The sequence below is a fragment of the Gouania willdenowi genome, chromosome 1 (assembly GCF_900634775.1).
Source record: "Gouania willdenowi chromosome 1, fGouWil2.1, whole genome shotgun sequence".
NCBI classification, from domain to species: domain Eukaryota; kingdom Metazoa; phylum Chordata; class Actinopteri; order Blenniiformes; family Gobiesocidae; genus Gouania; species Gouania willdenowi.
In genome coordinates, this window is record NC_041044.1 from 20098675 (window position 1) to 20241385 (window position 142711).

Here is a 142711-nt window from a genome sequence, read left to right on the forward strand (position 1 = left end):
CATCATCACTGTAGAGGTAGGACTGATGACATCATCACTGTAGAGGTAGGACTGATGACATCATCACTGTAGAGGTAGGATTGATGACATCATCATTGTTGATGTAGGACTGATGACATCATCACTGTTTCGGTAGGACTGATGACATCATCATTGTTGAGGTAGGACTGATGACATCATCACTGTTGAAGGTAGGACTGATGGCATCATCATTGTTGAGGTAGGACTGATGACCTTGTCACTGTAGAGGTAGGACTGATGACATCATCATTGTTGATGTAGGACTGATGACATCATCACTGTTGAAGGTAGGACTGATGGCATCATCATTGTTGAGGTAGGACTGATGACCTTGTCACTGTAGAGGTAGGACTGATGACATCATCACTGTAGGACTGATGATGTCACCGCTGTTGAGGTAGGACTGATGACATCATCACTGTTGATGTAGGATTGATGACATCATCATTGTTGATGTAGGACTGATGACATCATCACTGTTGAGGTAGGACTGATGACATCATTGTTGAGGTAGGACTGATGACCTTGTCACTGTAGAGGTAGAACTGATGACATCACTGTGAAGGTAGGACTGATGACATCATCACTGTAGGACTGATGATGTCACCGCTGTTGAGGTAGGACTGATGACATCATCACTGTTGAGGTAGGACTGATGACATCATCACTGTAGAGGGGGGACTGATGATGTGACTGTGGTAGCTCTGCCCCGGTGGACAATCTTATGAAATAATTTATTATCGGTATCATTGCAGTCCAAACAAGTCCGACATTGCACACCCTTGAACCAAGCAGCAGCCATGTTGAAAGTGTCATGGCAGTCTGATCCTGATCCGCAGACATATTTGAGGAACACACACACTCACACACACACACACACAGACATACAGAGATTCCTTGCTTTATAGAAAGATACTGTTTCTAAAATCTTTCAGCTTTTTCTCACATAATATAAGGTTTTACTGTTCATCTATGTAAACTTGCCAGCAACATACAAAATGTAAGTGAAACTCACCATCCAAGCTCTGGGGTAAACGTGTTTTGCCAGCAACAGATTTAAAACCCTTCAACAATCTATCATAGGTCGCTTGAAATAGGGGTTAATGGTGAACATTGACACTGTGTTTTCAAATTACAAATGACCTCCCATCCAATTTTAGCACAAATTACAAGTCAGACCTGGTCAGTGGTCACATATCTAAATGGCTTTACATTATTTTCTCAAAAAGAGAGAAAAAAAACACGTAGGAGTACGTTTGTCAAATGCCAAGGCATTTTGCATGCATGTATTAGGTTTCTATTACAGCAGGTAAGTGCACAAGCATTGGTCAACAACATCATGTTTAGCTTAAAACTGGATTTTAGGATAAATCGACTCAAGTATATTTGAGAGGAGAACATGGCAGGTCCAGTAATCATTAAATGCTTTGTTAGGTAAGACATTTTACAATGCTGTTTTCAAGATTTAAAAAAAAAAACATGTCTTTGCTTCTATTTATTAATGAACCAATTAACGGCAGCCTTTAAGAAAACTTGTTTTAAAATTTCAATGATCTACAATGACATGTTTCTAACCAGTTATCCATAGCTGTTTGATGTTTGCTATAATGGTTATTGATAGAATTAATTTACTCCAGGAGACTTTATAACTCTTAGAGCAACTAGTACATTTATACCTTACTGTTAAATGTATCCGCAGTCTATTACAAATTCACCATTTCAATCACTTATGATTCAAAACATATTTGGTCATGGACAGGGGATGAATTTTTCTGACCAGTGACTCAGGTGGGCGACCGTGGCTCAAGTGGTAGTGGGTCGTCTTCTGATCGAGGAGTTGGGGGTTCGATCCCAGTACCTGACTATGTATCGAAGTGTCCTTGGGCAAGACACTAGCGCCTTGCATGGCAGTCCTGTCCTACTGGTGTGTGAATGTGAGAGTGATTGGGTGAATGAGCTGATATGTAAAGCGCTTTGAGACTGCTTCAGTGTGGTGATAAAGCGCTATATAAAATCAAGTCCATTTACCAAGACTGGTCTGCCAGAAAGCCTAACAGCAGTGCTGTCAATTGATAGACAAATCCTGTCTCCATTTCTAGACCCTTTGACCCCAAGGGATAGGCCAGTAAAATAGAAAGATTATGGTGACGGTACCTGCTATTGTAGATGGGAAATGGGAGACTGGACAAGAGACTCCAGTTGAGTCAAAAATAAGGAGTTTGGGAGGGGGGGCATTTTTCTTGTATCCTAAAGCAATATTCACTGTGTACGGGGAGTGGGGAGTGGGGGGGGGGGTGAAGCCATGGGTAGATTGTTCAAGATGAGAAGAAAATCTAGACTCCACTGACCCCGCTGAAACCCAGTTTTCAGGTCATGATTGACATGGGAAGATAATGGAAAAGCTTTGGGGGAGATTCAAATAAGAAAAAAGGGAATGGTTGATGGAATATTTCTGTTTTTGCTTTGGTTTGATTCTCCACTGCGTTGGGGTAATTGTTTGGAAGTGATTACGAACCATTTTCTGATCAGAAAGGTGTGAGGGAATAAATCCTGTTTGCATTGTTTGATGCTTGAATGCCTTGCTTTAAAAGTAATAAGGGTGGGTTTTAAATGGCTGTCATGTTCAGATCTAACAAATATGACACTTTGGTCATTCACTTGTGCAGTAAACAAAGGCATGCATCAAAACAGGCCGTCAGCGTTGTCCTCAGCGCTTGCGAAAGACTAAACAGAGACATTCAGGGAAGCAATTCTTCCGGGTAGCCATCCCTCAGGGGTTAGTCCTGAGACCATCACAAATCAGCTACAGCCCTGGAACCATGTCCTCTCCCTAAGGAGTGTCACTAGGCAGACAGACAGTCATCCTGTGCTGTGTAGCTCTGGCACAGCCAGCCAGTACACATCTCTCCTGAGATGCTCCTTGGTAGGAAGAAAACTCAATGGAGCTTAGGCTCTGGGCCCAACTTGTTTCCGTCTGTTGGTCTGCTTCTCTGTTTGACACTCTCTCATGTCACCTTATCCCCTCTGCTTCCATGGAGCATCTCAATCCACAGCATAGAGGGAACACTTTTTGAAACTCCATAATCAGGTTACATTTTTCTGACAGCTCCAAAAGAAGAAAAAACTAATTCTATATACCACATAGCTGATGAAAGTGTAAAAAGATTTGTTTAACCCTTTAACTCCTGTAATACAGTTTTTTTTATTCTCATTTTGTCTATAAAATGGTCTGTACATGTCATACAAGGAAGTGTTTTTACCCTGTTTTCCATAACACTCAAGACTTCTAATAACATGCGTTCATTACATGTTCTACCAGTGTGATATCATTTTAAAATAGATTTTTTGAGATTTAGTAGGAAAAAAAAAAACAATAAAAGTTCACATGAATAACAGATCTTTCACAAATATATAAAATTTGGAATGTATAAAACTATTTACAATTAAAAAAAAAAAAAAGGTTTTCCTAGTTTCTAATTGTGCAAAAATAGAAAAATAGATTTGATATAAATGCAGTTCTATTCTCTTTAATCGACAGTTATTTTTGCTTCATATTTTATGGTTGGTTTTTGCTTACATTTTCCAAAAACAAAATTAACACAAGCATTAACAGATTCACTTGTTCAATCAGTTTGTCACACAACCCCATCCCACCAAGTTGTCAAAAGGACACTGTAGTGGTTTTGCTTGATAGATGGTGAATGGTGCTTATACAAGGAGCCACTCCAATGTGCTCATAAATATGCATTGTGACATTTCAAACAAAGCCGCTCGTCCTCTCTTTCCTGATGAGCGCTGCCTGCATACTATAACATATTTCCATACTGTCACACCTTGTGTTTCATAGCCAATCTCTCTGTTCATCAACTTGGCAGATAACCTCTAGATGCTGACAAATGATCTGTGGGATAGCACGAGGGCTCCATTGTATGCACAGGCAGGTAGTGTCTTCCTCATTGTCATGGCGATCTAAGCAATTAATGAAAAATTGTTATCATCTCATGATAAATGTCTTGTATGTCTATCTCAAATAAATCTAACATTTTGTGTTTTTATTTTCTTTGCTTTTTTTTTTTCTAATATTGATATCATCAGATCACAATATATCTCGAGTAAAAATAAAAATACAAATCTGAGTCATTATATAAGAGCAGCAGTATGTTCAGCGCCCAGCTTAGCACTAAGAACATGGTAGCCCTGTTTTTTCCAAACACCACATTGTTTTAGAAAGGAATAAATATCCAAGGCAGCCAGAAGCAGTTCCTTTCAAATCCCACACACATACGTATCTCTATCTGCTGCTTCTTGTGCATGTCTTCTCCCTCTCTCTTTCTCTAACACACACACTCTCTCTCTCACTCTCTCTCTCTGTCATTTGACCGGCAGTACTTCCTGCCACTGAGGACCCATGACTCAACAGCCAGAATACAGGAATATTAGTTTGCCCACCCTTTTGAATATTCATAGGAAGAAGACGACTGAAACTTAGACCCATCCATCTCAGGCATCTGAAAATGGAAGCACAAATGTGTGTGTGTGTGTGTGTAAATGGGGTTACAGCAAGTGAGAGATATCTAAAGGGGAGCTGTGGGAGATATGGTGAGTGGGATTGTTTGACACTAATTTCTTTATTTCTTTCACAGGAGTGCCATGTTACAAGAAAAAATTCCTGAGGCGCGCCAATGGCCTGATAAATCTGCCTCTCTCTCTCTCTCTCTCTCTCTCTCTCTCTCTCTCTCTCTCTCTCTCTCTCTCTCTCTCACTTTCTTTTTCTCTCTCAATTTGTCTCAGTGGAATGTCAGCTGGCAAGTTCCCAGACACAGAGAACCTCTTCTCACAATGCACCAGACAAGATCCCGTGTTGGAGCTAACAGCACGGAGACTAGCATGGATGAATTGCCACGTGCCTTATCTATTTCTCTTTCTGTCGGACCATCTGAGGTCTTTACTCCTTCAGTGGCCTCTAAAGGCCACTTCCTTGCAGAGCTGACGGTTAACCTAAATGGCTGAGCGGGTGACATTGACTGAATGCAGGTGCCACCATGAGGAAACCTGTGATATGACACAGATTCCGTGCCAACCCGCCTTACTCCGTGTGACCTCTGGTGTGAACAGAAATTGTTCTGTTTGGTGTCGTCGCGGCGGCACAATCTCCCACATAGCTCGGTCCAGGTGGTGGAATGGCAGAGTGGGAGAACAGACCATGTTTGTGTGAAGATGTAACAACTAAGTCTCTCTCTTTTTCTTTCTCGCTCCTCCCCCCCCCCCCCCCCCCCCCCCCCCCCTGTCCCCATCTCTCTTCCAACAGGGGGGTTGGAGCGCTCTTTGTACTCCATTTAAAGGTTGAAGGTTAGCAAACACCAAGATGCCCTCACATCTGTACCTCTAAATGAGTCCTTATTCATGAATGTGGTTTTTTTTGTTTTGTTATTACAGTAAATAAGACTAACATAAGATATTTCTGCAAGCTTTTTCATTGGTGCTTATACTGCACACCTGTCTTGCATTTGTTAAATGTGATTTGTGATTCAGACAACACTGCCACCTTCTTAGATTACTGTTAATGCACACTATATGAAATGAAAATGGAGGGGGGAAAAAAGGCAAACCAGTTCCAAAACGGCAAACAACTAATATGTGTTAAAGGGGTTCGAGTTACAGCATGACAGTTGGCATTATTCTGGAAAACTGCATGTGCCAAGCTCAGCATGGCTGGTTTTAATATTTTAATGTGTTTCATTACAACCTCATGTGCCAGATAGCCTTTATGACGTCCATACAATTGTCTGCAAATGAACAAGATTACATGACAAGCCCTGAATGACAGCGCTACCCACTGCTGCCTACCCCAGCCACTTATCTGATGGTAGCCTAGCAACAGATCCATGACCTGGCTTTGACCTCCACCTGATAAGGTCAGCACCTGAAGGCTCTCCCATTGGAGGACTGACTGAGGGAGAGGTGGAGCTTTGGGATGCAGGGAGACAAAGGACTTGCAGTGCAAGGGCAGCCTTCTCTGCATATACTGTAGTCGCTTCCTGCTGGCAATAATATGCTCTAACAAAGGCATACTGAACCTCTTTACCAGGATACATTAAGAGCGTGGTGTATTTATGTCTGTGCATGCACCAGAGTAAATAATATGAAATCCCCACGGCAAATTTTGCCCAATACCTCTATTTTTTATAGTCAGCTCAATCCAATATGCATAAGAGGAGAGAAAAAAAAACAGCAATTAACTGATCCAGTCCTTTGTGTGGACAAATACAAGACACATTATGGAGGAGGTGCTGATTGAAATATTAACTGTCCACAGCAGCCCCACCTTCCCTTGATGATCTTTTTCCCTGTTATTTGTGCACATGCCCCCCATTCAAACCCTCTGCTAGTTTAGCAGCAGTAATATGGAAGTTAATCCAAATTGTGACAATATCCTATTAGAGCACAGCAATAAAAACCAAGCTGACACTAGCAACACATTAAGAGATGCCCAAAAATGTGCAGCATGTTCCATTACAATACAAAGCAACATTAATCAGTGGGGGTCCTATTGCAAAAAACTAACTGGCAGTTCACTTTACAAAGGCAAGCCTGACGCTGCAGTAGAGAGAACCAATGGTTTAATAAGCACTTTAAATGGTTTAGAAGTCATTGGAATTTGGCAAAGACATATTAGTAGCCTATCACTTTTCAAAGGTCAGATTGGAATATACCAAGTAATTTAGATTGTGGTGATAGTGTCGACTGAACAATATTCAGATTTCTTTTTCTTTTCTTTTATTATCTTTCACTTTTATTAAGAAGAAAGTCATTGTTGAGATTAAACACTTTTCTGTAACAATTCTATGTCCAAGATGGCAGCAGCTCAATAACAGTAATACATTTGCAGAAATAGCAAGTGTGTTTCATACAGAAGACAAGACAAGCATTGATTTCAGACCAGATTTACCAGACCTGCTAGTGACTATTAAAAAGAAGAAAATGAGCACAAATCAAATGGTAACTGTAGAAGGAAGGAGAAATCTGCCATTTGGTGACTGAAAACTTCCCAAAAAGTCCAATTTACTGAGTTTACAGTTGTTTTTGTTTTTGATTGCACAAAAAGAGGGACAAGAAACTAAAGGAATAAAAATAAAAATCCTGACTATAGGGTCAAACAATTGGAGAAGTTCTAGAAATCAAGATTAATCTATCAGATTAATGTATGTAATACATGTTCTCAGATATTTATAAACTGAGATGAAATAATAAATGAAGAATCGATAGTTATTTTAATATACATGTCAGTCTATATAAGAAGATATCCAAATATTTAATAATCATAAATTGGGATGCAACAGTGTTTTTGTTGGTGTGAAAGACCAACCAACATGACTAAACAACAAGAATTGAGTATGTGGTTTATAGTTTGTGACAAACTTTAATGCTACACTGGACAGTGGTCTGTACTGTACATGTTTGTTTGTTTGTTTGTTTATTATGGATCCCCATTAGCTTCAGCAAATAGCGAGAAGCGATTCTTCCTGAGTTTCGCAGTTTTTCCACTGTGACAGTACATTGTACACATTGATATTCTGTTCACATTATGCAAAACATTCCATAACATATATCATATCCACAATAACTACAAACAACTTTACATAAATAAACAACAAATAAAAACAAAGAGAGGGAAAAAAAAAGAAACAAACAATCATAAAGGCTCTGTCTGATTTTCAGCACCTAAAAAATAATCAAGGTTACATAAAAAAAAGGCCCAGAGTCCTATCAGTATTGTTCATAAAATGTCCAAAATGACAGGACTTGTTCCAGGCATGCTAATCAAATATGAGATACAGTATGTATGTTGATAAGTATGTGTGGGTCTAATTAAACATAGTTTATATATATATTTTTTGTATAACTATATTATAAGATATAATTAATTGTATTTATTAACATCAAATGGTGTACATATTTTTGGATGTGTGTAGGTATAGGAATATTTGATATGTATGTGATTGCATAAAATGAATTAAATGTCACATGCATGAAAAATAAATAAATAAACAAAGAGTTAAACCCCAGTTTTAGCTTTAGCCACTTTCACTAACTGAGAGACGTTATGTGTGCCAGTTGTCTGTAGTTTTGCTGCTACTAGTATAATTAGTCTGTATGTCAGGTACGACATTGAAATGACTTTTGTCCCTCAGTGGAACGTCCTTTACTTCCCTCCAGAGCTTTGTGAGACCTCTGCCCTAGTTCGCCCTGGGCAACCTAGGCTCTTCTTCCTCCTCTCTCACTCTTGTGTGTGCATGTGTTTGTGTGCATGTGTGTGTGTGCATGTGTGTGTGTGTGCATGTGTGTGTGTGCATGTGTGTGTGAACTTTCTTCTTACTGCAGGAAAACAGTTGAAGGTCAAAGGGCAGGAAGTTGGCCACATGCCTCTGTCAAATCAAAGAAAGGAAGCAATACAAAGAACATGTCGTATAGTGATATAAAAAAAAAAAAGAAAAGAAAATACTTAAAGTGTTTGTTTTGTTTCAATATGATGGTGTAGTTTGTAGAGTTTTAAGGTTGTAGACTTCATGCCCTCTACACTGTCTGATGTTTTTTCCACTGTAGACAGTTTATTGAACTTTGTAATTGTCTGTTTATCTTATCTGATGACTTTATGCCTGATCAGGCTCAGGGTTTCCTGGGATCACTGGAATGGAGGTCCCTCCACTGGTATTTGCTGGAGGCGACAACCCTGTTCGCGCCATGCATAAGTGTGCCAAGCGAGGACGCGAGCATAGAAGGCCAGAGGGCAAAAAGTGAGTGAACCACCTGCTTCTGTCACACTGTCAGGATGAAGGCAGATGAGAGCAAATAGGGTGAAGTGTGTGCGTATGTGTGTGTTTATGTATTAGGGATGGGCTGTGGAAATTGTGTAGGAGCGGGGGACAGGTGGCATGCCGGACAGGGCTGGCACAAGCCACCCCAGGATTTATCACTCAATGACAGTCACGACTGGGCAGGGGACAGATGTTTCTGTTTACCTCAGGGCAACATCATCTGGTTAGCCCAGCCAGCATAGCCTGCATGGGACGGAACCAAGAACAATGAAGAGGGGGAGACAAGTATATGAAGAAAGTAGACTATTCTCACCTTGCCCTAAAGGCACATAGGAAGTTGTTGAATGTTTCCCGGAACACTTAGAACCCCTTTTGGCTGCATTAAAACCATAAATTATTCTTCTGTACTTGCTATATCCTGAACAGGGTCACAGGGGGTCTATCTGAGCTCACATTGAGCATACGTTCAAGGTACACAACCCCCAGTCTGTCACAGGGCCAGATAAATACATTCACACTTCCATTCACTGCAGATATAGATACTACATACCACCTGACATAGATGTTTAGGGACTGTGGGAGAAAGCCGTGGTACTTGGAGAACGCATGTAAGCTCAGTGAAAACTCAAAAAGGTCTCAGTTGCTCTTCCCAGTAATCATACACATGCTGGTGCTGGTTACATCAAGTTGTGTCACTTCAATTAAGCAATATCACACGAGAGGGAGTGCTGTTGTGCTGAAATATCAGCCCTGCTATTTCAGCACAACAGCATGACCAGTTCTACAGCCACATTTTATTAGTTAACAGTAATAAGTGACAAGAGATTGTGATTTGTTTGTTCACAAAAAACTAAAATAGTGGAGATCACACTGCAGGCATACAGTATATGACCCAAATCTGATCTTTTTGCCCATATATCTGATCTGTTAAAGACAATCTGAACAGCACAATTTAGATTTTTTCAAATCCGACCCAGGTCACTTTCATATGTGGTCCAAAATCCGATTTTTCGCAATGCGACTGCCGTGTGGACAGCCGAGCCACTTTCTATCCGACTTCCACGTCATCGTATCCAAACAGTTCATTGTAAAGATGTAGCAGCTATCACACTGCCAACGGCTAGAGCGATAAACCTGGCTCTATTATTTTTCTCTTTAAGTTATGTAGTGCTGACTTCTGTTGGAAAGAACATTTCTCAGCGGGACACACAGTTCTACACTGGACGCCTCCATATTTACCTCCGTAAACACCATGGGGTCATGAGTCACCTTAGGACCTCTTCTGCGTATGCTCGTCACTTCAGTGTCGCATTTCGTTCATACTCCAAACTGATTGAAGACGCATTTAATATGTAATATGAACGATCACACACACAAAAAATCTGAATTGTGCATTAAGACCAGCAGTGTGAACGTAGTGACAGTGTATTGTGGTGTGTAGCCTAGGATGTATCGGTAATTAAAGGTGCAGTCCGTGACTTTCAGATCCCTCTCTCCCCCTCACTCCCCGCTGCTCTCTTGCCCTGCCTCCAAACTTCCCAAAGTCTAACAAGTTAACGTTAGCCAGACAGCAACATCACAGAAATATAACATGCTCTGTTAAAAGCTTATTACTGCAGCGCTTCTCTCTTTCAATGTGCACACACCTCAGCAACAGAAGCAGCAACAACACAGTGTCACTTACAGCAGCCCACACGGAGGCTGCTGCGCGCACACGAACAACACATGCACTACAGAGTTGTAGTGTAACAATTACAAATCAAACATAGTGTAAATTAAGCAGCAGTAATTACCTTTCAAGCAGAAAAGTCACCAATTCCATCATCTACTCCTCCAGACCATACACAGGGCAGAGCCTGTGAGCAAGAGCTGTCAGACAGTCCATCAAACACAATCCTGGCTCTGATTGGTTCTTTTTGCTCGGTCGCGGTGCATTCTGGCAGCAGGAGCAGCAGGGGGGACTCAATGAGTCTGTTTTTTTCACACAAACTACTAGTTTCATCTAAAGCTGTCCTTACATAGTGACAGCTTTAGCAAAAATGACAAAAAGTCACTTTTATAAGAGTTGCAGACTGCACCTTTAACAGGACTTTGATCATCTATACAGCAGAGTGATATCAGAATCAGAATCAGATATCAGATATGATCCGTAAAGAGTCCCAGTATGTTGTTACTCTATATCAACACTCTTGGAATGTCTGTCGTCCAATCAAATCCCTTGATCAAAACTAACTGTTATATAATAAATGTTTTAAATCAAATGCAACAATGATGACATATGATTATACACTCAATTATCAAAGCAGGGAACCAACTCCATCTAGGAATGGTATCTGATATAAACTGTGTATTAACTTATTCAGCTTTGACATTCATCCACAAATGCACTCAGTGTTCAGAAAACACTTTTCTGCAGCACCATAAGATGGACAAATATTTTCCTGCAGAGAAACTTGAGAGGTTGTTGCAGTCAAAATAGCCAGAGCACCCACTCCTGCTGCAATAAGGAACGACCTTTAGGTTCAACCCTGAGTGAGGTCATGTCACTGTTGCCATGGTTACTATCAGCAGACTGTCCTAGTGCTTGCATTACCTCAGCTGCCTGGCATTGTCAGGGTCAGGGAACAGGCTGTGACCTCCCCATGGTGAGCGAACTCATCAGAGAACAAAAACACCATGAAGAGGCACTGGGATCCTAATAAGGCTTAAAGATACTGTACATTTCTAGTGCAAATAGTGTCTGCCTTAGCTTCAGCAGATAGCTATAGAATTAGACTGATTACACCTGCAGATAGTATTCACAAAAACAAGTCGGATGCATCAAATAACTGATTGCAAAATAATACAACAGTTTGAGTTATTGCACAATACACACTAAGTAAGCGATTTAAAGCAGTAACTGCTTCTACCGCCATTATTTTTTTCAAGTTTCTAACTTTTTTCTATGTATTGTGTGCGATGATGACACCAGATGCAACTTCTAAATTGAAATATTGTCAGTGTTGAACAATAAAGGTCTAATAATAACTCTGTTGTGGTATATTGGACTATTTGAAATATATTTACACACAAGACATTTGAAATTATTGAAAGTTCATTCATCTTCAGAGACTCTATCCCAGCAATGATTCCCAATTAGCAGCGTATGTAACCCCAGGGTTATGCGATCAGATCGCCGGAATAATGTCAAAAGTATCCAGACATTTTTTTCCCAGGATATTAAATTATTAGAAATATTTTTTTATATTTTTTAGTAGGTTATACAATGTCCTACAACTGGTTCATCATTGTTGATGATAAACTGTGCCATGATATTTATAAAAATCAATGGATTTTGCTAAAACCTTAATATTAACGTCAACACTAGCAGGTATTTTGATAGCATAAACTCCAAGTCACTGTTCCTCTTGGAAGGATGCAATCCTTCAGGTTGAACACATATTATTCAACTATGCTAACGTATAGCATATGCTGTTTTTTTATTGGGGAAAAGTCTTGTGTATGTGACGTAAACCAATGCAAGATACAAACTTGGCCCAGCACACCTTAATTAACAATCAATAGGACGATTTGAAAAGGTTCTGTTAGTACAATCATGGCTACCACCTTTATTTCTTCTTTTTTTTATTTGGACATACAGTATTTGTAAACTCTCCAACATGTATACAGTTTACTGTAAATACAATTACAGTAAAGTAAAGTATATTAACAAATGTGTGATACATGCACCTGCAGAAGCAGATGAAGGGGGAAAAAAGCTAGTAATTTGCTCAAAAACACATACTGTACCTCCATTGAAACATCTCAGTGAAATGCTGTAATTTCCATTATCACTATCCTCTATGCAGCTGATAATTCCTAACGGTGTGTCCTAATCGTTTTGTGCAGGAGATGCAATAAAGAAATCGCTCTTCGCTATTTGTGGACCATTTTCGTCCACTCTCCTCATGATAGGCTTCATTTAATCATGTTGTTCTGTTTCCTAATTAGCAGAAATGCAAAGTGTCTTTGTCACCTGTAGACAGCCAAGAGGGCTAATTTGGGCTTTTCACTAATTGCCACGGTAACAAGCCTCCTGCGCCTCCGCCGGGGGTGGAAGGCATGTCAAGAGGAGGACTGGAGGATGGAGGGATGAAGACACAGCTCTCCTCACACACGGCCGAGGTGTGAAAGAACGCGGCAGGCCAACAGAACACAGCCTGGAGGAGTCCAACAGCAGGGAGTGGGGGACAGCCTGCCTGTGAAAAAGCCCCAACACCCAGCTGAGAGAGAAGACGACTCTGCTCTGCCCAGTTCTGCTCTTTTAGTCTAGATAAGAAGATGACTAAATTGGATTGGTAACTGTTGGACATTTTCTCACACTGACAACTGTTTTTTGGCCACATCCGACTTCACACAGGTTCCTACATGATATTCCAGTTTTTTACAATAGCCCCTGTTGACATATTCTGAGAATACACCAATGGGCAGAAATACGATTAACAACTTGACAAAGCCTGAAACTATAATAAACGTCTGTAAAGAGACTGGTTATAGATACTGTTAATATACAGTGCTGTGAAAAAGTGCCAGTGACGTGCAGTCAGGGTACCCAAGGGTGAATTGATATTTTGATTATTTGCTTTAATTATAATATAATTGTAAATTATTTATTTTTCAATTTTCCATATAAGTTTGAAAGTGTCAGCATTTTGTGCTTTTCATAACCCAAATCGCTAAATATTGCTATTTCCTAACCGCTGTAAGGCAGGAGGAAGCCACACCCCTTCTCAAAGGCACGTTGCTGCTCTGCCTCTGTTCCCATGGCGTGTTTTTATGTGTTTGTGCATGCGCAGTCAGGTCCCCAAGATGACAACCATTTATGTCCAAAGGCAGCTCTCTACTCTGCCTTTGGACTTAACCACGCTATGCTAAATGCTATACGTAAGTTCACAGTGCATTAGTGAATTGATCCCATGTGACTGTTGCTGCTACGTTCTCTAGCTAGTGGGCGGGATAACACTAGTCAGGACGACAGCCCTAGAGACGATAAAGAAACTTTTTTTTGAGGACAAACGACAACTTTTAAAAGATGGGAGACCAACACCTGAGTTACCAGACCTTCAGCAAAGGTAATATATATATATATATATATATATATATATATATATATAAATTAGGATTGCTGTAGTGTCTCTCATTTTTAAAAACCAACATAACTCTCTTTTGTGTTGTCTTCAATTCAAACTGCATCTCGTTCTGGCAAATGTTTTTAAACCACATTCTGTTTCAGGGACAACACTCACTATTTTCCCTTAGCTTGGAACAGACAAAAAAACCAACATGCAAATATCTTGCAGCTGGTGGAAAATAAGTAATGAGCATTGGAATGAGCCTATAGTGTTAAATAGTTAAATGACTGATTTTTCAAATACAGAAATGCTTTGGGGGATTTTAAATGTAAAAGTTTACTCCCAAAGTTTCCACCAATGGCAAATGATTGGTGGATGGAGGTTCCATTGTTACCTACGCCAAAGAGGTCATATTTTAATCAGCATTTATTTATTTATTTATTTTTTATTTTAGCAGAATCATGTCAAATGTACAAAACCAATTTTGATAAAATTTAACCAAAGATGCACAAAAATGTGATTGTATCTGATCCGAGGGCCACATGAATAATGACCAATCAGAGCATTAACAAAGGGAAAAAGGCATTGTCTTTTTTGTCTGTGGTTTTTTTCTCAGCTTTTAGTCATTTTGTGTATTTTAGGGTTCATTAAGTGTGTTTTTTTAATTTTTTGAGTTCTTGTTATAATTTTGTATAATTCCTGTCATTTTCTGCATTTTCCGGTCATTTTGTGTAATTTTGTTGATAGTTTGTGTGTCTTTGAAGCTATTCTGTAACATGTTGTGGTTTTGTGTGTTTTTGTTGTCATTTTGTTTTAAGTGGTTGCTGTGTCTGTTATTGTTGTCATTTTATGTTTTATGATTCATTTTGTGTATTTTGGGAGTTTTTGTGTATTTTGGGAGTTTTTGTGTACTTTTTGCATTTTGCTGCCAATTTGTGTGTTTTGGGAGTTATTTTGTGTATTATGTCGGGCTTTATATTCCTTCCAACTTCTTAAATTACAATTTCAAGGGATTTACTTCGGGGGTCGCAAAAAATTTGACTGAGGGCCACATTTGGCCCCTGGGCCCGCCAGTTGCCTATGTCTGCTTTCAGGTGTCAGTGATTATTGTACTATGATCAGGATCACTGATCCAGATAACTGCAAATATCTGGCAAGGAGGATATTTGGCTCTTGGGGGAAGTTTGTATTGTTCCAAAGATATCTTCAAAATTAGGAAAATGGCCAAAATATACTGTGTAATACCGGTACTATTGTCAGTGTCTCATGAAAAGCACACGTAGAATCATACAGGGTGAAATTATCTTTAGGTGACACACTGGAACACAGTGTGTACTATAGGGTTCAGAAGGTAATTCAAATGACTAATCTTTAACTAACAGTTTAGGAGAGAAATGAGAAAAATTAGTTGAAAGTCTTGGTTTTACATAAGTTGTTGGAAGTTGAAAAGTTCTTCTCTTCTTCTCCTTCTTCTTATTCTATGGTGGTTGGCATCCAGCTTGATGATGCATTACTGCCACTAAGTTGAATAGTGACACAGGTAAAGGTTTAAGAGAAAAAAATATTTTGAAAGTCTTCATAATATAACGTGGATAGTGGATAGCCAGGGTGAGTCCATATCAAACCTTTATGGCACATTCACACCAAACGCATCGAAAGCGTCAAAAGCGGCAAGTGTACATTCACAATACATGGTGGACGTGCATCTAAGGAGCGTCGGAGGTCCCGCTGCGCATCCTGCGTCTCCTGTGTAGCACGTTTTGAAGCTTTTTGCGCGGCGGACCCTTTTGACGTGCGTCTGGCGCCTCCAACGCGGCCGCTGCTGGAGTTCGGATTGTTTAACTTTTGGGGCATATTGCGGCGCGTTGACCAATCACGAGCGTTCCCCAACCGTGATGTATTCAGAATAATGAGAAGAAGAAAAAAAACACTAATCTGAGACAGATGAACAGGTACTCTTTTGCTGGAATAGAGCGCCTGTAGTTGGGGTCCTGGTAGGAGATGCGAGCGCCGATGTGGGTCAGCAGGTCAACAAACTGGGCACGCGAGAGATGGAAGTAGCTCTGAAAGCGACTCTTGTCTGAGCGCGACTCTGGTGAATCCAGAAACGGCGCAGAGGCACACACTGAGTCACACCAAAATACAACCGACTAGAAACACCGCCTTCTCAACACAATGTTCCCCTCCACTTCATAGTCACTGGGTGAATTGTGAACGTAACTGATTGCCACAATATCATCTATTGTATGAACACCACTGGCAACAGAGAAGCCCCTCCCCTCGACGTGCGTCTCGAGCATCTTCGACGCTGGTGTCAAGCGTCTGTAGTCAATGAGCACAAGTGTCCAACTATGTGAGTGAGGCACGATTTTGACGTCCGAAACACGTTTGGTGTGAACGCAGCATTAGAAGTGCGTGCACGTGTTAGCTCAGCACTGGGCTTTTTCAGAGCCAATGTCATGCATTAGGCCCCACATATTCCAGACACTCTCTGCTCCAGTTTTCTTGTATTTTCATCACAAATCTGTGCTCTTGTTCAAGTTTGATGGTTGTTTTGATTCTAATTGAGTTTGAGGGCTTATTCAAGCCAGTGCTACAATGCAACACCTGGGCTCTTTATTTAGCCCAGAGGACAGTCAACCTTGGGCAGATATCTATCTGGCCACTCATATTTTATTTTTATTAAACAACAACAACAACTGTGTGACAGCAAAACAAACAGAACTAATTTGCCAAAAAAAAAAAAAAAAGAAAAAGCTTTAATTATTTATTTTTTGTCAAATAGAATCCTCGTAGATCTTATCATTAATGGGCAGATATGCGGCCTCTCATGTTGTTTGATTTATGAAAGAAAAAAAATGTGTTAATAGAAAAAATTATGGAAAAATAACTTTTTTATCCAAAAGCTTCAGTTTTTTTTTTGTTTTTTTTTAACATATTTTTGGTCATATCTAATTCATATATCTTATTACTAATATATTACATAATTCTTACTATGTGTTTACACCACAGATAGTCTTTCAAATCTGTAGACAAATATGTGGTGTAAACACATGGTCCGCCTCACAACAAAGCCAAGTTCTCCTCACCAGCAGGTCTAACATTTCGTTATGGTCATAACTAATAGAAAAATCCCATGCTATTGGCTACAATATGAAGCAGTTTTTACAGAGCCACGTTTATATATAAATTATACTACCCTGTATATAGATTTGCATTCCCATTCACTCCTTCAGGCAATCTGGAGATTAACGTAACATACATGTTTTTGGATGGTGGGAGGAGAAACCCTGAGAAAAGCCATGCAAGCACAGAGAGAACATGCAAACTCCACACAGTAAGACCCATGTGTCCACCCAGGACCTTCTTACTGTGAGGTAGACATGCCAACCACTACGTTACCATTCTGCCACCAAGAATGAATACATTAAAACAGACAAAAATGTTCCTAAGGCCTAATTCTACCCAAACCTAGTAATCTTTATTAAAGATAAAGACGATTGGGTGGGACATTATGATTAATGAGCTAATCAGAAATAATCTGTCTGTGGGAAGTTGCACATGGGGCCTGGTTGATGATCTCTTTTAGGGGGTCTGGGGTGGGGGAGGGGTGGCTTAATATTTAAATTAAACTCCTGTGTGAAGCAGTGTTAATTTTGACAGCACAATTTGACATAGTTTTAATCATAGTGTTTTGCATAACAATTCTACTTAGTTTTGGTCAAAATTTGGTCCTGGTCTAGTTTTAGTCAGCCAAATGAGATTTTAGTCGACTAAAGTCTGTTGCAGATATCGTCGACTAAAATATACGTGATAGGAGTATATACATTTTTTTTTGAAGATTCATTTATCATTTATCAACCTGATATTGGATGGTATTGATGTTTGTAAAAACACACAGACAGATTTGTTGTGATCAAATGTGAAGAACCACGTGATCACATGAGTTCTGATTGGATTTCGTTGCGTGTGACAAAATGATAGTTTATTTCTTATTAGTCGACTAAAATATAAATTTATTTTGATATGTTTTGTTAAGATAGGGTTTTTTGAAAATCAAAATAAAAAAATAGTCATAGTCTAGTTATTGTCACGTCAAAAAAAAAAAAAGAAAACTGACAAAAGTTATAGTCGACAAAATTAACACAGGTGTGAAGTTAAAGATGTTGCTATTGTTTATATTAAAAGATAATTAAATGGTTAGTATCAGCACTGCAAAATATGGAAAGTTTGGAAGCTTAATTTAATTTATTAATTGTATGTCATTTATTGGCCATTTAGTTTACATGTATCCATAATTTTGACTGAAGTAAAATAATAATAATAATAATAATAATAATAATAATAATAATAATAATAATAATAATAATAATAATAATAATAATAATGTGTTGTTAATCATTTAAACCTAATTTTCATACCGAATGTTGTCATGATACTATAACAAAGATTTCCAAAGCTTTTCGGGTCATGACCTCATTTTGATATCACAAATGTCTGTTAATTCAAGGATTAATTTGTTATCATGTTTATTGAAGTGTGTTACAAACACTGTAGCCAGGATTAGTGCACAAAGTGACAAGTGAGTCACCTCAGATATTTTTACTGCATTTTATTTGAACTACATTCATATTTGAGAAAGTTTAAGTATAGAATACGATTATTCCATATTTATTGTGTGTGATGTGTATTTAAATAATAATCGTATTAATTCAAAAAGTTAAAAAATATCTAATTTTAATCAGTTTTACCTAAGTTTTTTTCTTCTTCTTACCAATTAAATGATATTTCAGACGACCCAATTTTAATTCCAGGCCCGACCCCACATGGGGTCCCGACTCCAATGTTGAAAAACTCTGTACGATAGACCAGTGGTTCCCAATCTTATTTGTCACGTGTACCCTTTTGCATTTTCAAAATCATGTCAAAATGGCCTCTACAGCATAAAATAATCCTGTTTTAATAAATTACAAAATAATATAGTATTTTATTGAGCAATAGCACTGTTAGTTTGTGGTGAATTTGTCCAAAAAAACTAGAAACTATAGGAACCTTTCCCGATTATTTTGAAATTAATTGTTAAATCTTTCCGAGTACTCCCTGTAATGTGCTGCTGATGTACCCAGGTGTACACGTACCCCTGTTTGGGAACCACTGCTATAGACTTTAGTCACTTTTTTAAAGTTGGAATCCAGGTACCCCATTTGTCCGACTAGAACATCTTGCTCAGAATTCTGTGAAAAAATTACTTTACAACATGATGATGGAATAAAGTGGTAACACACATTTTAAAGAATCTCATTTTGTAAATAAGTGAAATGAAACAGCATTTAGTGCCTCCAAAATAGATTTATTTCTATAGTTTTTATCGTTTACGGTCATCTCCCTCCTGATGTGAGACCAAGACTGACACTTGTATTTTCAGTTCATGTTCTAATCAAGATCATTTCCATCATCATTTTGTGTTCTTTTTTTAATGTCATTTTTTACATCAGTGTATGTGTATTTGGTTGTTCTTATGTCATTTTGTATGTTTTTCTATTATTTTTTGTGTTATTTGTAGTGATCCTGTGCAGTTTTTTCTCATTTAGTGTGTATTTGTTGTCGTTTTGTGCATGTGTTTTTGGTGTCATTTTGTGTATTTTGTTGTTGTTTGTCTGTTCTTTTTATTATTCAGTATATTTTCTCTCATCTTTTGTGTGTTTTTGTAGTCGTTTTGTGAGTTGCTGTTAATATTTAGTATGATTCTTACTTTTTAACTAAAAAAATAAACATTATAAAACCCCATATTTTTTTATTGCTTTCATTTGTTAATTTCCTGTCTCTCTTTCTGTCTCAAGTACCCCTAGTGTACACGTACCCCCATTTGATAAACCCTGGGCTACAATATATACATCATTTGAATAAATCAGTGGTTCCCAATTGTTTTTGTCCCGTGTACCCCCTTTGCATTTTTGTCAAATCATGTGTACCCCCTCTTTATATAAGTACTCTCCCCTCTCCATATTTTCATATGCTTTATCATTTGTGGTACGACGGGCTCTCCTAAAGCCCTAAATATGTCTCAAACATTGGTTCCATAAGGCTTAATTTACAAATTAAAAACAATGAGTGTAATTAAAAAATTGATTTATTTAAAAAAAAATATATATATATATATACATCTGTCCAACTTTTATGCAATTGCTTCAATACTGTCTCCTATGTAAAATGTAGCTATTTATTTTCTCTTATTGTCAGAAGTGTGATACAATGGACTCTACATTATAAAATAATTATGCTTCAATAAATTACAGGAAAATATTGTATTTTTTTGAGGAATTTTACTGTTAGTTTATGGTGAATTTTGTCCCCAAAAAATAGCCTAAAAAGAAACTGGGAACATTTCCCGATTATTTTTTTTATTTATTAATTGCTAAATCTTTCAGAGTACCCCCTGCAATGTGCTCCTATACCCATAAGGGTACACGTACCCCTGTTTGGGAACTACTAAATCGTTTCATCCGCTTGTAATTGATCCAAAAAAAAACAAAACAAAAAAAAAAAAAAAACATGCGGGCGTTAATGTTGGCTGACTTCTTTGACACATGCTGGATTTCACCCCCTTTACCTTCAAACATTATAGGTTTTTGTGTTGAGCATTGGGAGCTGGGGGGCACCTTGTCCGTGCGCTGTTCTCGGGGGCGAGCTCGAGCTCCTCAAATGTGTGTGCGCGAGAGAGAGAGAGAGAGAGAGAGAGAGAGAGAGAGAGAGAGAGAGAGAGAGAGAGAGAGAGAGGGGAAGGGAGGGAGAGAGAGCATGTGTGTGCGTGTACGCGCGTGTGTCTGCTCTGCTGTTGCTGCCCTTTGATCCCTGCATTAGTGTTAGTTAGGGGCTCGGAGACACACTTGCGCCGAGAGCAGCCATAGCAAGACACGGCAACAACAGCAGCAGCAGCAGCGGCGGCAGCACCTCCACCATCTCCGCCTTCAGTGTTCCCGGTTCACCCCCGTAACAATACACTTTGAAAACCGACCAAAGCCAGGTGCACGACCGACCGAGTCGTCCCCTGCCATCACTGGCGCCTCCAGTCTCAATGGGAAAGCCCGTTTTTCTTCTTATCCCCAAACGAGGACGAGAATGTGATTAAAAGCGGGGGGAAAATGCCAAGGAGGAAGCAGGAGCAACCCAAGCGCCTGCCTTCACGTAAGTGGTCCGCTCCGACCGAGCCATTTTCACCACCGCTCCGTGGCTTTGGCGCAGTAGTTTAGGGTTAAAGAGGTGACAGACAAAAGACTCGGCGTAGCTTATTTCTGCCTTTTTAGGTCCGAGCGAGGCAGCCATGTTGTTGGCGATGGTTAGCAGTGAGTGGCACTGAGTGAAGAAATGAGTAAAATTGGACAATTATGTTCGCTAAAGGTCCAGGTTCTGCTGTTTAAAGGTGGCGGTCAGTTGGCGGTGTGTGTCGGCTGCGGTTTGAGCCGTTAACGGTGGTGTTCGCCCCCCAGGCTTGGGTCGCCTTTTCTGGGTAGAAAGGGGGAGGATCTGGGAGTGTGTGGCCGCAATAAAAATGAAGGGTCAGCCGGATCAGACGAGCCAGAGTCTGGCTACTCGTGAGTTAGCCACAGCGCTACGTAGCACCGCTCGGTAAACTTCATCTTTATAAACGCCTAACTTTCCAACATGAAGTCCTCCCGCTGCCATAACGTAACCTAAAACCTTCGGGCGTGACTTTTAAAAGTACAGTGAGGGTTTTTTTTTTTTTTTGCCCCCTCCAGCTAAGAGTGTAATTCCGCTACCCCTCCCAGTCTGAATGCAGGCTGTGTCAGAGCCATGGTCGGTCACCTGAAGTTCAGGGTTTTTCCCCCTTCGCTTTGCAGCCATTCATTGCAGACAGACTACGATCAATACCGCGGTTAGAAAAAGGGAAACGACCGCCGCGCTGCTCCACGCCGCCTCTCGCACACCGTCAGGGATTGATCAGCATCCCATGTAGCTGGTTTTTGTTGGTAGGTTGGTCCACTTTTGTACATTTGACCCTTCGTTTCTCAGATGTTCATATTGTGCTTTATCAGTCCTGGTAATGAAACGCTGCAGTAACACACTCTGACCACTAGAGGATTGCAATAGATGCTAGTGTGCAATGACAAATAAGAGACATGCTTAGAAAGAGACCCCCCCCCCCCCCCTTTGTACTTTAAGTAATCTAAAAATAAACAATGTCATATTCAAATATACTTTTAACTCTGTATGTTAGTCTGTTTCTGCATTTTTTTTTTTTTTTTAAAGACTGAGAACCAAATGTTTACCAAAGCCTGTTATTATTATTATCAATATGTCTACTGCCACTGATCTATGGCTCAGGTGTTTGACTCATGGCTGAACTTGAGTGACTGCAGTGGTGACTAATGACAGTGGTCGTAGCGGCAATGTATGTGCGTGTGTGTCGGGCTGGGCAATATATCGTGATTCAAGATACTGTGTATCGATTAGGGATGTCCCGATACAACATTTTCATTTCCGATATGACACCTATTTTGCAGCCTTGCATATCGGCCGATACCGATATTGATCTGATATGAGCATGAATCATACATTTTTTTTATTACTTTGTTTTTCTCTTTAATGCAAAATAATAATTACTTATTTTGTAGTGTGAAATGTTAGAAAAGGTTTGATCAAGTGATGTTACTCAAACGGAGAACAATAGTCAGCAACAGTAGGGATTAGAAACACTGACTCATTTATTATTAACCAATTGGTTACATACATTTTAACTTTCGACATAATATCTACATTATTCTACAATTGAATAAAATAAATTAATGAATTGGGGGGAAGAATAATAAATTCGTAAATTTGAATCCAATATTTGTTTTCAGGCTGATATCGGACCGATATTGGATCGGGACACCCCTAATATTGATATAGAAAATGACAATATCACCTATATCGAGATATATGAATATTTTTGTGTGTTTTGATTAATACAATCACACAGTACAAGATCACATCATACAAGTATTTAATATTATTCATAGAGTACAGTGTCCTTTTTATTTTGTTTTTTTTTTACAATGTTTCCATATTTCTGATATATACTTTTTATATATTATTCCTTGTATTTGTATTAAAATACTCATTTTTAGGAGTCACTGCTTTCGCTACTTCTCAGAACAGCATGAAAATCACAGTTAGATGGATTTCTGAGTGCATCCTAACCTAGACCTTCCCCTAAACAAGCCACACTACAGAACTCACTCGCACGTGCTGTCCCTTTGAGGCGAAAAAGGCAAAAGTGACACACATTAATCAGCTGTTTGTTAATAAATGTGCCTCTGTGGCATTTTTCATCAGCACATTTAACCCAGAATTGTCTTTCTGGAAAGACTTTATTGAGGTAAAGATTTATATCCCCATATTGTGTGTGTGTACGAGCATGCATGTGTGTGTCTAACAGATTGACTTGACAGTAAGTCTGCATAAGGAGAAGCTGTGTTTGACTGCATAAAGCAAAGGCATAGTCTTTATATTTTATTAAAAAAAGCTATTTCTACCTTTTCTCTCCCTTTTGTACGTCAAGGATTTTGACAGGAAAGCTTTTGTTTTCAGTGTGTCTACCTTGGTATATACACTTGTGTAGCTAATTATGGTACATTACCTTGACACATGACAACTGAGATGTATTTTGAAGCAATGTTTTTTCTGGGCAGTGGTTGAATCAATTAATACATCCCCCCGTTACTAAGGATGTCTAAAGCTTGCAGGTTTTCTACCCTCGTCTGTTGTCAATTAAAAAACTTATACTGACAGTTTTGTAGTTTTATTTTACTCATAGGTCACCCTATTGGAAAAAATATATACATATCCAAGAAATATGTTTCTGACTTGTGTTAATATGTGGAGATTATGTTTTTATTTTGTATATACAGATAATTTGGATAATAGGCTGCTGTGGTTGTGCCTCTGTGTTTAAATGCACGCCTTTGAGAGAAAAAAAAAAAAAGATTTGAAGTTGTTTCCCTCCTTATTCAACAAACTGTCACGGAAAAGTATGAATTTGTCACACGCTTTCTGCGCTTTGTTTTGTATCTTCCCACTCCAAAATGGAAGTGTCACCTAATGCCATTCACTGTCAGTCTGTGTGTTTTCATTATTCAGCCAGCAACACCCTGGTGGCGTGCCAGCCAACAAGCACAATATCCAGCTTCAAATCTCTTCATCTGTGGTGAAAAAGGCCAAGCTAATACACTGGCTTTAATGCTGGAGGTGCTTTATCTTTGCACAGACCTAGATATATGGGCTGTGTAGTATAGTGTTTTACTGTTCCATTGTTTGTGACACAGCTCGGGAAAGGAGACTTCATTCTCTAAGTGTGTACATGGTACGCACATGCAAAAGTGTACACAAAACTCTTTATGTGTAAGTGTGTATGGGTACAGTGTACAATGTTGGCTATGGAGGTCACAGTACAGTATGGTGCCTTCACTCTGATAAGTGCAGGATCTTTGCTGCCACAATGAAAACTATTATTTATGACATTGCGGTGTATTCTTAGTAATAATGTAAGTTTTCTTCTTTAAAATTAACTCAGACATGTGAAATAAAGATAGGAGATGTCTATTCAGACTGAAAAGCTAGAATATTGTGTTTGAATGCAAAGTTTTCTCAACACAAATAAGGCCTCCGATTTTCTGTGATGGTGGAAAAGTGACGGAGAAAAAAACAAACCAGACTTCACTTTCTGACACAGAAAAAGCAATCTGACTCATTTTTTTGTTTTTTCGCTCACGTTTTATTTAAAATCGGGCCCCAACATGACACGGAAATGCCTCACATGAATGTTTTGGGACAACATCACACACAGATGCTTTTTCATTGGAAAATAGGTGATTGAATGTTTACAAAGTGTGGACAAATATGTCCAATTCCAAACAATCACGTTCAAAATGCTGTCCTGTGATTGAAAAGGAATGCAGAGTTACATCTAGTGTGTTTTTTTTAATGTGTTGTGATGAACAAGCGGTTCCGATTATTATGACTGCATTGAAAGGGTTCTTCTGATAAAGGCATTGGTACAAGGACAGATGTACCTGTTGGTGTATTAGCTGAACTGGTGCACGTTTTATTCATGGGGCGTCATGGCAGACGCATCTGCAATCGCACGACTGCGCAGGTTTTCGTGCAAAACGTGTGTGATTCACCGGCTGGCGGTAATTAAATGTTTCACAAATAATGTTTTGGGACCATATCGCTTCATTGCGACCTAATTGCGTGATTTCAGCGTAAGTCATCGGAAGCATAGAAAATGTCAAATTAGGGCTGGGCAAAAAAATGATCTAATTGCTTTATGGAATTTGTAGATAAAAACAATTTTTATTTTGCAAATTCGAGTTAAAAAAAAAAGTATAATAATTGTGAAAAAAATTAAAATTTTATTATTTTCTTTTTTCCCCACTTTTTTGCGTTCCGTCCTTGTGGGTTACCGTAGCACGATGTGAAGCAACCCCCTTTTTGTTTACATGTGTTCACCCTTTGAGTAGGCTATATGTGTGCCACATGCATGTTTAATGTTTTATTCGCATTATGCTGAGATGCTAAGGGAAGAGGGAAATTGGAGATTTTTTTTAAGGCAAAATCGCCCAGCCCTACGTCAAATTGATAACTGTAGTCGACTCTATTAACCGTATTTAGCATGTTTGGTATGATTTTTGGGACGTTTTTTAATAGCCAGTAAAGTCATCTAAACATCAAGATGATCAAGCAGAAACGGAAAAGTGTAATGTGACATGAAAATGGCTAAACCCTGAAATGGAATTTGGAAATTTTAAAATGGAATATCAGAGGCCCTAGGACTGAAATAAAGTTGGTGTTGCACATCTTCCAGTTTCATATACAGCCAGAGTAAGGCTGCATGATTTTAGCGCAAAACAAAATCTTATTTTTTAGGCCGGCTCCCGGACTCAAAACGCAACTCACTTTGTTGTTGTTGTTCTTCTTGTTGTGTACAATAGTTAAAATCGCTACTACTCTGTTATTCTTGAACGGATCGGGTTGAAATTTGGTAGGTATAATCTATGTATGTGTACACATCGACGCTCAGTGCCCGGTTTTTGATTTGGAAGCCCTGTAAAAAAAAAAAAAAAAAACCGAAAGCTGATTTTTCATTTATTTGCCAGTCAAATATTAAGACGGTTGGTGGTACCGAATCATTGGCACATGCCAATATATAAATGGGGCTCATTACTCCGTATATGTCACGAGGGCCCCTGGGAGCCCCATTTCTTTACTCGGTTAAACCGAGTCATTAGACTGAATTCTCGGGAACGTGTTCAGTGGCCGTAGTTCATCCGAACTTGTTTACTTTGAAAACTAGATTTTCAATTCAGATTTTTTTTCCCCCTTTAAAATAAAAAGACACTGGATTGAATTATTGCAAGTATTTTCTTTTTATTGAAAAAGTAAAAACAAATTTCCGTATTGGGAATAAAGTGCAACTGTAAGCTTTAACAAAAAATAATAAATTCCCTGTGGGTTTGATAAAACAACCACCCATCCAACCAAAAATGAATCCCTCAGCATTTTTATAAAGAGAACTTTCCATTAGAAAAAAAAAAACCTCACACAAATTCACATTTTAAAAAGAAGAGGTTGTAGCGGGGGTCTATCACGTTAAACGTGTGTTTAAAAAGGACAGCTGGCTTGTAATCGGAGGGTTGCTGGTTCGAGTCTCATCCGGGCCAACACTGTGGGATGGTCAGCAAGTCCTTTAACCCCCTAACTGCTTCCTGGGGGCTGTGGTGACTCCTTGTCAGGGATGGGTTAAATGCAGAGAACAAATTTCTAATGTGTAAAAACATATGACGATAAATAAAGGCGAAAGCTATCATTTTTTTCTTCTATTATAGAAGAAATCGGATTTCGATATTATGTCGATTAATTTTGCAGCCTTAAACCAGAGGTTCAAAACAAAAGTCAACTTTAGATACTTCCTAGGCTACTGTGTAATTAGTACTAAACCACAGTCCAAATGTTGGGGACCTTTGTTTTTTTTTTTTATCTATATAAATTATTTAAATTGCAAATTTTGGGGAAAAAAGTCACTCCCCTTCCAGAATGCTATCACCATGTTATAGTAAGAGTAACTTTTTTTTTTTTTGCACAACAACTTTAATCTGCTGTCTTCCTTTCCCTGCCAGTCTTGATTTGAAATGAGAAGATTTCAAGTATTTCTGTTTGTCTCTATCTGCCAATAGCTGTTTGACTGGGTGGTTCCCTACCTTACAGTAATGGCAGGTCACTGGCTACCTTCCACTCGCTATGATTATAACGACCTTGGTGGAGCTGGAGTTGAAAACATTGGATTAAGGGGAAAGGAAAATGAGAAGAGGTTTCCATTTCACTCTTGGCATTAAAAATTTGTGGAGAGGATTCCTGCCAAGAACCTCCTCCACCAACACCTACATGACTCCTATCAGGAGTTGATGGGCCTTGGGTGCATTGGTAGCAGTGGGTCAGCAGAGCTCAAGCAATACATACAACCTTTAAGTTAGTAACCAATCAAAGTGCAGGGCTTCAAGGCAATGTTTGCCTTTTGAACTATTTTCATACTTTTATTGAAATATTGTATTTGATAGACAGTCTATATTCTGCAGTATTCATCTTTTTTTTTTTTTTGATGGAATAAAAAAACAAACAGATTGACCCAAATAAACCCTTAGTTTCGGTAAGGCTTAAAAGGCCTGTTTTCAGAGAAGTGAAGCCTCAGGGTGAAGATCAATATTTGTTTCATAAATGTTAACCTTATTTACTACATCAGACAATTGGCAAGCGTACAGACAGTCAGGCCTGTACAATTCTAAAATATATTACTCCGAAAAAAACATTAAACTCTGTGTCGGTCCGTCTGTTACTCCAGAAATTATTTTCTGGAGAATGACCTATTTTGTATCCCTAGTGGGAAAACATTCTCTTGCATTTTTGTGTTTATTTCACCACATATTAAACTGACTACTGAACTTCACTAGAGCCTTAGAAACTAATGGCGATTCACCTTTTAAAGTTTTGGACAAGTTACCACTCAATTTATTTGTGTGAATAAAAACTTGGAAGTGTGAGTAAGGGGTGAGAGCCTTGTTGGCAGTAGACATGGTTTTAAAATGATCCAAGAATAAAAACTTAAAAAGACACAAGCCCATTACACAACCCAAGCCCAACATTTCATATTTTCTATTTATTGTCTAGTTTCTGTATAAAAACATACTTTTTTTCCACTGGTTTTGCTCCAGTTATTACTAGATTGCAAAAAAGCAAAACGAACCCTTTATCTATTTGATCAACATTGTCTATGGACATTACATATCCACAAATAAATACAAATGTGCTCGTGAGTCATTTGTGGCGGCAGGGGCAAAGAAAGTCTGTGCATAAAAGATGTGAGGTATTCCATGTACGCGATGAGAAGATTTCAGATGACCAAAAGCCTTATTAGTATAAAAATGGGATTAGATAATACAGTGGTACTGTTTAAAGTATTGACACAAATGAGCAAAGATTCTGAACTTTCAAATCATTTTTATTCTTTAGGCTGAATAATTGGAATTAATTTGATTTAATATTCAATGTTGGATGAACAGTGTAAGACAGAGGAAAGTTAAAGTTTTAAATTGCCTATAGCTTGTCTTAAATCTAATGATTTTCAGTCTTTGAATCAAGAATCTGATTCCTACTGGATTTTTTGGAGTTTGACTAAAGCAGGCAGTGTGTTCCCATCAGCTCAAACGTGTAGCGTAACATGTTAATCTGAAACATTTTGGATCAAGTCTTTTCCTAGGTTTGGCTTTAGACATTATCAACCATGTTTAATATTATCCCATGCCTTTTAATCTTTTTGTGAGGTGACACAATCGACAACCAATAGTTGAGCTCTAACAAAACTGGAAACCTGGTGGATACAATAACAAAAAAGACACGGTCAAAATTTTGAGTATGCTTTTTTTATTTATGATATTTCACTGAAGATTTTACCTTTAGTTAGTACAATTGAAAATGTGTATGTTTGCACTGCATAGTTTAGTTTTTTAATGTGCTTTAAAAACAATTAAGTAAGGAGGTGCTGTTTTTATATTAAAAGTAAAAATAAAATAATTTTTTTTCTTCCAAGAATTACTGGTACATGCCTTTTATTGCTTTTACTTGTACAATGAGAAACGTTCAACAGTGATTTAATAAGTGCAGCTAGGTCCAAGTCTTGGAAAAAGTGACTCGGTCTTTGAAAACCCAACCTCATGGTCTGTGATTTCAAACTTTAAAACTTGACTTTAGATGTGAGCAATTGTAAGATGGTAGTTTATTCAAGAGTCTTCATTTGTCATCATTGGCGAATATATAGATGCATGAATAAGTTGTTTTGACAGTGGAATGCATGGTAAATTCCGTTTCTTTTTAATAATGGGCAGATTGGATATGTCTATTCAGTTTTTTAAAAAACTTTACTAAAAAAGTAAATATAGAAACTGTATTTCTTACATACATACTCACTCATAAGATAATATTTTCCTTCCTGATGTGACTTATCCCTGCACCTAAGGAGGTACTGTATATAGCATTGTCGAAGCCATGTTTTAGTAACCCTAATGCGTATGGAGCCCACCTTGGTTCTTTCACCATTGTGGAAATTCAAAAGGACCAAAATATTTTGGTGCCCATTTTTATATAATGTCACAATTTATTAGTTTGGAAACTATTAAGTACTTCTTTTTCCCAGGTATCAGTTTCCTGCTTTGGATATGTTTGGCACTCGATGCCAAAATTGACCTTTACTCCTAAGCAAGAAAAAGTCTTAGCACAGATATAGCCCCCTGAGAAAGGCAGGGTCTACTTTATGTTAGTTATCTAATCCTTTAAAAGTGCTTGTTGTAAGCAGATAATCTTATGCAGCACCAAAACAAGCAAAGGTAATTATCCTGATGCCTCCAGTACCTGTTGGCCTGCCCGGTTGCAATCAGAAGCCCCTCTGTGTGGAATGGAAGTGCCTGAGCCTTGGTAACGATTTTTCCTGTGTTGACAAGTCACAACATGGAGATCTACAGCTCGGAGAGCAGCCCTTTGGCTACGCAGAGCCCTGCTTGAACTGAGTAATAGCAATCTCACAGGAGTAGCAGGCTTTCAGCTGGCAGCAGTTCATACAGAACAGCTCGCCGGTGCAGCTGGGAAAGACAGAGCGGAGAGGGAGAGAAAGAAGCTGGTAGAGGTAGCACTGGAGATGGAGGGAGGAAGCGGAGAGGAAGAGCTGTTAAGAGCTTTGGGCGGTTTCTCTGTTATTGTACCACACAAGTGCATCCAGGCCCTGCAGGACAAGCCTTTAACAGGCATGAGGGATGGAGACCATGAGAGAAGAGGAGAGGAGGTGGCAGCGGCAGTGGAGGAGGTAGAGGTCTGGGGGGCTGAGGCAGGCCATTCTGGGCAGACATTAGCTCCAAACAGGGATGTGATTTATTGTTTCACCTGGCTTCACATTTCATTTGTAGAAAGATATCAAATTTACAATGTCAAGAGATTAAAACTGCCGTTGCCTATAAAAAAATGAGGAACTTGTAGAGTTTTATCTGACTTCCTTTTTAGTTTTAGCTGTTAATCAACTGCACTCCACATTAAAGAAAACCCAATACACTGACGGCCAAATGTGTCTGTTTCTATGTACAATCTTAAACACACATTCAGTACATGCTCTGTTGCTCTCTGAAAATACACACTTTAGAGCCCAGTGCCATGAGATGACCTCACTTCCTGTGTGGCTAGAGGAGGGCATAAGGGATCACATAAACACAAGCACAGAATTTTTCTGTGTCAATCTGGATCCAGTTAGCCTCTTGTGCACTCACCATCTTAGCCCTCTCATCTGTGCAGCCAAGGCACAGGATAGGGTCTTCCACCAGCAAGGCTAATAGATGTCTGCTTGTAGCTTTCTGGGACATGGGATCAATTTTATTGGGAGAATGAAAGTACAGTTAAAGAGGCAGGGTTGGTTATAACAGACACCGAGTAGAGGGACTATAAGGCAGTGACGGCGCTCCAGAGAAACAATATATCACCCCTAAAAGGAAAGTGGAAGTGTTTGGCTGTGGGACAAAAATCCAGCTATGTTAAAGTCATTGACGTAATGTCATCCCAGAGAAAGCCTTTGTCAGTGCAATGAATGTGAGGTTATTTATGATGTTGGAAATGCAGGTGAGTGTCTTGGCTAATTTAGTGTTGTCGACTACCCATTTACACGCTGTCATTGTTGCGTCTGTCGGTGCATTAAAAGAAAGGTGTGACTTGGGTCATATTATTGTTTACCAAGGACATTTCATCAGATGCTGTTGCCCTTGTGATGCTATTGAGATTGATAATACACAAAATACATAAGAATCCCAGAGACCTATGGTGTGATGAAGGTCGAGGATCATAAAGCCTCAGATTTTCCATTTCAGAGTATGCTCATTTCCATGTCATTTATTTATGTCCGTTTCACTGGCTTTCCCTAAGGTCACTGCTGGTTCAGAAATATTCCAAAATCCTGCCCAACTTGCTTAATAGTTATGTGAGCTAACAATAATTTGTTATTCTTCAGCTGCAGAACTTCATCAAAAGTACGCATTAAAATCATGTAAGATTCTGTACCGTCTCCATCTGTACTACCCTTTCTAATAGGGCTAGGACGATACCCTTTTGTCCCGATTCGATTTTGATCCCGATTGTTGGGTGCCGATTCGATTTCATTTGCGATTCTGATTACAAGAATTGCGATTCTACAGTGACGATAATCACAATTTTTTTGTTTTTATCCAAACACATCCTAAACTTCTAGAAATATGTCACAGTTCCAAAAAACAATGCACATCACATCTCATCACATTCAGTCATTCATTGATTTATCATTATTTATTCGTTTATTTATTTATTATTATTTATACTGAAATAAATAAAACCTCCATCAGAAAGGTGGTAAACAAAACAAAAAAACCCCCAAATATTTACATAACTTTTACAAGTTAGTCAGCTGAAACTTTTAATGTTCATCCAGCTAGTGCTTTGCAATATGCTGGTCGTTAAGCTGCTCCAAAAGAGAAGTCGCAATGTATGTATTCCAGTGTGAAGATGGGCCTCATTTTTCTGTCCGAGCCACAGTTAAAATATGTCTATTTCCCCTCATACTAATGACAGAATAACATTTGTCGTCGTCATCATCATCACACTTGTTATTTACTCTGTAGCGTACTCAAACTGTGGCTGCACGTTGGACACAGTTTTGAAGTATTTGACCAGCGTGGACATCATTCTGAGGTCTGTCTGAGTTTCATTTCACAAGATGCAGCTGACGCGTGCACCTCAGCACACAGCTGATTTGCTCCGTGACGCAGCAGCCACCATCCTTCCAAGAAAAGGAGTGGACAGCAAGGATAAAATGTAATTACATGTAACACATTTTGTCCCGTCTAAAACTGGTAAATTTGAACTTATTAGAAATGCTGATGGTCAATCTTTTGGTGTGCATGTGTAGCTTGGAGGAGGTGTGCGTGTAGCGGTGCTATGATGGACAGGTCCGTTGGTCTTATCTTGCTCTAGCTTCATGTTCGGATGGTGACGGACAAGATGAACAGTAATGATCGTTGTGTTACACAATGCGCTACTTGTTCAGAGCAGTTTAATACAGCTTTGGTCGTGTCTAAATACATCCATACTTTTGATTTAAATCGTACGGGTGCAGGTTTAATCACGGTTGTTAGTTTGATTGTGGGGAAATCACAGCTGCTGCAAGTCTTCCTTGTGTTTGCGCTCACTTGTTGGTGCATTACTGCCACCCAGTGGTCGCCCACGAAAATGCGAAAAATACATTAAGAAGAAAAAATCGATACTGGGAAGCAGAATCGATTATTAAAATCGGCACCCAAAAAAATCGCGATAAATCGTAAACATTTCTTCCCACCCTTAGTTTCTAGACATTTGACTACAAATTTTATGACAAAAAATGGCCTGGAAGAGTGTGCTATTCTCCCAATAGTCGTACATTGCAAAACATGTGTGTCTCATAGCTATTTTTTATTTAGATGTTGAAGTATTTTGCAAGTATTTGTAGCAAGATTTTTTGCATATTTTGACTCTTAATTGCCCACCCGCTTATAGGTAATCATTGTGTGTAAACGCATGCATCTGAGGCTATATTCCGTGTCATATTGCAATTCCTGCTTGATTTTGATAAAAAAAACAAACAATGTTATTGTTTTCGTTTCAGAAACTGAATTCCGTAATTTCCATCCATTATTACGTTAATGTGGTGTGTTTATATTCAGTTATTGATGCAGATCAGCTCATAAACACTTGTATGTTCTACACCTACCGGTACATTTTTCTTTTTTAAAGGGACATGTTGATTTGGATTGCCATGCCATTATTCCCTGATACACCACGGGGGAGCGGTGAGCGCCAGATGTATTTGCACTTCTTCCAGAAGGTTTTCTAGATTAGCACAAATCCCCCTAGAAAAAAATGTTTAAAGACCTAATTTGGCACACGGTCAGATTTTGAGATCCCCTCTTATATACCTCATCCATTATAACACCCCTTTTATTTTTATTTTTTATTTTTTCCATTCTCCACCTGAGTTCTCTAGAGTCGACCCCTAAATTGATAAGGACAAGGATGAGTAATGTTTGGGATCTTGGTTCTGTTATTTGTATCCAGCAAGTAGCCACTTTTCCAGTTTCAGTGGTTTGACCTCGTTGTACCTGCCAGCCAGAAATTAGATCATCAGAAGAGAAGACGAGAAGCTGACATCTCTCCTCCACCTACCCGTGGCTAAAAGTGATGGTTGTCATAGCAATCATTATGCCACAGAACAGACTCAGTGGGTGAAAGATGGCTCTGAATGCGGCAGCCTCAGGTCACAACCTGGTTATGACAGAACGGATAGACCTGTAAGGTAGCAGTATGCCAGTTGTGCTAAGTAAACAGCAGCATACAAAGCCTGTCAGGTTCAAGTAAATTTCAGTTTATAAGTGAAACTGTGGAGGTAAGGTATGTCTGTGCATTGAAGAAAGGGAGAAAGGTATTGGCGTAATGGAGATTGGAATAGCAGCGTGGGGCAAACAATGCCTCTTATTACTATCAGCTGCCCTGGCTAGCGTTTAACATGGAGATTGGAAAAGGAATAACGCCCCCCACCCCCATTCTCCCTGGACCTGCATGCAAATGAGGATAGCAGTTAGCCTTTCCTGCGGTACCACCACAATTTCCTTTTTTTTCTTTTTACTCTTTTCTTTCCCCCTTTTATTTATTAATGGCTTGAAAGTGCTCCCCTTCTCCTTGGACAAGGGATCCGGGACCAATCCTGATTACTGTTCCTGTCCTAAATGACAGGCTAAAATCCAAGCAGGCACTGCCTTGGGAACCTCTGCCAAACAGCCGTCAAACCAATCCCACCACAAAAAGGTTCTCCTCATTCTGAAGATTCCCTCCCCCTTTCGTCCTCCTCACTTCTTTTATTTTCCACCTTGCCATCCTTTACGACTGTCTCGAAGATATGCTACATTCCAATGTGCTTGAACATAGTCCATTTAAATGCACATATCCAGATATAGAACTGTCTATCCCTCTCCCAAAGTGTCCCTTTTTCCACCAGGGTGATATAAAAAAAAATACTACTACTTCGCTTCCACAGACATGCACTCAAATTTGTGAGAAGCTGTGCTGTGAAAGAAAACTCACAAAGCATCTTAGATTTTTTACTCTTGATCTTAAGACTATACCTCATCTCGTAAGAATCCCAACATCCGATTGAGTCAAATGATATTGTGTGAACTTACATATTTCACAAGTTTGTGTCTTGTAACAACTTTTTAATCTGTATGAAATTAAATTTTGCTCAGTTTACCTAACCTTTTAAGTAGGGCTGAACGATATTGAAAAAAGAATGTAATAGCGATTTTTTTTTTTTTTTTTTTTTTTTTTTTCCCCCTCAATATTGCGAGTGCGATTTAATATGCAATTATTTTCTCAAGGGCCTCTTGTCATGTATTTTTCAATGAACACAAGCAACAAATCAATTTGTTTCATAATAAACAATTTCAGATTTATTTAAACTTTAAATAAATATAAAATATAAATTTTAAAGCACAGATTACAACAATAAAGCAAACAAATCTGTGGCTTCACCTCTCCAACATCTCTAACTAACTTCATGTTTCATGAAACATGTAAACATGTGGACTGCACTTCTTAAACACTGTATGAACTTAACAGGACAGTCTATAAATAAATAAAATAAACAGATATTAAAAATAAAGCTTACTAATACCCAGTCAGTAACATCACACATGCTGAAGTGCAGGAAAAGTAAGGAGAACTAATATCTGCTTTAACCAATTGGACGTTTTTTAGGTAAATCAAACTCCGACAAACTTGAAATAAATTATTACTAAAAAAATAAATAAAAATCGCAGTCTTTGCGATTAGAAAATTGCATTTTATGATATTGCGATAATATCGCAAATGCAATTAATCTTTCAGCCTTAATTTCAAGTCAAATGTTCAAGGCAGTTTAAGATTGTTGTAAGTAGGTTGGTACTCATAGTGTAGTAGCTAGTGTTACTAGGCCAAAGTTTTAATAATTAAGGAAAGAACATTTTGCATGTGTGAATGTACTGGAGAAATAATTCTTAAAGTGTAGCATTGAAATAATGTCCTATTTAGCTTATTACTGGGACAGTCTTAGTAAAGCATAACTGTATAACTTCTGGTAACCATTGTGGAACAGCAAAGAGACTTTACGCACATTACATGTTTTACACTTTACTGTTCTGTGTCATTATATTTCCCTGTTTAGATGACTGAACTGGCTTTTAAAATTGACAAAATTGTACCAAACAAAAAAAAACCATACATGCTAAATTGGGTTAATAGTAGGAGTGGGAACCTCTGGGTACCATACAATACGTGATACAAAGCTCACGAAAACGATTATCTCACGATATGGCAATACTGCGATTATCGATATTTTGGTCAGAAATCAATTTACAATAATTTATGACATAACAAGAAAAAAAAAGATTAAGTGAAATTATACAATTTTTATTTGATATCGCTGAAAGACAACAAATTGAAAAAGTGTCCTATGAACAGTGACACTATTTTAGTGCAACATTTCTGTAAATAAGTGTCAACATACCAATGTAAACAAATAAGTATCTCCAATAGTGCTTTCTGTAGTTTTTTTTTTACCAGTGACACCATTATAGTGCAATATTCCAGTAAACAAAATATTGGTTCCTTCAACAAACAGTGACAAAATTTCTGTGAAGACCTACCTGCACATTTCAGTGAAAAAGCAGAAAAGATTTTGAAAATAATAAAATAAATCTTTAAATCAAAAAAAAAAAAATGTTTTGATTTTTAAATCGATATTTAACGCGAGCATATTGATAATCGATCGTGCAAACAGAGTATCGTGATATATCGCCGTAGATAAGCAATTTCCCCCTGGGATTGATAAAGGAATTCTGATTCTGATTGTCATTCCTAGTTAATAGAATCATCTACTGTTATACATTTTATATGCTTGGTTTACAAAAGATTATGTCGCAAGAGCGACAGTAGCCACAATACTAGACCCTCAGCCAGCCGTTTCAACAAAATATCATGGAAATGTATGATAAGTCTCAAAACCTCTCGTTACAATGTATCGTGCTTAAGTTTTGCTCAAAAACTCTGCGTAGCCGTGTGAATATAGATTCTTCTGTCCTGTCGTGTTGTGTCACCAGGTAAAATGACCACCAGTTCAGCTAATACACAACAGGTAAACCCGTCTTTGTACCAGTGCCTTTGTGGATTTGAATGCAGTCATAATAATCTGAACCGCTTGTTCATCACAACAACAATTGCATTTCAGTCCCAGGATAACATGATTACTAGTCTAACTGTAATACGTAACAGGAGATTTTGAACGGTATTATGGGCAGAATCGGACATATTTGTTATTTTCTAAACATTCAATTCCTTGTTTTCTGGTGTTTGCAATTGCGTGATATTGTCCTAAAACATGCAGCTGAGACATTTCCTTGTTATGTTAGGGCCCAATTTATAGAAAAGAGAGGGAAAAAAGGTTGGAGGTCTTACATTCACTTTTTAAACAATCATAATACTGGTTTTTAAAGAGAAAAGAAATGTAGCAAAAAATAAAACTACTGGAAATATGCCAGTGATATTTTCTCATTGAGTTTAAGTTCTTTTCTCTAATTTGTTGCCTGTTAAGTAAGTTACTGGAACTTTTACTGTATATTCAGTTTCAAAGAAAGATATCGCACCTAAGGCTTTTCCAGTGGGCTGGAATGGGGAAAGCCTTTTGAAATCAATTAATGTGACTGAACACTGTAAATAATGCTACAGTGATGCTTGCTTTAGCAAATATTTTTTCTTTTGAGCCGAGCTTAGCTGGAAAAAAAATGTTGAATACTAGCATGATTTAATAAACTGTGTGGAATAGTTGCACTCAAATAACCTTTTTTGATTTATTATTTTACTCGTGAAGATTGTGTTGTTTAACATTTTTACGCTGACAGGTTGGATATGTTCAAGAATATGAAAAGTTTCCTAATATTTAATATGTCTTGCAGTCTAAAATTCTATTCAGTCTCTGAAAAGGCACAATCCAGTAAAAGTAACCTAACTAAGGATGTTCCCTGGTATTTTTAGTGTTTGTGCTACCCAATATGATGTCTACTCGGGTATGACTATTTGGAGCACTTTTACCTATTCTCAGTGGCTGTAGTGTGGTAAATGTCTTTTTTTTATTTTTTTACTCTTTTTTTGTCAGCACCAGAAAAAGTTCTTACAAAAATTATTTTACAGACAAAGTGGAACAAACAGGCAAACAACTTTTTACCTAATGTCAAACTTTGATTATATAGCTTAAGTGTCCAAATTATAAGAAATTTATTGATTATGATTTTGGCTTACTTAAAAATAGTCTGGTCATTAGAATTGAAGATATATGGCACCTTTTGGACATACTGTCGGTGTGTACACATTTTATAGTATTGTAAAAGTCTCTTTTTGAAATATGGCACTAAAGCTAAAACAAGTAAGGAAAGAAAGAAATTATCGGCCGATTTTTGCGTTTTTTTTTGCGTGTATCGGCATTGACAGATGCAGGCGTTCGCCGATCCACATTATTTACAGAAAGCAGCATTATTTTTTACTTGTTATACATCACCTGTTTTTGTTATTTGTTAAATATTTTTGACTTGTTGTCATTCTACCTCACCTTTGTCAATTTCAATAAATAAATATGAAGACTCGTACCATTTATTATCATCATTGTGTAATTTTTTATAATGTAAATTTAGGGAGCAAAAGTAGTATTGGCTCAAGAAAATCGGCAGTCCGTATCGGTTATCGGCTAAGGCTGATGGAAAAAAAATCGGTATTGGCATCGGCCCTAAAAAATCTATGTCGTTCTATCACTAGTAGAATGTTTCCCATCTTATTAACTGGTTTTTCATATTATTTCCTTGAAGGAATAAAGAAGGTATTGACTTACAAACTTGGAATATTCTTGTCATTTTTTTTTTTTTTGCTGATTCCATAAAGAATAGAAAACACAAGTCATTTGTGACAAATAAAAAAGCTAATCTGATCTGTACCCAATTCAATGAGCCAAGTTATTTAAACAGTAATGATCATACAGTGACTCCAAGCCACCAAGAACCTGACCTAAGCTTATTAAACATTTATATTGGAGATTTAGAAATAGCGGTGTGCTTTCTCGCTTTTTTGAACCTAATTGAGCCTTTTACCACATTTCTTCAAACACTAAGAAGGGGTTTTATCTCTCTCTCTCTCTCTCTGCAGCAACCCACATTAATTTATTGTAATTTAGCAAATTGAGTTGATTAGTTAGTGGTATTTGCTGGTGTCCGCATTTCAATAAAGACTTTCAACTTTCCCTCAATTTTACAGGTTCCACCTGAACCTTTGGAGAACTTTTCTAGATGTTCAGTAAAGTTCATTACAAAACCATCATCGATACTACCAATGTTCATTTTAATTCAGAAACAATATTTTCACCTAAAACAAACATACAAAAAAAGGGAGAGAAGCATCCGTTTTACATTATAGCACCAATAAGTGATGGTCTCTGTCCCTGTGCATGTTTTAAACGTGACTTATTGAGCCTGAATGTCAATGACATTGAATAATATTCTTAGTTCTTTGTCAGCAGACAGCGTGTAATGCAACAAAGGAGAGGGACATATTTGTTTGCAGAAGTTACTGCAGCCAAACCTGTATGACAGTATTTCTCCACTTCCACTGACAATTGAAAGTACCACAGGTTAAGAATAACTGTCAACTTCGAAAAACGACATTAATCATAGAAAGCAGTAACACTGTTTCAAATTCTGTCTTTGTGAATCCCAAGGGTTGTAAAATAAGCATGAATAAATGTAAAAAAAACAAAACAAAGAAAAAGCTTGTTTTATTTGTAATTTTGTGCTGACTATTCATTTCAGGTAATGTACAATTGCGGCCTGTTTACACACAAAAAAGCAATGTTACAGCATTGAACAGGTGTTAAACTTATTTTTGCAGGTAGATTGCATCCAGTTCAATTTGATGTAAGACAGGCCAGATGAGTAAAATCATACCATAAAGAAATGGCAGTAGATGTAAGTGCAAATGATTACATAGATTGTCAACATGAAAACTCTTTGATTTATTACATTTTTCTACCAACAAACATGAGTAATGTTCCCAAAAACAGTCGAGCCGTGCTTCTAAAACTTTCTAAAAGTTAAAATTGCGAATTGCATGATTTTTTTAATTTGAAATGCCTTTCTGACAGAAACAACACAACATTTCGAGTTTACTGTATTCTCTTGACCGAGCTAATGGTGAAGTATCAGCGGGATCTTGGGTCATTTATCCAACCACACCATGTTTATTATTTTTATTAATAATCCTAGTGTGTGCGGAGGAGTCCTAAAATGCAAAAATGTAGAGCTGAAGTAAATGATTATTTTTATCCATTTTTCACTTGATTAATTATCAAAGAGGAATCAAAACGTTGTGCAGTCTTTATGCTTTGCGATCTTATTCCATAACTAACACATTTGCGTGACACAAAAATCCTTTTGAGCTCTATTGCTAAAAGAAAATGAACATACCAGAATCAAACAAAGTAATTTCACATGACCTGTTGAATAGGCATTACTTAGATAAAGGCCCAATGAGCAACATCGCCTAGATAAACTAAACCACAGTGTTAAGTGTGCTAATAAAAAACAAATTTCCTCCAAATTAAATCATAAAAAATACAAAATGTAAAGTAAATTGTTGTGTTTTACTAAAAGTAAAACACAACAATTTGTGATAATGCTACAATGCTTGTAGCTATGTTTTATTTATGGAAGTGGCTATCCGTATGGTTGCCGTATCAATATACCGACGTTCTATTCGTACACAGCGCCTCTCATTGGCCAGTGTAGGTCATGTGATAGGACAGTCATTGGCCAGTTTAGGTTGTGTGAATAAGACTAAACCTAACCCTAACCTTAAAAATTGTTGCGATATTGGGTTATAACCTAACCCTAACTCTAAACCTTACCCTAAACCTAACCCTAACCCTGAAAATTGTTGCAATATTGGGTTATAACCTAACCCTAATCTTAAACTTTACCCTAAACCTAACCCTAAAAATTGTTGCAATATTGGGTTATAACCTAACCCTAATCTTAAACTTTACCCTAAACCTAACCCTAAAAATTGTTGCAATATTGGGTTATAACCTAACCCTAATCTTAAACTTTACCCTAAACCTAACCCTAAAAATTGTTGCAATATTGGGTTATAACCTAACCCTAATCTTAAACTTTACCCTAAACCTAACCCTAAAAATTGTTGCAATATTGGGTTATAACCTAACCCTAATCTTAAACTTTACTCTAAACCTAACCCTAAAAATTGTTGCAATATTGGGTTATAACCTAACCCTAATCTTAAACTTTACCCTAAACCTAACCCTAAAAATTGTTGCAATATTGGGTTATAACCTAACCCTAATCTTAAACTTTACCCTAAACCTAACCCTAAAAATTGTTGCAATATTGGGATATAACCTAACCCTAACCTAAACCTTACCCTAAATCTAACACAAAAAATTGTTGCAATATTGGGTTATAACCTAACCCTACACCTAAGATGCTACGTACTTTGGTAACCGTACCAATAGCACCGCGGGTTGTCCGTACGACAACCGTACTATAGACACTATTAACGAATGCATCGACTCAGATAATTTGCATCAATTCATTTTCTCCTCGGTTTCATCAACAAATTGTTTCAGGCCTTGTGGAAAGCTTTGCCAAGTTGAACTTTGATCTCTTCATTTTCACATATGTTTTGCCAGTATTTAGAACTTGAAAAGTTGGTTTTAGAGGTGATAATGTATTGTGTTTCCCACAGTTAACAACCCTTAATTTTGTCACGGTGCTACACTGGAATAGGTCCACTACTTGGACTTATCCACATTCCATATAGTCATTCCTCCTGTTGTATTTAAATGAGTATTTTTCAGCAAGTTATTGCTCAAACATTTATTTTTAAACATTTATTAGAAAACTGGGTCAGCAGTTTAAGAACAAAATGTGGACAGCATTATATTCTTCCCAAACATCATTTAGCTGTGAACCAGCTACGCAGGTGTCAGATTTGTCTTTGTAAAACCATAAGAAGTGTTACAGTTTTTCCTGGAGATCTTTACACTCCAGATCAAGTCCACTTTTCATTTTCACACAGACATTTGGAATAATGAGGCAGCGACAGACATGCTGTGCACATCAGTGACGCATTGCTGCCATCTGACTTAAGTTCTGGGTTCTCTGAGTAATGTTTGATATACTGTACTGCTAATGTGTTTGTCTCCCAGTGGACATCTTTGGAATGGCAGTTACTATTGCTGGTAAATACCTACCGCTACTCTGTGATTTTTATTTGGCTAAATGAAGGCGTGAGCCAGATTGCACCCATCTGTGAGCTGGAAGTGGCCCAATGGCTGTATGTTGGACAGCCCTGGTATATGAACACTGTTAGCAGAAATATAATGTACTCTAGTTAAAGATGGAGGAAATAAGGGCAGAAGCAAACTGATGGAGTAATTTTGAGCAATTAGTGTTTTGTTCCAGTTGTTATTTGTGACTGCATAACATTCTCATCTCCACTGCTGATAGGCTGCTACAGCTACACAGAGGCTACACACGTCATATACTGTTTGATATACTAAAGAACACTGTGAAAGGCGCGTATCAGTCTGTGCAGAATTTTCACTTTTAAAAAATCGACTGCAGTCGTGTGTTATGGGCATGGGAATTTTGGGAGCCCCTGAAAATATTGTGGAGTTTCATTAAATTTGTGAATTTGAGAGGGAACTGATATCTACAACTGAATGATTTGCTAATTCATGTAATGATTGTTTTCTCAGTCACTTTTACATTCTCGGATTTATAAGGCCCTATAAAAGTCGTTTTATTTTTTCCCAAGTTCTGTTTTCCACTTAAATTTTTTAAATTCCGTTTTATTTTTTAGAAAGTAGTTAGTAGTTAGTTTTGAACTCTTGTGAGGAAACAAAATAAATACTAATAGATAAATAAACTCATAATTAAACAAAAATGTATGTCAAAAATAAAGTAAGATATAATTAAAAGGTAGATATAAGATGTAGTGACATGGATTATTCTGACTGCTCCTCACCCAATTTCCTCTCAGGGATCAATTATTTACTGAATCCGAGTAGGTTTAATGATTAAGTTTTGATCAACTTAGTTTAAATTAATTTATTTAATTAATTTAAAATATCCTATCTTCTGTAGCTCTGGTGAGATGTTGTTCGAATGTAACATTCTAATAACGTTGCTCCAACGGACTTTTTTATAAACCGGAAGTTCCCACTGAAACGGTTGTACTTGAGGTAGCTTTCCAACTGTGGACGGACAAAAGGCTGGAATAAAAAAACTAAAGGACAACACGGACTGAGTTATTCTTAGTTAATCAGACACAAACAGTTCAAACACTGAGCAGGTGAAGATGATTAAAGCTGATCACATTGTCACGGACCACCACTGCGCTACACGAAAAGCAGACGGGGCTTTTCAAGCACAACAAAGTTAAACGGGCACTGAAGGCTCTGTATTTAGTAGTCAGTGATGATTTGCATTGTTTTAGAGGGTGTTTGTGGCAGTTTCAGCGGAGTTTAATGCAACCAGGACATGAGGAGGGATCGCGGTGCACCTAATAAGCGGTCCCCGGAAACATTTCCCCATAAAAAAAAACATTCCACAGTGACGGTGTTTAATGCGGATAATGTCCATTTTTGCGTTTAACCGTTTTCATTAGTCGATTCCGTCCGCAATTCCGTTGACGCGGATTTTATAGGGCCCTAGATTTGGTCCCCGGGCCTTGAGTTTGATGCGTGTTGTAGAGGCTTCCTGGAGAGATTTGATATTATGCAGTTTTGAAAGTTGTCAAAATGGAATAGAATCAATAGTGATTTTATTTACCCAGATGTGAGTCAAGAGTCATGCCCAGGGCAAAAGGCCTCTCTCCATTACCAACCACAAATATAATATTCTGAAACCCTGCAATAATGATTATTGTGAACTTTAGGTATTAAAATTAAGTACATTTCTTTATTGGTTTATACTGAATTGGTAATTGGAGAAAAACGCCCAAAGAACATGCCAACACTTAAACTCACAATAAATGATTTATTCATGAATTATTAAGAATCAATGCATTCAGCCTTAAAGCAGAACATAAGTAATGCATGCTAGAACATAGACATCTATTTCCTAAATAGTGATTATCATATTTACACTTACAGTACATTTTAGTGTTGATCTTTTTAAATTTAATTTGTTTGTTTCCATTGGGTAAATAAAATAAACAATTTATTTGCATAACGTTTTGTACATACATCTTTATCATTGTTCTTTAAAACGTCTTAGCCTCCCAAACTCTAAATATTTGAACATTTGTTTGTTAATTTGCCATTCACTATTTACACCTATTACCGGTAATAGTGATAATATATTCTGTATGTCATTTGCCACATTAAATGGCTGCATTCTAACTAAATTGACGAATTGCTTGGCTCATTTATGCATAACATAAAAATAACAATCCACCTAATCATCACATTACATAAAGATAATGTATTCTTGGCATTTCACCCATACCTGAAGAGCCGTGGGCGGCATGGGAAGCCTAATCATTCCCTTTTCAGTTTATTTTTTCTGATGACCTTATTGAATGTACGTGACATTGAAAGTCTCAGACAGCATCATATCCTGATGATGTCAGTGAGTGCCATTTGTTCACACAGTTAAAATGGAGATTAGTTGAGATTGGATTTGACAGTCTTTGGTCCAATAGATGTTTAAAAAATTTCAAATGCTTTTTTTTTAAACAGCCACTAACTGCATAACTGGCCTCTATTCATGAACCAATTAATTCCATTAGCATGGTAATGCAATTAGATTTTAGACTGCTTCTGGAATGTCAATTGTGATGCTTTTTCTGAATAATGACAGAGGAGTTTCCAAGTAAAACTTTAGAAAATCATTCTATCCGTGGCTATTTTTAGATCAGTATCACAGTAAATCTGATATATTTGTTTAACTTTACAGCAGTAATAACAGTTCATATTTCTATACCTGAGTTTCTGCCATGCTCGATACATTTTAATTGTAATGTAACTATTGTTTATAACAACTACAGCTGGGAAATATATCGAGATTGAAGATGTATTGAGTTTTCTATTTTGGCGATATAGAAAATATATATATATATATATATTTATAGCTCATTTTGTGTTAAAATTCTCATTTTAGAATTCCCTTTTTCCCTACATCTCAGAATGTGAATAGCACATTTAGTTGGATTTCTGACACATGCTGTCCCTTAGAGGAGAAAAAGCCAAAAGTGGCACATGTGCAGCTGTTTGTTAATAAATGTGCCTGTGTGGCATTTTGTCCAGAAACCCAGAATTGTTTTTCTGGTGTGATTTTATTTGAATTAAAAAACATCAATATTTATATCATCATATTTGAGAAAAAAAATATTGATATGAGTTTTGGTTCATATTGCCTAGCCTTAATAACTATTACATAACAGGCTACTGTGCAAACATGACAGGGCACTTTCAATTTAATGCACATAGAAATGTATGTATATATACTGTATGTATACACACACACGTTTCCTACTTCTGTAAAACATATTATTTTGACTATTTTGGTTTAACAGCCAGAAGTGTTACTACTTTCTGCAACTTTGTAAAAAAAAACATATTATAACTTTTTATCTGGCAGTTAACACCCAGAGCTTTGGTGACACATCTGAGGCAATGGGATTTTTAAGTGAGATTCTAAAAATTGAAAGGAAAAATAAACTAAGGGCTAAGTGCACTTCATCTGCATTGAGGAATTTCAGAGGTCTCTGACTCTGTCTTCTCATTCTCTTCCAAGAACACTTCTCCTTCCTGTTTCACCTCTGGCATGCTGCCCAAAGTACCCACAAACCACGGAGGCCAAGGCCGAAAATACACAGATGGTGATTTGTACTACATTTCAATATGCTTCAACCACTTATGTATATATATATATATATATATATATATGTGTATATGTGTGTATATATATATACACCTCAAATTCCATGTAAAAGGCAAGCTTTTTATGTGGGTTTTTTTTCCACAGACAGTACTTGGATGATAGTAGTTTAGTTGAAAATAATTCTTTTGTCATGTTTGAAAGAAGTTTTTGAATGAAGGATGCACCGATTTCCTTTATTTTGGGGGGGATTGGCGATCGGCCGATCTTTGCATCTGAAACCAATCTTTTCCGCCGATTTTTTACTACCTCTGCAAACGTCTTAAAGTCTGTCATAAAGTCAGCCACTGTCCTATTCTGCTGTGAGATGACTGACAGACCCGCCTACCAGCTCATGCGTGCATGTGTGTGCTGCGCATGCCTCTGCTACACAGGATAACAACAACAGTCACAGAGGATCGGAGGCACGATTAGCTTAGCATGTTGGCAGTGTTACACAAAAAAAGAGAGCAAAGGATCGCAATTTGTAATTCTTGTAACGCGGAAATAAGACCTGGTGGAGCTGCAAACATAATGCTACCTCATTCACTATAAGACACCACCACACCGCCGAGTGTGGAGCAAACAGCCAGTGGAGTGCTGTTGGTGCTTATGATCAGTGAAAAGTTCATGGCTTTTTACATGAATAAAAAGCTTCCACTAATGAACAAGTGACTATAATAAATGTGAGAACACTAACCTGTGCTATGTTCATTCAGTCATTACACGTTGACATGTTACACATGATGCACTTTATTATTTTTTAGAATGTTTGACTTTTAGGAGTTTTTATCTTGTAAACTGTTGCAGATTATTTTTAGATTGATATTTTTACATTTATATATCCACAAAGCTGCTGCATTTGGACATTTTTTAAAATTTTTGCACTATTAGTTTGTCCTGTTATTTTATCATCTGTGCCAAACCCTGTGATTTGCTTTATTTGTTAAACCAAAATATTGCTGTGCACTTTATTTTTGGCAAAGAGCTGAAAACAGGTCTGCAGTGCTGTTGAACAAGTTTAGTTAGTTTTTAGAATTTGAAAAATGAAAGACAAAAGAAAGTGAAATAATTTAATATTTTGGACAGCAATGTTCTAAACTTTTAATTCCATGGCTCCTGTTTGTCACATTTCTCCCAATGGATATCGTGCTGGAATAAACTATGGTGTGATAACTAGGCCTGGGCCGGTAACAGATTTTGCTGGACGATATATTGTTCCAAAAATTATTGCTGATAAACGATATTATTGTCAAAAAAATTTCAGACCAAATTAACCACTAATGTAATAATCATAATATTACAAGTACACCTTTTCAAATGCAATCAACTTGTATTTCTCATTAGTGTTTTTTTTACCATTGTAATTGGAATGTCAAGATAAAATAAAACAAACTCAATAAAATTGACTCTCAGTCTCTGTTAGCAAAAAATTACACTTTAATAAATATCACAAACAAAAACAATAAAATAGACCCCGTCTCTGTTAAGAAAAAAACACCTCAAATGCAAAACCACACACAACCAAAGCAATAATAAAATGGTTTATCAGGTCTCTCTCAAAAAACAAAATTGCACCTGCAATAAATATTCAACATTGAGGCACAAAGGTATATAGTTGGACATTAACAGGTAACACTTCCAATCTAGTCATCCAGTCTGTTTGGAGGCCAAAGACAAGGAAAACAAAATTCTTAGACTTAGCTTGGTTGCTAGCCTCGCTCGGCATCCCCACTTCTGCTTCCGATCACACCGCTTACGTCTCCTCTGCTGGCGGACACCGCTGGTACGAGGTTCCGCTGGTACGAGGCTCCGCTGGTACGGGGCTCCGCTGTTTCACAAGCCGACGTAACAATTCGAAGCTACTTAGTAGGTGTAGTGTTGCCGCATCTACCGGACTATTACGGTTTGATTTACCTAAATCTAAGATTGCCTGACAGTGGTATACTATTTTAGAGTAATTATGCTGCAGGTTTCACTGAGAAATTATTAGAACTGACTGAGTTATCTGCAGCCGACAGGCGCGCCGCCAAATACGTATGACTATGGTAATATAGCGAGACCGGAAAACTTAGAGTTCATTTTATTTACCATCCAGTTAATTGATAGTTAAGTGATAACATTCCTCTAGCAAAGAAAGAGTGTTTAACAGATTGCTTTCAAATGTTGTTCTGCTCAGACTGAGACATACCTCAATAAGGGAAAAGAGAAATATGGAAAACCTTTTTTATACTCAACATTTCTTAATCAATACAAAAACGTGATGGTTATTTGCAGAGACACATGCCCAGTCCAACAGTTAAAAACCATATTGTCCTGTAAGCACTGATATCCTGCTCATTAGCATAGCAGCTGTGCTAACCCCTGCCAGGGTTGACACGGACATTGAATCACCACTGAGATTCTTCCTTTGCTCCATCCTTATGCTCTGCCTTCCTTTCCCTATGTTTTCATCTTTTGTATTTCTTGTTTTTACACCTCACCGAAAAACACACATGTACACAATCATTCTTAACAAAAAACAGGTTGTTCATATGAATGATGCTAGTTGGAATTGGTTTAAGTCTGTATTGTAGATGCTTTTTATTGCACTCAAGGTTTTTGGTCAGCAGTCTTTGTGATTTTAGCTGTTCCTTGGCCTAACCTCCCTCCTTTTTGAAGTCTCGTTGCCTCTCTCTCATTCTTATATTAGCTCATGTGCATGACTCTCCTTTTGACTTCAGCACAGTATTGATGCACCCCCGTCCAACCTTAATCGGCTAATGGCCTGCTCTTCTTGCCTGCCCAGCCAAATAAACCCATTCCGTCACCATCCCTCTATTCTTCCCCATCCTTCACATCGCCACCCCAGTGACTTGTCCAGGCTCAGGCGAGGCCAATTTTATAAATAAGCAACAATGCCATGTCCTAAGTGTGCTTGTTCGATTAATAGGTTAGGCACGCTACACGCCAGATTTGGGCGATTTTGCCTAAAAAATTTTTTTAAAAACAATTTGAATTTCAGTTCGATTTTTTTATTTATTTTTTTAATGCACTTAAAAATGACTGCAGACATCAGATATATTGTCAAAAGTGCAACTCTATTGCTGTGATTGTCCTCAAGAGTTAAAATACATAGAACAATCCCAAAATAAAAAGGGCTCTGTCATTCAACAATTTCAAGCTTTAACACAGGTTTAAGCAAAAGTGCAACAGCAACTTCACAGTAGCTTAAATTTTCTGATTAAGGAATCAGATAACTACATATTTTATGACATAACATTACAATAAAAAAAATAACAAACTCTTCCCTTAGAATCTCAGCATAGAGCGAATAAAAAATTGAACATGCCTGTGGCACACACATAGCCTACTCAAAGGGTAAACACATGTAAACAAAGAGGGGGCTGGCTCACGTCGGAACGCAAAAAAGTCAGAAAAAACTGTGGTGGGGAAAAAAATGTTAAAAATTAAATTAATTTTTAATTTTTTAAACTCGAATTTGCAAAATAAAAATTGTTTTTATTTTTATCCACAAATTTGATTAATCTATTAAGTCGATTTTTTTGCCCAGCCTTACTCATAGGATTATTCTGTAAAATTATGGTGCGTTGAGTGAATTTGTCCCATTAATCAGCTCTGCCGTTTATTTGGTCTGGCCAAAGATCGTACATGTTAAACTTGTTTAATATTTGTGACCAAAAGTCCTAAAAGTTCCAAATAGAAAATTCCGATTTCTGAGTTTGACTGAGTTTAGTGGCACCACATTGAAATATCCTAAACTCAGCTGACCACTATAATATTAGATTTTCCTGACTTTACAGAGTAAGAGCTCTGACTTCAGATCACATAGGAGGTCAAAAATTCTGAGTTCCAAGTTGCTTGGAACGCAGCATTTCATCACGTTGTTAGAACGGCAGTTCGACAGAGTCATTGTGTGTGTGGTGTGCTGTAATGAGATTGTCAGAGCATACCGCACACAGTAGGTTCAAAATCGTTTTATGCCGGGTTTTTTTTTTTTAATCTTCATGTGTAGGGTCTGTAACAGATAATAATAATAAGTTAAAAAAAATCCCTTCAGATATAGAAAATTCTTGTGTGTACCACATCAGTCATGTGACATGGCCTTTAGACCTGCATTTACCGCAGTCTTTTGCTTTTCTTTCTTTCGCCCACTTGCATGCCTCTTGTTTTCATCCATCATTCAATGTGACAAGGTTAGCTAAAATCTGATTGACTGTGTATATGCCCACACATATGTGTACCCCCCCTTTGACCTAGAAAAGCTACAGCCAAAATAATCCTGCCAAGTTCACAAATGGAGAATGTTGACAGCACGGCATGGTCAAACAATGAACAATTCTGTTCCCCGAAATACCCAGCTGTTTTTACCTGTAGTTCTAGGCCGGTTGCTCACACGTTTTTTTTTTTCAAAGACAGGTGAACGCTAACCACTTCTTTATTTTTTATCATGTATTTTTTAATGTATTTTATAAATCTTAATGGGCAAATGACTTTAAAAGTCTTGTTGCCTCTAAATGCAGGACCGCATCCTAAATAGTGCATCTATGAAATATTTTACAATATTATGTCCATCTTAATGTTGAATTTTTATTTAACTGTTGCTTTTTGTGTATTTCTGGTCTGCTTTTCGGACCATGACCATATATGGGTTGTAATGTAGAGAAAGGACCGTGCAAGGCTCCCTTCAGCTTCACTGCAGCGCAGAAAGCTCACACTGATGATGCCTATGGCGTTATATAGAATTATAATTATTAGCATTACATCAACTACTTTTAAAGATGCCTCCATATTGTGTAACAGTTCATCTAAAAAGACTTCTGTGAATGGAGTTTATTTATTGACATGGAGCTTGATGCGTTTACAGCAGGGTTGCTGGGCTGTCTATTTTATCATAATATTGGGTTCATATTAAATTGCTGGTCCAGCCCAGACCCGTCACAGTTAAAATCATTTTTTTTTGTCATACTAATTATACATTTGTATTTGTTTGTATATAAAACCTTCTTTATTAAGCAACTGTTGGAACTTCTCAGATGAGCATCATGCGTTGCTGAGATCAGCGTGCATGGGGAGTGTGTGTTGCCAGATTGGAAGGAATTAAGCAGTCACGGTACACTTCGCCTTATTACAGAGGAGACGGGAGTCAGTATCCTTCTTCTAGTTCATATCGATGAGGCTGAATGGATCTTTCAAGCAGAATGTTTATCTGCAACTCATGCTTAGATTGATCTGAACATGAAGCGGAATATTTTCAAAGTGAACTTCTCGAGAAATCAAACTTTTGTGTAGGGATACACCGAAATGAAAATTTGAGGCCGAATAAAATATAAACGCTTGGCCGAATATCGAATGCAGTTAAGTTTTTCATTATTTTTTTAGATAGTGCATAAATAGCCTGGAATACATTTTTAGTAGGGATGTAACGATTCACTCAACTCCCGATACGATTCGATTCACGATATTGGGTTCACGATACGATTCTCTCACGATTTATTTTACAAAATGGGACTGTAGACAAATTTTTTTTTTTGGAAAAAAACTAGAAAATACGGTACTATTTTCCTTTTATTTTTCAAAAGAATTCCTTGATAAACTATTCAAAACAATGCAATTTATCTAAAAATAAATCTTGAATTAAATAAATAAAGGAATAATACAAATGAAAATGAAGCCTATTAATTTAAATTCTGGTTCTATAATAAACAATGCAAAACTGCATAATAGTTATTTTTCTTTTTAAAAGTGCAACTGAAAATGTATTTTGTGCCTTAACAATTGGACTTTAAAAAAAAAAAAAAAAACGTGATTGCAATGATTTACGTCATATTTGTTTGGACCAGCAGAGGGCGCTGGTAATACAGTGGTCAGTTGGCATGCAGATATCTTGCAGTGAAGAAGAGATGCTATGCTAGCAGACAGAGCTAATAAAAAAAAAAACGTGACTTTTACAGATATTCAAGTAATATTACAGATTTTCTTTCGGTGCTAAATGGGTAATGAATCATTTATTAACATATTTAAGAGTAGAAGGCGGCCAGAAAGAAACTATTAGCAGACTCCGCCCGCCGCCTACACTTGTGGATAAAAAAGGTACTGCGATTCAATTTTCAGAAAATCGATGTCAACCGTGATACCTATGAATCGATTTTTAACTGCCTTACGATTAATAGTTACATCCCTAATTTTTAGACATGTTTTTTAAAGAAAGTAAATGTTAATTGAATAATATGATATTTTTTTAAATATTCCAGTAGCCAGTAGTTTTTCATTTATATTAGCCCTTCAAATAAAACAAAACATGCATTCCAAAAAAAACTAAAGTGCATTAAAGGGGAGGTATAAAGAAAAAAAATCACTTTATAATGGTTTTGCTACAGTGATATACATTCCTTTAGCGGAGAGTGGTAAGCAGAAAGGAGAGAGTCTGGTTGTGTTTGTGTGTGGAAAGGAGGAGATGCTGCTGGTGGTTGTGCAGCAACGTGCACACACTTTTCCGACTCTAAATCACTGCACGTTGTTTGATTGCGTAATTGCGTCACACACTACTATTTGGCCTTGCTTTTAACTCACAAAACCGAAGGCGGCCGAATGTGGCTTTTTTTGCAATATATATATATTCATCCAGATATATTCGGCGGCCGAATATTCTGTGCATCCCTACTTTTGTGTGCTTTGGATGTCTCTCGTTGGAAGTGGAAAATATGATGGTAAATTAAGGATTACGGACAAACTAAGCATCATTTGGCACTTTTATTACTGGATATTAGTTTGTTTATTTTTCATAGAATAACATGCTGTTAAAAACATTAGATGTCAAAACTGTTGTCGTGCCCTTCAAGTCATTCTCAAATGCCAGCTGTACTGCCTTTTGATCAATTTCTGCCTCAATAAGTAAAGTTGATCTGTTTTAAGTGCCACTGTCTACTCTATAGTAAAAACAGAACTGTACGATTTTGGCACAAAGAGGAAATCCCCCACTGCTGCACCAGTGACTCTATCCGTGAGCGATAACAGACTTGGACTGCTGTACACCCCGCAGCTGTTTGTCTCAACGTGCAAGTCATCCCCGCCATTACACCGCTAAATGGTTCCCTTTCAGTGGCAGACGCTTGCCGCCTCAGCCCGTATTTCCACGTCTCACACCACTTGGGGGAGTTGGGGTTGGAGGGGGGATGGAAGTTGCAGTTAATGTTATCAAGCCTGCCACCAGTTCAGCTGCAGAACAGTTAAATGTGTCTGTAAAAGGCAACATGAGGGACTTGGATTACACGAGGCACAGCATCACACTGCTGCTTTTACAATGAGAGTTTCAAGTGCGTACATATACATGTTATTGTTTACCATGCATAAAGTGGCTTTATTGCTATACAGACATGAGTACATATCTCCGGACATAGGACTGAATACTTCGTGACACAAAAGAAAAAAGCCATGACCGTTCAGGGAGTGCATGAGTTCACTGTAGCACTACAACAAAAGCTCAATGGTGTGACACTGTGTTCAGCTTCACCCAGCCCAGAGGTTTAGGAGCTAACTTGGGAAGCAAAAGAGTTCACCCTCAAGGCTCAGACCTTGGGTCAGCAATCTAGTGATTTTCCTCTAACCACATTACACCCATTAGTGGCTCTTGCTGCTTTTTGCATGTCACAAGGAAATGGGTCAAGCCCTGCGCCGCATGATTCGCCACTACTTTATTCATGTTAACCCTACTCAGGTAATAGAATAGTTTTATGGAACATGATAAATTTGTTTTGAAATCGATGCAATCCAATGTTTTGACTCAACCTAACAATGGTCTACAAAATTCACTACTTGTGCTATATTATAGAGCATCCTACAGTGTTGTCAAAGTCACATGTAGCATTGAAAAACAGTTTGAAGCACTTTTGTTGTCAGTTCTTGGGTTTCCGTTAATAAAGAAAATATGTGACTTGTATGGACCCAGTTTATCATCTATCACAATATAATAGGGTAGTGGTCACAGTCGGTTGTGGTTGTAGACACTTTTGTGGATTTGGGTTGGTTGGATGGATGTCAATCAACTTCAATGTTCCCAACAGGTAAACATAGAGCAGTAGTGCTGCAGATATGTGTTTTTGTTTTTGTAATAGAGTATTCTGTCGATTTTTTTTTTTTTTTTTTTCATCGATTAATCAAGTTATCGGATAAATTACACTTTAAAGTTTAACAACTATATCAATAGTGTGACGAAATATGACAGACCTCTTAAAATGAGCAAGCAATTGTCAGTTATTACTCAAAATGTTATTCAAAATTATTTTTCAAAACTTCAACATAACAGGAAACAAATGCCAGGGCAAAAAAAAAAAAATATTCAACCTATTAAACGGTAAAAAGTAAAACTGGTGTAGCCACTGCTATAACACACGGTGCATGAGGGACCTGTCCATGTGCCGCTGTGATGTACTATGGGGGACAAAAAAAAAAAAAACATTGATTTGTACAACAAATTTAAAAAAAAAAAAAGTACATTTTTATGCTCATGAATGCAGCTTTGTCCATATTTAGCATTTATTTAGCATTTTTGAATAAGTATTGTTTAGTTTGTTTTTGTTTTTTTACCCATTTTAATATTTTGGTAGTTTGGTGTATTTTTCTGTAATGTATGTTTTTTGGAGTCATTATGTATATTTTTGTATCTTTATGTTGTCTTTTTGTGCATTTCTGTTGTCGTTTTGTTTGTTTTTTGTACAAATATTTTGTGTGCGCATGCGCGTGTGAGAAAAGGAAAGTTATGCGAGTGAGATTTTAGCACATTTGCCCTCTTGTTACTTACGCCTCATCACTAACTCATAGTACAGGCTTAAATGCATTATCTTGTTGAGGCCCCGAGTCTGCTTGCAGAAGTGGCATTCATGTGAGTATGTTTTTTTTCTGGTGCTGCCGCATCGTGGAAGCACTTTTATGGTAGACTAGATCCATCCATTACAGTATCTACACTGGACTACGTTGTCCGCCTTGCAAAATGTAAAATGGTCCCACACTTAAAACATTTTCTGTCGTTTTCGCACTTCACTGGTGTCCACGTCTTCCGCCATTGGCAGAGAGAAAATGATGCGCGTCAATTAATTCCGTCCAGGTGAAACATGACGTCGCCTGAGACCGTCTACAAAGCGTCCGTGATACGGACTTTAATGACATGAATTAAATGAAGCCTCTGGGCAGAGAATTTGCCTCGAAGCTTTTTTGTAATTGAATTTAGGGATGTCCCGATACAACTTTTTCACTTCCGATACGATGCCAATATTGCAGCCTTGAGTATTGGCCGATACCGACATTGATCCGATACGGTATCAGCACAAATCATACATACTTTTATTACTCTTTTTGTAGTGTGGAATGCTAGCAAAGGCTTGATCAAGTGATGTTACTCAAACTTATGGGAGTGCTTATATAGAAGATTTTAGATGCAGTTCGATAAAATCTGCTATTCGTTTTCTGGCTGATATCGGGCCCATATTCAATATCAATATCGGCTCGAGACACACCTAATCAAATTATTCGAGTTACTTGACGAATCGTTTTAGCCCTATAGAGCAGACCCAACCGACGTGTGTTTAGATTGTGAGGGTGTGGACACTTTGGTGTGTGGCATTTGAAATAATTCTTTCACTGCTTCATAGTTTTAGATCTTACAAACTTGTGTTCAGTAACTTGAAAGGGAGATGTCAGTTTTGACATTTTGTTTCACCCAGGCTAGCTGCTTTTGACATATTCTCATGGAGATTTGTTAATATGTATCAGGAATATTCTCTCTTCTTTGTTCGCCCTTGTCTGGCAAGCTGTAATGTTTTGCTTATGAATATTGATACATGAAGTGTATATTAATGACCCCTGGTGACCTTAAACCTATCCTTATTGGCTCCCTGGTGGTATCTGCAGGCTCATGAATATTAATCTAGTTCTGTAACCTCCATTACCCTAATCTTTGCTGTCTAGCCTCCCAGAAGGACCCGTTGTCATGGTAACCCCTTTACTAGGCTCTTCCAGACCAAGGGTGTGAAAAATGTGGTTAAAAAGGACAGAAAAATCTAAATTACTCAAACATCTTGGATATGTCTTGTGGAAAGCCACCATTATATAAGATGAGGGTTGAGTTTGCACTGTCAATTTACTGTTCCCCCTGCTGAGCACTGAAGTGACTTTTACGTTCTAAAAGGTCACTGGACTTGCGTTTGTGCAGGTGTCTGGCAGGGATGTCAACATTTTTTCCTGATCTTTAGATTTTACATTACACAGATTAATAATTGCTGTTAAGTTATGAAAACTTGTCAACACAACAAGTGTTAGGTTATCTGTTATTTCCAGAGGTTGTGCCCTAATTGTTTGATTTTCTTTCCTTTCTTAGATCTGGACAACAATGAAGAGGGATCTAATGGTTGTGCTGTGGAGGAGGAAGGATGGTTTGGGAATGCCTCCGACACTCGCTCGGAAGCATCGTCCTTTGGAGACACTCAGGATGAGCTCCTCCTCCCCAGAGGTTCCTCTCCTGATGAACAACCTGGAGGCAGCGCTGGGTCCGGAGAACATGACGCATGTGGAGGGGAGAGCTCCTTGGGTTGCCCTACACCCATCCATCGTGCCTCTTTGGAACTGCTTGGACTTGATGGAGGGGCCTACTCGGCCCAGGACACGCTCTCCTCTGTGGTGTCTTCGCTATACGGTGAAGCAGCTTCTAGAGCCCTTGGGAAACCTCTCAGCAGCAACCTGCGGCGCCTCCTAGAAGCGGGATCACTCAAACTTGACAGTGGAGAGCTTCTGGGCCAATCATCCAGGGGAAGTGCAGGTGGGGATTCACCTCCAATAGCTCTAGCCCCAACTTTGACTCTCTCCCCATCCTCCCATCATGCCCAACAGTTAAGTGCTCTTGCTCGAAAACTGGCCAATAGCAACAACAACAGTGGCTCAGCTTCCCCAGCCTCCTTGGCACCCTCGGTCACCAACATTAAGCAGGAGCCCCCTGACCCCTTTAACTCTGTCACCCCCAGCAATGGTAGTGGCTTTGTGTGGGCAGGTGTCACAGATAAGTGGCCACCTGCCAGTTGCTCCACACCCCGTGGATCCAGCCTCTCACCGGACTCTGCCATTCAGAAGTTAAAAGCAGCAGCTAATGCGGTTCTTCAAGACAAAAATGCCACCACCTGCTCTTCAACAACATCTTCTTCCACCTCTGCCTCATCTGCGGTACCTACCTTGGGGGGTGGTGCTCGAGGAGATGATGCAGTGCGCTTTGATGCCTTCAACTCTCCATTTAGCCCACAGTCAGCCAGCTCTACCCTTGCTGCACTTTCCAAGAAAGTCAGTGAGCGCAGCCAAGCTTCAACAACTACTAACGCTACTTCGGACCACCAATCCTCAGCAAGTTCCTTTCTCTCACTCGTGTCAATGACCTCTTCCGCTGCTTTGCTGAAGGAGGTAGCTGCAAGAGCTGCAGGAAACCTGCTAACAGAGAGAAAGGAAGGCTCTCCGTTGGCACCTGGTGGGGTCCTCCAAGAGGATGTGAAACCCCTGCTGGACAAGAACCAGAAACCATCCACGCCGTCCACACCCACCCAGAACCTGGAGTTGCTATTGCCTTCCACTCCAAAGAATAAAGGCAAAATTAACATCCAAGCAGGTAATCTACATAAAGAAGCCTGATCTTTAGAATGGCAGAGGGTTTGAAAGTGTTTCATTATTTCATTTTGAAACAAAAAAGGAAAGTCAGTTTTTATTTTTTCCTTTATCGTAACCAGTTATATTTTTTGTAACTATTACCACTTTCACCTGAAAAATGATCAAACAGGACTTGTCAGAGGTACAGTATAACATCTTCTTTTTAACATAAACATAAATGGAAAATACACAGTTTTCTGACACTATTTAAACATTTCAACATGATTAGTTTGGTCATTTAAAAAAAAAAGTGTAATATTTATTAGATGTTATTTTAACTGCAGCTTTTACAGGACAATGTCAGTGAACCTTTCCGAGTTATCAATGGAATATATCTCAAAACTTCATTGATTTCCACTATTGACTTACTCTAAGTAGTCTGTAAGAAATAGAAACAATAAATACATTCAAACAAATTCCGATTTTTAAGAGTTGCAAATATAATGTTTTTGTTATTTATTTGAGTCTTTTATTTTTAAGCTTATGTCAGTAGTTGCCATCAATTCTAACCAATTTCTAAGCACTGCTGTGTTTTTACCACAGAGGCTTTGGGACCTACACCACCCATAAAAAATGCAGTGACATAAACTGGGGCAAATGTCCCATTTTAATGAACATTTACACCAAAATTTGTTGCAGTTAGATAAGATACAGGTATGATCAATGTTCGTCACAGCTGTGGAATAAGATTTGTTGGGTCTTGCATAGAAAGTTTATTCTTTAAAAAAATATTTTATCCAGAAACTCAACACAAATTAATTTAAAATACATATATTCAAAGAGACATGTAAATATTATAGTAGCTCTATGCACAGGAAAAAAACTCCTAGTAGAATATGTACTAACTTACTGCCTCCTATTATTAGAAGTAATTACTTTTGGTTGGAAAAGCTACTTATAATAAATCTCATCCACTCCATCCCTATTTATTTTGTATCCCATTCAAAATATGGCTGCTATCCACATTAGGGTCCCGACCCTTGTGATGCGAACCTCTGTTTTGCACAGTGTGCTTCTTTTTAAATCAAATAAGATTATTCAACAAATTGTTCACACCATGCAAGCGGGTGATAGATAGGATTCATGATTAAAATGTGTGTTATACATTCACAAAATTGCCATTTTGCCGTCACCAACTGTCACCAAAATACCATCAGAGAAACACAGTCACTCTCAACATGTTTTCTCTAGTTTTGTAATGGTTTTGTTCTCACCTCACTGGTGCTGAAGTTCGCGAGGACTGTAGCCTCAGCTTAACTGTCAGCTGAGCAGAGCGCACAGCCGAGAGAGAAAACAGTCCTGGCTGGCCTTCTAGTCTGGGAAATGGTCCGTGGGCTCGACGGGGGGTTCTGACTGAGACCTCACTGCCTTCCCAGACCAGCTCATTTGTGCTTGGATGTGCGCGCTGCCAAAAAGGGGGCCATCAATGTGTGCTTGGCACAGCAGGGAGCCCTGGAGTCCATATCCATCTCAGCAGCCTCAGCCTGGCTTCAGCCCCCTCTAAACAGAGCTCTCTGCACCGATCAGCACAGTAGACTGAAGGCCAAACACATCATACTTTCCACTGACTGGATACAGATGTGGGCACACACACATACTCCGGCTCTGCAACACACAAACATTAGAATATCTTAGTGTACCAAGATGTAGACGTATAACCTAAACAAAGACACGCACGCACATAGCTTTGTCTCATGGACAGGAAGAGGGAATACTCCACAGTTCAGGCTCCAACTAAGTAGCCTTAAGGGAGAACAGAATGTTTTCAGGGAGATGGATGGGCACTTCTTAGGGATTGTGTCGCAACCCCGCCAAATCTAAAATGGCTGGATCAAATTGACTTCAGACAGATGAGGCGGCCGATGTAATATTCTGTGATCTGCATGCTAAAAAGGGGGTCTGCACTTACCGGGCATGCTGTCAAGGTCGAACAGCACTGTAAAACTGCAGGTAGTTGTTTGGTCGCCAGACTGAAAAATGTGACCTTGATTATTGACTCTCAAGTCTTGTTTTATTGCCGCTCCCTGCCAGCTCCACTATAAACTGTGTTCTATGGAATATGCATATTCAACATAAACAGCATCAAGTTTTGTGATTCATAACTGCGTGAACACGGGAAATGAACACTAGAATTCAAAAACAAAGCACGGGGCACACACACATTTAATGTATCTGCTTCATTTGCTCATACTTGGAGTAAGCAGAAGTAATTTTTGCATTGTGATCTCTGCTGTGCTAGGAGAGGTTGGGACGCAGATGGTGGTTTATTGTTGCAAATAGGCAGTCTCGAGGTTTTACACCTCAGGTCAATGAATGGCTGAGCACAGTAATTTCACCAAACACTGATTACCAGATGTTTTTCAAGGAACGGCACTGGAATACTTATGAAGCCATCCTGACAGGCCCTTGTAGAATTTGTAATGCAATCATGGCTCTTTCTAATAAGACCAATTAAACAGTAATGGATGCCGGAAATGAAGCCAACAACAATAATCAAGATACTAAAACATGCTGGAGTTCCTACTTTCATTGTTCCAATGCTTCCAGCTGGCATTTTTCAAGATGGTTGACATTGTTCTATTTTACAGGCGTTGTCACGAACACATCACATCCATGTTTGTGTGGCTCTCTGGGTTTAAAGGATGATTAGCATTTTGTTTGCTTTGGTTGTCAAACTTGACTCTTGGTTTGCCAAATTATCTTGAAAACTTCAAGTTGTGGCATCCTATTAAAAGGTGCAATCCTAAAGTCGTGATTCAGTCAAATATTTGTAGACTCCCACATATTGTACATTAGCATTAGCTGACACAACTCCAACTTAAATATTAGTCAATCTCAATATTTATGCTCCAGATTTTTGTTCGGCATGGCTCCTGTTTATAATTTAGCACTAATTTTGGCATTGAATTGATGTAAAACAAGAATTGCATCACTCAGGCTCGAGGACTTTCCTGTAAGACATTTTTGAATGTCTCAGTGAAAACATTCTCATGCTAATGTTCTGACAGGTTTGAACTATTTAAAGATATGAGCTTAGAGAGCGATGTCAAACTCAATCAAACAGGGTGACAAAATTAGAACGGACTCCAACTCATGGCCGAACCCAAATAGATCCAGTGGATTATAAAAGTATTGATACCCTTTGAACTTTTCCACAGATCAGGTAGTAGAATCTACAACTTCAAAAGACTTATTTGAAGTTTCCTACAGCCAATGTTGGGCACATAGCAAACATGTGGAAGAAGGAGTCCTGGTCAGATGAGACCAAGTTTTAACTTTTTGGACTGAATGCAAAAAGCTATGTGTAGTATAACACTGCTTATGACCCTAAACACATCATCTCCACTGTGGAATATGGTGGTGGTCGCATCATGCTGAGGGGATGCTTTTCTTCAGTAAGGAAAGAGAGACCGGTCAGAGTTGATGAGTAGATAAATGGAGCCAAATCCAGGGGAGTCTTGGTAGAAAATCTGTAAGTCTGCAAAAGACCGACAGATAGTTTAAGGACCTCAAACATACGGCCAGAGCTTTATGGAATGGTTTAGAATCAGATCAAAGCATATCCATGTTTTAGAATTGCCCAGTCAAAGTCCAGACCTTAATCCAATTGAAAATCATTGGCCAGACTTGAAAATTGCTTTTCCCAGATGCTCTCCATCCAATCTGACTGAGTTGGAGACATATCCCAAAAGACTTGCAGCTGTGATTGCAGCTAAAGATGACTCTACAAAGTATCGACTCAGGGGGACTGACACTTTCGCACAGCACACTTCCTTTTTATACCTTTTTTTTTAATTGAGATCCAAAGTTTTTTTTTATTTAGAATTTTCTTTTAGCACCACATATCCTTTTCCTCTAGTTTTACAATTATGCTGCATGTTGTGTTGGTTTATCACATAAAATCCCAAGACAATACATTTATATTTGTAGTTGTAATGTAAGATGTACGTAGGTATTTTAGGGGTATGAATACTTTTGCAAACCAATATATTTTTTCAGAAAGATGTAGTTTAATTTACTCCAAATCCATAAATTTAACTCTTATGTTACTAGGGGTGTCCCGATCTGATATCAATCGGCCCGATATTAGCCTGAAAATGAATATCGGATTAAAATTTTCCCAATTTATTTTTTATTTATTTTATTCAGTTGTAGAATACTGTAGATATTATGGTGAAGGTTATGTATGTAAAAATTTGGTTAATAATAAATGGGTCAGTGTTTCCTTATACCTATTGTTGCTGACTATTGTTCTCTGTTTGAGTAAACATCACTTGATCAAGCCTTTTCTAACATTCCACACTACAAAATAAGTAATTATATTTATTTTATTAAAGAAAAAAATTATGTATGATTCATGCTGATATCTGATCAATATCGGTATCGGCGGATACGCAGGGCTGCAATATCGTATCATATCGGAAATGAAAAAGTTGCATCGGGACATCCCTATATATTACCATCAGAATGCCCACTGATTAAATGGGGAAAAAAAAGCAAAAAAAAAAAAAAACACTTAAATAAAATTAAATTAAAAACACTATATATATATATATATATATATATCATATTTATTGGATTGAAATTTCTTTGACTTTAAACTCTGTATGAGCTTTTTAAAGTTTTAAACTGGTTATAAAAAATAAACAACGATTAAATATTTAATACTTTTCCTATTTGAAGTGCTAAAAAACATAAAGCACCACCCTTTTTGACCATTTGCTGTGTGGTTCTAGTTTCAGACTGACATAAAGTTTAAAAAATATATACTGTATATATTTTATTCTTGTGTATGTTCTGGTAATTTTGTGTTTTTGTATTGTCTAATAGAAAAACATATATTATTTTGCGGGCCAGATATTATCGCTTATATACGCTGTTGGGATTTAGAAGAGACCCCAAAAATGTATGAGTACCCCTGCTATTCAGTAGCAATGGTAGATTCAAGCAGAATATTAAAACAATGTCAAACATTTCCTAGGCTACATTTTTATACCCATTATTGTAATATCTTTAAACAATATATTTTTCATATAATATATATTTCATGAGAAATCTGAAAGGGAAGTCCCAACTTAAGAAGTCAAAAATAAACCTAAGTGTACTTTACCCAAGTGCCCAAAATTTTATGGGTTTATGTTCCTCCTTACATGGTGACATTTTCTCTCACTTTCTTTAAGGCTCTCCTGAGGATGGTGGCAAACCATTCCAGTGTCCTGTGTGCGGACTGGTCATTAAACGCAAGAGCTACTGGAAGAGACACATGGTAATCCACACAGGCTTGAAAAGCCATCAGTGCCCGCTGTGTCCATTCCGCTGTGCTCGCAAAGACAATCTCAAATCTCATATGAAGGTAAAAACTTTTTTTTATTTACATAGTTGTATAGCAGTGTTTTTCAACCTTGGGGTTGGTTGCCTGGAGTTTAAATGGGCTTGCCTGAAATGTCTAGTATTTTTTTTTCAAATTAAAACAACATGCACTCTTAATCAACTCTATTCTATGCTTTAACTTTGTAAAACATACATCTAGTCAAAAATAATGTGGTATTTCATAAAAAGGGTATCATTAGGCAAGGTTTGCATGAATATTATGATGGAGATAAAAATAAAAAATACTTAAAAATCTTATACAGGACTATAATGTAACTGAAATAGGACAGAAAATACATTTGAATAGATTTTGAAGATTTTTTTTTAAAACAGCATGGGCCAGACAGTCTCACCACATAATATTTTAACACTTTGAATAATAGAACAAATTACAGAAGTAATTTAGCAAGTAACATTTTTTAAAAAAAGGTACTACATTTGGTGTTTTTAAGCATTTAACCTTTTTTTCACTAAAATAAGTGCAGTTGGACAGATTTTAGGTGTCACGTGATTGACCGAATACAGTATAACTAACGTAATCAAAAAGTAATTCTAGAATTTTTTTTATTTGGGGTCGCTAGAAATTCTTGATATAAAAATGGGGTAACGATCCAAAAAAGGTTGGGAAACACTATTGTACAGTGTCAAGTGTTCACTTTCAAATGTTGCCTAATTGTAAATGATCATCACGACTTAAACTGTAAATATATACATTGTTGAATGGTTTTACTTTACATACTTGAGATGAAGTTCATACTCCTGGTAGACCATTTGTTAAAGTCTCCATCTTTTCCAGGTACATCAGCACCAGGATCGGGGTGAGACATTTCAGTGTGAACTTTGTCCCTTTACCTCCTCGCGTCACTTCAGCCTAAAGCTCCACATGCGCTGCCACCAGCACTTCCCCCGCACAGACGTTAAGGTGAAAGAGGAGCTCACCACCGACACAGAAGGCGAGGGCTCCCTGATGGGTGACAGTGGCTTCACAGACCTGCGAGGGACCGAGATGTCCCCGCTGCACTCAGACACTCAGCAGACTTCGCCTCCGGTCGAGGTTTCCTCTAATCATGTACACATCAAGGAGGAGCCACAGGAGAGAGACCTTTCCGTGCTCTCCCCCTTCAGCATCTGCAGGGACCATGCTAGCAGCAGTGCCAACTCCCTGGACCTGCCTGGAGCCAGGGTTGGAGGAGGGGTCCAATCTAGTCCTAGTGGTCCAACCGCAGCCTCCATCTTCAGCCCTGACATCTCCACCAAAACAGCCACTGATCTACTGATGAAGCTCTCAGGTGAGTGTTTTTAACCCTTCACATGTCAGTGTGCGGTTTGGTTTTTACTCTAATACACTAAATAGCTCAGTATGATGGGAAAATATTAAAAAATAAATAAAAAGGTAAACAAAAGACTTTTAGGTTATTTTGCATTTTTGTTTTGCAGTACTTTTTAAAACTTTATTGAAACACATTTTTGCAAATGTGAAAGTATGTTTTTTATTACATCAACATATAATATAAATCTTTAAATGTATACAAATATTGATAAAATGTAAGTTTTTTTATGCTCTTCATTAATCAGCAGACCAAATTCTGACATCAGAAAATGTCAGAAGTCACAAGTGTAAAAAACACGTATTACAAAACCTTGTAAATAAAACACTCTAACTAAAAAAATATTTGCAAGTCCCACAATTAAAGTGTTAGAATAAATAAGGCTATGTGGTTTCAACAAATGCCTTTAAAACAAAAACAACAAAGAACAGTCTCAACGGGCGGAACTCCTATTATCCATAATTGTTTTGTTGATTGTAGAATTTTCTAAGCTTGACTTTTCAACTCTGTTCACCACAATTTTACTTTCATCAGCATTATTTTAGTCCTCCTTGATTCCAATATAAAGACATCTGTGCTGATTTCCAGCTCAATGTTGTCTCACCTTTGTCTCGAGTTCAGTTTTGATTATTTACTTCTACCAGAAATAACATTCGTAAGAAGTGTAAACACTTCATGTCTATTGCTTCAGGTCAAGGAAGCCGTATGTGTCTGAACAATGTTTAAACGGCTTTAAAACAGTGCCAGCTTTAAATGCATGGCAGGTTCTTCAAACATCTAGGGAAAAGACAGATTTAGCTTTTGCCCCTCACTTCTTATATTTTTAATCTTTAGCAATGGAATAGAGTAAGATCTATTAAGATTGCAGGGATTTTACTAATTAAAGTTTCACTTAGTCTTTTTCTGAAGTTCTTTGGTAATGTTGGTTTTTGACTTTTGTATAATTGTATTATTTGTGATAATTTACCATAACATCCATAGAAATAATCTGCACAACCCTGTTTCCTGTGAAAGTGACACTTGACGTGCACAGAAACCTGATACAACTGCCAACAAAATGACCGTAATTTCCGGGCTATAAAGTGCACTATTTTATTGGCCGCATCACAAGAATTTAGTAATTTTCTAAGAAAAATCCACACAAATGCCGCACTTTGTTGGCTGATAGTAATATTGGGTGCCCTTCAGACAACTCGACCAATCAGAACGGGCAGGTAGGCGGGCTGCTGTATTCAAGTTAGATTTCACAGAAATGTCTGTGTTTCAACTGATAAGTTTTCTTTACTACATGAAGTCACCTCCTCACTGCCCCACGTCTACTTATCAATCCATTTACAGCTCTTTATGGTCACTTTTTACTGAAACCAGACCGATACACTGCTTCGTCCTCTCTTCTTACCGTGAATTACCGCGGAGCGATCACAGTGAATAAGACTCTGAGTCAGAATACAGACGTGATCACTTCTGAACAAATCCAACATGGTGATTTGGCAACTTCATGCTGTTATGCTACTATTACAAACTGGCTGATTTTTCTGTCTGTCCGTCCTCCTTACGGAAGAGTCTCCATCAGCCTCAGAGTCCAGAGCACCGATCAATCCTGAACAAACCTAACGGGTGATTTAACAACTTTATGCTGTTTATTCTTCTATTATAAACTGGCAGACTTTTACTTCATCCATGCTGCTGCTGAGGCTCTCTCTTTCTCTGACAACATTTATCTGCATCGTTGCTATGACAAGGCACTGTGCATCATGACAAAATGAGTGATCAGAATGATTCAGTGCGAGCAAGAACAATTTAATGTTAACAATTTCTTTGTTCCACCTGGTCTAATGTGACAGAGCTGAATTTTGTGGCGGCATGAAGCTTATGAAACCGGGAAAAATCCACAATTTAGCCGCGTCATTGTTTAAGCCACAGGGTTGACAATCATTTCCTCTTGAGAGTTTGGTTTTCAAAGTGCTAAATACAGAGTAAACAAGAGACTGAATTAGTGACCAATGACCATCATTGAAAAGCATCAGAAAACACTAAATAAATTCTAATGGGATTTGCTATTGGCCCAACTCTGTGCACTCACTGGACCAATCATAGAGCCTGCTGCACCGTATGCTAATGTGTGCTTGTTTTGTACCACTACCAGTCAGTGTCGCCTCTTTACTCATTTACTAGGACATCTTAGCATTTTGTTTATGATGCAGTTCTTTCTATTCTGTAATGACGGGCTTTGCCATAGTAATAACTATCCAAAGAGTATTTGCTTCAGACAGATTAATAAAAAAAGAGACAAAACGAGACTCTGTTCTCCTGCTGGTTTGCTTTGATTCAAGTTCAATTATCATTTCTTTGTATAAATTTAATTTATGCAAAAATATGCTTCTAGTTTTTGTATTGTATCTATTAAAATTGTAGAATCTAAATCTAAATATTTTTCCCAATGTTAACGGAGAATATCTGATAATGAACAGGGTATACGAGGACTGTGTGCATTGCAAATTTTGTATATTGACCTCACATCATTGATTAGAAAGCTGTTTCTAATATGAGCCCAGATTTCCTTGTATTGCCTGCAGAAATTAAGACCCCAAAAAGCAGTTTGGCATTAACATTAGATCTGAAATTGTTTACATGTATTCAAAATTGGTGCATAAAAAAGAAAGTGTGTTTCACATATTTTGTTAGTATAAATTTTGCCCGAATTAATAAACAAGAGACTTTAGAAAATATGTAATTTGTCTCAGAATAAACAACTGTTGAGAAATATGGCTCACTATGAAATGCCCTAACAAGGTTTTCTTGTGTTTAATAACGTGATTGTGTATTTACAGTTTGTGTTAGACTTGTGTTAGACAGGCTTTCTGTCCTGTGTGTAGTGTGTACACTGTATTGTACTTGATATCATCAAAGCCAATATACACACACACACACACATAATCCCTTTTTATTACATAAGGGTTCAACTTCAAACTTTTGGAGAAGAAAACTTACTTTCACAGTTATTTGTAAAAAATAACAATTTAATTTGAATGTAGAGGGTTACGGATGAATAATTCATCAAAACATCTAAAAAAAAACCTGCAACCTTGGGATAAACACAGGACTGTGAAAACTGGCTCTGCCACTCCATATTCAAAAGTTGACACATCTTAATGATTTATACCCAGTCAATGTGCAAATGATTTACTTGGGTCCAACACATCTAACTCATCAGCATCCTCCCTTCTGTCGTCTGATTTCTGCGTACGGTGTGTTCAAATCAGATAAAGTCAATAATCATGTATCACTAGGCTCTGACCACAATTTAGACATTTAGGTCATTTTATAATCTTTCATAGAACATTTTCCACTGCATTATGTTGGCATGCTGTAGAGCCATTCATTGGAACATTTTAAATAGCTAGAAACCAATAAAGCTCTTGGATTACAAATATATATAAAGCATTATGTATAGTCCTTAGTTTATTGTAGAATGGTACTTATAATTACCAAAGTATTGGGTTAATTAATATTCGGCTAGATATATCATCAAAATGTGTTTTATCATATTTAGTTTCAGTCTTCACACCCCAAACTTTAGTTACATTGACAAATAAGCTGGTCTCAGGTTTATAAAGTCTTCTACCAGTTTGTATGCATTTGACAATGTTGCAGAATGCCAAAAGTGAGTCTCGGGGATGGTAGCAAGATTGATGGAAAAAGGTTGACAAAGGTTGAGTGCCAGGGTCGGGGCTGCAACTGCCACTCTTTCACTTATTGCTGTGTAATTAGATTGAGATCTGGAGCAGGGATGGAAGAAAAAACCCTGGGAACATTAGAGTAATTAAAAATTTATGCATAATTCATAATTAAAAAGGAATTCCTAATTTGAATTCATTAGCGCCCTCGGCGTCATCCTGTGACCCCGCCAGGATGCATTGAGACTAGATAGGCTTATTTAACTCCCCCTCGATGTCGCACGCCCTGGCTCCACATGGATGCCCCCTGGGTGCCAGTTGGACTTCACTCCCAGACTGCACAATCAGGCCTGAGTTACAATGGCTCCATGCAATGTCAGTTCAGTGTCAAGTAGCGGACGGAGATCTTAGTCATGGCATCATTCGAGGAACAAGAGGGAGGATTTAAAAGGACCGAATGAAAGGATGTTGGACTTGTATGCATGATGATGGTTTATAATGAATACTGCCACATTGATCAGTAACTTATTTGTTTGTTGTGCGATTGACTTAAGAAAGAAGGTTATGAAACTGAGAAACAGTAAACTCAGATCTCTGGAAGACGTGGCCATTCCGTGAAACGGCCAATGAAGAAGAGGTGAGGAAGTTGCTCTTGAGACATCTAGAATCTATTTCTTTTGACCTCCATGCCAACCCAGATTGAGTGTGTACACGAGTGGCTCATCCCTCAATCCCACAAGGTCCATGAGAAGTGGGTGGAAGGACATGTATAAAGCTGTAGAGGGAAACGAGAGGACAAGCAGGAGACCTATGAAGTGACAGCAAGTAAGCAAGAGGAACTAAGCACCAAAGAGGGAGTTGCATAGAGTTCCCCAAGCTTCTAAAAGCCTGCGAACTTTGTCTGACCTCTGACATAATAAGCATATCGTTTTTGGGGGCTGCCCTGCTTTCCATTGAGTGTTATGCTGATACCCTTTGATTTTTATCCTTGCATGCTGACACAACCACGATTCTAGTGTGATTCACATTTTGATTCAAAGATGAAAGCCACAGACGCCCCTTTGAAATGCACAGCTCCTACCCTGTGCCCAGTGGACCTGGAGTTAATAATGACAGTGGGCATGGCACCCCCCATCCCTTCTTGCTGCTGTGACACAGGCACAACGAGCTTGACCCTGGCTGGGTGTGAATAATTGGCATGCAGGGGGTTGTGGGAGGTGTTGCATCTGTCATGACGCTTCTGCAGTTGTCTTATTTGTCCCGGTCCTAAGGGACTGTCCTGTATGTCACACTGTGTGACAGTAATATGATGCAAAGACCGAACTGTTAACATTGTCCATGTTAAACCAGCTGGGTTTTCTCATTGTAAAAATAAAAAGTTTCAGTATTTTTTGTCAAATACTAGTACACATTTGTTGTGACATTTTTCTGACACCGAATGTATTGAATTTCAAAAAGGCTTGTTTTTTTGGCTTTTTGTAAATGTCTAGTTGTAATCTGATGTGTCCCTTGCTTTCCAGCTCTGTATGAACAGACACAAGTAGGCCTTTTGTGTGTGACCTCTGGTCCATACATCCCCACTGCAGCCATCAGTATCACTGTCCAGTGTCTAGCACACTGTCAGCTATTGTTGGGTTCTCAACCTGCCCTGCGTAGCCCTGTCCATTTTTTTTTCTTCGGGAGAAAACAGCAGCCAATTGTCAGAGGGGGAGCAGACTGGCGTGACAGAGGTGGAAAGCTAATGAAGTTATTTGACGGCAGCCTTGGCCACAGAGTGAGAGGTGAGGTGGAGTGGACAAGGGCCTGGTAGCAAGAGGGATGGAGTGCAAGAGAGAAGCTTGGCATGATCGGGGGTGTGGGGTGGGGTTGGAAGTGAAACTGGTGAGAAAAAGTCCGGAGGTGGCGTTGGTGGCAGGTGTCAGAAGGCTGCAATAACACGTTGACAAACTGATGGCATCGTCAAACCAGAGCTAGAGCTGACACTAGTCTGAGAACATTGTCACTCAGAGGAGAATTCCAGACACCCAGCGATGCCCATCGCTGCTCTCTCCTCACATACTGCTCTGCCAGGCGCACCACGCTCATGATGCTGTTGTGATTGTGAAACTTAGACAGACAAAAGGCTGAAGTGTAAGCTTGCTGTTGCTGGCTGAATTGTTCTGTTGCGCTCTGGCTTTTTGCTCCCTTGGCCAACAGTACGAAGAAATAAGAAAAAAAACTTGCCCATCACATTAGGCTACTAAATAATTCAAGCATATAAATGCATGCTATTTATAGCGGCGATCCAAAAGGTCAGTGGAGTGGGTGACTTTATGTGTGAGTGCACATCCTGGAGTTGTTTTTGTCCTGGTTAGGTCACAAAGGATAAGAACTTGAGACTATCAGTATGTTGAGAGCATTTTTGTTTTGGGCTCATGGGCTCTTCATGACCGTGTTTAGTTACAATTGGCGTCATATAATGTAATTAGTTTGCAGCCACAGAAATGTTAACGTGTGCATGGTTGACTGTGGTAGCGTATTTTACGTGTGTTTGTAAGGCGCTGACCAAGGCTGCTGTCCCTGTCTGATCCGACATGGCCCAACACGCTTCTAATTAGAGGACGTCCTTCCAGGTGCTGACCAGGTTATACTTAGCCGGCTTGCTGACATCTGACAGTGTGACATTTCCAGCTGGTGCAGTGTGCGACCTCGCATCACTGCCCCTGAACTTGAAGGTCACAGCACCCCTCATCAACTCCCCCCCCCCCCTGCTCAACCCATCTTTCCCTTACGGCCTCCTGAAATGCAGTCCCAGCCCTGTGCGGTTTGGTATTGTCGCGTCACATTGGTGGTCAGAACACCAGCACCTGTCCCCTTTTTACTTGCCCTCGTATCACCCCAGCTTTAACTCCCTGGCATAGATCATCATTAATCAGAGACACCGGGGCCGGCACAGATTGATGATGCGGGCAGCGGGCGGCGGGCCTATGGCGGTTAGAGATGTTAGGTGAGATGATAGGGTGTGAAGAGGAGCAGATTTCTGCTGGGGCCAGAGGAGACAGGACAGCAGTCTGCCAAAGAGTGATAGCCCCACCTCAGTTTGTGTGTGTGTGTGTGTGTGTGTGTGTGTGTGTGTGTGTGTGTGTGTGTGTGTGTGTGTGTGTGTGTGTGTGTGTGTGTGTGTGTGTGTGTGTGTGTGTGTGTGTGTGTGTGTGTGTGTGTGTGTGTGTGTGTGTGTGTGTGTGTGTGTGTGTGTGTGTGTGTGTGTGTGTGTGTGTGTGTGTGTGTGTGTGCGCGCGTGTGTGTGCGTGCGTGTACACTGACTGTGGGAAACGGAGCATACATACTCATGTTGTTTTTAACTGTCATAGGATGGTACTTCTCCATGTGTTTATCACTCTTCACAGTCGTTATAGCATTTTTAAGCATTAGTAGGGCTGCACAATTAATCTAATTTTAATTGTGATCCCAATTTTGGGTGCCATGATTAAATTAATGTGACTTTTTTTAAAATAAATTATCAATTTTAAAGCTTAATTTTATGTGTACACATAGTTTGTTTAGTAGTGCAATAATATGGGAAATGTTTGCGATTATAATCGTGATAATCATTTTGGCCATAATCGTGCAGCCCTAAGCATTGGTCTTCAAATTATATGCAAATTTGTGTACTTTTTGTTTTGAAACATTGTTCAAGTTCAAGACGAGTATATGCTGCACTGAAGATTCTGGAGTTCTAACGGTATATAATGAATTTGTAGTATACTGTATGTATATCGTAACATGATTAACTTCAGATTGCAAGTCCAATGCTGTTTCAAAATGCTTTGAATTACTAGCACGTTTAACTAAACCAAGCAGGTTTTTGAAGAATAATTTATTGATCACTTGTTTTTCCAAATAATCCTTTAAACAATAAACACATTTCGCCTCTGTGGGACATATCTTATCTTATATTATCTTATTGTTTTTGGGGGGGTGGGTGCAAGTTTTTAATAACCAAATCATCAATAGCATCATCGTCGTCTTTGGGTGATGTTGGGCAGCCACACTGCTGAGGGAAAACCACTGCATGCTGTGAAGAATCAGGCTTTTTTATCTAATCATTTTCAGAAGGCAAAAAAAAACATTTGATCACAGTAAATTATGTAAAGTTTTAACTTTGTCATTGTATGGTTAACTTTTGAGCTGATTTTGTTGATTAAGTAGCAGTTTCGAGTGAAGTTGTTAATGGCAAGAAGGCCATCATTGTGATTGCTGCAGTCAAGTAACAAGGTTGTGATTCAAAAGACCACAAACCACGAATGTATATAATGACTCAATATATCTACAGTGGTAGTATGTTGCAATTATGAGTCATGCTTTATAGACACATTTAATAAAGCAATTAATGTTAACAAGATTAAGTTATGAAACTGGTACTGTAACAAAGGCAGATGATTTGGAAGAGCTCTCAGCAGCAAGGCACTATGGGGCAGATTCACTAAGATCTGAAATAAAGGATGGTAAACCATGTGCGTCTCTGAATACTTTGGTGATGCTGTTTCTTCACCTGCTGTGAGGAATTCACTAACATTGCGCCACTAGTAGGTGCGCCTATATACCCCCCCCAACACGTTAATGTGGGTGCTCTGCTAGGTCCTGTAACTTTGACAAAAACTGTCATTGATCTGTTGATGCCATTGATCTGAGTAAATGCAGCAACAGAGTCTGTCGATCAGTCGATCAGCACCATTTGAAGATGATCTACTGACCATCATCCAGCAAGTCGGAGCTCTGAAGCAGCGCTTGTCACGCACAATCTCATTTGGGAACATCGTACCGTTGTTGCTTCAATTACACAGCAGCTCAGTTAATTCTGGCCTGGCATCAACGTGACACGAGAGTTTTAGGGTCAAAGCATGGAGAGAAAGACAGAGAAGCTCCCTGGAGCAGTGTGTCCGACTCAGGAGCAACTTTACTCTGCATTTTCTTATTCAGTGGCTGTTAATATTGACTATTCTTTCATTTAAAATATTTTCTTATACTAAAAAGGTTAACTGGAGCCTTTTTTTTCCATCTCCTCTGTGTTTATTCAGTGCAGCGATGATCTGTGTGTGTGTGTGTGTGTGCGTGTGTGTGTGCGTGTGTGTGTGCGTGTGCGTGTGCGTGTGTGTTTGCACCTGCCATGAGTCGTACTATTTTTCGGTGCTAAAACAATCACCGCAAACAGTTTCAGGTTTGATTAATTGCATTGCGCCCACTGCATTATTTTATTTCCCCCGCCCATTTTTTTGCGGCCCTACTTTACATATTCATCAGAGTGAAATGCGCTAAATGGATTAAGGGCACATTGTGACGCACAGTCTTGATTCCCTGGGGTTTGTACCAATTATTAGCGTGTGGAGTGACGTTTGCACACATTTTCATAACCCTAAACCTTTAGTGAATCCGCCCCTGAGTTACTCTGGAGTAGTCTTTTGCAACAAAGACAATTTGTCCTATTTTATTCTCTTCTCAAAGAGTCCATTTATGTTGTCTTGGTAGTAATATTCATAAAGTTGCTTTAATTTTTCAAAAAAAAGTTGAGGATCAAAAACTAATGTATTAATAGTGAGGTTACTTTCGGCATAATTGGGTTTAACTCCAGCTTTTATGTCTGTATTAGTCAGTTCACTTCACTGATGAAACTGTGAAAAAGGGTTTGGTGCACCTCAAGTTCATCAGCCTACAGAATAGTGATCTAAAGCCTTCTCTGTGTGACTTTACCCTAGCAAATCGAGCATATTTTATATCACTTTTCTACTGCTTGACTTTGGCGTTTTAATGGCCATTTTATGTTTCAACAGTCTTGTAAGCTGTAGCCTGTGTAAACCTTTGCTTAAGTGCAGAATGAAGGAACGTACTGAGGGACACAACGAAAAGGAGCTTGCCCTGCTGTTCTTTTCTTGGCTGCTATCGGAAGTCGCTCCATGTCTAATTATTAATTATTCATCCAAGGCGGATTAAGTGTGGCCCAGTTTCAGTTGGAGATGACTTTAGAGCAGAGGGATCCGTTTGACGACTCACTCCCTAACTTAGGCTACACACGGCAGAGATGGCGGATCAGGCTTCTGGTGATTACTTAATCTGCACGACTCTAGACGTAATGTCCTGTTTTTTAAGATGTCAAATAGATGAGGAAACTGTAGTTGCGTACAAAAAAAGTGCGGGGTAGGGGAGAACAATAGCAGATTAAAAAGGGCCTTGTTTTGAATACATTGAAGAACAAAGAGATGGAACCCTTTTAGTTGACGATCGTCATGTTGTCTGTTGTTGAGCAAGCCCACTTCAAGCTTGTCTTTGTGCATTTTTCTTATTCACGGTTTTCGCGGGGGTATTTGAAAGGAACAAGCAAAGGTTGGACGTCACTAGCTGTGTTTCCATTACAGAGTTTCGCAAAATAAAAGCAATGTTTCTAAATGCCGACAAAGTATAATTGTGCTTTAAACGTGTTTCCACTGAAGGTTGTTTTGGGCGGGAGCCTCGTAACTCCCTTTGCTGCAGGAAGATTGGACGCTCCAAACCTCTTTATAAAATTTCATAGTCCTTTGTTGTTTGCTGTCTAATGTGGCACTAATCATTTTAAAGTAAAATGCTTAAGAAATGTCTTGGTCTCCTCTTCTGCACGTTCCACACCATGTTTTCTCAGAGAGAAGTGGTCATGTGACTAGGTACGTCACATTCTGTGACTTGTATTTGCGGAAAAAGTGTTTCCATAGCGCTTTTGCGATAAATTTCAATATCAAAATATAAAAACTTTTTTGAGTGTTTTTTTCGAAATTCAGGTGTTTCCGTCACCAGTTTTTATTGCACTATTTAGATTTTGCGCATTTCCAAGGGTAATGGAAACCCAACTACTGATAATGCAGTTAAAGCTGAGTTAAACACCATGCAGCGATACGCTCGTTTTGATACACCAAAACACGAGAATGCCTGAGCTACTATTCATTTGATCACTCTCATTAGCTTGATTTCTTCTTTTTCTCCTCAGCGGCTAACCAAAGGGAGTCACTCAAGTCTCCGTTCCACTTGAAGGAAGAGCCCAAAGTGGAGGAGGCACTGAGCCCCAGACCCTCTTCTCAGTCCCAGGTTCAGCCCAGTTTTCTTCCAGCGTTCTGCCAGGATGGGCCAATGGCAGCTGCAGCAGCATCAGAACGCCCTGGGCCCATGAAACTGAGGGAAGGAAGCCCCATGGCGAAGAACAGCTTGCTGAGCCAGGATATCAACTTGAAGGTGGCCTCGGAGCTGCTGATTAAGCTTTCAGGTAAAACATGTGCTTTTTGTATGAATGCAACGAGAACCAAGTACATTTTCATACATTTGGTTTAGTGCAACACATTCTCGTGAAAGGTTTACAAAAGTAGGTGCATGTTAATTCCATATCTACTCTATGTTTATGTGAAACTATGCAAGCACACTTTAACCACTATAACTACTTCTAAAGAAATAACAGGTCATGCACTGCAGTATTGATATTTGTAGTTCTGGTCGGCTGCTGACTTTCAGACAAACATGGGAAGTGAGTTTTAGGCCAAAGGTTTAGATGCCGATCGACACAGAAATGTTCTTCTTCCATTAACCACGGTACACCTCAACACTCCGATCGAGGGTTTTTTTAGAATACATTTGAAGGAGAAAACACATTTGTTGTGAAACATCGTTGTACTTGTTTAAAGCCTCTGCTCTAGATAAATGCCTTTAGTATTCTCTGTGAGGATATTATTGTCACAGATTTTTTTTCTCTTCTCACTTAATGCTGTTCGAGCTGTAGTTACTTATTTCCTCTCGCTGTATGTACGACTTACTGAATACACTATCTGTTGACATTATTTAACTCAAAACTCAACCTCGACTTGCCTCTTGTTCCGTGTCAGACGGACTATTTTTGACATGTGCCAGATCTCAACCTGCGCACACCACTCTGACATCATCCACTTCTGCACAATTTGGCCTTTTACACTTAGCAACAACAATGGTTACAAGTCCTCAGGCATGGACAATGTATGTGTGCTGCTGCACTTAACACAGTACGTCTTGTTTTTCTAAAAGCAGGTGTATATTTTAACCTTGGGTAATCATTATGGAAATAACAATATACAGCAACTTATACTGTCTTTATTTCTTAATTTTTCATGAAAATGTATGAGTATTCTTCTTGATACACAAATGCTTTTAGCTGGCTCCCTGAACTCTTAACTTAAGCACAAAAGAACCACCATCCAATTCTAATGCAATTGCTCATACAATGTAAAATGTGCAGAATACGATGTCAGTCTCATGGTTGCTCTGTGGTGCACAGCATGGTTTGCCTCTCCTCACTCTGCTTGACAGATCCCTCACATACCGTTTGCCATTGTTCTCTCTAGGAGGACTGGTGTGTGTGAGTGACTCACTCACTGAGTGCGCTGTGGTACTACACGTGTGTTGCACTACTGTGTGCCCCAGGTCATGTTTCAATGTGTGGGCACGGATATGATTCTAAAGAAAATGTAAGATAAAACAACTAGGCCAATATGTGTAAACATAGAAACAAAGAGGTGAGATTCTAATTCCATTGCAGTACCACCTCTACCTGTTTCTGTTTCCCCTCTCTCTCTCTCTCTCTCTCTCTCCCTCCCCCCCCTCCATCCATCCATCCATCGTTCTCGGACATCCCATCATCCTGCCAGCCTATTTGCTCCTCAAGCAGCACGGCCAGCATTCTTCCCCTCCCTACACTCACACAAGCTCTGCAATGTTGACCTAGGTTAGGGAAAGATGCTGCATCGTTCATCCGTCCACTGGCTCCCTCTGCCCCCTCACACAGTCCTCGGAGCGCACTGCCGCCCATTGCCATGGCAACGGTGGGGGCGGTAGATGGAGAGGGCTGTCTAGAGTGACAGCCTTGACAAGAGTCTGGACCCTCAAATGACCCTGGAGGGGGGGGAGGGGGGGGAGAAAAAGACAGTGAGAAGGAGAGGAGAGAAGCAGGGAAAGGTCATTGCCATTACAGTCACATGTGATTATGGTCATGAGGTTCAAGGGCATCTGCACTATAACCTCCCCAAATCCCCTGTTAAAGGTCAGTCCCAGCACACAATAATCCAGTAAGGATACTTACAACAGGGAAAACACAGACAGAACAGTTCCTTTCAACAGCTCTGTGTTGTTGAAAGGAAGAGTTTTTGACTGCTAAAGTGTCGTTTTCTCCTCCTTTTTTTGCCGCTACCGCAAATGGATGGAGCCTAATTAAATATCCGCTGCTTATTCTTTCCCAGCCATAGAATTGAGCATCCAGAGCAAGTTGGGTTGTCATCATTACTGCTCATTGTGCTGTAACATGAGTTGCATCATGCCTTTAACTAGGTCACATCTTCTCTCCCTGTCTTCCTCCTCTCTTCTCTATCAAACATTTGTTGGTCACTTTGAGTCGCCTTGCTAGTGCTGCCTCCCCCACATCTGTTAAAAACCAGGCTGCCGGTGTCTTGGGGCTAATTACGCAAGGCTAAATAGCCCTCAGCGCCAGCGGCTAACGTGTCCTAGCAGATGGGCTTTGGTGTTGCAGGGCAAGGGAAACATGGCGTCACAGGCAGAGAGGGGAAGGGGAACTGTAGGGCCTGAGGTGGTGCCCTGACAGACTGGCGTCGTGTGGGTAACAGCCGTGCCACCCACTCACCATCCAGCCACCCTCACTATAGGTGTGAAATCACACTTTGTACTCAGTTAACTAATTTTTCATTCCTTAGGAACAGGCCAACAGGACATTTTGCTGTCCCTCCCCTGTGTACAGTGCTCCTTTTATTTCTAATACTTTATTGCGACAAGCAATCCTGACCACTGAGGAGCAGACCTGTAATTAAGTAGTTTTCCAAAGCAGTGCTTTCTATACACAAATCATATACTTTATATAGTGGAGCCCCATTTGATGTTTTATTTCCAACAGTTGCAGAAGGTATTGTATTCAGAGATGCCAATAACTTAGTTATAGTTACTGGGTAACAAGTAATCTGTGTTACTATTTCCAAACAGTAATCATTAAAGTTACTTTTCCAAATCATTTTGCGTTACTATTTTTCATTTTTTTACGTATGCCACAAATCACATGTTACTTACTGAAACAAAATGTGTCAGGTCAAAAGTATTTATGTTAAGTAAATTGAAAAAACAATGTCTTTATTTCATTTTTTTTTTTTTTTTTAAATGTTTGTTACTGTTAAAAATGCACTTCCAATAAAGTGCTGAATTTAACTTAATTTTTGAATCAAGTAATCAGTAAAGTAACTAAGTTACTTTCTGAAGATGTCATCTATAGTCAGATTACAGGTAACTGTGGCAACACTGATTGTATTACATTTTAGAAATATTTTATTCTGAAAGCCAAAACTTATTCAACAGTTTGAGTTACAGTTTCATCCATTGGATAGGGATACTTTTCAAATTAAGTTTTATGATAAAAAAAAATCTTAGCTCATAAATTAAAACGAAAAAGCTGTTGTCAAGCAGATCCGAACATTTCTTAATTATGAACATTATTAAGTTTATCGCTGTCTACATTTTTGCAAACAGTATTTTTCAAATGTCAACTCGGTGATATGGAGAAAAAAATGTTGTGATTTTGTTGCAGCACACTTGATTTGGCATGATTTTTTTTTTTTTTTTTACAGATCGCCAAATATAGTACACTGTGACTATGTCTGCAGTTTGGCACCACATTGGTAGAAACATATGCCATTCTGCTCTTTATTTATTTTTCAGCAGTTCATTTTCCCTCTATTGAATAGATTTTTTTAAAGCTCTTCATTGATTGTGCATTGTGATTTTTAATTGCAAACTCGTCTAGTTAGATGAAACAATTGAAATTAATGCATTTTTATACATTTTCTGGTGGAACAACTCATTCGACTGTTTCAAAATTTGGCTTGGGTAGCAAAACACATTGTAGAGTAGACTGCCTTGGTCAGAGAAGCAGAGTTTGTCTCTGCCCTGCTTTGCTTTTATAAATCTTGCGTCTGGTTACAGTACAGCACAGCCTCTGCATGCCTGGACCGTAAAACATTGCCTTAGTCTACATTAGGAGAATGTATTGCTGTACTGGAACTAGATCAGGCAAGTATTCATCAAATGGTTTGTGCTCCATTATAAAATGTTTATTATTTCCTGCACAAACAATTCTAAAAAGTATGCGATAACACTGCAATACACATAGAATGTGAGTCCTGCATTTAGCATTAATAAATCACATGTATGTATATTTTAAAAGATAGCTTTTTTCATGTAAAGCTCATCGTTTATCTGTTGCCAGGCCTTTAAGTTTCCCTTGTTTACCTTGTACATGTATTATAGCTGTTTAAGCTGGTTTGTCTAATCCAGTGTTACTATCCTATTCAAAACGTGGGCATTAGTGTACATTATTACCTTATATTAAGCTCTACACTACTTTAACCGTGTCCTTACCATGCCCTCTCTGTGTGGCCGCGTGCTGACCTTTCTTACACCCACCTCCCCACTCCAATACCCTGTCTCATTGGCTGCTCATCACTGCCTATAGTGCTGTTTACAAGAAAGCAGGGTAGTCGACTCTTGCCCCTTATTGCATTTGACTCCTGTGTTTTTCTTTAAATGCTGCAATGGTTAACAAAACATATCCGTGCAATCACTTGCCAGATTTCGTCTTGACCTCTAATGATAAAGCCTTCGGAGGCTTGGATTAGCTCTGGCTTCATTCAAAAGCTTTTTTTTTTGTTTAGGACCCCTTGATTGAGCCATATCTGGTTCCTTATGGGCCATTAATCAAGCACACTGCTCTAGACTCTAGACTTTCAATGAGTCGCAGTTTGCGACTCATTGAAAGGCTGAACTACTGAACACTAGCTGGTCGAGGATCAATTGTAGCAGCAGCTGTCTGTGAAGTCTGCAGGCAAGGCTGCTGTGGCTCCCACATGACACGCAGTCTCCACACTGCAGCCTTTGAAGCGCCTGAACTCTTCACCCCTGTCTGAGCAGGTCGGCTAGAGAGCAGGAGAATAGAGATTGAGAGAGCGAGGGATGGGGGCAGGGATGGAGAGAGATGTAGAAGAGGAGAGCAGGGAGAAGGGTAGCTCAGGATAACAGGAGGTGGAGGGGGAGAGGTGCAGAGGTTGTCATTTAGGCTCTAGCCATTCTTCATCTCTCTGTCCTCCCCCAGCTCTTCTTTTTCATTCTCCTTTCTTCTTTGCTATTTTACCCTCGGGTGTTCTTTTTCCTGCCACTGTTTGGCAATTTTCCCGTCTTCACCTATCTAACTCTCCTTTTCCTTTGTCTGTCCACCTGCCTGTCACAATTAAGTTCTTTAACATAAACGCGGTACATTCGATTTACTTTGCATGCAATCAATTGCTAATAGCTGCGAGTGTTTCTCTCCAAGTGCAATTATAATTCTGGGCTGAGTGTGTATTGTCCTACTCTATAAACTCAACAAAGCATGCTGTCAGGTCCACACAGATTTAAGTAGACACTTAAGGTCAAAGTTGAACACTAAAAACAGAACATCACACACAGCCCGGTCACTTTCAGTCCATCTCAAAACCTGCAGTGTTTTGTGAAGGAGTTCAAGGAATCTACAGAGTATTTATACTAGTATGCCTTACAGAATTCATTAATGCATGTTGTAAAAGTGAACCTCATACTGCTATTATATTCTTTGGTCTATTGACATACTGATGATATAAACAGGATTCCTGAACTCTACCTTACCCCCAGAAATATTATTAAAGCTTGTTCAAGGATGCCCTTTCCACAAAATACCCACTTTTAATGGAGATATAAAAGAGTTGTTTTTTTTTTTTTACAAATGTGTTTTTCTACCTCTAACATATATCAAAATGTAGTGCCTCAAAATCATCAAATATTTGATTTATATCAAATAAACATAAATCAATACCAATGTCCAAAATAACAGGAAAAATGCAAACGAATACACTTTTGTTAATGCACAAACCACGAGGGAAAAAAACTTTTCGTTGAACACAATTCCTCTCATTTTTATAAAGGTTTCGAGACTGTAAAGTATAACTCATCATGCATCTGGAGCATCACTGACTCTAAAATAAAGTTGTGCTGTTTATCCAGGAAATGCACAGAAACCTGCGTTTCTGGCCTAATGGCAGTTGATGTATCACAGAAGAGGTTTCTACACTAGAGGGGATGACATATCGATGGTTAGACACACACACACATGCTCACACGCAAGCTAGATTTGAGCAGACTAAGGGCTGCTGTTATGGCTCCAGAACATTAGGTCATGACCCCAACCAAAAAGCCATAGCTATTATCAGTGTGGGAGTGAGGCCATATTTTCATTTTTTATTTTCTGACAGGTAGACTTTTTCTCACTCCTACTGTGATGGGATGCTTTCAGTGTTGTCTTGGTATATGTTTAAGATCTAATGTTTCCTTTTCTCCTTCATGGCCCTTTATGGGATGGATGTTGGCATGTTTATCCTAACACTGTGACCTTAAGTACATATAGGGTCCTTTCCTTCATTGATGCATTTCTGTGTGTTTCTGCAGAGTAGTAGTACACTCAGCCACTCAGTTAGTGTGGTGATCCAATGATGGAAGTGTGTGTGTGCGCGCGCGTCCTCTAGTTGACCCCTTGCAGTGCAGTGCCCCCTATGCCCCCACCCTCATTTCTCCTCCTCTTTTTACCGTACTATGCTTCTCTATCAGCAGCCTCTTCTAGGTTACTCTTGGCCAACTCCTAGCACCTGATTAAGGGATTAGTGGTGCTGATGGTCAAGCCCCCTCCTCCCCCCCATGCTGGCTATACCAATCAACCAATCACCTGCAACTCAGGAATAATGCTTGGGTGGGAGCGGTTCATCTTGCTTTCATACTGTGTAAACACTGAGTTAGTAAATACTCTTACACACAGATAGAGCCCTGTAGGTTTAGTCTTTCACTCCTGTTGGCCTCGTTGCACCGTTAATTAAAGAACATGAAAGGGAGGCGGATGGCAGGGTTACCCAGGGGTTACTGCTTTTCATCTTCCTCCATCCTCTGTTTGCCCCTCCCATTTTTTTCCAACGTCCCTGGTACATACATTCACCCCATAACCGCTTCCAGTTTTTTTGTTAGTGCTGTTTGTCATGACACTGAGACGGTGTCTCCTGCTATCAGTCTGGTCAAAGATTATCCAAGTTTATACTACTGATTTTTCCTTGGTGACTATATTTCTGTATTTTCTATATTAGCTCAGCATTTTTAGTCGATCTAAACAAGTTTGTTTAACTACCAATACCACTAGAGGGGCCAGTTCCCTTAAATGTCTAGCTATTTCTATTTTTCTTTTAATAGTTTCCATTTTCTATTCATTGCCAAACTTCCACGCAGTGAGGAGAAGCAGATCAGCTCGGGACATTCCTAACAGCAACCATCTCCCTCTTGGCTATTTTTAGGCTGCCTCCCTTTTTGAACTTGTTTGAGAAGTGAGTCAATGGGTGTTTCACCCTTTCAGACCACAGTTTGTGTGCCGGAGAAAAAGAACGTTATCTATTGTAAACACGGAGTCGCTGCATCTTAGGCGCTACTGTAAGTGCTCCACGGTCTATCGTGTCCGCTCGAGTAAACCTATATGAGCTGCCGCAGCCATCCCCAAGCGACAGTCTGACCGCCTGGTACCCTCCTGACCTAATAATCACACAGCTAGATGCTAACCGGCTCAACGCAGCTTTTGAAGCTGTTGTTTTGAACACTATTTGTATATCATCCTGTATATAAAGTGTTTATTGTACACAAGGTTTATTTGTTTACCACTACAAATAGAAATAGGAATTGCATCTTTATCGTGAGTTAGACTTCAAAGTAAATATGTTTTTGCTGTTAAAACTGTTAAAAGTGATGAGTAAACCTGTTTCACCCTCTGAAAAGATCATTTTTAAGATCAATAATAGCTTCTCTTCTGTCTTTCAACCATGATGAAGTCGTATTATTGTGTTCACATTCCACTACATTTATACTGTGCAGATAACCTATTACTAGTAATGTGAGGATAATTATGACTGATTTTAATTAATATGCTAATGCGTGTACTTGCCATATTGTAATTGTGCCTTTTGTGGCCTAAGCCATGCTAGAAATACAAAATATTGTGACGACAGGAGGACAAATACACAGTTAGCTATACAGTACAATTCTTGTTTTCTTCTACAAATATTTAAAAATAAATACATGAATGTAAAATACACTTGATTTACATAGTGCTTTGCTTTTATGACCAAGTAGTTTACAATATCAGCTCATTCACACTCCAATGGGACAGAGCTGCCATGCAAGGTGTTAGTTGACCATTGGGAGCAATTTAGGATTTAGTGTCTTGCCTAAGGACATTATGACACAATTGAACCCACAACCCCTCGATCACAGGAAGACCCCTCTACCACCTGAACCATGCTCGCCCTAAACTAATTTCTGTTTAGTTTAGAATGTATTGAATGTTACAGAGAAGGATTAAAGAAGGCAATGGATAAATGAAAATGTATGGTATTTAAAAATAATAATAATTTAAAAATCCCTAAGATTGAACTTTGTTTAAAAAAAAAAAAGTGTTATAACTTAGCCTGTGGTAAACATTATATTTAATTCGGTATGCAATTGATTATTGTCGCACATGAAGAAAAAAAAGCACAATTTTGATAAATATAATTAACTTTGGATGGAATATTGCAAGAAAGTTCCATTATTATGCTTTCCAGGTGCCACATTGAGTTTTCATAAGGTATTAAATGGCCTAATATAGTATTGGGTCAAATGCAACAAATTCTATTCTGCAGGAATTAGTCTGTTTTCAAGTTAAACTTAAAACTGTAAATGTCTTTTTGTTTCCTGCAGAGAACAACAAAGATGCCCAGTACCAGAAGGTGAAAGTGAAAGCAGAGCCTATGGAGGTGGACCCACCGCCTTCAGAACTCACCCCACCTGCCTCCCATCCGCTTGCCTTCAGCACTTTAGGGGCGAGCGAGAAGAGCGAGCCGATGAATAGTCTCTCTGAGACGTTGGCTTGTCCCCAGAAAGATCTCTTCTCCCAAGACATTTCGGTCAAAATGGCCTCTGAGCTGTTGTTCAAATTGTCAGGTACGTTGTTGTCGGACACCACTGCCGTCAGTCACACTGAGCTACCACAGATCCAGTTCAGCGTTCTGGCTCCCAGCTCTATGTTTTCTGTGTAAACCTTTGACAACTTTGTGGTACTTGACTTTAAAACCCACATGATCCCTTGTTCATCCGCTTGTGGCTTTCTAGTAAAATCGAGCATTTTTCCTATGCAATGCTTCCTGCCTTTGGGCCGCACGGCCATGAAAGTGACATTGAATCAGCCATTTGGATTGCTAGATTAAGACAAATCTTTGAGATGCATCCATCATCCTTCAGCGATAAGACAGGTGAAACTCTGTTGTGCATAGAGCTGGGGGTGGGGGGCCCTTATGTAGTCCTGGGATGCGACCCCAGCTCCTGCCAGCATCCTAATTGCTTTGCCCAAACACCAAATACAGAAGAAAAAAAAAGCTATCATAAAATGCCCCCCTCAACCACCCTCTGATTTCCTTCTCACACGTATTCACAAATTCACACGTTGCCAATCTTTCTTTCCCACACAGTCTTGCATGCACACCTTTACACACTCTCACTAGAGCCCATGGGGAGTGGTGTCTGCTCAAATGCCCCCTCGTATCTCCTCCTCTTTTTTTTTTTGTGTCTCTCTCTCTTTCTGTGTGGCTCCCTCGACTCGTTTTCAGACATGCCGGCTCAAGCACACTTGGCTGCACACGCTACCCCCCTCCCGCATCTCCCTCCCTCCCTCCCTCCTTCCCTCCCCTTCACCCTCCCTTTACATTTCTCCCGTGCGGCATCACCATGGCAACGTGGAAAAAGACCTCTGTCCTTGGCGAGCGGTGTGACGGAGCGGGGTGTTTTGGGCAGAGCGGGGTCTGTTGCTGAGGGTGGCTACGGAGGGCATCGGGGTACACCGTGTGCCCACTTTGGGAGGCCAGAGCATCTCAAGCCTGGCAACAATCTCAGCCGCCCCCTTAGAAGTGGTTTTGAATGTGAGGGGAACTGGAATAGAGTGGGCTGCTGTCACACAATGAGCAATCAATATGAATTACCCAGAGCAGTAGGACCTCAGAGACGCATCAGTAGCAAGGTCGCTCTGAACACTGAGATGATTGCAGCTTTGAAATTCACTTCAGTGCGTCGCCTTGAAAATCACACATATGGCTCCGTTCTCAGACATTTTGTACAGCACTCTTTACTTTTGAATACTCTAACCTGTGATCTGTGCTCACATTAGATGGGCAGGTACTGACCAATTTAACTGTTCTCGCCTTACTTATCACTCAGAAAACGCTCACAGTTATCAGGCTTGAATGTAGTGCCCAGGTAATCGTACATTTTTTTATTTTTTTATTTTTTAAGGAGCACACAAGCTTTCATTCACACTTGGTATAAACAGCACGATATAAGTGGGTATGTTTTTCTTCTGCTAACATTTTCTTTTAGAAGGAAATAACCTCATTTCCTGGTACTACATCCACATGGAGATATTTCCCATAAGGCCTTTTTCCCCTGGGTTAGGGAGCACAAATGTACTGGCTGTGGATGCTGCTACATCACCCCCTCAACAGGGGTGTTGAGGCTGTCGATACACATACGCTTTTGCTGTATCTTTCTCATTTCCTCACTCTAGAAATGCATACACGTCTTCTGTCATAATGCCAAGATATCACCAGATAATCTCAAGACAACGACATCTAATGGCGTCATTAATTGTCTTGTTCTAAATATTACTTTGACATGTGAGAAAAGTGTGTTGCAGATGTTATAAAAAGGCAAAATTCACAGTAGTTTATTTTAAGTCTTAAAAGACTCATAATAATTTATTGAATAAACGTCATTTGCAATCACTTTAATTTGGCATTTCTAGATCAAAAGGATTTTAACCAATAATCATAATGAAAGGAAGGTAAATACTAACTCCTCAGTATAAAATTCAATGTTCTTTTTGCTGACACACTATCAGTGCTACGCATGCGGTGCCAAAGTAAACACAATAAAATTAGTTCAAAACTACACAAAATTCCAGAAATATACACAACATAACAGGAGAAATACAACACAAACTGTCCACAAAATTACAGAAAATTACATAAATATACAAAATACTAAAAATACTCAAAATAGCTCCAAAACACACAAATGACAGATGCACAACCTACCGAATTACATAAAAATACACAAAAGGACAACAACATAAACAAAAAATGATTCCAAAAACTCACTAAACAACAAAAAAAATACACAGAGTGACTTCCACAAAACCCCACAAAACAACAAAACACTCATAATTAAAGAATAATACATAATATGACTGCGAAAACACACACAAACAACAACAAAGACACAGAAACCTCTTGTTTTTTCCTGTGTTGATGCTCAGATCGGTCATTAGTCTAAATGTTGACATTAATTCTGATGATGTGGCCTTCAGATCAGACTATCACATGTTTGTGGCCCTCACTTTGATAAAAGTTACCCTTGTCTAGAGACAACATATAACCAAACTTTCTTGTTCTGGACTTTTGGATAAAATTAGTAGCAGAAGACAACCCATCAATGTTGAATTGCAGACAGATTTAGCCAGTTGTGTACATTGGTTTTCTTTTCTTTTGTTTTTTAACAAAAAACATTTCCATACTGGTGTTGATGGGCTTACTTATGCCCCTTTAGGTCAACAGACCTATTAAAAGGGCTCCTACCACTCCAGATGGCCAAGGACCCCTGCTGATATGACAAACCTGTAGTTTATGAGCCAAGCTTAACCTAAAAACAATGCTGCAGTTTGGTGCCAGCGCTGTCCTTGCACTGGTTTTGTCCACTAATCTGTGTTTTTTGGGAAGTTGGGAACCTATTTACAATACTATTCAAATAAATGGCTGCTCCCATCTAACATTTTGTTCTTCAGTCAACTTTACATTTGAATATAGAGTTTCGTTTTTGTTTTGTTTTTGTTTTTTTTAACTCTTTTTATGCAATTTACAAATAATATCAAACAAAACAGGACAAAACAGCAGAGTATTATAATTACAAAGATTCCCATTCACACTTGGGTCTTATAGATTGTCCATTTCTGATCAAAATAGCAGAATATAAAGTTTTATGTTGAATTTTTCAATACAAAAGTGTAAAGATATAAGCCTTAGTAGAGATGGGCAAGGGTTATTTAATTTTTTTTTGTTTTTTTTACAGAAAAAGTGAGCAAAGCCAACAACTACAAGGACGGTAACATGGTGGGACTCAACAGGTGAGTGAGTTTAAAGCTCAAGCAACGACTGCTCTACATTAAAATGTCAGGATGGGCATTCAGGAACAAACATGCTTCAGCGTCGGTGTGTGGAGCTGCAACTCTCGGTATAATATTTCATCTGTCTGTTTCAGTCCGTTCCTGGATGAGTGCTTCAGACAATCACCCTTTAACTCTCGCTCCAAGAGCACTTCCCCCGCAGAGGCCAGCTCCTCGACCAGGGTACCGTTCCTCGGTAAGACATGTTACACACAAACACACAAAAGAAGTCGGAGAAAACACGAACGAATCAATACCAGTCGTAGGTCAGGCCACAGTTGGATCTGTGATATTCGCTCACGCCGTCTCTTTTCTCAGTTGCAATGTGAGCACTTGATAATTCAATCAGGTTTGTAGAAATGGAATTATTCACCAACCGTCTACATCTAGTTGCTGCATTTTTTTTTTTACTTTTCAGCATAATTTCTATCAAGTAATAACTTTTTGGGCTGAATTAAAAAAAGTAAAGTGAAAAAAAGTATTACAACTGGTAAATCTGGAAAGCTTTCCCCAGCACAAAGACAAAAAGAAGTGGAGTGGGAATGAATCTGCATTTGGACCAAACAGTGACATAGATAACTGCCAGCAGTCCATACCACTGCATCATTCATAGAAAAGTCTCAGAATCTTCATGTTGTTCTCACTGGAGCTCAGAGAAACATTTGATTATGCAGAGATGCTCATTATGCACACACGTTCTTTGTACACACAACACATAGTCTGGATATCCTCCTCTCTGACACTTTAGTCAACACCAAGCAAAGTTAACACTTCAGAGTTTGTGTAAAGCAGGAATGAGTTCTCACCATGTCAGGTCATTGCAAAAAATCTCTAATTATTTGTGTAAACCTAAAATTAAAAGTCCAAGAGTTGATGAAATAGATATTCTGGATGCTGAAACAGAACTCTGTTATAGAGGAGGAGAAGATTCATTCAAATGTAAACCAAACTAGTCCCTATTACCGTCTATTCATAAGAAACTGTCAAAGCTCACATGAAGCTAAGCTGATTGTTTGACAAGATTTCGATTTTGAAGCTCGAGAAATCACAATCATCTGTTCGTATAATCATGTGTGGCTGGTTTAAATCCCATTGCACAGAAATCCCCAGACAAAGTACACCAGGTCCAGCACAGAAGGAAGGAAAAAGATTAGTCACTAATTTATGTGTAATATTTTTATGTAAAGCTGCTGGAGACCACAATGTTTTTCATCAGATGAATCCCTAGTGTAGAACTCATTGATCAATTAATCAAAGATCATTTGCTTGAAAAAAAAATGTAAAGGGTTGAAATTACTGCTCAAAAGTTTGTTTTGAATCTAACTGTAAAATGTCTCTTATTGACATTTTTGGAAATTTTTTGTGCATTGCATTGTGGGATGTGGAGTCCCAAAGACGAGTGCTTCATTGTTATGGCACATTCACACCAAACACGTCAAAAGCGGCAGGTGTACATTCACAATATATGGTGGACGTATTTCTAGGGAGTGTTGGAGGTCCCGCGCCTCCTGTGCGGCGCATTTTGAAGCTTTTTGTGCGCGGACGCTTTTGACGTGAGTCCAGTGTCTTCAACGCGGCCGACGTTGGAGTTGGGATTGTTGAACTTTTGGCGCATATCGTGGCACGTCGACCAATCAGGAGCTTTCCCCCACCGTGACGTATTCAGAATAATGAGAAGAAGAAAAAACACTAACCGGAGACGTGGACAGGTGTTCTTCTGCTGGAATAGAGCACCTGTGGTTGGTGTCCTGGTAGGAGATGCGAGCGCAAACTGAGCGCAGCTCTGGTGAATCCAGAAATGGTGCAGAGGCACAAATAAAACCAAGCCACTCTCTGGATAATGTAGAGCCAATGAACGAGAGTCGGGGGCGGCGTGTTCAGTAAGGAACTCCAAACTATATTCTCCATTCACCCACACTTCTCTATAGCCCTCTGACATCACAGTGCACTCACTGAGTCACACCAAAATACATCTGACCGGAAACACCGCCTTCTCAACACAATAATGTTCCCCACCACTTCACAGTCACTGGGTGAATTATGAATGTAACTGATCGCCACAATATCATCCATTGTATGAACACCACCAGCAACAGAGAAGCCCCTCCCCTCGACACGCGTCCCGAGCATCTTCGTGTGTTTTGCCTGACATGGAGGACAGTGATTTGCTTAAACACCATTTTTGTTCTCGTTTGTTCACAGTATTCCCCCGTGATATCTTTTTATTTTTATCTTTTTGTGTAAATGCCTAAATAAACATTTGCCATTGTTTTGCCACAACTTTCATTTTGTTAAAATCCCAGAAATGTGTTGGGAAGTCACTTTGGCCGAGTTTATAAGGGTAACACAAGAAATCACGGTAAGAATAAAGTAAAAACACTTCTATGCATCCGTCTATGGGACTCCACATCACACGATGCAATGCTTGAAACTTTTCTAAAGATGTCAATAAATGGAGTGTTTACAGTGGAGAGGAAAACAAGCTTTTTCAACCAAATGATCTTTGATTTAGGCTACACTGTCTTTATTTGAAGAAAAAAACAGACTCCTGCTGCTTTATTGTTACTAACCAGTCATTGAAAAAGTAATTCTCAAAATACAGTTTATATTATTTAATAAAATAATAAATACAATTTGAATAAACTTATTAAAAAAATGTTTATTGTGTTTTGCTGTAACAATGCTAAAAGTAAGCAAGCCTTTACAGTTGTTTTATTTTTTTGTTTTTTTTTGTTTTTGGATCTTTTTTTTTAATAGTGTGTTTTTTGTTAGGAGCAACTTGGCTTAAGGATACATACATCTTGTAAACTAGCATTGTTTATCTCAAGTGCCAGTAGGATTATGGGATTTTATTGCTGGAGGAGCTGTTTTGTGACCCAAATGAAAAATCTGAAACTTAAAATCGCCCGAGCCCCCCCGCCCCCCCCTCTATAGTCTTCACTAATGCTTTCAGCTCTTCACTCTTTATGTATTGTAGGAAGTGTTTGAAAGCAGCGCACTGGTTGGCCTTCACTTGGCTCAAACACCTCTCCGAGCTTCCTCTGGCCTCTCTGAACTCTCACACATTTCCCTAACCTGAAGGCTGTGCCCCCGGGCAGACCCTGCTCTCCCTGCTCTCCCTGCACTCCTCTTCCCTGGCATCCCAGAACCTTTCTTCGTGTTCCTTTGGCAGTGAGAGATCCAGAGGTTAATTAGCTTGTGCCAGCTTTGCCTGTCCCTCTGCCAGTTAATGAAAATCTGATTGGCTTCTGGGTGTCAAGAGTGTCCTGAAAGTTAATTCACCCAGTCCACCTCCTCTTCCCCCCTCCTCCCCTGTGAGCTTAAGCTTCACTCCCAGCCTCTACTGCTCTCTCTTTTCCATTTTTTTTTAACTACTGTTTCACATGTTTCAGTTCGTCCATGTAGTCTTGATTCAAATCTCCATGTCTACATTTGCTCTTTTTTATCGTCCCTTGATCTGATCCTTGGTAAACATTCTCACAGCAGCTATGGAGAGGCTCGCTATCTCAACACTATTCCAGTTCACTGGTCACAGAGCTGCTATTTTATCCTGTCATTTCATACCACCTCTCCTACACAAGTCATCACACTTTGTGAACCAGCAGGTTTCCTCAGTCATGTCTCAGGTTATTTCAGGTATCTATCGTGCCCATTTTTTCCCCCATATTTCTTGATTTTCATCCTCATTTTCGCAATACTTCACGAATGCAATACTGAAATTGTATATGTTGTAAACTTCTGTGCTTATTAACAACTGGTAGTAGAAAAAAGTCAATCCCCTATCATTTTAAAGCACAATTGGTGCAAAGAATATTATATTCTTTAATAATTGCCTAATTTTCACTGTACTGTTTATCATTAAAACTGGTATTATGATAGCGTGACTACCTCATTAGCTTGTCTTTAAACAGAGAAAACAAAGTGAAGTGACTGATTTCAGTTGCTTTTTTTCCCCTCAAATGCATCATCAATGCAGGTTAATAATATTGCAAGACATCTTATTTTCCAAAGATTTTTGCCTTTTTAAATTTTATAAAGTGATATTAACAAAGACGCTCGCTTTAGTGAAATGAGTTTCACATTATTATGGAGCGCAAGTTTAAAGAAACTGTTAAAGAAAACATGTAAAGATGCAAAATTGGAATAATAGATATTTGATTCTAATGACTGCAGCGCAAACCTTCATTTTAAACATGTGGACAATAAAAGCAACAATGTAATATTCTTTTTTGAAGCCTCTGAGCATCTTCAGCAATGTAACGCACACACAAAAAAATGCTTTTCATCATGGCTGCTAATGAAGCGTGAGACCAACAACTCTCATGCTGAGACGGAGCTGAAAAGTGTGAGCATTTTTCCTTTAAGCCAGTAAGCGAGAATAAACGAGTAGGAGTTAGTGTGATAGCATTGTGACTTTAGGAGTTTGCGCTCTCCTCCTTTCAGTCTGGGTTTTTAGCACAATTGTGCATTTCTTGTTTTTGTCCCTCTCCTCTGCTGTACTTGCACTAATTGAGCCATTAACCACTTCAAGGCTTTGTACCACACCCTAATTGGCTTAATCATCTGCCTGGTGTCTGGGTCACGGCCTTGGGCCTGCGCCGTCCGACTCCGCATCATCTCCAAGGGTCACATGCACCAAGAGGGAGGGGCCACACAAGAATGTCTATAATTCATAGAACAAGCATGAGTGCATTGCAGCCGAGCAGGAATCCTGCTAATGTAGGTCAGCCCCGAGGTTAGAAAGGTCACACGTCTCAAAATGACGTCTTTTTCAACTTAGGCCTTTCACAACCAGGCAGCCCTTCAAGCTGCTACGTCAATATTTTTTTTATGAGATAGAATCATAGTGTACGCCTCATTGATCAAGAAATTGAAGATAATTTGTTTAAAAAAAAATTTTTTAAAAAGGTGTAGAAGGTTCAAATTGCTTCTTGAAAGTTTGTTTTTATCTCCTCCGTTTGTTGACATTTCCCTGCATTGCATCGTGGGATGTGGAGACGGTTGCATAGAATTTTTTATTTTATTCATCTTTTTTTACTTAATTCAGATATAACAAGGAATACTGGAAACAATCTAGAAGATAACTGCTCTAAAGTGAATCACTGACCTCCTTGTCTGATGAAAAAAAATGTAAGAAAACACCAAGAAACACTTTTATGAATTGTTTACGGGACTCCACATCCCACAATGCAATGCATGAACATTTCAACAAATGGGAGTGTTTTACAGTGAAGATAAAAACAAACTTTCAAGCGGCAATTTCGACCCTTTTCCTTTCTTTTTGGAGTAAATGATGTTTGATTCATTGATCTATTAGGCATACAGTATTTTATCTAATAAATACATTAATAGGGGTAGCAGCTTTAAAACAGAGGCATGTTGTATTACTCCCAGTCTGTTTGCATCTGTCTGCATGTTTCATTGTACACACACTTCCACAGGGTAGAGTTACAGGTTATAGTCCAGCAGTTAGACCCCACCATCTCACACAAGCAGGAACCCAAACCATGACCGTATTCATCTTCAAATGTTGGGAACAGTCTTGCTTCCAACTTTTATTTATTAAAACTACTTAGGATTGTTGCTTAAGTGTTATTTTTAAATCAAATGTTGTTCTCTTTCTGACCATTTCAGGATTTGTTGTTTTATCTGTCATTAATGTTAACCAGGGGATTTCACTTTTATAGTTACAGATTTGTGTTAGATGGTGTATTTTTAATATTGGTTGTTTCTCCTAACTTTTGCAAGTGAGTCAGAACCCAAAATCTAGCATATATTTACCCCGTATGGTACATTTCAAGCTATTACTTAAATCAAACTCACCGTGGCTTTTGTTTGAAATTTGCAAAATTTTATAGGGGTTGAAATCATGCGACGCAAATGGAAGTGAATAAACAAAGACTCGCAGCATAAATTCAACCATGTGCACACAGAGGGCAGAGAGGAGCTCAGAGAGAAGGCTGCAGGTTGTGTGCGTTGGTGCAATAGCAGTGAATTGTCCTTTCACACCACCATCTGCTCATCACTTGATGCAAAACCCAGTGCACGAATGTTAGAAACATTCTCTGCTTTTCCTCATTTTGTTATTCTGACTCCAAATAGTTCATCAGACAGCCAGACTGTATTTTATGTTTTATTTAAGACAAATGCAGCACAGTTTGGTTATGTCACTTTAGAGTTTTAATGATAATGTCAAAGTAAAACAGCACTGTAATCCTGCAGCCATCTCATTAGGTTTATTTAATGGCACGAGTGGCTGACAGTCATTTTAAATCATACATGTTAGTGATCTACGTATTTGCTAAACTCTTATTGTTGTTTTTGTCAGAGATCAGTGATGAGAGGGGAAGCAGTGCACAGTGGTCAGCAGCTTCAGTTCTCTGCCTCAGCGCACTGTTGACATTAGGACTGCCTTTACATTACACTGCACTTCATCCGCAGGCCAGACCAGAACAGTCTGTCAAATGGTGCGAACACAGTGCTGCTCTGCTGCTGTTTCACTCAAACCAAAGGGAATATTGATTTTGTTTTTTTTTTAATTATTATTTGCAGATTTGCTGTGAATGCATGAGGAAAAAATGTCACATTCTTTTTACACTTGAAAAAATACTGAATATATTTACATTTTTGGCAGGAAACCCTTTTAGAAACCTATAGAGAACCAAAAAAAGGTTCCTTTTCATAGTTCTAAATGTTTACTTACCATTCACATGATCACTTCTATATCTTCTTATTAGGCATGCTAGAATGTTAGAGAAAATCACATTTCCAAAGTAATCAAGCAAAACATTGCAGAGAGTCCCTTAGATTGAAGATTTCTGTGTTGCTATCGCACACCACATTTATACCGTACAGGAAGCAACTTTTCACCCATATGTTGATCCTTTCTCTTTACTTGTTAACATTTAAGTCCTGTAGGCCATTTTCAGTACTTTACACCAGTCCATCTTTACAGCTTTGTAATTATTGTTGTAGAAAATGTTCCTTCAACTAGAAAGTTAAAAAAAATATGATTTTGTGCATTTTAACTGCTCCAAAAATTGCATTCCTTATTCCTTTTGCTGCATTAAAGTTCATTAGATCTACATCACATGTGAGTCTATGGCTGTATTCAAAATGGCATACTAACGTACTACAAAATGAGTATGTAGTGCGTTCACATTAGATAGTATGAAATGATTGAGTACACAACAAATACCCTGATATCTACTCATACTCGATGCATTGCGAGCCGAATGTAAAATCGTTCCAGGACCGGTGTCATGGACTGTGTACTGAGATCGATTATGAGCATGCACACTACCGGAAAATGAATTTTTGCCAGTTCCTCTGTGATTTTTGCTACTTCCGCCGTGCTGAGTGAGTGAGTCGACAACTTGAGTAAAGTAATAGTGTCTCTTGCAGCAATCTCAATACGAATAGGAATAGTTAATTTTCCAAAAAAAACATGATTATAATATGCATTGCAATAAATAACAGTTAACCTAATGTAACTTTACAATAATAAGCAGTTGGAATCATATAAATTAGCAATCTGATCACGACAATCATATTTTTTTTTTTTTTTATCATTGGTCGATTTTTTTTTTATCAATGGTCGACGATGTAATGTTATATATGTTGTATACATCTACGATGTTAGCAAACGTCCTAATCATAGACATATCTCACGCTAACAGCCAGTGCCAGCAATTATCACTGAAAATACCTCCTTTGTATCTATTTATTCCTTTGTGTGATTTTTACAACTCTGTCTTTATCACGGTGGGTTGGTGTTTAGAATATTTTCCAACATTAATTTTTTTTTTTTTTTTTTTTGTCTCCCTATTTTTGGAACTGGAACTAAAACTTAACAAAGAAAACATTAGTCACACTTATCAAAGCGGGTCTTTGTTTTTACACCAACCTGATGGGTTCAGTTTTCCACCTGCTGATGCCTCTGTACCTGCTTGTGTCAGCAGTCACTTACGAGCTTGTAACTATGTGTGTTTGTGTGTGCGCGCGTGTGTGTTACAGACTCCGAAAAGGACGACAGTGAGCCGGGTAATGGGATTGCCCAGTGGAGACTAAGTGAACAGCTTTTCACTTGTCCTGTTTGTGGGAAGGTTTTTGGTCGACAGCAGACGCTCTCTAGACATCTGTCACTACATACAGGTAAAAAAAACTACAACAATAATAAACACACAATCCTTTCTGAAATTATTACCATACAAACTACCGCCGCCTGTTTGTTGTCAGACAGTTGTTGTACTTTAGTGTGTCCGTGCTGCCCGCAGTAAGTAAGTAGGGTTGACTAGACTAGATTACCCTTCCTTTAAAGAGATTACTACCATGATTAGTCTCACTGGGAAAACTGCCCGTCTAATTACCCAGCTTGAGGGATGCCTCGTACATACACACACACACACACACACACACACACACACAAGCAGTCCTTCCGCTACAGCTAAGATTGGTTCATTCCTTCACTTTCCCTCTCACAGGAGGCTTCCTTATTCCCTCGTGTTCTGATTACTCTGTGTTTTTAAACCTGGCCTCACTTTGCTCCCAATTGATCCATTCTGCCCCTTCACTTTATTGCTCAATTCATTTCTCAGTCCTTATTAATAAAAACATAAACCGTTATTATCCCGTCCATACAAATTTAATTTAAAGCTAATGAGCGCTGGATTATACAAATATACAAACAATAAACATCCATTGCTCTGTTGCACTACGTAGCATTTTGCACTGCTGTACTTTTGCACTGTATGTACTTTTAATTAATTAAGATTTTATTGTCATTTAATTTTTTTATGTGTTGTAACACCATTCCAAGCTGCTAAAATGTCATTGTATGACTTGTCTTGTACAATGACAATAAAAGCTTAGGAAATCCAACGCGGCCTGTTTTTGGGGGAGCAAATCCAAACGTGTGTACTAATGTAGATTTGTGTAGCAAACGCCCCCCTCGCGCACACACCATTGGGCATGTTCTCACATTTTGGGCGCGCACAGACTACACGACAGGCACACACACCATCTGAGAGTGTTGGCTGCGAACAGCTTGGCCACACCACAGAGAGCAGAAGTAGGGGCATATGTCAGTGTGATGGTCTTTTTGGTTTCCCCGGCGACATAAAGGTTACTTGGCTTCGTGTCCTTGGGGCAAATTCTGTGTGTTGGTGTGTGTGTCTGAGCATGTATGTGTTTGAAGGGGAGGTCGATGGCTGAGAAGAGTTGTTATGGTAATTAGTTGTTGTTTGTTGTTGAATAAATTAAAATAGAATTCCACACAGAAAGTAGAGGTGTTTGAATTGTGTCCGTCAGTCGTCAGTCAGTTTTTGTGTCTTCCTGACTTATACTGTATGTGCGTAACTGCCCTCTTTATAATTTTGATTCTGTTTCTTATCTCAAATTTCCTTTCTGCTTCTTCTTCTTCTTCTTCCCAAGATCTGATTAACAGCTGGGGTCAGGCCAGGGCAAAACAGGGTTAGGCATTAAGTAATTAGATTTAAGCTTTCTTTAAAGTCTCTGAGACTCACAGCAACTTAATGAAGTATCATCTGAGGTAATGTGTACAGTAACCTGGGGTCTTGTGTGTGCGTGTGTGTGTCGCAGAGGAAAGGAAGTTCAAGTGTCACCTCTGTCCTTACGCTGCCAAGTGCAGGGCCAACCTCAATCAGCACCTGACTATCCACTCTGTCAAGCTGGTCAACACAGACGCTGAGCAGATCGTCAGCGCTGTTACAGCCGACGCCACCGAGCGCAAGAACTGCCCGTACTACTACAGGTAGAGACCACTACTCCCACTGTCCCACTGTTACTGTTTAAGGAATGCAGGTCAACAGAGGTGTAAAGAGTACTTGTAGAAGTACTGTTACTTGATTGGAATTGTACTCATGTACATGTACAAGTAAGTCATACATAAAATACTCAAGTACAAGTCAAAAGTAGCTCAATTAAATAGTACTAAAAGTAAAAGTTAATAGTTACTTTCACCCCTCAATGTTTATTGTTGGTAATAAATGTTGCCACGGTTCCCTTACATACAGTAAACATCTCATGTATAAACAGAATCTTGCACAATTGGAACTTTATTTATTTTCCACAAAGGCATCTGTATAAAATAAAAGGTTTGTCAAAATGTACAATTCTTTTTTAAAATAAAATAACACCAATTAATTCAATTTTGAAATAAAATAAATTCTCAGGCTATAAGTATAGCTACATTTATCAACTCTATAACTGAGAAAATAACCAGCATTCAATGCTGTTTAATCTGATTGGTCGGCTATGATGTGATGCATTTTATTGTCGTTTTGTCATTTTATTTTTTGCAGTTTCACGATGTCTGTTGATGATTTAAAAAAAAAAGTGATAATAATAATTTACTCAATAATGGTTGGGTGTAGAACTGTAACAAATTATTTCTTTTAAAGCGTACATAGGTACAAGTAATGATTTAAAAATATACTAAAAAAAAGTACAAGTACACATAAAAGCAACTCAATTACAGTACAGGGAGTACTTGTAATGTGTTACTTTCACCTTTGGGGGTCAATTTCATTTTAAAATTACATTTACATCTTCAATTGCAATTTGATCACGATTACAGTGACAGGCATTTTTCCCATTTACAGTTAAATAACAATTAATTTTTATCCCCTTAAAATCAATTACAATTATGTTCTCAATTACTAAAGTTCTATTGCTATTGGTGATGTGAAATGCAGACTTATATCCTTATATCCAGTAACCCTTATATTAATTTACCTTATGCTGAATATATCGTTACATGAAATAGTTCAGACCAGTTAGGTTAACTTTTTCGAGGCCTTTTTCTGTGACGACAAAAAGTTTCAATGACAGAATTTTCATGCCAATTACAATTTAAAAAGTACATTTTCTGATCTCAATTACAATTAAATTATGATTACAACAGCAACTTGTTTTTTAAATTACAATTATAATTACGCCATAATTGTAATTAATCATTAATTATACGATTACAATTATAAACCTGACCTGGCCTGGCCAACCCTGGCTCTGACTTGTCGGTCATAACATATTTTATGGCACTGGTAGATCAAATCTAGATATAACTGAAAGACAAACTTTACCCATATTTAAAAAAGTTTTAAAATAATATTTTTACCAATCTTAATGTAGATATCACGTATTTGCTAGTGTAATGAAAATGTCTTGATGTACCTTTTTATGTAATATTTCTGTATATTTTTAACTGTCTTTACTTTTTTTCTGTTCTTACATGTACTAGAATCTATATTTTATTTTTATTTTTAATGGATTCCACGAACATTAGCTAAAGGGATCCAATAAACAAACAAACAAACAAATAAGGCCACTACAGCTTATAAAGATGCATTGGTGTTTAAGGTGCAGCAACAACTCAAGCCCTTTCACAACAAGAGCTCATCAAACAGGCTTAACTGTAAACACTTCCTGTTACTGTTAAACAATTAAAGAAATGCTTCTCTTAATTAACAAAATAAACATGAAGCACTCTATGGTTTTTGCAATCGGTGCAGATTTGGAGTTGTAACACACACTAATTGACTGGTTCTGGCCAACCTTTGTATCACCACTGCACGATGTGGGATCTCACCTAACAGCAGTTGGGAAATCACAGACTACACGGTTTGTTGAACCAACTGAAATAAAGAGATCAAACTCCTGGGAAACCCATGTGAGTGCTTGAGTTTACAGTCCCTGTGCTGGCTCTGTGAGACAGGATTCATAGATGGGATGTGCTCCCACTCTAAAAAGCCCACAGAAAAATGTTTAGCCCAGTCTCACCAAGTTTGTGACAATAACATAAAATGGACTAAAAAAAATGTGCCCAGTGTAAGGTTTTTCTCTACCTACTTCCCAGTTCTTTTAATTGAACAGCTCAGAGGACAGATGGTAAATGGTAAATGTACTTGATTTATATCGTGCTTTTATGACTACACTGAAGTAATCCCAAAGTGCTTTACAATATCAGCTCATTCACTCATGGGACTGAGCTGCCATGCAAGGCAGCAACTTAGGATTCAGTGTCTTGCCCAAAGACACTTTGACAGGTATAGACTGGGATCGAACCCGCAACCTCTCATTCAGAAGACGACCCCCTACCACCTGAGCCACAGTTGACATTAGTAATTCTATTTCTCAGTGTAGTTTATTCTAGTTATAGAATAGTCAGAAGTAAAGTTTATTTTAAATTCCTTAGATTTGTGAACATTTAATTAAGGAAAATGTTTTGTAATAATATGAGGTAAATTTGAAGATTTTGAAATAGTTTTGAGTTTATTTCAACCGTGTAACATTAAAAATGGCTGCCATCATGCGATATAAGCACAAAACTGATAAAACCTTGCAAATATTGTTGAGTTTCATTCACACAATGATTCATGTCTTCTCTGTCATGCTTTCTTTCTCCTGCGGGCCGAACTCAAAGCTCAATGCCCCCCCCCCCCCCGGGCCTTGAGTTTGAAACGTGTGATGTAGTGTCAGGGCCCACAAAAGACAGAAATAAAAGAAACATCTTTCAGTAACAACACCATTTTCTAATTTTAAGTGCTGCAGTGCACGATATTTACATGTTTTTGTTCGTGCACGTGACACGTTTTTATGTTCGTGCTGCGTGTCACTAAATTATTGTGGCGCTCCCTGGTGGCGATAGTAAAGTGATGCATTTTTATTTTTTTATGGGAGATTTCTCCATCAACTAAACCCAAATGAAGTGTTGTAATGAGAAGCAATCAACAAAATAACTTCTAATGGAACCACATTAAGTTTGAATGTCATGCACGAAAAAAATGCGCAAGTCATAATTGCACGCACAAAATGTATGCGTGCTGCAAAACAAAACTAGGAGATCAGATAATAATACTCATACTGAATGGATGATAAAAATGTGGTGATTATTAAAAATCAGTACTAGGAGTGAAACGTCTTTGCTTCTTCCTACTCCTTTTCGGACAAGATATTGTATGGAGTGTATGAGAGTTTAAGGTATATTTTTACATTGTTGTATATTTGAGTTATTATGGTATTAAATTATTGTTTGTCCAAAATAAATACATAAAACAATAGTACAGGGTCATGAAATCCCTGGAAAAGTTATGGAATTTGAAAAAATTATATTCCAGTCTTGAAAAGTCATGGAATATTGTAACTGTTTTGGAAATATAGTCTTTTTTATTATCATCTTTAAAATATTTTGTATCCCAAAGATGTGAAGCGTTATCTCAAAGTGAAAGTGCTGCATACATCAGCTGGCATACGCTAAAACCAGGAAATGCATACGCAACAAAACATTTTAGTGCTTCAGAATTTATGTCATGGAAATTTGGTAAAATATTTTGGAAATGTTTTGAAAAATCATTGTGAAAAAAGTGTGGGAACCCTGATAGTAATCAGAATCAGAAATGTTTTAATGGCCAAGTACAGTTTTTAGGACAGTACAAGGAATTTGTCTTGGTAGTTGGTGCACAAAACAAAAAACAAAGAACAAAGAAACAACCCAGCAACAATAATAATAATAATAATAATAATAATAATAATAATAATAATAATATAATAATGATAAATATAATGGATGAGGGATGTTAATGGTAATTGAAATACTGCAGCTGAATTTGGCTCATGGTCCACTGTTTGTGCTTAATGGAAATTCCAACAGTCCTTACCTACGGATACCTGGGCCTAAATGTGGTAGGCAGTGCTTAAATATTAATTATGTCGTGATCAATTGTTTTAAAAATTTTGTTGGGAGTTTGATTTACCTAAAAAAATGTCCAATTGTTTAAAGCAGATATTAGTTCTCCTTACTTCTCCTGCAGTTTAGTATGTGTGATGTTACTGACTGGATATTAGTAAACTTTTATTTTATTTTTTTATTTATAGAGTAACTGATAAGTTCACACAGTGTTTAAGAAGTGCAGTTCACATGTTAACATGTTTCATGAAACGTGAAGTTAGTAATGTTGAAGAGGTAAAGCCACAGATTTGTTTGTTTTATTGTTGTAATCTGTGCTTTTAATTATATATTTTATATTTATCTAAAGTTTAAATAAATCTGAAACAGTTTATTATGAAACAGATTGATTTATTGCTTGTGTTCATTGAAAAATGCATGACAAGAGGCCCTTGAACAATTAATCGCATATTAAATCGCATTCGCAATATTGAGGGAAAAAAATCGCAATTAGATTATTATTCCAGAATCCTTCAGCCCAAGTTTAAATCCTCCATTCACTAAAGTTTTGTTGGTTTAACTGGTATAGTGATGTACAAACCACAGACATCTTGGAATAGGCAAGAGAACGAACACAATATCCCCCCCAAAAAAAATTGCCTTTATACTTTTGTATGTGGCTTGTGTTTAAAATGCACATAATTTAGAATAATTTATGAAGTAATATAGCCGCTCCATACCATTTATCAAATTATGCAAGGAAAAATAACACGAAAGCTGACGGTCTCGCTCCTCTCGTTCTCACCCTCGTCCTCCTTTTTTTTGCTCTCTCTTCTCCGTCCAGCTGCCATGTGTGTGGTTTCCAGACGGAGCTGAATGCCCAGTTTGTCAGCCACATGTCTCTCCATGTGGACAAGGAGCAGTGGATGTTCTCTCTCTGCTGCAGCGTCTGCGACTATGTCTGCATGGAAGAGAACGACATGAAGAACCACATCAGTGCCGGACACACGGGTGAGGAGGGCTGACAACAGTTCACACTGACTCTCTTACAGAAATCAACCTGGCAGCTTTCATTTACATAGATTTGTTTCTATTTTATTTATTATTCTTTTGATAGAACAAGCAAAAAAAACAACAAAATCACAAACTTTGATTTCCACATTCCTACAACATTTTCATTCCTGTTGTTCTTAAGCAAACATAAACATGTGAACTGTAGCGGTGCAAAGTGATTCAACAGCAGAAATAAGATTTCTGGACTTCTTTTCAAAATGACTCTCACACGTAAGAGTGGGTGGGAGCTTGCACATTGTGGCTCTTGTTCACGGCTCAGAATAGAAACGCTGGGCAGGATTTTGGACAGTGACACGTTTTTTTTTTTTTCTCTCTCTTGTTTTGGATGAGTTTGTTTTACACACTGAGAAAGAGACCCAACGATGAGTGAGGCTGAACTACATCTGAGGTTTAGGTCACATTTTTTTAACTGTCACACTATTTTCCTATTTGATAAATATTTGGACATACAAAGCAACCGTTACTTAGTTTCTCCACTGTCGGTGTGTAAATAGCTTCAGGATGACGCATTTTATCCTCATTGTCCTAATATTTAGGAGGGAAAACATTTATATTGCAATGACAAATTGCATTTTTTCAGCTCCAGAATGAGTTCAATACATGTGTGAAAGCAAATGGACTAAAAAGGAATGTTCTAAAGCTCCATAAACGACTTTAACAGTTAGAATAACATCATCCAACAGTGAGCAGTCGCTGACAATACAGCTGTCCATGACTTCAGTTCATATCTGTACAGCATTTTTGTGTATTTTTAGCAGCAGTGTTACAATGGTCAACGTGTCAGATTTTTTTCTTCTTTTTTTTGTGTGTGTGTCAGTTCCTGATTTCATTTTATTACATTCGCCAAGAATGTAATATTCTCACAGTCGTTTATTTATTATTTTGTCGATAAGCAGGATTACGTCAAAAAGGCGTAGCAATTTTTGACAAAATTTAAACCAAAGATGGGTATAAAAATGGGTATATACATTTTGGAGGCGATCTGGATCAATATACTGATTCTAGATTAGTTTGAAGAATAAAAAAATATTTAATCATGGGCAAAAATAAAAAAAAACAATATTATTAATTGCAATTTATTGATTGAGCAAACTGCATGAAATTCGACTCAATTATTTCAAGTTGGTTCCTAAATTACTCCACCCAGTCGGATACTGATTGCACATTTCATCGCAATTTTTCAATGAAATGGGGAGCTCATACATTCTCTATCATTATTATTGGGTATATACGTTTATTCTGAGGCTTTAAAGTGTGAATGATCATTGTACCAATACCAAGATCAGGATCATTGATCCAGATAACTACCAATATCTGACAGTTTATTATGACAATATACCCAACATTAAAATATAGTTTTTGGGACGTCTGTAAGCTTTTTGTAGCTTATCTTTATTCCAAAATCACTGTAATAGATGTCTGTAAAGCTCTTATTTCTCTCTGTACCACAGGTTTATGGCTACAGGGAGATAATATTTAGTGATGCACAGAAAATGGCCCAAAAGTGGCAGAAACAAAGCGTGTGTGACTTAAATACGTTTTGTTATTAGACTTTCTATCAGCAGCTCAGTCAGTTATAAGCCTGTACAATATTATTTAATGTCTGAGTTGGGACAAGATAAACATTTTATTTAATATTTTATATTGTGCATTGTTGGAATGTCAGTGCTAAATAAATATTTTCATATTTTTTTATTGATTTATTCTTTGAAGCATTCATATTCATTTATACAATTGCAATTTTAGTGAGGTTAGTACACATTTACACCCATAAATGCAATGGGGCTAATAAATTGCATGATAATTTTTTTTGGTTCCGGCTAAGAGTTTTCATTTTGTTGCACCCCTAATAATATCTCCATGTAGTAACTTTAATCTGAAAGGCTCCAATAGAGAGATTCTTTTAAAAAAAGCCAATGTCAGCTCTTTTGATAGTTATGCTTTTTAACATATTTACACAGATCTGTAAGTCAAAAATCCTTTTCAGCAGAGCTCCAGAGTGAGAGCAATGAATAAAATAAACTACACTTTAGGAGGAATGAGGAGAACAGTGGAAACAAAGTGTTCCAGTCAGGATCAGCCAAACATCACAATAACTAGAGTTTTAAGGTAGCAGAGCACACTGTAACCGTAACCTTCTACAAATGATTACAGGAAACCAAACTTTTTTTTCCTCAAGATAAAATGCCATATTTTTAGATTTTAAGAACATCTCAGTGGGAGTTCTATTAGCACAGGGAACAAACGGCGTGATTGGCCTTCACACACCTTCAATCGAACGTCTTTGGACATTTAAGCTGCACCAGCGGTGGTCGATACCAGTGTTTTCGTGCAAAATGGCTTTGTTCAGTTTATTGCTGATGTTAGACTCTTGCGACTTTCTTCTAAGTGTGTGAGTGTGTGCGCCTATTTGTTGTGTGTGTGTGTGTGTGTGGATGGTACAGTCCGGCCCAGATAGCTGAGGGGTCTTTCACAGACCACAGAGGCCTTGTTTATCTGAGAAGGTTGGCCCTTATCGTGCCTGAGGAGGGAAAAATCAATAGGCCTTGGGTCCTTTTGTGACGAGCTGGGTTTACGATTCCACTGTGGCCTTCTTTTAAATCTCTCATCCCAGCTTGGCATTTATCTAAGTCTGCACAAAATGGACCCCACAAACAAACATTACACAGATCCCACCTCCTACGGTGGCAGATTGTCATTGTTCATCACTACCTGGTAAAGGGCCAGAGCTTTCAGCTGGTCAGGTTAGAGCACCTCCTGAGGGGGAGGCTTCAGGGACTGTAAGAGGCTAGTTATCTGGTCAACCGTGTGGACACACCAAGCCAAGAGAGGGGAAGGAAAGGTAGTGTGGGCGCCCCTCTCAGCAGGAAGGGGTGAGAGTGTGCTCTTCTCTCTCTGCTGGGATCCATAGGCTTTCTGGGCAGAGGAAAGCAAAGCCACTTGTTAGATGATCAGAGGGAATGTTTCTTTTACTTCACAAATGTTGGGATCAACTCACACTGGGACAGAGACAGAGATGTCGTCTGAGCGATAACACCCGCATTCAGGCATATTTTGCTATTGCTAATAGGAAAGTATTTCTCTCCAGGCCAGTCACATAGTTTTTATCTGCCAACAATACATTGAAGGTAGAAAACGTGTCTTAAAAGCCAGTATTTATATATTTCTGATACAATAATTCAATATTACAGCAAACAGATTTCAAGTGTAGATTTGCGCTGCAATTTTTCTTGATCAAATTTTTTATTACTGAGTTGATCATTCATTTTTAGCTATATTATGACACTCATGAGATAATGTTTTCAAACTGTAGCAATGCAGGTTGAGTGTTTATGTTTAAGCATTGAAATGTTCTGTTTTTACAAATGATGAGGAAAACCGTTTTCACCATAGAAAAGAAAGTCCTTTGATTTAAGTAGAATTTTATGGAAGAAAAAGGATTTTAATGTCTGTTTAAATGGAATGTTTCTCGTTTTGCTTGTTTTAAAATAAAAACGATAACATTTGCCTTTAGATTTGCTGAAATCCTTTGTTGCATTGTTTCATCTAGGGGTGTCCTGATCCGATATTGATATCAGATATCGGTCCGCCAGAAAACGAATATCAGACTGCATGTAAAATCTCATATATATATATATATATATATATATATATATATATATATTATATTTATTCAATTGTAGAATACTGTAGACATTATGTTAAAGGTTAAAATGTATGTAACCAATTGGTTAATTATAAATGGGTCAGTCATCCCTACTTTTGCTGACTATTGTTTTCTGTTGAGTAACATCACTTAATCAAGTCTTTTCTAACATTTCTACAAAATAAGTAACAAAAGTATGAAAGATTCGTGCTGATATCTTATTGGATCAATATCGGTATTGGCCAATATGCAAGGCTGCAATATCGGTATCGCATCGGAAGTGAAAAAATTGTATCGGAACATCCCTAGTTTCATCTGTTGCTCTAAATTTTGAATCGATATTGACATGAATCCATTAAACTGTTGGAACACATGCAAATGTCCCTTTTCACCACTTCCTAAAGTTACTATAATGGAAATATATTTCATTATATTAGATATAGATATAGAAACCCATTTAACATTATTTAAAATGATTATCTGTTGCTTTCCTACTAGAAAAAGCCACATTATTATTATTATATCAGACGTGTTAAATTTGCGGCGCGTGTGCCAAATCTGACCAATCGGACCATCCGATTTGTCATTTGGGATGTTTTTGCAAAGATACATTTTTATAGAGAAATTACTGAATTATCAATTTCCAGATGTCTAGTAACTAAATGCTTTACACAGGGAATTCTGAACGTTGAACCAGAAGTCATAAACACAAAGGTAAAGATGAAGGCAGACCAGGCAATAATAATCCCGTCTTCAATTGTTAAGCCTGCTAACAATTTGTTTTGTTTCTCGCCCACAGAAGTATTACCTGATGTTGTTCCACTGCCTCTTCTCTCGTCTATCCCCTTTAGGATTCATTTTGCTGTGTTCAGTTAAATTAAGGAAAGCAGTCATCCTTGTGTGTAAACGTAGACATTTTGGGGCCGTATAATACAGGCATGTGTGTGTATTACAGAGTTAGGTCAACCCTTTTCTGGGTCTATGTAGCCTTTCTGCCTCCTGAGAGAATGGCATCGGTTGAGCTGTGCCCTGAGATGCTCCTGCCATCTTAGCTCTTTCGACCATGACCTGCCCGTCTCACCCCTCCATCCCACTCCCTCTCTAACCTCTCCAATCTGCTTTCTCCGCCTTGTGAATTGCAGACTTTCAAAAGAAGATCAATAAAAGCACACTGCATCTTTATTCGACCGGCAGCGATGCCCTGCTTTGATTGTCCTTCCATCGATTAAAAATAGAGGATGTAATGACATAATTTATGCTTGTCTAATTAGGAAAATATCCGTCTTTGTTTTGTCATTTCTTTAGAATTCAGCTCTTCATTTTTCTGCTTTTCAGACATTCTCTGACCTCTGTCTTCTACTCTTTGGTGTCTAGGCCTGAACTCAAGAAGTCCCCTCAGTGAGACTAAAAGCACCTCGTCGTCCCTCTCAGCCCTCAGCGACTCGATCAACAGCTCTGAGGGCGGAGACCTCACCCACGGCAGCGAAGAACTCAAGAGCCTATTAGCTCCGCCCTCCTCCGCAGGCAGTCAGTCCAGCTCTGGAAGCCACTCGGGATCAGGAACTGAGGACAAATCTGACAAAGGCAAGGAAATGTTTTTACTACAGTATTTACCTGGTGTGTCAAACTTTGTCAAACCCATTCATTAATAGAAACCATTTAGTAACAAGTATGTCGTTTGAATAGAAGTACAACACAATTAAGAGACAACTCGTGGTGCATGATACAAATAAAGATAGATGAGTGTATTTAAAAGGGGAGCCACTAAGACAATAAATAGACAAATATATAAACAGTGAGAACAACAATGATTAGGATGAGTAAAATAAAGTATAAAGGTGCGTTCACACAAAACGCAACTTCATCGACTCTAATTTCTTAACTCATTCACTGCCAGCCCTTTTCATAGCAGCCAACCCCATATTGTCAGGCGTTTTAGTTGATTTTCACTGATTTTTTTTTTAAGACCCATAGAATATTTTGTTTTATGACAATCTGAAATCTGAAACCAGATTCTGAAAGATTAGACTCTCTAGTTTCATCAGAAAATTTTGTTTCTTGCTCGTTTCGTTTTTCCGCAATCAGCAGTTGAATAGAGGCAAGTTTCACACAAATCACCGGTTTGTGACAGAAAGCTGAGAAAAACGCCTTTTTCTGAAAAAACCTATTAGTGATTTTGAAGCATTTTTTTTTTTTTTGCTTTAGGGACACCTCAACATTGGTTTCCTTCTATAAAACTACAAAAACAACAGAGACCAGGCTTTTGATGGCAAAATTATTATTATTTTGCTATCTGGGTCAGAACTGAATGGATTTCTTACTGTGTTTTGGCTGTCCTCCAAGTCTCTCCCCGTTAGTTCACGCAACTCCGTTTTCTCTCACCATCGCGACACTCTCAATAGTCGATTTAGTTTCACACATGCTCTGGTCGAGTGTGCGCTGCTGTGAGCTACTGGGAACTTCAGTATCAACTCTTGTAGCACCATTTTCTGTCTTGTAAACTCCTTTTCTCTTCCTCTGAGCTCTGCTCATCAAGGGTGATCTCTCATCCAAAGGTGCACTGCTGCCACATCATGATACAAGTTAAATATTCACAGGAGAGCTTCGTCACACTGTCTCCTAGCAACCCTAGCCGAAAAACACAATTAGACGACTTTGGCAGTCAACATCACGAAACCAAAAAACGTTTTTAGACGTCTTTGGCAGTCAATGAGTTAAATCGCCCATGATGAGTCGCTTGAACATTGTCGTGCTTTTTCTTCAAAGCCCGTTTCTGGCTCAATTTTCATTTTCACATAAAACATGGCTAATTCTACATGGCTCACTTTCACCCATGCTTGCTCTCTTTTATTGTGGTAAGGTTAAAATGGAGCACAGGTCTTATATAAAATGGGGTATCCGCATACAGCCACAATGACTTTTTAATCCATGTTTCTCTAGTGACTTGACAAACGGGCACGTAGGGAGAAGCTCGTTGCCGATTGGATGTCATGACACAGCGTCACTCGAAGTCACTTGAAAAGTAAAAAATGTTTAACTCTGATCGCGCAATTGAGTCGCTCGAATTGTGTGAGTCGCATCGCTTGAAGAGAGGTCGCTTGACGTTGTCGTTTAAATTGATTTTGAATATAATGTAGTCACTGGAGTCACTTTCGGTGTGAACGCACCTTAAGTAGTTGACAATGTAAACATTCACAATTGAGTATCAGATCAGACATTCTTTAAGCTGCTATCCAGAGTTTCTGAGAGAACTTCTCGATGTCCCGCCCTCAACAGCTCTATTTTCTCCCCTGCCTCTGCCAATCTATCAGAAGATACACCTCTACGTTTGTGCAAGCGCATTGCAAAACATAACAAAGTCGTATAACTACAAAAACTACACATTTATTGTTAGAGTGCCATAACTTTTAATTAAAACATGTTTATTATCTGTCCATGAGAAATGTCGCCGAATCCTGGTCCGTTCGGAATCCTTTTGAAAGCAGCAAGTCCCTTCATCTTTGAAAAGCAGCTCTGCGATAATTTCTGTTGCGGTCACAAAGACGTTTATCCACAAGATTTGTAGCCGGATTTTCCTTTTGTCTTTTAGTAGAAGCTTTATACTTTATGTTGGCAATCATGGAATGGGTAACTTTGGAGTTTCTGAGCGTTCTTCCATGACGCTATGCTGCTCAGTGATATACCTGTTTGAGACGCGCGGCCTGGTTTCTGTGCACAATTTACGTGTCACATACATTCACTTTGATTGACAGCCCTCGCTCCAGGAAGTCGAAGCCTATTGGCTGGACGCAGTCGGCGATCGTTTCCATTTGTATAGTGGTCTATTGGACGCAGGAGAGACTTATATACATTAATGTATATAAATGACCTCTGACAGTAGACCATAGTAAAAGACTAGTTAGGTATTTTATCGCATTTCAGAAGAATTATACATAAACATAAATTTCTATATATAAAGATATCAACGGAGCACCTGAAGAGACTAATTTGAACTTTTCTGTACTTCTAAACACTCTAAATATACAACAAAATGCATTTGAGGGCTAAAAAAGTGGATTTAGCATGATATGTCCCCTTTAAACAATCCTTAACCTTGAAATGCTGAGTTCTCCACAACAGCAGCAAACACTACATGTACAGACCTCATTTACCTTCAAATCAGATGGATCTTTTTATTTTATTTTTTTCAGAGTATCACAGTGCATTCATACATACGTACATTTTGGCAGTCAAACAGTCGTAACAGGATTGATCTATTTTGAATACAACAAGACCTTAACACTCTTTTCTCTTTCTCTTTTTTTTTCAGTTGGATCTTTAATCACAAGCAGCATGTCATATGAAATGTTGTATTGTTAAAAGTTATACTTTCTGGGGAATAGTGTAGGCCTGTGAGCTGTATATTCTAAAGGTGTGTATATGTAATATACACTGGGTATGGAAAGTAGTCAGACTTGGGATCGACCGATATGCATTTTTCTCAATTAAAAAAAAGGAACATTTATTGAAATTAACAAAGGTGAGGTAGAACGACACCAAGTAAAAAATATTTAACAAATATTAAAAACAGGTGATGTAGAACAAGAGCAAGTAAAAAATAGAGTGAGACATCTCATGAAATATTATGAAAGAACTGTTCGCCCTTGTCCTGAAAATAGCTTTGACAAATAAGTTGGCCTGACTGAAGATTTATTTTATTAACAGGATTATTGAGTATAAAGATATATAATTATAGAAACCATGAATAATAGTCCATTCCAACACAACCCCAGAACATATATTAACAGAGGAAAATAACGTGATGTCGGATGCACATTAAGCAATTGCTTACTGCGCATCCGACAAACTGTTAACAAACTGTTCAAATTTCTGTTCTAAGTTGCATCAACATTAACAGGAATAAATATTCAAACAGGTAGTAAACTGCTTCTCAAAGTTAAAAACTCTACATTTCAGTTTTTTTCTGTCAAGATGGGGTGCTGAGTGTACATTAATGAGAAATAAAATGAACTTTTTTGATTTTAGCAAATGGCTGCAATAAAACAAAGAGTAAAATATTTAAAGGGGGTCTGAATACTTTCCGTACCCACTGTATTGTAATTGTAATATGCAATTGATGTACTTTTGTTTTTGCTTTGCCTGTAATCTGAGCTCATTGGAAGCCATGGATGTAGAGGCTGCACTACAGCGATCACACCTGTGTTTATCATAGTAATAACACTTTGTGCAGGAAGGTGCTCACAGAGCAACAGTAACATGAGGCACCATCACTGATGTGAAAACTCTGTTCTTTAAAAATATACACATTGATCTATAACATCTGCTGAACGTTTCAGACCAGGCTGTGTTATACAGTGACTACTTTAGCCTAATTGTATTTGTATGTGTCACTAACGCTGACTGCTTTCAATTATTTCCATACTGCTATCGTACTTGTCTTTAGTTACATATGAAGACTTTGTGCACAAGGAATGAAGTGATAGTGTATGTGTGTGTGTTGGGCTTTGTCTTGAGAAAGTAAAGGGTCATGTGACTTGGGCTCATCTCGTAGTGGGAAACAAACTAGGAAGTGATGAGTATGAGTAGGAGGATCTCTAGCAAAATATTAAATTTCTCTTTTTGCTTCATGAAAGTGCAATGCCAGAGTGATGGATCTCTTCTTCAGCGGAGACAAAAACAGATTTGCGTTGCCATTATTAAACCTGACTGTGTGTGGACCTTCTCTGGCTGTCAGAGGCGCGCTGACGCTCAAATATTTGACTCTTGAACGGCTTCAGACACAAACAATTAACAAAGCTTACGGAGAAAGGAGCTGACTGAAGAGAAAAGGTCTCCATTTTTTATTTTAATCAAAAACGGGTCAAGATTTGAGAAAACTGACTTAGTATAAAGATGTCCATCTGCTGAAAAATGAGCTCAGCCTTGTATCATCAAGTGTTTTCAGTGTCTCTTTAGTTCTTTTAGTTCAGGGGTGCCCTGAGCGTTAAAAAGCATCAGAATAATGCTGTCTATGTAGCATTTGTTTAACAGGGTTTTGTTTGTGTTTTCTCTCTCTCCAGGTTTTGAATGCGTCTTCTGCAACTTTGTGTGCAAGACTCGCAGCATGTACGAACGCCACCTCCAGATCCACCTCATCACCAGAATGTTCGAGTGCGACGTTTGCCACAAGTTTCTGAAGACGCCCGAGCAGCTGCTGGAGCACAAGAAGTGCCACACCATCCCCTCCGGAGGGCTCAAGTAAGGAAAGCAAGTACAGACACAGGTTCCTAACTCTGCCCCACCCCCACCCGTCCTCCCCCCCTTCACCCCTCAACTCACTACACACACACACACACACACACACACACATTAAATTACATATTTTAAGTAAATATTTAGGTTTAAAATGATCTTTATTATCTTAAGCGTAAGTTTACTGTAGTTGCTGTTATTCCTTTACAATAATTTCAAACCCAACATCTAACTGTGAGATTAAATCACTAATACTAATAAGAACAGGTTGTAATAACCTGTAAACACTGAATTCATTACTCGGAGAGATGCGTGGCATATTTAAAGGTTTCTGCTCAAGGTTTTTTTTTTTCTTTTTTCTTTACTTAACCTCACTTTTGATGTTCAGTTTCTGCTGCCAGGAAACCCACTGCCACACGCGGCATGTTTTTGTCCGACTGCGTCTTTTGGCAAGTGCGACTTATCAGGCAGTGGTGTGTACGTCTGTGGTGAACAGAAGGGAGATGGAAACAGGCTTCCCCTCAGGGTCTGTTGTTCCACTGCCCACAGCCAACGCCACGCCAGAGAAAGAGATCTGATAGGAGATACAGTATCTCCGTCCTGCATCACAACGTGCCACCTTTAGTTTTCTCCAGTTTCTCATTTTTTTCACCATTCGTTGGTCAATTAAAACTGGTCCAATTGAATAGAATTCCAGTGCGTTTCATCAGATAGTTCACATCCTTTGTCTTTTGGTACGTTTCATGGGCAGCGGCCCAACAAGTAGAAGTGATATAGAATTTGTAAGGTGAAAAATCACTTTATATTTACATTTTTGATTGATTGGTAATCATAAAGAGTAAGAATAAGACATTGTTTCCGTTTTAGTTTAGTTTCTTTCAGTGAAAAATTAAACGTTTAAATGTATACATATGCACACAAACACAAAATAACTGAAACAAAATGCAATTTACATAACAATAACATAATACATAATTCTATAAACATCATTTACATTTACAATTCTAGTGAATCAAAAATACAGGTTGTTTTTTTTGTTTTTTTCTTGGTTCTCGATTTGGGCAATATTATCCCAGCTGAGCAGCTAATGTATCTGCAGGTGGCTTAAATAAACTTGCATACATTATTATTATTATTATTATTATTATTATTATTATTATTATTATATTCGTTATTTAAAGCTACTTCCCCAGATATTTCTTGATTAGATATAATCATAGCGTATGCCTCGTAGATCAATAAACATCATTTACTCCAAAAAGGAAGGGAAAAGGTCAAAATTGCCACTTAATGGTTTATTTTTATATCAACCCAATGACGAGTGCATAGAAGTGTTTTTACAAAAGCAGCCAGTATCCAAAGAAGATGAAATTGTAGCTAAAACAACAGCTTACTGATGATTTTTGATGCTCCATGACTCTAAACTCTCCCAATGAAACCAGTTCTGTAAAATCAGACTCTTTCTCCAAAGATAATAGAACACATTAAAGATTTAAAAACATTTTTGCCCAGTTTGGTTCAGACGTTGGGAACCGTGAGCAGAAAAAGTCGAGTACACACTGTAGTTACAACATCTACACAAGTATGGTGGCAGCAATCAGTTGCTTTCTCGATTAAAAATATATTTTTCCAACATAAATACTACTGTTGATGTAGCTCTGGTGTCACATGTTTCCCTCCCCAATTCCATCCTCCAGCCCCACAGGAGCCTTTATTTTACACATTTATTTATTTATTTATTTTTTGTGCCATTTTAGGTTTAATGCAAATTCTCACACACCCACATCAACACACCTCATACTGACATTTAGCTTAAAACACACACACACACACACACACACTTTCAGCTTCAGTGTGGCAGTTCATTGGCTCTATTTTCAAACATTGTGTGAAAGCATTATTGTATAAAACATGGTGTTTCTGTTGGGGAGTTCACATAATCCCACTGCGTGCATGAGCACAGCCATCGACCCTCATCCAGACTGCTGCTTCATCTCACCATGATCGTGTTCCACATAATGTTTCTGTGCAGCCATCAGTGAAGTTAGCATGTGTGCTACATCAGTCAATGTCTGAGAATGAAGCGTCCCCCCCCCCCGTCAACACTGACTCGTGTCGTCATATAAAAGCACTCGTATCCCCGTTCTGACTCAGTCACACACTGCAGCTCATAGAGCCAGTGAATAAATGTACTGATGGGAAATGTTTTCTGTCTGGTGTCAATGTTTTTGAAGCCAGATTTTATTTGAAGCTAGCTTCCCAAAGCAGATATGAAACTTAGCTGGGGGATCAAAACATTCATCTTGTATGTTATAACTGACCCCTCTTAAGTTCATTTTGGTCATTTTTTTTAGAAATATGTGTTTATTTAGTGTAATTTCTGCTTTAAGCCTTAGCGCACGTGTTAAACTCAAGGCCTGGAGGCCAAATCTGGCCCTTCAGAGCATCCGATTCGGCCCACTGTAGAAAGTGAAAATATTAAACATTATATAAATGACCAAATTGTAAATTGTTGTTGAAAGAACACTAAATTTTTCCAAAATCCTGCAATTTTTCTCCAATTATTTCACAAAAAAATGAATAAATGAAAGGACATTTAAGTATCTGTCACTTATTGCTTAGATATTGTTAATGCGTTCCATACTTTATGTCTAATTTATAACTGGAAGTGCAAACTTGGGCACATTATTGTTGAGATTGATGCTGGTGGCCCACTTGTGATCAAACTGGTCCGTATTTGGCCCTTAAACTAAAATGAGTTAGACACCCCTGCTTTAGCAGGATTTCATGAGCTGTCAAAGCATTTCTACCTCCTGTTTCTTAGTGTTTGGGGGAACTAGACCATGAAATATAAACATGATATTAGCTTGCTTTTATTATCTCAACCCCCCATTATCAGTGATTCTAGCTTTCCCAGATTAGTGTGTGTGTGTCTGTGTGCGTGTGCGTGTGTAGACAGGGAGAGAGGGCCTTGACAATTACGAGGTTTTCTGAGGTGATTTTGTTCTGCAGGGTTTGTGAAGCGCTTTGGGGTCCAGAGCAGATGAAAGGTGCTATTTAAATGTAAGTGCCACTCCATTCCTTCATTTCCCTTCATCTCCTACTGCAAAGAAAAAAAAAAAAAAAAAATCTGTTCTCTAGCCCCCGCACACACACACACACACTTCCTCTTCCTCCCTCTTTCCCGCTCACCCAACCACACACACATGCATGCAAGCATACCTGCTCACCTCCACTCTCCCGCCATTAAGCTGCCACACATACGCACCATGAACACACACAACTCTACTTTACATCCTATTTTTCCTCATCTGTCCTTCTCCTCGTCATCACTTTGTGTAAAGAAATTTCAAGGTGTGTTACAAGGTTGTGAGTGCACGCCGTCTTTTCAACTGTCCTTTGCTTTTTTCCCCCCTTCTTCCCCCTTCCCCTCTCTTGTGTTTGCTCTCTTTCTGCCGCCTGGAAGCAGGTGCCCTTTTTGCATCTACTCCACCAATCGTCCAGCGGCCATGGAGTGCCACCTTAAGACGCACTGTAAGATGGAGTACCGCTGCCGCATCTGCCAGGGACTGTGGCCCGACCAGGCCTCACTGGAGGCCCACGTGCGCGGACACCGCCTGGGCAACCACTACAAGTGTGAGCAGTGTGGCTACTTGTCCAAGACGGCCAACAAGCTGATCGAGCACGTGCGCGTGCACACGGGCGAGCGGCCATTTCACTGCGACCGCTGCTCTTATAGCTGCAAACGCAAGGACAACCTCAGCCTGCACAAGAAGCTGAAGCACGCGCCGCGCCAGACTTTCGGCTGCCAGGAGTGCCCGTTCACCACCACGCACCCGTTTGTCTTCAGCCGCCACCTCAAGAAACACCAGAGCGCAGGACCCGGAGGACCGAACGGAGGCTTGGGAGGAGGAGAGGAAGAGGAGGAGGAGGCGGGAGAGGAGCTGCTTCATGAGGGGACGTCCCAGAGAGGCCCCACGCCACTGATGGGCAGCGGGAGCAGCAGCCCCCTCACCAGTCTCACAGCATCTCAGGCGCTCCAGTCCGTGGCCCTGTCGCTCATGCTGGGTAAATCCCACCAGCTGGACCACGTCAGCCCCCCGCGCCGCTCGCTGAGCACAAACGGCATCAACGCTGCCATAAACCCCAGTGGCAGCCCCTCCCTCCACCCCTCCATGTCCCAACACATGTTGGAGCAGTACAGGAACTGTGATCAGGCCCACCTGATCCCCCTCACTACCCTGTTCACCCACAACAACCGCTTCACATTCCACTCACACCTCCTCTCCAGATGGCGGCCGGCCACATCTCCTCTCCTCCTATCCTCCCGCTCCTCCTCGCCCTCGTCCCACTCCCACAAACACTCCTTCTTGGCCTACCTGGGACTGACGGAGCGGGCCAAGACAGTCTGACCTCCCCCCCACCCCCCCCTCCGCTCTCAGACAGTGGTGTAAAGGACATTCAACCACTGCAGTGGGAGCAGATCTTTTCCAATCAGACCAGCAGAATAAGCTGGACCAGACAAACGTAATAAAGAAAAGAAAAACCTTTATGAGAACAAGGCTGTACATGCTGAAATACATTTGTATCAACAACTTACTTTTCTTATCAGTTCTATGGATTGAATTATGCCTACTTCAAAAACTCCTCCCACTGACCTTGTTTTCTGTTCTCAAACATTTAAACAGCCTGAACCCAGTCGCATTATCCAAGGAAACCAACGCGTCTGTTTTTTTTTTTTCTTCGATACTTTTCGTTTTGTCGTTTGACGAGATAAAAAAAAAGATGAAACAAAACTTGCAAGTGCTACATTCTAGTGCTTATTATTTGTCTTTTTGCTAATATGCATTGCAATGGCATGCCTGTTTCTGTGTTTCAACTAGCTCTGACATCATTAGGAAGCTTACGTTGAGAAGTGTTTTAGCCGTGCGACGTGGACAGAACCAATGAAACGGAAAACCTTTTCTTTTCTTTTTTTTTTCAAAAAAAAAGACTTGTTTCCAAAGCAACGCCTCAAACCACGCACTTATTTATCAATCTTGTACATAGTTTTGTATTCCCTGCCCTTCCCATCTTTTTTCCATTTTTGTTTTTTGTATCATGGTAAATAGGTGTTACGGATACCTGCAGACTGATATCACTACTGTCTCAGAATTGATGGAATTTGTATGGATTATGAAATCATTTGAATAGGTTACGCTAGCTCAGAGCAGAAATAAGCTGTGCTTATGGAAAAACAAAAAAGGCACTAAATCAGTCGAGAAATCAAATTATGAAATAATTTGTTGAAATATAAATGCAAAATGTAGCCAATGCATTTGCACTTGGAGGGAAATAAGACTTTAGTAATTGTTTCTGAGACCGGGCTGATATCGGCCCAGCGTGACATGCAGAGGCTCGTATATCGCGCACCTATACTTAGCAGAGATATATGAGATAAATGTTTTTGTGGAGGCGACCGGCTGTTCGCAGCTGCAGTCGTCACAGGCCGATTCAATGGTGCTTTTTGGAGCTTTTTGTAATTTTTGTGTACAAAAAGAGAGAAAGAAAAAAACTGTTCCAAAATGACTTGAATGAATGTATTTTCGTTGATGTACATGAGAAAGAAGCAACGCAGACAGGGATGCTTCTGTACTGGTAGAGATGCGGACGTTAGTGTGTTTGGTGGCCTTTCTGTGTCTTTTTATTATTATTTTTTTACTTTTCTTTTTTAACTGAGCCTTCGACGTCATACTAAACATTTTCTAACACTCATAGAGAAGCCGGTGTAGGAAGAAGAAAAAGCTCCTGTAGGTGCAATGATGAAGCGATCTATTGGTTTGTACAGCATTGGTATTAGCACTGGCTTGTGTGAGGCCAGCAGACATGGTACTCCCCCCCACCCCACCCCACTACCTTACCCCCCACCATCCTCCTCCTCTTCCTTCTGTCAACCCTTGTGAGTTTTAATTGCACTTCCTGTCGCTACTTGTCGATCCAAAAGCACTTAAATCTTTTGTTTTCCTTTTTCTTTTTAACTATAAACCTCAATGGCCACAGTGTCACAGGTCTGCAAAAATGAGACGATAGAAGTCCAGCTCCACCTGGGAACTAAAGGGCCCAGGCTAAATTGTTGTTTTGCACAATGCTGCACTTTTTTTGGGTGGGATTATGAGAATATGTATTTATCTGTTTCGATGCTCAAAAAAGTACCGATAAGGGCCGCCGATTAGAGGCATTTTATTTTGAAAAGCTTTCCCCGTCGACGACCGCACTTTTTGTTACAAAGTGGTCATCAAGCCATAGTTTCTTATTTGTTAAGGGGTTGTTGTATTTCTTATGTTTTTCCAGCTAAAACAGTTTTTACATCATCTGTTGTTGCAATAATTCTATTTCCTTTAAAACGTCTCTGTTTGTAACGTCTGGGAACTGAACCATGATTGGATGAAGATTCTGAACAGACCACAATGTAAACTCATGGCAGGAAGTGATGTTAGGATTGAATCCGTCGCATCCTGCTCGTCCCTCCATAAGCTCCTCCCTCTTCCTCACCCTCCTCTTCACATCACTGTTTGGTTGTTTTTTTTTTCACTCAACGTTTGGCATGCTGTCTCTGGAGTGAAAGGAGCAGCTCTACACACACACACACACACACACACACTTGTACTATCTCTGTTATCTTCTATACTCTAGTGCCACTTGGTGGAAGAAACCACCTGAGACTTCTGGGAATGAGTCAAACTAATTGTCAGGGTCCATTAGGGGGGAAAAAAAAGAATGTTTTCGCTCTTGACACCTTTTAAAGTCGTCTGCCTTTTACTACAACATAATCATGAATGGCTGCACTTCTACATGTCCCCTTTTTGTTTTGAGTGTGTTTTTGTTTTTAAAGGCAACAGGACTCCATCCGTTTGAAAACCAGTATAAGCACTTATTCTGTTGACTTCTTTGAGAGCATGCATGGCACGGTTCGCTCTTTAGCACGTCTTTGTTCAAAAACTAACTCCCTGGGTTTGTTTTTAGTCGGCATCCCACTGCACTGTCTCCATTCAGTTCAGCTTTAAGTTTGGCTGCATTGAATGACTTAGAAAAGGCTCAACTATCTTAACTTTTGGCACTCGGTAAAGATTGCTTATGTGCTGTACAAAGCTTTTTTTTAATTACTCCATTGTTAAAGGCTGTACAGGGTTGTGACGATAACTGGTAAATAGATCATTTGTACGTTTTCCTTTTGGTTTTGTATTTGTTTTTCTTTGTTTGGCTTTTACTTTTATGTTAAACCTGCCAGATCTAAATGTAACAGGATTTGAAAGTAAAGCTTACATCAGATATTATATTTCTGTTGTCCTGTCTTTACTCTGTTTATTGTGGGATGGTTTATTCACCACTTCATAATATGACATCCATCACAAAAGGAGGATTTCTAAAAGTTAAACATGCATCGCTAAGGCTTTTAAAGGAAGAATCTGTTTTAATAAAGGAAATGTCACCTGAGGCAGTGAAAAAAATCTCAAATAAAAATCTATTCGGTTGGATTTCAAAAGTATTTAATTTGGATAAATCTAAATATATTTGATCCACAAAGAAACCTGTAATTAGCAACCTTTTATTGGAATAGTCAACATCGTGATTATTTTTAATATGCCTAGTCACTGATCAGTGTTCATTTTGTTGACTAATGATTTTTAACTATATATTTTTCAACTTACAATAACTAGACTATGGCCACAATTTTTATTTATTTTTTTTTAATACACCTGAATAAAAACTATCAAAATAAATGTGTATTTTTGTCGACTAATAAAAACTAAAGTGTCATTTTGTCACATGGGACGAATTCCAATCAGAACTTGTGATTGTATGGTTTTATGCATCAACCCAGTCTGACTCCAAAGCATAGAATGACCGTATTGATCACATCAATAGAACCTTTGAAAAAATGCATCAACTCTAAGTCAATTATATCTGTAACTGATTTAGTCGACTAAAATTGGACAATAACTGAAATAATCCTGATGGCTAAATTTTGACAAAGAGTAAGTTGCATTTTAGTCAAAAGACTATGACAAACTAAATCAAAATTTGCGACAAATGAACAGTTAATGATGGGGAATGTACCCGTAGTTATTTTGGTAAACATTTTAAATATCATAAGGAGACTTGGCTAATGCATGAATGCCCCCATTTATTGTTTTTGGACTGTGGAAAAAAATGACCAAAGTACCCAGAGATAATGTAAACACACTTTAGATGGAGAACATGCACACTCCACACGAGATATCCTGCAAAAACCTCTTAGTTGAGATGCTTCAATTCATGTTGTTGTTTAGTGAGCTGGATGACCTCTAACTCCATTTAGTTCAAAGATCATAAACAAGATAATGCAGAATTTTAAAAAAATGTGACGGCCTAAGTTCTAATGTTCTAAAGATCTCATAGGGCAAAATATTTAATGATAAGCCTGATTTTTCTCTTATAAAATAAGTGTGATAATAAAAAGCCGATAAAACCGATCACTGCTGGATGGAACATCAAATATCTGCCCTCCACACTACAGGGCTCAGGTCAGCTGAAGTGTGTTTATTTATACATGATACTTTCCTCATGTCAGCGAGTGCAATATATAGTTAATCTGATGACTGTCCGAATGTACAGTCGATTAATGACACATCACGGTTCTATTTGGTTTAGATTATTTAATTGTTCTACATGACGGGTCAGTTTGTTACAGTTTTCTGATGCCTCTGAGCACGTTGGGCATATTTGCTGATTGTCAGCTTGCAAACACTCAAAATCACGCTTTTCAACATCGTACAGTTTCATCTTCTGATTTGTCTACTGGGTTTAAAGCATTTGTGTGAACCAAAAACGACAATGTCTGCACAATATGCCAAAACAGGTAAGAAAAAAACTTTAGATCAGTACAAGGACTAGAATCTGATGGGTAGGTGGATGTTGATGTTATGCAAGTATAGGTAGGCCAATGAATTCTTGTTTTTGTTTATATTTGTGTGTATTTATATATATGTTTGTATATGCATTTGCTCAAATGTCTGATTTCTTTAGTTCTTTGTGAAATAGCTTGGAAGTAGGGACATGACTAGATGAGCGCTTCGCTTCCTTCGACCCCTTCACAAACATTGCTGGGGCTCTTTTTGACGAGTTATGTTTGGTTGGTTCCTCAATTATTCCAAAGAGTTACATCCATACATTTGGACCTAATGTATCATTATTAATGGGCAAGGAAATCTATAAGCTTTTAAAGTGTGAATGATCACGGTACATTGATCAGGATCAGTGATCCAAATAACCACCAATATCTGGCAAAGAGGAGATTTGGTGCTTGGCAGAGGTTTGCATGTAAGTTAGTTTAGTGATTTTAATATGTTCGAACGACAGAAAAACCCCAGAAATGAGTTCGACAAACTTAGAATGAATATTCTTTGACTTGAGAAAACACATCCTGAGAAAACTCAACATCCTCCATCAGTCGTTTGTGTATTATACATAGGTATACGTAGGAAGTGCACCATCAAATACAATATTTAGTATTTTTTACTTCTATACTAACTTCTATTTGATCCTCATAGTATCTTCTCACAGGCTGGTGTAGCGAAAAATAATCCTTTGGGTGAAAGCCTCTTACAGGCACATGCGCACTAATAGCGTAGTAAATATTTACACGTATACGTACAATATTTTTCTACTATGATAAACACTAATTCTAACCCAAACCCCAAAAATTAAAGTAAATATTCTTACCTTTTTTCAGCATGACGGACGCGCATGCGCAGTTTTTCCAGCTGCGCATGCCGATTGTCTACCGTAGGAAACTTTCACGGTACGGTTATTCTACACTACACCGGTAATATAAAGCTTTAGGTTTAGGCTTTAGGTTAATATACATTGTTTAAGTTCCTCAGCTCTTGTCGACTGTTCTTTAAAAAGTTCAGCCCTAATGTTTCTTCTTCAGTCTTGTGTGGCACTGCTCTGTTTGTTCCATAACCATCAGCCCTCCTCATGTCTTTGGATTTATGAGTGTAATGAACGAGTGGCACAGACAGACGGTTTCCTCCATATCCGTATTTTAACGTTGAGCCTGAACGGGCTTTGATAATGAATGATAAAAGCCAGGAATGAACAATGATGACAGGTTTGCCTTTAAACTGGCCCGTGTGGTTTGATGGATGCTTAACAACCTGCCTAAAATAGCTTGTGTGCAGTTATCTCAACTGAGCTGAAATTTCCTTCCATCAGCATCAATAAGGAGTTAAATAAAGTCTCCTGTGCTTTTTTAATAACTCAGATGGAAGTTATTAGGCAAAGAGATCAAACTGTAGTTTGAGGCCCGTAAAAGCAGCTGAAGGTATCACTCACGGAGACGGGGCTGCTCGTCTTTGAGGAACAAGGCATGCTCTAATTTATGTAGGCGACTTCCCATCATAATAACAAGGAACAGGATCTGTCATGGTGTTTTTATTAGACCGATGGGAGGTCTCTCGCTCTCTCTCCGTTCTGTGTTGTGGTAATGAAAGTTACAGCACGTTCTCGCCCAGCCAAAGGTTGGCCCTGCCTAATGAAAACAGATGAAGCAGAGATAAAGTGTTTGCCGACATTAAGGGACTCATTTATCACCGTTAGCCCTGGAGCTATAGAACACCTTGGTGTGGAGCTCTCCTTTAGCAGCCCCGTGGCTAACTGCAGCCTTCCAGCAACACACTCATCTTTGCCTTTCCCTGGCTTTCATTCATCAGATTATTGCACCGTGGATGCTTTTTACATTCTTCCCCTGTTTTCTTTGCTGTGTTTCATTCCTAGAGCTTCTTAAAAGTTTGAACCAAGGTTGGAGAAAAGTAACGAGTTTTAGTGGTTGTAGGATTGGCTAGTCCTTGTGAGACATTCATCAGAGCAACCCTCGACGACTGACCATCCCAAACCCAATCTCCGCTGGTGAGAGGCCATGTTCTCATCTCGCCGCTCATCTTGTCTGTGTCTTAATGAATCTTTTTCGTCTGTGTTTAAAGCTGCTTAATTAAGTTCCAAGCAGCGCTCGGGGCATTGCGCACCTGCTCAACTGACCTCCCTATGAGTGGAAGTGTTGATTAGTAGTAAAGAGACACTGAGGCACTGCCAGAGACGGCTATTGATTGAGAGGATACGGAAAGAAAAAAAAAAACCTCATTTGGATTTTGTGATTGGATCGTCTCACGCTACGTGTTTGTTATTCTCCTCAATAACCATGACTTCATTCCCCAGTTGACGATTGGTTGGAACCTCACACCAACTCAGGAATTTCCGTGATGAGTTCAAACGCCAGAGTTTTCCCTCGTCCCAAGAATAGCCCTTCACCCCAGCCCGAAATGTCTGCACAACGCCGACCTTTTGACACCACCTCGTGAAAGTTGGCCACTGTCGATCGATAGCGTGTTAGCTTTTTGTTTGTAGGTTCAGGCTGTCTTGGCTTTATTACAGCTGCTGAGAGTCATGAGGGAGTCGTGCGCGGCTTTGTGAGAGAGGAGCTCCCTCTTGTTTGCCAAAAGTGTAATCCCGCCGTGACCCGCCATGACCCCGCCCTGATAGGAAAGCTGCTTAGACAGAAGTGCGTGTCTGTGGAAGCTCCAGCTGCCCCGTCTCACTCTCCGTCTCTTTTCCTCTATTTTACTCACAGCGTCTGCTTCACTCCTGCTTTTTTCCTTCACAGCATCATACACGCCTTCCCACCATTGATTCCCACATGTTCACCTCCCTCCTCATGTTTACCCCGACATTCCTTACAGCGTCACTTGGTGTTGATTCTTCAACAAGTGCTGATATATTCTACTCATGTAGAAGTAGTTACTGGATTAAAATTGTACTCAAGTACAAGTAAGTCATACATAAAGTACAAGTAGAAAGTAGCCTAATTAAATAATACTCAAAGTAAAAATTACTAGTTATGTTCAGGGTTGGGGTCAATTATATTTTTCAATTACGATTACGTCTTCAGTTATACATGTTCAGTTATGACTAAATTATGATTACGGTGACCAGCATTTTTCCCAAATTACAATTAAAGATACAATTATTATTTTTCCACTGAAAGTCAATAACAATTACATTCTCAATTACTAAAGTTCTAATTCAATTAATCACAATTAATGAGTTTTCATTCAAAATAAAAAAAAAACATAAAATGTAACCTTGTTTTAAATCATCTGTAAAACACACAAAAAAATATGATCTATAATCCAATTTGTTTTTCATCTCTTGGTTATCTTGTTAGACTTCCTTATCCATAAAAACATGTATTAATGCCTTTTTACTGTCAGTATACCCCTCAATTTCAATTTATATTGAAAAAAGATTAAATGATATTCAAAAGAACTAAAATGTAGAGGCAAAACTTGATATGAAACATATTTTAATAAATGTTACCTACGTATGTGTAAGCTATAAAACTCTAACATGGTTCCCCAGTTTTGCGTTTAATTAAATTCTAATTGACAATTTTTATATAATTTTATATAAGTCAATTATCTGAACTCAATTACAATTAAACTGTGATTACAACAGCAACAAATGTTTTCATTACAATTATAATTATGCCATAATTGTAATTAATTATCAATTACGCAATTTCAAACACCAAGCATCACTTGGTGCTCATTCTTCCTGCAGTGATATATCCTATTCTACCCTAAGTACCCGTACAGGTAAGTCATACATAAAATGCTAAAGCACAAGGAAAAAGTAGCTCAATTACTGTAAATAGTACTGAAAGTAAAAGTTACAAGTTATGTTCACCCCCCACGTTTATTTTTGTTAATAAATCTTACCACGGTTCCCTTATATACAGTAAACATCTCATGTATAAACTTTAAAAGGAAGAGATGAAACCTTAATTTATGTTCCACAGTCATCTGTATAAAATAAAAGGTTTGTCAAAATGCACAATTATTATTATTTTTAAATAAAATCGCACCAATCAATTCACTGTAAAACTGAGAAAATAACCGACATTTAATGCTGTTTTAGTGCAATGCATTATTAATCTGGTTGGTCATCTATAATGCATTTGTAGTTTTACAATGTCTGTTGATCATTTTAAAACAAAAATTATAATTTACTCAGTAACGGTTGGGTGTAGAAATGTAACAAATTACTTTTTTTAAAAGGTACTCAGGTACAAGTAAAATTACTGATGTAGAAATATACTTTTAAAAAAGTACAAGTGCCCATAAAAGCAACTAAATTACAGTAACGTGAGTATATGTAATCCATTACTTTCACCTCTGGTTAAGAGCTTAAAAAACACAAATAACATAGTCCTGCTTTAGTGCACAAGCTGCAGAAACACGCTCACTGGTGCTCAGGAAGGAGGAAAACAAAGAAAAGAAAATGACCTCTGGAATCGATTTGGCATGGGTGGAAGTCATGGCTTAAGCTGTGCACGGAGTCTCCACCAGGGATGCTTGTGTTTCTGCAAATGAATTCATCCTTCAATCTGATTTTATTCATATTTTAAGCACACGAGCCACAGAAAACACAATCACATGGTAATTCAATGTGTACCCTGGGTTTGGACTGGAAGAAGCAGAATGAATGGAAGCCATGAAGACGTCTACTTTTGACGTGGAGCAGACGCTCCACACTCAGGGGAGCTGTCATGGACAGGAAAAAAAAGATGGTGGGACATGTGTGCTCTGCACCTCACCAGGCCAGGCTGGGTTGGACATGCATGGTGGGACGTGTATTTACATGCACGTGTGGTGCCTGGCCCAGAGGCACAGCATCACTGCTGGTCTGCCCCCCCCCCCCACCGCGCTCCAATCCCCCCGTCCTCCAGGGTGAGACGCGTCTCAGCAGGGGTCACAGCAATCTGATTCAGGAAACGCTGCAGGGGGCATGAGTAGGGGGTGAGATTACCCACAAGTCTCTGGGCCTGACACACTCAGACATCGGGGCAGCCTGAATCAGCAGGAGGGCATAAATCGTACTTCCTGTGAGTATCTGCCTTAAAATAACAGATAATGCAGGACCACGTACTGCCACCAAATGACAAATATATTTGAGAAGAGAGAGAACATCCCTACTGTACTGTACTGTAATCACACCTATGGAACAAACACAACTGCTGCTGTGACCACGGCATCTGATCAACCCAGCGATTACGTACTGTAGTTTCTATTGGGAACAGTAACTGCCAGGGTTGGGGACAATTATAATTGTAATCACGTAACTGATAATTATTTACAATTATGGCGTAACTGTAATTTTTTTTTTTTTAAATCTGTTGCTGTTGTAATCGTAAATGAGTTCAGATAATTGACTTTGTAATTGTAATTGCCATGAAAATTCTATAAAAACTGTCAATTATAATTAAACGTCAAACTGGGGAACCATGTTACAGTTCTATGTACAGTTCTACACGTGTTAATAATGTTTCATATCAAGTTCACCAAAAATATTAAAACCTATATTTTCATTGATTAGGAAGCATAACAAGGTAACCAATAGATGAATTAAATGATAGATATTTGTTTTGAGTGTATTTTACAGCTGATTTAGGACCAGTTATCATAAGAGATGCTAACAGAAAGCTAACACATGAGGAAGGTTCACTTTTATAATGTTGTTTAATTTAGGTTCAGTAACTGTGATTAATTGTAATTGAACTTTAGTAGTTGAAAATGTAATGAAAACTGACTTTCTGAGGATACAAAATAATTGTAATTAAATTGTAATTGGGAAAAATGCAGGTCACTGTAATCGGAATTGAATTGGAATTGAAAACGTAATTGTAACTAAAAAATGTAATTGACCCCAACCCTGGTAGATATTTCCATTACGACACTTTTTAGGAAAAATAACAGTAAACCCATAACAAAAAACGATCGTATCTAAAAGAAAAAACAACAAATTTTGTCTTCAAATATTCTAGTTTCACTCTAGAATTCTATACAGGTCAGTCTGACTTAGGTTTATAATTTTGAAGTAATAATATAATCTGCTTTCATGAAAATATTGATCCGCAAAGTATTATCTCCTGTTTCAGTATATATTTATACACCTGGTTTAACTGTAATTTAAGACACATAACTTTAATTTATCTAATTAAATCTGTTACATCTTTAGTCTGACTTAAGTCCAGCCTGTTACCACATATCACTCTTTATTTGTTTAACAAAAAGTATATCCTGTTGCATAAAATTATACCCTCCTGGTATTTAACAGGTTAATAATTTTCACGTACACGACAGTTTTTTTTCTGCACCGATCTACTCTTGAGATAGCATGCTAGATCAGCGTTTTTCAACCTTGGGGTCACCTGGAATTTAAATCGGGTCACCTTAAATGTCGAGTAATTTCTTTAAAAAAACACTGATTAAAAACATTAAATTAAAATATATTAATATATAGGACTAAAACAACACACAATCCTCAACAACTGTATTCTATACTTTCTTTTGATCAAATATAACATATCTAGTTTGAACAAAATGCAGCAAAAAAAAAAATATCTGAGTTGGTGTAACTTGTCAATCACCATGACGACGCTGTATTTGTAACACAGAATAACAAGCATGATCAAAAACTAATTCTGGAGATTAAAAAAAAAGGCTTTGGTGTCGCAAGAAATTTGTGATATTAAAATGGGGTCACGATCCAAAGAAGGTTGTGAACCACTGTGCTAGATGATAATAATGGGTTTGTGATAACAATACTATATTTTTGGAAAAGAAAATTGCATTTGTAAAAAAAAAAAATATTCTTTTTATTGGACTTTAACTGTGGACATACTTACTTTTTTCTGGGTAAGTAAATAGGAAATGTAAAAAAAAATGCAAACAAACCATAATAATCTGGTGTGTTGTACATTGTGTGGATTCTTTCTCTTATATCGCTTTTTTAAAATGTATAATCTTTATTTATATGGGTGTTCCCATTGAGCGTGCACATTTACTATTTAAAATACTCTGACAAAAGACAAATTCCGCGTGTGTATTCATACACTCTTGGTCAATAAAGTTGATTCTGATTCTAAACGGACCAACAGAGGGCTAAATAAACTATAAAATAAGTTCATGAATGAACAGCTTCTGTTTTCTATATTTGTACCTTTTCTATTCCATGTGTTGATCTTTGTAGAGCCTCACACAGTCTGTCCTGTGTTGCCAGAAAGAACTGGTAATTCTACTCATAAACTGACAAAAATCTAGCAAAATGTGGCCTACACAGCCTCCTTTGGAAACTCTAAACCCAAGGTTCCCAAAGTGGGGTACGGGTACCCCCAGGTGTACGCAAATTGTCATAAGGGGTACGTGGATAAAAATTAAAAACACTGACAACATTGGAAACTAGAATATAAATAGAGCAGTTAATGTTAATGCTAGGTTAATGCGAATGCTAGGCTAATGTTATTGTTAGGTTGATGCTAATGCTGGGTTAGGGCTAATGTTAAGTGAATGCTAACGCTAGGTTATTGCTATGGTTAAGCTAATGCTAATGCTAGGTTAAAGCTAATACTAGGTCAATATTAATGCTAGGTTATGGCTATTGCTATGCTAATATTAATGATGATGCTAGGTTAATGCTATTGCTAGGCTAATGCCAATGATAAGCTAATACAGTGTGATGCGGGCCAGCGTCTGCATCCTCACTTGTATTTTCTTCAGGAAATGCAAATGTTTTAATTATTATTATTATTATTATTATTATATTTTATTATTATTATTATTATTATTATTATTATTATTATTCACTGTAGGGCTACATTGTATATGACATCACCTGATTATGTTTTTAGTCTGCAGGAGTAGGGGATACATGGCTTCAGGTTAAATGTTTAAAGGGGTACGTGACTCTGAAAAGTTTGGGAACCACTGATCTAAACCCAACCTGGCAACACAGCTTCTGCATTGGTTCACTTTAATGTCTCTGCTGCTATATGTTTTAATACTTTTCTCACTCACAGTCACATCTTTACCCCATAAAGGAATGTAAGACATGTTTATTCATTGTTTAGTGATTCATATTTATTGGGGCTACTTGATTTTGTCATGATATATGAAATAGAAAATAGGGATTATCACAAAAGAAGCTGACGCTATGCAGGACGTATGGCCTCCCTTTGCTCCACCATGACACTGAACTTACAGATACGGGCCAACAGATCTCAGATGAGTAAGAATAAAGAATACATCTTTCCTACTCAGCTACAACATGTTCATATTCCATGTGCACTTAGTGTTATTTCTTTTCTATTCTTTCTGCACAATGATTTCAGTGATTCTGGACGTCTTTCGAGAATCAGTTTGAAGGAGCTTAACAGAATAGCCCAAGGTCGAGCCCAAACTAATCAGGCTCCTCATTTCCCTGGATGGAGTAATGAAGTAGAACGCTGACCCTCGGCCGACCCTGGAAATCTGTAGCAGGAGACTGGCCTGGAGACCAATTAGCCAAAAGTAAACGGAAATATTAAAACCGAGCAGTCCTTTATTAATAAATCCGATCCGAGTCGGGGGGAGAGAAAGCGGCTTCAAAGGGCCTTTATGTGAAAGGGAAGGTTTGATGTTTTCCACCGTCTGTCAAGAAAACTTCAATCTTGCAGGATAATGGGTTCCTTTTTATTCCTGCAGATGAGGCTTGATTACAACCTGGTTAGCGCTCCTAATTATCTCTTGCACTTGAGCTTTTAATGATTTCCATGATTCAATTACTCCTAACTGAATTCCAGTCTTCAATCAATTAAAGCCAAAGCTACACACTCATCCATCTTCCAATCAGGGCAGGAAGAATCCCTCCATCCATTCTCATTTTCACAGAGATTGGGTCAAACAAATGAAGTTTGCATCCATCCAAGTCTTCTCCATCTTTTTACCTACTGCTCCTGAGCTAAAGTGAGAGGACACACCCACACACATTTTAGGGCCGTCTGCTTGAACCTCAAAAAACATTTGCTTATTTTTAAAGACTAACTAAACCCCTAAACAAATGTATTTGGGTATGAAGTAGTGCTGTTGACTGATCCTGGTCAAACTCTCAGCATTCTAGTCAAACTACAGTTGTCCCTCCTTTATCACGGTGGTTATGTTCTAAAAATAACCCTCAATAGGTGAAATCTACAAAGTAGTCAGCTTTATTTTTTACAATTATTATACAGGTTTTAAGGCTGTAAAACCCCTCACCACACACTTTATACATTTTTCTCAGACATGAACATTTCTCTCTTGTTTAAACACTCTCAAAGTTCAAACCTTCATAGATTTTAAAACATAAACCTGTTTTCAAACATACAGCGCTTCAGATTCACACTGCTAGTGATCAGACATTGATGCCGAACGCAATCAGAGTCTTTGCCACCGATATGTTCACCCATTGACACAGCTTCTACCACATGGAGTAGAAGCTGTGTGTGACCACCTGGAGCTGTATGACACGGTCTTTATAACCGGGACTGGACTAGGAAGGATTAGGAGTGGAGGAGAATCAGCGAGGAGGTGGTAGTAGCAGGTAAAAGTGCTCTCTGTAGCACTGAGCTAGCATAGCATTAGCCGCTAATCACGCCGGCTTTTTTCACTTTATGTTTGTGAGAGGAGAAAAAAGCTCTTCTCTTCAGCAGGCAGTGAAACTCACCAAGTTGGATGTGTCGCTGGTGGTTAAACGCAGCATTAGCCAATCAGGACGCAGAACACAATGCGCGTTCGTACGCTGTAAAGAAAATGCATGCAAAATTGCACTATAAAAAAAATCCACGAGACACAGTGACCGCAAAAGGTGAACCGCGTTATAGCGAGGGACTACTGTATTTCAATCTGGCATATTTAGTTGTAAAATGTCAGAGTCACTGCCCTCTATGGGTTGAAACCCGGCTATTACAATTGATTTTTTGCTATTGGCTGAGAACAAGATCATGTGACGTTTTGGGACCAAGCACTGCTAGCCCTGCCCCTTTTATAAAAACTAGCACCTGTGGGCAGTGTTGGCTTCATGGCGGGGCATTCGTGGGCCGTGCCCCCCCTGCTGACCTACTGTGCCCCCCACCCATTCCTCCCACGCTGCAGGGGGAGCTTTTTATTACTCAAAGTCAAGAGATCTGATTGGCTATCGCAACTGACAACACACACTGAGAGCACGGACCGTATAGAGATATAGATATAGAGCGCTACATTCAGATGGGCAGGAAGTGATGTAGCTTGAGATACTGCCGTCTGAAATAATGTGTGTAGTTTATGTTTAAAAAGTGGATTTTAAACTTACTTCTGCTGTCGGGAGGAGCAGAGTCTGCTGATGCCCGTGTCTGTAGCAACCACTTGGTCAGAGGTATGGTAGCGCGCTAACTGTTTTAGGTTAGGTTGTCTATGTCTGTGCACACTGTGCACATAAAGCTGAACACCCTAATGCTATTTCACTACATGTCATAAAGTACTATTCAGTAGTAGTATATATTGTATGTGACAAATAAACCTCATGTATCCTGTAGGCTAACGTTGTCGTTAAGATGTATTGCATGTATTGTTTACGTTATAGTCGTTACTGCTGAGGTTGTGGGCCCACCCACTCACAAAACAGTCATATGCCTCCATATTTGTATACAGTAGGCTTTTATCTGCTGTTTGGTGTAATAGGATCATGGTTAAATGTTGAATGGCGTTTGATGTTTATTTTAAATGTTGGTGCGCGTATGTGGGGATAGTTGTGTGTGCACTAGTAAGTGCGGAGCGTTCTTGTGCCCCCTGCAGTTTTCTCAATGCCCCCCCATTTAATACTGGCTGAAGCTGACTCTGACAATGTGTGGTGAGTAGGTTGGATTGAGAGAGGAGTGAATAGAGAGCTACGTATATTGAGTAATGAGTAGCTATAGTTAACATAGCATAGATTGTTTACTGGAGATTTTACAGTATAGACTGGGCGTGTCTTAATGGCTCCAGGAGCCCCGCCCATAATCAAGGCATTTTTTAATTTTCCCTCCTAATGGCAGGGGTTTAGTTACTCTTTCAAAATATTTAGAAATAGAGTAGATAAATAAAAGACCAAGAAGAAAACAAATATTTACTCGAAAGCCTAAACAGGCTCAATCACATGCACACTAACATCTAACATTGATCAACGATGGCTCATTTTAAAAACGCATTTCAATTTTGAATGCAGTGTGTTTATTCTGCTCACAGGAGAATTAAAAGAAAAAAGGACAGCAATGGTTGCCAAGGTGCCCAGATAGTCATTTAACCCTCATTGGCTGAGAGGAAAGCCAAGGGCAGCGCAGCCTGTTCACACACTGCTCTTTCCGTCCCCATTATCTCCCCCGTCTCATCCCTGAAACCACCAATATGCTTTCCTTGAAGGGTTTAGCATTCTTTTCAAATGAAAATACCAAACTGTGCTCTTTCTGTGCAGACGCCCGGGATAGCGCTGAAGATTAGGTTTGATGTTTTATCACCACGGTGCCTTCTCTCTTCTGCAAATTCATTTAAGGCCAGTGCCAGAGCACTGAAGGCTGTTTTGGGCACGTTTAACAGCGGCCAGGATCAAACAGTGGTGCAGCTCTATTAAACTCAGCAGCAGCTCAGTCCCAGCCTCTCAGCAAAGTGAAATGTGTGGCAGAGACATGGCAGCAAACTTCAATCTCATCACACGGCAGCGTCACTGGGAAGTTTCTCATGTCTCCGTTCATTGAGCGTTCTTGGCAGCGTCTTTTGTCAGAGCCCTTGCATTTCCATCCTGGGATGGGAGTGAGCATGCGTTCCCTGGCACCAGTTTCAATAGAGCTCCCCCTGGAGTAGCAGGGAATGGCTATCACAACAATTACACTGACAGCTCTTTTCTAAAGTGCACTTGATTTATTTGATTTAGTGAAGATTAATGGTGGTCCCTCGGAGCGGGCCGGGCTGAGACGCTCAGCTCACACACACACATCAGCTCCCTCCTGCAGATGCTCAGGTGTTTGCAAGCGTTCACACACTTTGATATGTGAACCAGCAAACAAATACACCATCACAGATCAATGCAGCCTCATATTACAAAGCTTTATGCTCCGATGTGTTTGTTTTTTTATTCTAGTTCTTGAGCTAGTGTGACATTTATGAGTCTAGATTAATATTTCTATATGATCAAAAGATGGATGGAGCTTTTATTTTGACAATGAATACTGGTAAAAATATTATTTACTCAATAATTCATCTTAATAGGATATACTCTGTTATATAGTACTGCACGAATATATAGCTATACATACACACACATATATAATGCTCAAATTATATGTAATGTATATAATGCTCAAATTACTAATAAAAACACATTTTATTTTGTAGTATTATACAAATTGTAGCTACCAGACAGAACTGTTTCATTTATATGAACTGAATTTAAGGTACTTTGTTTAAACTGATGGAAGCCTTTATCAAAGGTTCATTTATTTCTTACATCCTTTGAACTGCCAAATTATCAAATAAAAGCTGAATGATCTGTTTGCTTTTCTTCTTTATTGGGATTTTTTCAGAGGTACAGGTAGATCTCAAGTGTCCAATTGAAAGTGAAAAGTGCGATTGTAACATTATTGTGTCCTGGTTTTAACACACAAATAACTTATGATTAGTATTTCCTATGGTGTAAAGCAGGGGTGTCATTTTAGTTCAAGGGCCAAATACAGACCAGTTCGATCACAAGTAGGCCGGAGGTTTCAGGTGCGAAAATGAACAATTTCAACAAGTGCCCATAAGTTTGCACTTGCAGTTATAAATTAGACAAAAATTAGTTTTCATTCAATTTAGGGGGATTTTGTGGAATAATTTGAGACAAAATGCAGGATTTTGTAAAAATGTAGAATTCTTTCAACAACAATCTACAACTGGATTATTTGGTAATTTACACAAGGATTCATGATTTCTCTGTCATTTTCACTTTGTCCAGCGGCTGAATCGGATGCTCTGAAGGGCCAGATTGAGTTGACACATGGTGTAAAGCATATAGTAAAATACTTTACCCAAGAGTACAGTTTTCACTGTAATACTGACTCAGTTATACACTCTGGCAGGCTTGACTGTGACATGTCTGTAATCATTAAGTGACTATGGTCATGTTTGATTCTCTGCTGTTGCATTGTATAATAAATTCCTCACTGACATGGCGACACCTTAACATCCATTGGGTTCCAGGCAGTGCTGTGTGGGTCTGGTTGGCTGATAGATGCTCAGCCAGTGTTTTTGGTGGAGTCCAGCACCGTTGGCACTGACGCCTGCCCATCTGCCCGGGTTCACATGTTTGCTCCCACACCGGCTCCATGGACCAAATGTGCTGTAGTAATCTGGCAACACTTCCCAAAATGTCAACCTGGCGTGACAAACCCTTGTCCTCTCCCAAAACGCCCCTCCTGCCCCTCACAAGCTAGGTGTTGTGGGTCTTGCCCCTGATCAGACAGACAAAACCACTGCTGATGGAGTGCCGGGCCACTGCCATAGTGTCCAGTGCTCAACAAGAGCATGTAGTTGTTGTCAAATGTCATTTTGAGAACTGTGTTTGTCATGTCTTTGTATAAATGCCGTGCGTCTGCTGTTTGAGCGAATGTTCTTGGAGGTGCTTTGAGGTTTTGATGTTGGCCCGCCCCGTCCTGCAGCTCCCCCAGGGCTGAGACTGTGAGGAGTCATTAACGCAGGAGTCGTCTGTGCCAGCACAAGCCTGTACTTAAGAGTCAAAGATCCTAATAACAGCTTCAGCATCCCTTCTGTTTGAATCAAGGCTGTAAAACCTGCACATCCTGTAGGAAATGTGCTCATCTCAATGCACATTTTACATAACATCAGGACTGTATGAAATGACCAGTGAGTATTTATTGTTTCCTTGGTATCACATGTCAAAAACACACACTAGTTCACTAATAACCTGTAAATACTGTCACATGTTAATTAGTCAATAATTAATTAAGGTCTAGTTCGCTAGTGATAGCGTTGTGCTCAAGACCACATTATCCAAGACCAAGACTTGCCCGAGGCCAGAATGGACTGAGACCAAGACAAGACTAAGACTTTTGGGAGTCAAGACCAAGACCGAGACAACCCAAGGCCATAAAAATCTGTTTCAAAAACCATGACAAGTTTGAACAGTTAAAGAACATTCTCTCTTCAGTTTTAGTTTCTTTAAAATACATTTGAAAAAAGGTAATGCAAGAATCGAAGATATTTATCATTTTACCAAGTTCTTCTTCTCATTATCCCATAAATAAAGTTGAAGAATAGCAGAAATCAGTGCTTTTGAGTCCGAGACAAGACCAAGACCTTTAGAATGTTGGTTTCGAGACCAATACTCAAGTACTACAACACTTTCTAGTGAAGTCTGAAATGCTCACTGGTCAACGAGTTTAAGCCTTTTTTGCCCTTCAGTAAACTAGATGGACCAAACCTGTTTACTAGTGATCTAGTAAAAGTAACATATCTACTAGTTCACAAGTAAATCAATTTTCAGTAGAACTTGTGAACTATTGGGGCTAGAAGTGTATACTAGCTTAGTAGTGTAAGGAAAAATAAGCACTAGTTAACTAGTTACAGAAACAAAAAATTGATGATGGTGGGAGGAGCATATACTGAGGCTTCCTAGGCTTCCTATTGGCTCCCCAGTCAAAGTGAAACCTGACAACCAACACTCAGAATTTTGACTAGTTAAAGATTAAATTTGGGCTTTTGCCTTTATTGGTCATGTACTGTATGTTATTACAGATATGACATTTGTCCTCTGCATTAACCCATCCCTGAGGAGCCATTTTTACAGTGCAGTTAGGGGTTAAGGAACTTGCTCAAGATCTGACAGTGATGGCCCAGGTGAGATTTGAACCGGCAACGCTCTGATTACAAGCCCAGTATCCTTAACCAGTAACCACTAGGCCACCACATGTAGTAACACACTCATTTAACTCACTAGTGAGCAACTGGAGCAAAATCATTTCAGTTTTAACCAGTCAGATGGTGTGACTGCCATGCATGTTACCAAGTCAAATTATTTTGCCTGACGAGTTAACAAGTGAAACAAAATGCTTCCACTAGTAAGCTTGACAGAAAAATATCTGTGCTGTAATTACTATGGATTTTAACCTGTACGAGCAAACTAGTAACACACAGGTGTATGCACCAGTTAACTAGAGATCTTGATTCATGATTGACTAGTTAACATGTCAGTGTGTGTTTATGACATCAGGATACATAATAAATACTCTGTTTTCCATAGGACTATGTATGGTAGTGTTAAGTTTGTTGACTAAAAATTTTCCTCATCGTTTTCGTCAACTACATTTTTATAAAGTGATAAACCTAGAAATACCTATACTATGAATATTTTAAAAATGTGTACATTGTGAATGAAAACTATACGAAAACAAAATTGTGATCATCGTTTTTCATGCATTGATAAGTTCAAGTCTGTCTGTGTGTATTTACAAATATGAATCCATCCTATATCAGGTCAATCAATGGTGATAGAATCTTCAAAAAAATGCATAAACTCTTATCCTGTATATTTTACTCGACTATATCAGTCACAGATTTAGTCGACTAAAATCTTACTGTCATTTAGTTGACTGAAACTAAACTTTAACTGATTAGAGCTGGGTATCATGGTCAATTTCCTGAATCGATTAGATTTTGATTAATAAGGTTTTTAATCAGTTAATCATGATTCGATTTTGATTCAGTGTTGATCTTTGAAATTTTACTCCTGACTTAAGTTGGGAAGTTTCGTCGGCCATGTTTACACTAAATTGAATTCTCGCGTTGAGCAGGCGCAGTAGTCAACTTTGCTAAAGCCAGACTATGGACCCTTTGATTGTTTGTGAACATTGTGATGTATTTTGTTGGGCGGGGCTTAGCTTGGAGGCAAAACCACAATTGTCTTCATTTTTTCTGAGCACGAGTTATCCGCTGGAATCCTATAAAACTTTAATATACGTCCACTAACGTTATTCCTCCTATTCTGGCACCCAAACACACAACAAGACAACATTCTAAAGCTGGAACATTACTAGCCTCCACAGTCTTTAGCCAACAGCGTTCCTTGTTTTTGCCTCCAGCCACGTCACTCATGACGAAGGGGTCTGTAGCGTGAGACTACTGGGGTTAGAGTAATAATAAAAAAAAAATCAATTTTGGGAAATTTCAATGAAACTGATTCAAGATCGATTAAATAGATGTTTTTTTACTCAGCTCTAGTCCTGATGACTGAATTTTGACAGAATCTAAATTGTATTTTCGTCAAAAGACTGTGGCTAAAACTAAATCCAAATTAGCTGTTAAAATGACCACTGGTTACACAGACACAGTAAATCATGACATCCTACTTGCGTGAGCGTGTAGTGGAGATGTGGACAGGTACGACACACTGACCTCCACGTGTTACCACAGAGAGTGTGTGGCCCAGAGATACTTGTCAATACATGGGCTGCATGCAGCCTGAGCAGACCACTGGACAGCCAGAAATAATAAGGACTGGCAAGAGGCCAATGAGAGGTCACACAAGGAGGGAGACGGGACAAGGAGGAGGAGGGGGCACATGGAGGTGTGACAGAACTGCTCAAAGATGCATGAAAGCAAGCGAGGAGGATGAAGGAAGTAAAAAAGACTAGCGAGGATAATGATGTGGAAGCATGTGGGTCAATCAAGAAGCAGAGGGAGGAAGATGAAACAGGGGAAGGTAAGAAGGGTGTCTAGTCTTCTCTCTGTATATTATCTCAGTCAGACAAAAAAATTACTCATAAAAGCAGCGAGGAGAGACCAGAGGAAATCTCACGTCATCCGCCATCACACAGGGAAAAAAAACTGGGCCTCAGATTTATCAGCACGGACTTGGTCCCACATCTTCCCATTGGTTCATCTTTTGGAGTGTGAGTTCTCATGGTGCAGCCTCTCGCCTGCAGAGAAGAGCCTGCATTCACTTACTCGGACTCGGCCAGCAATTAAAGCGCCTGATTAAGAGTGATTGCATTCTTTGTCCTGAGGAGGCGCTGCCTGCCATCTTGAGAGGTCTCATTAACATGGCTGCCATAGGCTGTGCAGAGCAGTGCCACAGGCAGTTAAAAAATAATGGAGACATTATCAACCTTAATGTCTTGTACCTGGAGTGAAGAAGATTTTATAATCACTATTGTGACAGGCCACAGAATGGCAGTTTTGCGAAAAAGGAAAGGTTGGGTGGAGATAACCTTCTTTTTTTGCGATGAGACCCCAGTGTGTGTTTTTTTGATCAGCCGCTACACGTGGGGAGTCTGAGCAGCTGGATTTCATTAATTGAGTGCTGGCAGCGTTGTGCTCTGGCGGCAGGGGTGAGTCACACTGGTGGGATTGGTCTCTCTCTCTCTCTCCCCGATATCATCTTCCAACTATAAGTACAAATAATTATTCACTCAAATCCATTACCAGGGGTCAATCAAGTTCCCCAATCAGTTCTAAAGTCCAATTACTGGCGCCAAGGCTCTATCCGTGCCTTCCTGTGGATGGAGGCCTGGCCCAAAGGCTGCTCACTAAATTACACATGGCAAACAGCAGCGCAGAGAAAAGCAGAGGAACACCATCCTCTCTGGGGCAACCTGACCACCTTCTAGCAGACTTCACCAGGTTAAATAGAATTAGCCTGTGCAATGAGAGGAACTCAGAATACCAACCAAGTCCTACGACTCTGCAGGCCCCAAAGGCCTGGTATTAAACATCCATCTATGTGGGTGATATAATAAGACACTATCCTATAAAGAGGCTGCATAGTGACCCAATAGAGCAGCATAATGAGTGGGATGCTGCACCCACAAACTCACTTCTTGTAACAATCCCCCTGTAAGTGAGTCTGTGTGCAACTTTAAAAGAAAACCTAAAAGTGAAACTTGAGTTTTTAATTCTTTTACTTCTGTCTACTAGTACTCATAGGTGGAGTTTGAAATTTTTGCCGAAGGGAGGGGGGGGGAGAGAAAAAATAGAATTAAATATATAAACCGTCTCAAGATTCATGCCAACCACAATGTGTGTAACATAACCTATAATGCAAAATTGATTAGTAACATAATTGATGATGATGATGATAAAATCAGGCCGGCGGCCGCTTTCTGCGTCATTTTTGCTGCAGTACCATACATGAACTGCTAGGTGCAGTGTTGCTTCACCTTTTACATTAGGAAGAAGAAGAACCAACCTAAAGTCTCAAAGGTTTGGCACCATTTCACTGAAAACTTATACTACACACCTGAGGTAGAACTAACTTCTGTGACATGAAACTAACAGTAATATGTTAGAATCAAAGCAGTACATGTACATTATATTTAAAAAAAAAAACATTTTCAATTGAAATTGGGAAAACTGTAATAACAACTTTTGACCCCACAAACTCCACGTATGCTAGTACTATTATGATTTTTTGTGGACAAGTACTTTTTTAAAAAGATTACAAAAGACCTATTGACAAGAGTGTTATCGTAGGAGGGTGAAGTCAATTAAAAGCCTGCTTAAATGCTCGTTAAAAGCATACAGTCAAATAAAAGCATGATTATTTTTCCAAGTGTCATTTTTTAGGTCTTTAATTCTTTTCCATAAATATTGCATCATATACGTGTAAACTCAAAATAACTCACTAGTCATAGACAGTTTATAGTCCATTAGTAGTACTAGTACAGCCAAAAGATTCACTAGTACGACAAGTAGACTTCATTTAAGCAAAGTAGGAGGGATTACTGTATAACCAAATCCAGCACCCTGATTTGTTGTAATATTTTTGAAAGCTAATAGGAAGCCTGAATTAGCTTTTTCCCCGCCCCCTTATTAGTATATAAGCTTTACGAGTAGTACTAGTGAACATTTTAAGTCTACACGTTTACGTAAATCAAAACGAGTCTAGTAGTAGTAGTGCTGGCAGTAGTAGTGACACTTATTGCTTCACTAGTATAGCCCTACTCGTGCACTAGTTGAACAAAATTAAGTACATTTACTCCAAATTTGACGATTAGTAGAGCAGAACAATGTTTGATATCACCTAAATGGCAAAAAATAGAGTTTCAAAAAATCACTCATTGTCAGATTAGGAACACACACAGATTAAATGAAATAAAAGTCAATGACGACTGATGATGGGGTCGTTGATAAAGTCAATGATAGATGCACAGAGTGCTTGGATCTGCAGTGAATCACTTTCTACTCCTTCCTCTTCTGACTTTGTTTCATGCTGCTCATGAAGTATCACATTTTGGTTGTTTGTACTCGTGATTACCATTGTTAATGGGGCTTCAATGCAAATAATGGGCTGCTGAACCAAAACATGTCATCGACCCATTATGCTTTGCGGTAATTCAAGATGGCAGATCATAGACTCTTTAAAAGACAATGAAATTAATATGGTGCATGAACATGATAGGAAATGGTTTTATTTATGGTAAGTTCATTAACTGTAAGTAGTAGTTCTTTGAAAAATCCAGTCCACTTTAGAATAAATCAAGCTGTATGTGGCCCCGGGACTAGAGTCATAACTCAGACCCAGGATAGAGTGGAGGGGAGCCAGCTGATACTTACTGTAAGCTGTATCCAACAAATATGAGGTCTCAGGTTGGTATAATAATTGTTCTGCTGGGGGGAATGAATCCTTTTTCACATCTGTGTCTTCATTCAGACCACCATGGTTCAAAATCTAATCGAGTCTTGGTGTTTACTGGAAAACTGGCCGTGTTTACCACAATTTTAGCCTCATCACAGTTGGATGATGTTTGATTTCTTCTATTACTTAGAATATTTGATTTAATGGTACTTAATTTTACAGTCCATCATGCACAAACTACTCAAGATGAGTTGATGTAGAAAACATCAGATGTATAGAATGTCACAGTGCATGTAGGAGAAAGCCAGTATTCTTTTTTTCTTGCACATTCATAGAACATGTCGGTATTTGCAACAAAGAACAAGCTTTTATTGTCATTAATCACATTGATCTGATCTCACTATCCTGTTCTACATTTGGGTCGGAAATTCTTTGGTTAAAGGTCAACTCTACCAGCTCAAGAAGTAAAAACAGTGTGTAGTTCCTGGCTTTGTCCAACACTGACCTGATCCAATAACAACTAAAGAGTGATTCAACCAACAAGGGGAAGAGCTGACATCTACCCACACTGTTTACTGACATTTGAAGCTTTGAGTTGACTCCAGACTTTTGAGGTTCTTAGAGGGAAAATCTGACTATGAGGACATTGTTAGGTTTTGCTCTCAACCCGACGAACATTTTGACTTCATCCTGTAGACACAAAAAAAGGCTGTCAACGTTGGCCACACCAATAAACATGAGAAAGCCTCATCAAAGAGCCAACCTCTGTCTTCTGCTTACATTCAAAGGATCCAGTGAAATTCAAAACACATGTGGATCAACGCTGTGTGCTGAGACAAAGGTGGACGACACAATCTGCAGCGTTTCAGTTAATCTTCCTTTAGCGATAACAGCATGGTGTTATTTACACTGGAGACAGCCTGTGCGTGCGTGTGTGTGTGTGTGTGTGTGTGTGTGAAAAGCATCCAGAGATGCAGAACTTACTGTTACGCTTTGCAACACCAGGGCAGTTACAGTGTGTATGTGAGTGTGTGCGTGTGTGTGTCAACATGATGGAGGAGAGGGGGGTGTTACTCAAACATAATGAATCCATCTGCATTCAAGGAGCATTCTTCCTCTCATACGCAGGCCAGAGCAAACGAGCAGCGACCTGGGAGCCGGTCCAGCGGTTGGAAGCCCACACTCACTGTTTTAAAGTCACACTGCCAACCCTGATCAGTCCTAAATTCACTCAACCTTTCTTCCCCTAAAATACAGATTATTTTCAAGGACAACGCTAACAGCTTCACCCACACTTCCTGAAGCTCCCCTGAAGTGTGGGGGCACCAGGTATCAGCCCCGTCTGTGTCTCAGTGAGGGTTTCAGAACTGTCTGTGCTCCAGGAGAGTGGCAGCTGTTGATGTCCTCACCTCTGAGTGACCGGGCACCCTAGGCAACCTCCATAAAGAATGGATGGAGGGCAGGAGGCGGGGGCATGATGAGCAATGGGGGGGATGGGAGGGGTTGGTTGGCACTGGGGGTCTTTTCATTAGAATAATGAACACAGACCTGGATGGCATTTGGGAGACCTCTAGTGGTTGGCAAATGCAAAAATATCCATCTGCAGGAGATCGACCGACTGAGTTCAGATTAAAAAAAAAGCAATTCAACACACATTTGAATCTAAATGTTATGTATCCAGCTAAGATTATTTTTGAAAAGCAGTCAATACAGTAATTGATTAAAATGATCAAGCTAGTGGCTCATTTTCAAGTTTGATATACATTTAATTTAAACACAAATCACAGGTTGTTTTTTTCTGTCTTTCCCACTGTTTTACTAAAGTTGACTTTCTCTCCTGACAAAACACAGCCACTACCTATGGTTTACATTAAAACCACACACTTAAAGAATTTCTTATTCATTTTCATAAAAAAAAAAATACAAATCTTAGCCCTCCCTATCATTAGTATGGTACTTATACAACTAAATAAACTAACAAAGCACAACTAGAGGAACCAATCTACTGTTACGCCCAAATCACAGTAGCATAATCATTCAAAACCACTAATTAATCAATAATCATATATCAACACTTTTGACCATTAAAAAGCGACACAATGTGAAAACAGATTACTAAAACCTAACGTTAAGAATTAAAACTAAAGTTTACAGTGGGATTTTGACGTCTTGTCTATATCATTAACTCCAAGGGTAACAGAGCAAGATGCAAGTTTGGTGATTACAAATTATTTTTAATCAATTATTGAATTAAATTCAACCTGTTCATTAAAGTGTTGTACAAGATTTGTTATCACAATACTATAAGTCAGGTAAATTGCGTAGGCACAAAACATGGTTAACAAAGATTAATGTTGGTTTAATGACAAAGGAGTTGTGCTCAACTTAAAAAATTTAGTCTTTTTTTGTTATATTTCAAGTATTTATCAAACAGGAAGTTGTATCCATTGTTATACTGTAGCAGCCACAGGAATAAAGTAAATGAATCAGATTCATTAAGAATGCCAATCCTTTATCTGATCTTTCATACACCTATAAACTCTATTATTAGTTTTG

General features: G+C 38.7%; 1 protein-coding gene across 1 annotated transcript; it reads left to right on the forward strand.

Moving 5' to 3' along the window:
* Positions 1–20747: 20747 nt before the first annotated feature.
* znf827 (zinc finger protein 827) lies at positions 20748–118964 on the forward strand. Its single transcript, XM_028443658.1, has 14 exons — positions 20748–21133; positions 55979–57247; positions 62466–62638; positions 63452–63944; positions 74652–74924; positions 83507–83749; positions 86921–86975; positions 87110–87210; positions 95031–95168; positions 96615–96786; positions 101543–101709; positions 106793–107002; positions 111478–111655; positions 115119–118964. The coding sequence occupies exons 1-14, from the start codon at positions 21091–21093 to the stop codon at positions 116059–116061; spliced, it is 4458 nt and encodes a 1485-aa protein (XP_028299459.1). The 5' UTR covers positions 20748–21090; the 3' UTR covers positions 116062–118964.
* Positions 118965–142711: the final 23747 nt, after the last annotated feature.

What these genes read in the sequence shown, in the direction of transcription:
- znf827 (XM_028443658.1), top strand. Translation starts at nt 21,091, where the DNA reads ATGCCAAGGAGGAAGCAGGAGCAACCCAAGCGCCTGCCTTCAC. An exon ending in AACTGCCCGTACTACTACAG is followed by an intron (nt 96,787 to 101,542) that starts GTAGAGACCACT and finishes TTCTCCGTCCAG; the next exon opens with CTGCCATGTGTGTGGTTTCC. An exon ending in TGAGGACAAATCTGACAAAG is followed by an intron (nt 107,003 to 111,477) that starts GCAAGGAAATGT and finishes CTCTCTCTCCAG; the next exon opens with GTTTTGAATGCGTCTTCTGC.